Below are 142,255 nucleotides of genomic sequence, written 5' to 3' on the forward strand. Positions count from 1 at the left end.
AATTAGCAAACAAATACTTAGGGTTAAAAAAAAAAAAAACTCTGCCAAGCAGATATTTTGGACAAAGCTTCTGGTTGGCTCCGGGTGTGTGCAAAGTGGTTAAAGCCACCATCTGCGTTAGAGACGGCAACGGGATGCGACGGGAGCCCAGACACAACACGGCGGAGGCAGCTCGCCCTCGCCGTCGTCTTTCAGCCTCTGGGAGCTCTGCCTGCATCTGGCAGAAAAGTTGATCAACTTGGGGTAGCTAATCAGGCCGCTGCAATTTCCGGCCCTTTCTTTTCCCAGATTCCTCAGATCAAAGTTCAAGTCCCAGAATTATTATTCCCCCGAATGCTTAATGAGCTCCAACCGAGGGACACCAAAGGCAAAGCTAAAACATTGACCGTGCACTTCATTGAGTTTGGCCAATGTGGCTAAAAACAGGAGGGTGGGATCCATGGCACGCAAAACCACAATATACAGACTTGTATTTTAATCCAATTAAGATTCCTACGCGTGAGAAGGGATAGCAAAGTGCTTCAGTCACTTTGTAAAGAGACAGCTGCTTTCCTCGTTGCTCTCCCCATATTAAAATTTCGCAAAGGTAGAAGCGGCCTTGTCGTCAATCATTTCCGAAGAGCTCTCTTTGGGGAGAGCAGCAGAGCCCCACAAGCACAAAAGCTTCCTTGAAGACTAAAGTTCAGGATGTTGAAATGCAAAAGTCAGATTTTGCCAGGAGGCATGATTTCTGAAGCCAGATGATTCCACCTCAGATTAAGTTATTGAAGATCTTTGCATGCAGAAACATTTCTTTGTTCTGGCAAACACTCCTCGCGTTTTCTATTCACAAACGTGACCCCTAGGAAAGGCAGCCAAGATTCTTTTGCATTATCAGGTCAGAATGTTCGGGGCCCAATTATTTTAATAGTTATTAAAAAAACTGACAATGGTTCAGTACGCCAGCGAGAATAGTATTCAGGGACTTAACAAGTCACTCACTCTAACATCTGGCATGTTCTTTCGAGAAGACTAAACACATGGAGAGTCTTGCTGCAAAAGTCAATGGAAAGGAATGATAATTGCTCATTAGAATGCCTCCTCCACAGGTTATTTTTAACTTCCTCTACTCTTTCTAATCATGGTGCATGCATCAGATGATACTGAAAAGGGTCAGTGCCTAGGTTTTTCCTCTCCAAAAACACACTTACAACAAAGCCTCTTTATGAAGCTACAGATTCACAAGGCACACGGATGGCACCTGTTTTGTTTTTAAACTACAGGCAGGGGCCCAAAGCAAACACTCCCCAAGCCCCATGCCCCCCTCAGCCAGCACCAGATTGCAAAGGCAAAGACACCGACTATAAAAATCAAGAGCGTTCTTTTAATCTCTGATGAAGAAAATCCTTTTCCCTTTCCCTCGGCTTTAAGAACACCACGCATGGCAAGAATCTGAGATGCCCCCTGCACGCAAGACATAGGTCAGGGAGAACAAGGACAGAGCCCTAATATCAGGAGCCTGATGTCAACAGAGCAACAAAGCAGAAGCCACCAAGTGTCGAATGAAGCAGAACAGCTATTTATCCACTTCTGAAGGAAGAAAAATTCTGGCTGAATTTCCACAGCGTATTTCACCATGTTTTCAAGTCTGGGGGCCGTAGGGTTTTTGCAACCACAAAATCAGTGTCACCAGAGCGTAGCCACGAGCGTGCAGAGGAGAGACAGCAAACCGGTCGGGTCTGCATGCTGCTCTTGAAAGGACGGGCTGTGTTAGCCCAGCTTGGCAGGGATGCCTTTATATCCCTGACTGCGTCTCCTCTGCCTTTCAGGCGGTGCAATGCAAAGACATCCCAGCTCAGCCCCGTCTGAATGGGTTCAGGTCTTTTCGCTGAACCCATCACCGTAGCATCTGAGCCTTTGTAACTGACACAAAAACTATTTCCATGGGTCACCCCACTTCCTCCCAGCCCAGATACATTAAATTTCTTTTTTTTTTTTTTTTTTTTTCTAATGGGGGTTCAGCAGAGCATTAGGAAAAAGGGGCGATTCTTTGTGGTGCAACATCAAAGACTGCACACAAGGAATCTTGTTCTGAAGCCTCTCACCAGGAAAAGCCAAGCAAATGAAAAGCTCACATCAGACAGCTAGAAGACAGCAAAGGCAACGGACCTAGAGGCACAAGGAAAGCCTAAATCCAACGGTTTACAGCCAAGACTCAGGAGGCCGGGCCCTTACTTAAGGCTTTTTAAAACAGCATAAAGCCGTTTGAAGAGGAACTGAAGGACACGCTCCTAATGGGCTGCAATTCGTTTGTTTATCTGTCTGTTTTTAATGAAGGCACCACAGAGCCTACTGGAGAACATCCGAGTTTCACTTGGCGTTGTCCCGGCCGTCCCCTGGAAGTGCTGCCACCACATCAAACACAGTCACAGCTCCCCAGGAGCGAGCCTTGGAGCCCAGTGCAGGACCCGAGCCCCAGAGGAGGCAGTGGCCAAATGCTCCTGGAATCCAAATGCACCATCAGCAGCCAGACACAACCCCGATGGTAGCCGTGCAAGAGTCCTTCCCTCACATCTCCAGCACCGACCTGTCCCTGGAGCACCCCAGGAGGATGAAATGCAGGTGGAGGAGCCGGGCTGAGGCACCGATGCCCTTTGGGCTTGGTAGCTGGAGGCCACCCGCGCGTTGGGTGCCCTCTGCAAACCACCTCACCTCCACCTACCTGGGGCTGTGAGGGGATTTGGGGGCCAAATCAAGCCATGGGGTGGAGGGGACAGGCTGCAGATTGTTGGCAGATTCGGGCATGAGCCCCCCCAGCCTCCCCAAACTCAGCTCTTCTCCCACACTTGTTAAACACCCCTGCTCCTCTCCCAGGGCTGTATTCCTCATTAGCACCGGGTTTTGCTGCTCAGAGAATCAAGCCAGGGTGGCAAACGACGCCGAAAGGGCCCAAGCCGATTGAACCCTCCCTTCTGGGTCAAGTTTTCCTCCAAGGCCAGGCGGGCTCCCCATGCACAGTGCAACACTGACCTCGTGTGGCTGCTGCTCCCTCCTCAAGCTGCCAAGAGCAGCGAGCAGGGGCCTCTTCCCCCCTCCCCTTGCAGCCAGGTGACCATTGACATTATCTATTTGATAAATCCGAGCAAAGGGGCACGGCAAATCCCCCCTGTGCGCACCCCTCTGCTCCCTTTGTCCGCTGGGTGCCCGAGGGTGAAGGGGCGGCTTGGCCTTCACTCCACTCCTGGCATCAGTCCCAAGACAAAAGCTTCCTTCAGGAGATAAACCTGGTCCGTGCCTGGGTCAGAAGGGGTCCGACCAGGATGTACAATCATTCCCATAAAATGTACAGTCGTAATACAACCACCATACGATGTACAATCATTGCCACAGACACCACTCTCCTGCACAGCAGAGCGGGGAGGCAGCGTGTTCGGGCTCTTATCACAGCTCCCAGGTGTTGAGACAGCTTCCATCGTGTGTTTCCTTCCCACAGCCTTATGTTTTTACCCCAGGCAGTCTGAAAATCCCTTCTGGGAGACAAATGCTGACTGTCCACAAATGCTGACTGTCCTCATAGCTCCCAGAAGCGAGGAATCAAGCAGCAAATCCAAGTGCTTTTAAAAGGTCGCCATGGTAAAAGACTCCAAAAATCAAAGTCCCTCTCAAAAATGCCAGGCCTGCATTCATCTGCCTTAGTTTTGCAAGCAAGGTTGTTCCTGCAGAGCTCTGCTTCCAGCTGGCTCTGCCTTGGAGCACATCAGGAGTGGAAAGACCCCAGACTAATATAGGATGGTCCCAAGCCACAACTTTCCAAGAGCCCAAGAAGAAAAAGTGCTCTGTGATAACCTTGCAGGAGGAAGGAGACAGCAGATCCTCATTGGATTTCCCCCTTCAGGACTGGGGTAAGCCTATTTACACAGCTGAGCTGGGCAGAAGCAGCTGATGGCAGCCTCAGCCACCCCCTGGGTACCACCAGGGATGCTCAGAAGACCCTGCACCGCCTTGCTCCTGGGAGCCTCACACATTCCCAAGAACAGTTTGACTATCCAAAGAGCCTACTGCCTCCAGGTATCAGCAGAAACTTGTTGTTGTTCCTGGCTGGTTTCAAATATTTGAGGATCTTCCGTAAAAATTTTTTTAAAAAAATTAAAAAGCAGCCTGATGTTAGGAGCCTTTAATAGTGAACTCCAGCTGCATCCTGGATGACAATGAGAAATCAGCAGGGGCTCACAGAGCAAAGTTAAATCTGTCTGATAGATCTGGATGACCTCGAAACCTCCCAAAGCCTTGCAGGTCCACCTTGGAAGCTGTATGGATGTACAGTTGGCCGATAGCCATAACCTGCCATAGGGAAAGGCTTCTTCCTCTGCTGTGCCAGTGGGAGATTGGAGGAACCAAGAACTGCTGCCCATGCCAGAAGCTGTTAATCAGTTGGGGTTTTGGCCCTGTACAGAGCAGCGGTTCCTGCTGAGCTGAGAATTATAAACCTACATTTCCACTCCCTGCCTGCCCCTCATTTCAAACACTGGGTTTTAAATGATGCATAACCCTTCCGGGCCTTCTGCCTGGGCACAGAAACTTTCCCATACCAAGGGAATTAAAAACTAGGTTACACATACTTGTCACACCAGAAAGTTCCTTGAAGCAGCTGCAAAAAGACCTCATTTGGTCACCTCTCATCGGAGGTCTGCGACCAGCTTCCCTGCAGAGGCTGGAGGTGTTCGATCACAGCCTTTTGGTGGTCCAGCCAGCCCCATGTGCTTCACAGGCTCATTCCCCAACAGCTATCAGCCTTCCCAGAATTTCCCAGGGTGAAGCCATAAAAGTCTTGTAAGATATTAAACTGACAGTACACCTGAACGTATACATTCATTACTCCGAGCGCTGGATCCTGAACTGAGCACGTTGTAGCTCTGCCACCCCTGAAGGAAGCCGGATGGTAGCGGTGATGCTCGGATCTGGAGCATCCCAAAGTACAAAAGCTCAGGTTTCCACATGGGGCATCTCCTCTGCCAACTCCACATTATTTAAAGACAAGGTAGAAGCACTCCATTTCTTTTTTAAAGCCCTCTCCTCGACACATGGTATACATGTCATTGATACACAATTAACTGCATGTGTGCAATGACGGAGACATTGGCAGAAGAAATGTACGTCTAAAGGAGAAGAAAAGCAAAGAGACGTGCCGTGACATGTTATCATTAGGGAGTCATAATTTCCTTCCTGTAGTCATACAACAGCTGTCACTAACATCTTGAACACAGACCATGTATTAGAATACCATAGCAAATGCCTTTTCAGGCGAAAGAAAGAGAGGGCATGTTAACTGGGTGAATAGCAGGAAGAATATTTTGACAGCTTGAATGCATTAACCTCCCCGTCGAACGCCCACAACCTTTGCTAGAACTTTGCTTGGTAGACACCTTCTGTGTGTCAGGCGAGGAGATAGGGACTCGATACATCCATCGCGGGCACAGCCCGAGGCCTCGGCTGCCAGGGGCTGGTTTCTGTAGGCAGGGGATGTGCAGCATCCATAGGCACCTCTGGGGAGCATCTCTCCATCTCCACGCCCCCAGCTTTCAGTGGGGTTTTCAGGAGAATAAAGTGGATGTCGAACACAGCACGATGTCCTGTCTTGTGGATAGAGGGAATGGTACCGCAGGTTGACGTTACACGTGAGAATCTCTCCTCTAGCCTTGTCTTCAGGAGGAGGGAAGGCATTTTCTTCATCTGGCTAAGAACCTGGAAACCACCACAGAGGTCCCACCAGAGATGCTCCAGTTGGTGTTTCAAACAGAAGTTTTGAAACTTGGTGTTTCAACCTAAGCAACTACGTTCCTTGTAGTTTCTGCCTCAGTCTTGTACCTTCTCGGAAAGCCACACACCACCACCTTCAGCAGGAACCCATCTTCTCCTAGCAATAACGTCAGCCAACCCATTTTAAGAACAGGTTTTAACTCACATGAATAAGGACCTCAAAGGTTACCATGATAGGGACGTGTTCAAACACCTTGAATGTTTGCCATAAGTAGTTTATCCAAGGCAGGCTGATTATTAAAGCTTTCAGCACAGTTTATTCAGGAGTGCTAGTTCTCATTACAAGGCAGGCTGCAACAATTCATCAATCCTGGGCAAAAGATAATTAATCAGCACCCAGAGCCGTTTTTGCAAATACAAAGCCTGATTGAAACAAACCAAAATAAGAAAAAAAAATAAAAACCCATGACAGAGCTGTTGGCACTTGCCAACTCCTCTTGATTAAACTTATTTTCACCTCCAGGTGCATACACAGGATGAGTTTTGTTAATTAAACCTGCCAGTCAACTCATTATGCATTCAATTAAAAGAGCCTGATGCCTTGATTTTATGCAGCTGGCGGGCTGCATGGTGACAGACTCACAGGCCTGTGTTGTCAGAGTGCATGAGCTCGAATGGGGAAGGCAGAAGAGAAGCTCCAAAATATGGCTAAGTGCGATATTTGCTAATTGGACATCCTCTTGGTGTGTGTTTTATTATTTTTTTTTCCGAGGCTGTAACGGATGGGGCTGTTTAGCAGCCGTACAGCCTGGCTGCGTGTAAGGGGAACTCGCTGCAGAGAGGGAAATTTCGCATTTGTCTCCTTTGGAAAGCCGCATAGATGCTCAGAATATTCATGATAGACGCTGGCAAGGTTAAGAGACGAGGAGAGTGGCACCTAGATGCCATGGTGATGAATGCTGCGTGAATAGATTAGACAGAGGCCCTGAAGCTTCTATAAAATGGTGGGGGTTTCATTTAGATGAAAGATAGCCTTTATTCTTAAGGCATCACACTGAGAGACGGCAGATCTGGATGCCGGCCCTGGCTCTGCCTCAAACTCCTTCCATGACCTTGAATAAATCCCAGAGGTCTCTGCTGACGAGGTGTCTGCAGTTATATCTTTCAAGAGGCAACCCTTAGCCCCTCCGTGCTCCTCAGCTACCCACCGGTGACTGAAGGCTGCTGCCTCTGCAGTGCCTGCTGCTCCGAGCTATTTATATTCCGCTTCCTAGGAGCAGACAATGTCTCTTGTTATGTGCTGCAAGAAAGCCGGTTACAATGGATCTCCGAGCCCAGGCGCCAAACAGAAGGAAAGCCTGAAACGTCTGTGACAAAAGAATTTGGGGCTGCCTGCAACAGCTCCGCAGCTACCTCGCAGTGACATTTGTGAGCCTTCACGCTGCCCACAAACAGGAGAAGTGACCTACGACAGAGGTGACCCATCTGCTGGGCTCTGAGCAGAGAATTCATTTCCTTTCCACTCTTTCTGTTGTTTCCTTCAGGTTTGAAGGCTTTCGTATAGCTTCGAGGACAGACAAGAGGCACACCATGCCACGACGATGTTAATGACATCCTTCTGTTTGTGCTGTACGCACACTAAACGTGGGATATTTGGTTTGTGTTCCCAGCCAGAGGCCAGGAGATAATTTCTACTCATGTACACCATCTCATTTAGCTCCTGGGGGACAAGGGATCTCTGAAGCATTAGCATCTGAGGAGAGGTGAAGACAAGGTGCTGGCACTCTGTGCTATGCTCCTGAGGACACCCCGTTCTCAGAGGGATTCTCTGTGCAGCCCTGAACTGCTGGCCAGTTTCAGACCAAGGAAGAATTTTCTCCATGGCTCAAATTGTCAGGGACAGCTGGGTTTGCTGCTTCACCCTGTCTCAGACCATGCTCCAGTTCTTATTATTAACTGGGAATTTTATTTCATGCACATACCACCTAAGGTAAGGCTTTAGGACACCTGCAATGGCATTGATTTCCTCTGGCCTTTTTTTTTTTCCATAGTTCTTTCTGACCTTTATGGCTTTTCATGTCTTCACTGCAGCCCTTTAGTTTGTTACTGGATATTTTGCAACTGACAGGGAATGATCCAGATGTTTCGTGGAGCCCTCTGAGCTCCACCTCCATCCTAGAGCTGACTGGAAGTGTGAGGAACTGAACTTTGACCGAAGAGATCCCGTGAGTCTTGTATGTTTTTATCAGACCACGGAACTGAGAGGGTTTTGTTATTATTATTGTAAGCTGCTTTGCTATCTGGTTTCACGTCCCCTGCAACTGCTGGAAGCCATGGCTCAGGCTCACGGGATGCCTAAGTACACAGAGAAGCACCAAACACTTGGTAAATCCCAACAGCTATCTGTAGTGACCTAAACCCCAGTGTCCACCAACATGTGAGAACTGGTCCAAATCCAATATCACTCTTCCAGACCCCAGCTAGATGCAAATCAACCACAAGTCAAGCCTCTGCTCCCTTGCTGATTTTGCTGTTAGCAGCTGTGTCCCTAGCAAAACTAGCAAGGCAATTAGTGGTTGGCAGTAGCTCTTGCAGCTGGTCTGATTTTTTTATTTCAGCTTCCATTGAGATGCTCTAGTTTGTCAGAACAGAAAAAAAAAAGAAAGTGAAGGGTTTGGGGTCAGATGCTCTGTGCTGGGACCAAACCACAGCACAGACCATGGTCTCAGAGAGACTCCGTGCTCTAGCCAGCCAAATACCCTCATGACTTGAGTCTTACTTGGAAAAATGTCATGCTTGGGGTCAAATCTCTTCTGACTCAGACTTGGACTGGAACCTTCCACATGCCAGGTGTGAACCTGGCCCACTGGGCCAGCAGCTGCTCCATTTCCCTGTGAAAGCTTCCTAAAACTCATGGCTCAGCCTCACACCTGGATGGAAGAAAGTGACAGAACCTCAGGCTTTTTGAAGCAACCTGTCATTCTTGAAGTCCAGCCCAGCGTGGATGTTTATTACCTTTTCCAAAGGATGATGGTTTGCAATTCCACCCACCTGGTGGAATTGCAGTTTATAAACACATCCTAACCCAGAGCCCAGCAGCTGCTGCTGAGCAATCCTAAGACAGGACAACACTTTCTGCCTCAAAACTTCCAGCACAGGAAAGCAGCGAGGTTTGCACGGAAGATATCTGGAGTTTCTTAGCAAGGACTTCCAGCTGGTTGAGCTGAAGGCAGCTCTGAACAGATGCTGCATCTGGCTCCCCCAGTGCAGGCAGGCACATTGCTGTGTGTACAATCAATAGCTGGTCTCATCCAGTAACCTGTCTGGCCACGGTGCTGAGGGAAGAATATGGGACCAGGATCTGCACCAAGAGATCCTTCTCCACTCTCTTTCCAGCCACTGATGGGATTTTCTCAGTTGGAGGTTGCCCCAGCTTAAAACTAAAACAGAACAGGGCAGCTCTTGCATGGCTACATACTTAGTACCAGGAAACAAAACCCCATGATCATGCTTTCTCCCAGCCACCAGCACCCCTGCACACATCAGTCCTACAGAGCCCCTCCTGGGACACCTCTCCCTGCCCCAGATGAGCCTGCAAAGTTTCCATGTGTCACCTTTTGCAGCTACTGGAAATCTTCCTGAGAGCTGAAGCCCTGCCACAAACACATTCCACAGAAACTCCCTATCAAAGCCTACGTGTGCCCTCCTGGGGAAAATAATAAAAATAAAAAAATAGGAGTCTTGTGCTTTGGCCATGCTCCGAGGCACCCCCAAAGAGAAGGGCTCCTGCCTTCACCAAAGCCAGGCTGCTGGAAGCTGTGAGGTCGTCTGCTCTGAAAGTCTGCCCTTTGACTGGACTCCTGGTACTGCCAGAATGATTTGCTTGGTCCCTCCCCAGGATCTAAAGACTAAATGCTCCTGCCACCTCAAAGAAAATTCAAAGTGAATATAAAAAGTGCTATAAAAATAACAAATAGTCCAGGAGAAGTTGGAAGGCCTTTTTCCATCCCATCAATGTAATTGCTGCTGTCCTCTATTCACAATCATTTGCAGAGATAAAATAGAAAAAGAAAATTACCAGCCTACAACTAATTGCTTTCTTCCCCTGACCTAGAAAATAATAATAGTTTGCATTTCTATAGCTCCTTTTATCCAGAGATCTCAAAGCACTCCGCAATCACTTATTAATCATTGCTCTCAGACCCCTGCAAGTTGGGGAACCGCCGTGCGGTTCCTTTGTACATGCCTGGAGATGCACAAAAACCCCATGGCACAGCCACACGTGGGTATGTGTGAACCTGGCCGAGCCCCTCTGCCCAAGCAGGGAGCTGTGCCCACAGATGGGCTCAGCTCCCCTCCCCTTTATCCCCCTGCTGCCCACAGCAGCACAAAGAGGGGGTCCCCTCTCCAGGCTGGGGGGGTCACAGCGCTCCATCCTGGCTCAGCATCCATGAAACAGTTTTGCAAGGATCCTTATAGGGCTTTCTGTGCTGCTCCTCTCTCCCCATCCCCATCTTGCTCTCTCTTCTGGACTAGAGGATGCTGTGCAGGTTTTATGGCACTTTTGCCAGGACCAGGCTGCGCTCTGGCTGTAGGGTCAGCACGCCCTCCCCATAACACAGCCTTTGGGCAGCTGCAAAGCAAGCACAGGAACAGAGAAAGGAAAGGCAGAACGCATCCAGGGCCTACCTATAAATTCTTCTCATCCTCTAGAGACTTAACATTGTTATTTCAGTTCCTTATTCCTGTAGGCAATGATTGAAGACGCCATCCTTCGCACAGGTCATTGTCAGCAAATTACCGCTATCTAAAGACGAGGAGGCAACGACTTAAGTAGCAAGGCAAGATTAACATAACCAGAACAAATTCAGAGTTACTGCACTTTATAGTGCCAAGTCCTCGTTCCTCCAGCTCTTCCCTTCCTGAAACACTTTTTATTACCCTCATGGCGTATTGTGTCCAATGCTTAACCAGATTAAAAGCACGCCTGGAAGAAGACCATCCGTTTTAGCATATTAGAGTAAATGAAATAATAATTGCTCCCTAACCACTCAGACTTTTTATCCAAGAACTGTAATAATGTTTTACAGGTGTTAAATTAAGACGCAGTTGCTGTAAGGTAGGAAATTTCACCCCTTGGTGGAATCAAGAGACAAAGAGTCGGCCACGGTACATAACAATAAAGGCGCTGCATGCTCTGCTGGGTGGAAAATACACTGGGTTTGCAAGTGTTACTGAGCCAGCAGCAGAGCAGCTTTGGAAAGCACCCAGCTGAACCAGGAGCTTCAGTTCTGGTTTCAGAGTGTCTCGAGACCTTGCAGTTCCCATTATTTTCCAGCAGCAGTGGGGTCCTCAACACCCTCCTGGAAGTTCGGTCGGACCCCAGCCCCTCTCAGCCACCCGCAGCTCCTGCACCCCACTGCTGGTGTAGGCTCTGCCATCCCAAATCCCCTGCTCGTCCTCTTGTCAGATGGCTGCCTAGCACAAACCCAGCTCTTTGCAAGAAATGCCCTCCTCTGCAGAGGTCCGAGCATGATTTCTCCCTGCTGGCAGACAGCAGAGCTGCCCTACAATTCACACCCTGGCACGGCCACAGGATGGCTCTGCCAGAGGATTTCTGGAGCACTGCGAGCCTCAGTCTGGAGGCACTCAGTGACACACAGGAAAATGGGAAGGAGCCTTCAGGTCTTGGATGTCAGCTCTGTAATGGCGTTGTAAAAAAAATCAAATTGATTGAGATCAGCCAGGGTATCAGACATGAAGCTCATCAGCATCGCTAAGAAAGTGAGGTTAATTTTGTGCCAGCATTTTAATGCTTTACCCTGGGCCAAGTGAACTTGCTTAACAATAAAAAGTTCTTATTCTTACTTATTCTCATAAATGCCTAAAATATCCTCACCGCACTCTGAGGAGTTCCCTTGCACCATTTAAAGCTGCAACAGGAGCAAACCTGTTAGCACTGGGTTTTAAAGGAGGAACCTCCTCCACGTGGAGGGTGAGGAGAAGGGCAGAGACCTCCCCAGCCCATCACACGAGGGCAAACAACGTGCAGCATCAATTCAAGAGCCAGGCAACAACACCAGCAGGCACCAAAGAAGTGTTGCTCCATCCGAGGTGACCGATTTGTCCTCTCTCTCTCCCTTTCCATCCCACACCAGGCTCCCCAGGCACCTGCACGCTCCTCCTCGCAGGGCCACGTGCTGTCAGTCGGGGAACAGGACGGTCACCTCCTGCAGGTCCTCTGCCAAGGCAGCCCCTGAGCCAAGAAGCTGGGATCTCCGTGCTTAACGCATGCAAGCACTGCTCAGAAACAGCCAAAAAGCAAAACTCAACTCAGGGACTGGGAACTGCATCAGGAGGGATGGATGCTGGAATTATAAAGTGTTTGCATGCAGGCTCAATGCGTGGTGTACCCACTAGATGGGGCAAAAAGCTGCATTCTGGTTTAAAAAGGTCTCCAGGCCTTCCTTTCACTGCTGTGCTCTTTGAGCAGGGAGGCCAGCCAGAAGGTGTCTGGATACTGAGCTGCTTTTGTCACCTCCAGGTCCAGGAGCCCAGGATCCATTAATCCATTAAAAATGGGTAAGAATGATGGGAAAGCTGCTACTGAGCTCCAATAGGGCATCCAGAAAAAAAAAAACTCAAGGTTCCATGCACGCTGGGAGGGTCATTTCCAAAAGCTTTCCTGAAGAATACCCAGGGGATGAAGCTCAGGTATAAGGCAGGTACCAGTTTTACCAGCTGAAATCCCAGTTACAATCACACTGTAATTCCAAGCCATCCAGTTCAGACCAGCAACCAGAAACCCAAACTTTACAGGCACGCTCATCCCAAATCTCTCTTCCTAGCAATTCCTGCAACAAACAGAGGGGACGTTGGACCCCAGTCTGTATATACCAAAATAACACTGCTATTTGCTGTAACCACACACCACAAAGGAACTTGCTGATCACCAAGTCTCCTCACCAACAGAAATCATCACCCCACACCCAGAATTGCCAGCTGATTAATGAAATTCCCCCCCACACACACACCTTGGAAAGCTTCTGTTCTTCTTTGCACTTTAATACGACCAGTTTACAAGAAATTAAACTTGACAAAGCTCTAAGGAGGGGGGATGAGAACAAAGCAAAGGCAAACAAACCTCTCTTCAAGTTACTGTGTTCTTCCACCCCACAGCCAGGAAGATCTGATTCACCAAAACAGTTGCTGTGTCCCCATAGCTGCTTTTATAGGGTAGCCAGGTGTCTGTTGGGAGCCTGATGGCTCATTGCTTGTTAACAGCAAACATTTGTGCAGAGCCTGGCACAGAAGTTAACTTTTGGCTTCCCCTGGCCTGCAGGGACTCAGGACTTCCAAGAGATTTCTTGAAAATGACCTCCTTGCATGGAAAAGTCTGATTCAGCCCCAAAATGGAAAGAGGTGGCTTGCTGTAATCCTGTAATTGCTGGTGAAATGCAGCTGCCCCTGGTCAGAAGTGTGCTAACCTTCTTGTGGGGATAAGTTCGAGGCAGAAAATAAGACGTCTTCAGCCCAGACTCAATGGGACAGCAACCAGGCTGAAAGCTAACTCCTAAACTGAATCCGAGCACGTAGGAATGAATGAAGCCGGTTCATTTAGTTTGTCTTGCCGTGGATCAGACTAGCTCGGCTTTATTATTTCTGTGCTGAAAGCTCTCGTGTACCTCTGAGGATGGCCATCCATCACCAGCCAGCCCCAATCCTGTCTCCACCACCACTGCCAAAGCCCCACAAGGCGCTCCGAGAGGCAGCGTTTGGCTCAGGATCCCGTTCCAGCTAAGGACACTACTGCAGCCCTTTTAAAGGTCCCACGTCATGTCTGAAAACCTCATCTTCCATCACACGCTTGGCCTGCCGATACTGCACCTTGATTCATTTCTTCCCCTCCTTGTTTTGTAATACATAATTGCCAAGTTTTCAAGGAGAGGGATAAATGGAAACAAGGCATTTGAGGTCTGCATTAAAACCAAGTGCTCTCATCTCTCTTTACCTGACCTGCTGCAAACTTCCTCGGCTCTGCACCAAATCAATAGCACAGTGCACAGCAAATAGCATCAAGCAACCCTACTTGGTATGGAAAAAACAGAAAGAAAGTCCATACTCACATGCCCGAGGGGACCTTTTGCTAAACAGGTAGAGGCATCTCACCATGGAGACGTACGTTTCAGCAGAGCGGCTCTCAGCCTCCCGAAGACATGACTGGAAAACATTTCCCTGCGATATTCAGCGGTAGAAGTCCCTTTCAGCACAGCTAAGTCAGGGGAAGCTGATCAGAAGTCATACGTCTGCCTTCCTTATGGTGTCAAACGCAGAGCTGAGGGAGGAAGACGGGCATCTGCCTGTATACGCTATGAGGATGCCTCATCTTGTGCCCCATCTGCTGCACCACGATGTGTTTCGGTTTGTTGGGTTTCTCTGCTTTGTCAAAAAAAAAAAGCACTCAAATATTGTGCAGAGCGCAGTGAAATCATTCAGCAATAAAGGAGAATTTCCATACGTGCCATAGCAGCTCCCCTTTTTGAAATATCTCTGTGGGTATATTGGTGGGTCAGAGACTTTAACCTCTAGCAAAGAGCTTAGGAACAGCTAGACCAGGAGAAAAGAGGGTTAGTCCCACTGTAACTGAGCAGCTCTGACCTTCTTATTCACCCCAGTGAGAAATAGTTTGCAGGACTGGCTGTAATTTTGGGGCTTTCACTACTACATGATTTTTCTTTAAAGCAAAAACGAGAAGAATGTGCTGGGATGCAGCTGCAGACAGAAAACCTCATCACTTCCATCTCCTGCCTGGAAAATATTGAGGTGTGCGATCACACTTCAGACCTAATAGTTCTGGAAGCAGACCCTGATTTGCCCAATATTGTTTGCAGGCTGGTTTAAACGCCATGGAGCGTGAAAGGACAGGCGGGACCTTGCCCTCCTGGGAGGAATCTGTCCTTACGTGGAGCTCTCTTTCATAAGAAAGACCAAATGTCACTGTCTCAGGGCATCTCCTCTTCTTGGGGCCTCAGCCATATGGTCTGCAGGCTGGCCAGAATCATATTTGCTATATTTGGTGTATGAAAATAGGGCTCCTGCCTCAAGAAAATAAAACAATCAAAAATTGAATGGGGAATTGTTCAAGTATTCCGGCAACTCTGGGGAAGAAAAAAATCAAGGAAAGGCAAACACGAGCTGTACACCGTTCCTAAAGCTCAGCAGACTGGGATTTGGGGGGATAGTCTGGAGGGATGTGAGGCTCTCCCCAAGCCTTTTGAGCACGCAGCAGAGAGGAAATACAGTATTAGCAGCTAACACAAGAGGGAAGTGCAGCACCAAAATCCAGCCCATCGCAGGGAAAGAGCACCAGTCTTGCTTCAGCCTTGGCTTGGAGGTCTGTGATCACACCCTGGTGGAAAAGAGATGGGTCCTTGCATGGTAGCGCCTTTTCCTCCCTCCCCTTGCAAGGATGCATGGACCCAGGAAAAATCTCCCTCGGCCACAACCCAAAGGGGCCATTGCTCCTGAGTTTGCTGGGGCTGAAAGCTCCTGCGCAGCTGCATCAATGGCTCTCACACACAATATTCACCAGCCTCTGAGCTCCCTCCTGCCCTGGGCTCCTGTCCTGGCCACCGAGCCCTACAGCAATCACACCTCCAGCTTCTCCTCTTTCTGATTTCTGAGCCAGCCAACGCTTCCCTGCAGCTCTGCTATTAGGCAGCTGCTTGGAGCTCGCTTGGGATTACTCCGGGGTCGCTCTCAGCCCAGCCTAACAGCCAGGATCCCTGCAGGGCCGGGGGCCGTTTACACACACCGAGTGGAAGAGGGATGCAGCTCAGGAGTAGGAAGCTCAAAGCATTCATCTCGACTTCGTGTTCTTTAAAATGAGATGTATACAGTGTGGAAATGTTCCCCGGAGTCAAACAGAATGAGAAACAGATGGGAAATTATTTGCAAACAGGAACTCTTTTCTTTCCTCGTTGGCCTGCTTTGTTTTGTTTACCCCTCAAAATCCTAACCAGAAACACCAGGAGGATGATACGGCTGCAAGCTACTTCTACTAGCAGGGCTGGGTAAACAAAACTACAAAGCACTGACAAAGCAACGCACTGATTTTTACGTGATGCTTTGAGCACAGCATCGAGTCTTACCTCGGGCCCCCGTCCAGCAGAGGCTGATGCACGGGCTTGATTTCACTGCTGGGAGTGCAGAGAGGCTACAATGAGCAGGAAAGACAAAAAAAAAAAAAAGAAAAAAAATTAAACGTGTGCACTCCCAGAACTGTGACCTTAACTCGTAAATCTTAATTGCTCTTCTTGCAGATGACACGAGCAAGGTTTATGCTAAGTGTCATTAACAGATATGAGAGTTTGGACCGAAAGGACGGAGCGTGTTTAATTTGCTGCGTTGCTCAGCCAGATAAAGACAGTAGCAGCTGAAATCAAAGCATCATGTAAATTTATGCTCTAAGTAGGAATGCAACGTTTTAGTAAGTGATTGCAAGGAGCTACACATGGAGCCGCACACGGTGGAATTTAATTTGCAGAGAACAGCCTCTATCTTTTAGCCATTCGCATAATGAAGATTTAAATATGAAGCAAATTGCAAACACTTGCAGCTGAAGCAGGAGGTTGGATTGTGTTCGCTCACATTGAAATTACATCTTGAAGGAGGATCACGCCACAGAAATACAGCTACAGTGGACGTACACATACACGTGAAATAAGCCTCTTCTGTAACACAAAGATGTGCATTATTAACGTGCTGTCTTCCAGATAAAATTGTTATCAAAAATATTAAAAAATAGCCTCTTATATTCCTAGGTAAGTTTGATGAGTACATTACTAGCATTTCTTCAATTTTTGCTTATGCCTACCTTTCCTGCTTTATTGCTCTTTTATTATTTCTGTTTCAATGAACCTCACAAAACCTGATTAACCGTTTTCACTTTTGCTGGTAAGCACTTTCCCTCTGTTCTCCACTGAAAGGCTGCTGCAGCGTCCGAAAAGATGAAAGCGAAGAACCACAAATAGCTGAAGAAAAATGAGAAAAGGAAGCAAAGCAATCCTTAGAATCACTCGGCTGCTTTTAGGTTGTTACTGTCTCTGCGACAAACCAAATCACCAAACTTTCTATCTCATCAAATAATTCCACAGAAGACTTAGGAAGATTTCAAATGATGATAAGCCCCCCCCCCTTCCTCTCCTTATCACTATTAAATCAAACAAATGTTTTTTCCTTGGAGTAATCTGACAAGAGCCCCTTTTTTAATGACATAGGAATGCAAATCACAACAAAACTGCTCCTTGTGACAGAAGGACGAGTCAAAAAGCAAGGCCCTTGCAGGAACACTGCAGATTTTGTGCAACCTCCAGCACATCAGCATATTTTACTGTGTGTGGGAGTTGGGGAAATCCCAGCAGCTTTCTATTGTGTCTCGTTATTTCTTGGCTTATACCCAAGCAAATAAATAATCATAGCAATAAACTAGATTCATACAAGTGTAGCAGGAACAGACACGAAATCCAACAGATAAGATAGCCAGGGCTCAAGATGTTTCTTGCACATGGGCCAGACGCTCAGAGCCCATTAATCTTTTGTTTGCTCAACTGTTCCCCACTACCAGCGAGCAGGATTATACAGCGCAGACCATGACGGGAACCAGCTAACCATGCTTCTCCAGCCCAGCCTCGGAGGATTTGGTAGCAGCATGCTGATTTCCTGGTGGCTTTAGTTCCCTTTGAAAATCCCACCTATGGCAGTGAAGAGCTTCTGCAAGCGGCCGCGCACAGCAGGCGGTTCAGCACTTCCCCAGCCAGTTGCACGGCTGCCACGAGCACGTCTGCAAGGAGAAATGAAAAGGAAGCTTTGCTGCTTGCATTTAGTTGCCATCCCTATGAAGAACCCGGTGCTGCAGAGGTTAGGGGAGGGCGAGCTCCATCCTTGCAAAGCCTCAGCCACTCCCTGCTCCTACATCAGTGTTGTTTTGTTCGGTTTTTAATGACCCACAGAAGCCCATTCTGCTCACACTGCCAGAGGAAGCTGATGTGATCCCTGCAGGCAAATTCTGCTGTCCTGTACTCAGCGTCCTCACTCCACGGGGCCACCAAAGCAAAAGAACGGGGCTCCAGAGGAGACAGCCTGGCACAATAAATCATTTCCTACGCACCTCCAGCGAGAAAGCCAGGGGTCGTCCTCACACAGAATCCCCCATTGCCTTCCAACCAGAAGTAGCTCAAAACATTTTCAAATACATGTGGTTTTGCCTGCCTTTTACACTGAGAACGGGGCTTGAGAGGAAGGCGGGCTGCACTAGGTGTCACCCCTGCCCTCTGCTCTCCGCGTGAAATATTGCACGGACACCTCGCCTCCTGGCTCGTGCCTCGCCATCCAGCCCGACTCCACAACTCCGTGCACAAACGAAAGGCTTATGGTGAAATCAAAGCGGGTTTTATTTGTAACGAGGAAAATACACTCCAGGCTGGAAGAAAATCCAAGCCAGAAAAGCAAATTCTCCAGTCCCTCCGGCCAGCTGGGGTCCCGCAGGGCCCAGCCCCAGCTGCTCCCTGCCGAAGCCAGCGGGGTTTGGAGCGAGGGGCTGCAGCCCCTGGGCCATACCCACGGGGTTTGGGTTCGGGGGGTGATCCCACAGCCCAAACCTCACGGCGGAGGGCTGAGGTTAGGTAGACGCGGTGAAGGGTGAGCGTTTGTCCTCCTGGACAAAACCCAGAATCCTGTTCTCCCCCAAGCCAGCTGCTCTTTCTGCTTTTTTAATACTCTGGAGGGACTCAGATGTTGCGGTGAGGAGAGGAGAGGAGGCTCACTAAGTACCTAGGCAGATGGATGCTGAGCGAAGGAAGGAAACCATCCCTGCGGGACAGAGCCACGGCTAAATGCTTATTCCAGCCCAATGACCGAAGCCTAACCAGGTAAAAGAGCTGGACAGGGGAGTTTTAGGCTTTAAGATTAAGCTGCTCTCAGGAATGCTGTTCTGCCACTTTCCTGATGCTCTCCAAACATGCCGGGATGGGTGCTGAGCACAAAGCCCGAGCGGTCACAGCGCTGCCAGGGAGCAATAAGGAACTGCAGAGGAGATGGGCCGAAGGTTGCTGAAGTCACCTTGGTCTTCGCTCTGTAAAAAAAACCAACTAACAATTCCAGCACAATTTTCATGCAGTTTCGAATCAAGTGTACAGCAGCTGTTCATTTTTTCTGCGATAAATCACCGTTTCTTGACGTTTGGAAACTCGGGAGGCCCAAAAAAAAAAAAAAAAAAAAAAAAAAGAGGGGAAAAAGTGCTTAGGGTAGACTCTTTTTATTTTTAATTATTTAACGCTTTCAGACGCTCGGCCCCAGAGGTGTGTCAACACCACAAATAGTACAAGGACCAAAGAGAGATCCTGGGGAGGCTGCCGGCTGTCGCCCTCCTCCCCCAGCTGCAGATGGGCCCAAAGCTGCCATGCGGGGGACCTGGGTATGTAAAATAACTTAGGCATGCAAATAATTGCAAGATCAGGCTCGAAGTCTAGGAAACGGCGATCTTGCAATTATCTGCAGCTCTCGCTCAGTGTTTGCCTTACTTCTTTGCTCTTTTTCTTCTCCGGGGCTGGGTAGGAGAAGGGGCAGGCTCGTCCCCGCTGCTTCTCCAGGGGTGCTGGCCCCAAAGGAGCCCCACATCCTGGCCCCGGGGCACCAGCACTATTCCACCCTTAAGAATCCGGACGCCCTTTCTTGAGCAAGGACTTTCTGAAAGCATCTGACCCCTTTTTTTTTTTTTTTTTTTTAAGGGAGGGAAGTTGTGAAGGAGGAAAGCAAAGCCTCGGCTCCTGTTTCCTGCTGTTGTGCTGTTTATTTCAGAGTATTTCCATTGTTGGAGAGCAAACCCTTCGCATGCCAATGCGAGGAGGTAGCATCAGGCTGGAAAGGCAGCTAAATTTGGCTCAAACTCCCTCGGAGCCTGACCTCTTCCCATTGAAGCGGACGGCACAGCTCCCGCTCGCTGTCCAGCGGGGCATTTTTTGCACCCTCTCCGATCACTTCTGCATTGCCTTTCTTCCACCCATGAAGGAAGCGATACAAAGAATGCCCTAAGAACGCTTTCTCCTGTGGGTAAAGGGCTAATATTTGTGTTTCACCGAGGAAATGAGTAAAAAAAGAGCAGAGAGAGCCCCCAGCAGCCTGTCGCCACAGGGACTGGCACACGCGCCCGGCTCGGGGCACCCGGAAGCTCTTGCCATGAAGTCGGGAAAATGATTAACAGCACCCAGTTAAGCACCCAGACTGATCGCTGGGTTCAGGCCAGCAGAGGGAAGGCCACATGAAAAAAAAAAAAAAAAAAAAGGTCTTGTGTAAAAACCTGACAGTATTTTAAAATAAACCACACATTGCAGTTTGCTTATATGCACAGCATTTTCACGCCTTGCCATTTTTTCACACAAAGTATCCTTCTTCTAGGTGACTGCAACTCAATTTTCCAGGTGTTTCTCTTTTTTTAATCTGCTTTCCACTTTTAAATTTCTTTCATTTTTTTTTTCTATTTCATCACTAAGACAGCTTTCATTTTCAGCTTTCAATCAAAAAAAAAAAGAAAAAAAGTGGGAGGCAGCATTATCTCACCGAACGCATTCTAATGCAGAAAAGCTCAGCCAGATCCAACGCAGAGGCACTCACTAAAGTCACAACGACCAGAGGTGGTTCTCAGCAGGCCCAAAAAAACATTTCCATCAGGTGTCATCATTTCCATCCAACTTTACCTGGTGGACTAACTATGGCGATGCACTCGGCTAGCCTAGGTGTGCAAACATCTTATTTCTTTTCCTTCTCGTGTCTTGTAGCATTGCTGATCCTTCCAGTGGGTTTTCCTGTGGCAATTCATCTTCAGGCCCAACCAACAGAATTTCAATACTTCAGCTTGTAGAAAGTGATTTTTTTTAATTGATCGTACGAATCTGTAGCAGCTAAAGGAAAGGGATTTGGATCTGGGCAAAGTCCTTGGAAGCTGCATGCTCCTTGCTTTCACCCACCGACTTTACAGCGGGGGCAAAGGAAAGAAGAAGTGTCTCAGCAACACCAGGGGAATTCACAGCGACCTCTGCCCTCCCTGCACCTCTGGGGAAGGCAGCAGAAAGAAGCGCTGGGCACGGATCTGCAGCAGCACAGGAGGGGAACGAGCCCGGAGCTGCGAGGGAACGTTCCTGCCTCCGACACAACAAAATGGGAGCGGGCTGTTTGTTTTCCCTGATGCTAATAATCGCGGTGCTAGGCTTGTCGTCGCCAGCATTGCTTCCTTCCCCAACGTAAACTACCGTGTTTTAAAGCCGGGCCTCTTGATTGTTTTTATTTATGTGCAGGGATGGGATTTCAAGCTGTTCTCTACAGCCCTGCGAGCTGGGCCTGCTCTGGGGAGATGAGGGGGAGATGTGCTTGTCTGTCCAAAGGAGGGATGGCAGGGGGCTGTGTGCTGCAGCAGAGGCAGGAGGGGATGGCAGGAGGCATACAAAGGAGAGGTGAGAGCAGGAGGATGTCTCTTGCCAGGAGAGCACACGTGTAAACCCCTGGGTTTGAACTCAACCACATCAACCCGTGATCTGAACCGAAATGCAACCAGGGAGGCAGCAGCAGCGTCAGTCCCACCCAGCCCGGAGGAACACGCAGCTTTTGTGTGGGAGGGCAGCGGGGAGAGGAGCAGAGCTGTGTCCCGGCGGGCTTTAACCGGGGCAGAGCAGTCCCTGCCCTGCAACTGGAGAGCTTTCAGGCCATATATTCCGCGTGGTGGCCTGGAGAGGGCCGAGGAGGATGCAGAAAGGCAGGATGGAGGTGGAAAATCTGGAGCGCGACTCTTTTGCCTCTAAATAGGTGTAGTTTAACCACCGGTGCTACCATTTCAAGCCGTGCCGAGCTGCACACTGAGCCCCTGCAGCCCCAGTGTTGTGCAGGGTGCCCGACCTCCCCTCCGTTAGGGCAATCCTGTGCCGAGCTTAAGAAAAAATAATAATAAAAAAATAAATAAATAAAACACCAAAACAAACAAAAATATGGGCTTGTGTGCGCGTCCTCCTTGCTTTTTTCAACACCAGCCTGCCCTTCCCCTCCCTGCTCCGGCAACGACCTCGCTGGCCGCGCACCCTGCCCCTCTCCCAGCGCATCCCCGGAGCGCCGAGGGGGAGCGGGGGCTGCGCTGCGCCCCCCTTAAAGCCCCCTTTTGGGGCTCTCCTCCAGCAGCCGGCTCCAGCCCGGTGCCGGGGCCGCGCCCGCCCGCCCCGGAGGCGGCTTTAAGAGCGGGGGCGGCGGCGGGGGGGGGTTCTCGGGGCCTCCTGCGGAGCCTCCGAGCGGCCGCGGGGGCTTGCGCGGCTTTTGCGCGGGGCGCGCACGGGCGGCGGAGGCGGCGGCGGGGCTCGGGGGGCGCGGAGAGGAGCGGAAAAGAGCGGAGGGGAAGGGAGAGGAGCGGAGGGGAAGGGAGAAAAGAGCGGAGGAGGGCTCAGCCCCTCGGCCCTGCCCCGGCCGCGGCCCCCGGCGGGGCGCTGCGGGTGTGCATGGCCCTGCGCGGGTGGCGATGGCTGCGTGATGGCCCAGCGCGGGCAGCCCGCCCCGCACGCCATGGCTGCCAAAGAGGAGCTGTACAGCAAAGTCATCCCCCGGCGGAACCGGCAGCACCGCGCGGGGACCATCAAACATGGCTCGTCGCTGGAGATCCTGCTCTCCATGGGCTTCCCCAAAGCCCGGGCGTAAGTGGCGGCTCGGTCTCTTTCTTATTCTGACCCCCCCCTGCCCTCCTCTCGTTTCGTTTTGGGGTGGTTAAGGGATGCGCGGCCGCGGAGGGGGATGCGCGGCTCCAAGGGGCCGGGGATGCGCTCCCGGAGCCGCCCCGGGGACACGGAACACGGGGAGGTTGCGGGGTCCCGGGGGCGGCAGGTGCCCCCCCGGCAAAGCCTGGGGTCGCCAAAAAGGCGATTTTCCGGGCACCCCCCCTTCCCCAAGCTGAAATCAAAGCCCGGCGTTCCTGCGCTCGGTGCTGTCGCCGGGGCGAAACTCGGTCACCCGGGAGATCCTCCTGAATCCACGCACGAGTTGATCTTTCCGAAAGAAAGGGGGACAGAAGGGAATTTCAGGAGTGCAGAGCATTAGGTTTGGTTTTGTCCAGCTGAGAAATGCCCCGGTGTAATCGCCCTGCGTGTGCTTATGCTGGAAATGAATTAAGCAGCAACCCACGGGTAACTTCCTAATGGTTCAGTTTGGAGCATGGTGACTCCTGAAGTGGGACCGTGGGCTTTAGGATGCAAACGCAGCCAGCCAGCATTTGGAGGTTTCCTGATCTAAGTTTCCCTTTTGTTGCTGATATCAGTCAGAACTCGGTGGCTTTTCAGCCTCGCTGCTGTGTTTTTCCATAAATACAGGGACACGCACATGCAGGTCTAGGGAGAGATGTCAGACTGCCACTGGCACATCCAGAAAATCCCCTGTGTGTTTCCCCTTGTCCTACTTACGCTCCTTAAGTCTGTCGGTGATCTGTAGTTACGTACAGACATTTAACTTTTATACATGATGCCTGCAAATGAAGATGGTAAGAGCCTGGTGGCTTCACGCTCTGCGCTTGTTTGGAGAGACAGATGGGCACCTTTCAGAGTAGCTAGAGGGAAAAAGCAGCCTGGTGCTATGAATGAAACTCGTCCTCACCTGTACAACAGTGCCATCGAGGCTGACTGTCAGCCCTGGGCTCGCCTCACCGTTCGCTGAGGAACAATGTCTGTGGTTCATATTCTAGCCTGAGAAAAGTAACGTGTGACAAGAAATGAAACCAAAGCCTCGGTGTGCAAGATAGGGAAGGTTAAAGGCAGAAAGTGAGACAGAGAGGGGCAAAATATCCTAAGTGCAGAGAATGCTTGTTGTAAATGTATCCCACCAGCTGGGTAAGGCTGTCTCAGTGCTGAGCTCAGGACGCTTTGACAAGTCCTCTGCTGGCCCGGCCTGAAGTAGCTCTCGGCGCCCTATTCCAGCCTGCTAGGAATCCTCCAAACAATTTATCATTAAAATTCAGATGAGCAGCAAACCAGCAAAAGCCCAGACAAGGATGTTCCACCTCGGGAACGCTGTGGAACAGCGTGCGGGCTCAGCAGCAGGAGCTTCGGGACCGCACGGCACTGGGATGCTCCCTGCCGGGATCATCTGCTCACTGAACTGCCAAGAAGGCAAAGCACCCCATCTCCCAAGACGTAAAGTGCAACGTAGCCTCAGCAGAAAGCCCCTTGGAGCCTTCACCCCAAGCTCTCCCAGCCCCGTTTGCTCCCCGCAGTGCCACGGGGAGGCCGGGAGCACAGATCTGCGCCTGGAGGTCCTGTGTATAAATAGAAGGCAGGCTGATGCCTCGAGTGGTGGCCATCTGTTGGGATGGCTTCTGCAAACAAAGCCCCGAGTTGTCAGACGAGTCTGTCAGGGATGTCACTAAATGCCATCGCTGCTCGGGGAGACACTATTGGGACAGCAGGGGGACACTCACGGGTATCCAGTTCTCCTAACTTCCAGCTTCTGATCCAGCTCAGGCAACTCCACTCCTAGCAGCAGACAGGTCAGCGTTTATTGCAGCAGAATAATTGGGATTAGATGATTCTTCTCCGGGATTTTGCCAGCAGTAAGAGCTCAGAAGGCCGGCCGGGCTCCGAGCTGGCGCTGCTGACGGGAGCTGAGGATTCCTGTGTTCATTTCATTTTCTCAGTTCTGGGTTTCTTCAGGCAAGTGACTTCTACCCTGCGCATGCTAAAATAATCAGAGGTGAAAGGCTCAATGTGATTTCCAAGTACTCCTGGCTGGTTAGTACAGAGTAGCTCTGTTAGGGGTGGAAAATGGTACGAGCCAGGCGGAAAGCAAGAGAGGATGTCGCGTATGTTTAGGCTTTGGGTGTCGGGTGCTAAACTGCCGTGGATCTCTTGCTGAAATGAGGATGTTATTAAATAAGCCTTTACTTGTCCACCCTGCAGAGTTCAGCCGGGCTGGGTGAGCTACCTGTGGATGCCTTTCTCTATGGATGGGAACTGCTCAAGCCACTGAGCTGTGTGTCGGTGTTTTGGACTGCAGAGAGCTATCTGTTGGGGCTCTGTGTCAGCACAGGCTCATTATTATTTTTTTTTTATTTTGTAATTAGCCCATTATATTACGTACTGTCTAGTCACAAAGGAGGAGACAGTCCCGATCCCGAATAGTTTCTGCTTTAAGCCAGGAAGGAAGGCAGAGGTGATGTTATGATTGCCGTTTTGCAATTCAGGCACTGAGACAAGCGTTTTACCAAGGTCGCACAAAAGTCTAACCAGATCCCCACTGTCTCGAGACCCTAAACACAACAACGATCTTCCTCTAGGAAAAGATTTCTCGCAGCTGGCATTTCCCAGTTGACCCCAAATGCTGTTCCCATCTTGCTATGGATTTACTGGCAGTTGTTGCACCCACAGATCTAGTCGGACTGCCAGCGTGTCTCATTTTTATGTGATAATCCTTTTATACGTGTTGCTAGCCTTACTGAGAGCAAGTGCAAGGGAAGCACGCTATGGTTTACAGCTCACTGAAACCACAGGGGAACACTTAAAACTATTATGCATGTACACGTACTTGTATATTATGCATAGATTTTTATTTTTTATCTCTGTATAATGCTGAGTATGGGAAAATGTAGTGGTGGACTGCCATTTTTTCGATGGAGGAAGGCCTTTGACCGAACTAACACTATTGGAAGTAAGAGAGGGGTAAGCAGCTGAAATCCTCTGGCTGCGTGGTGCAGAAGTCAGGGTGGCTCCAGGAGCTGGGAGTTGAGGGATGCACAAACTAAAAGTTTCATGTTGGAGCTGAAGCTTGTCCAAAACATCTTCAAAACCAGAAAGCTGCAAATTTAACACGAGTAGAAATCCCGCTTGCTGTCTTTTAATGCTGGGTGTGCGTATGTGCATGAATATATAAATAAACACAACTTAAAATGTTGCTCATGTTTCTGCATTCAACTCTGAATTGAAGCCACAGCCCCCGTGGTGATGTTTCAGCAGAGATCCAGCCCTAGAAATACGAAGATAAGTGTCTGGCTCATGATGTTACTCCAGATAGGTAAATCACCATCCCCGAGCAGAACACTTAAATTACAGGCATCGTGTTTTTGCTTGCCATGCTCTGCGTGATAAGCGTAAGAGATAAGCGCTGTTTGTGCCCCTTCGTGGCAAAGCTTTCCAAAACCGAACCACTTCTCCTTCCCGGCATCTCGGCCTGAAAAAATGGAGCCATCTTCTGCAGCCAGGCCCCTGATGCTGGCTCGGTGTGCGGTGCCTGCTCCTGGGGAGATCTGCTGGTGCTAGACGTAACTGCAAACACTGCTCCCCCCCTGGAGAAGGGACAGGCAGGAATATCGTGCAGTTAGCCATGAATCAGCTTCACTTCCCCTGGGCGGCACGTTTTTTTCTTCCTCCCTGCCACCAGAGATCACCTGGGTTTAACTCAGCACCATGGGCATGAAGAGGAGTCAGTGCACAAAGCTGGACTGCTTTTTTCCCTGGCCATGCACAGAGCCAAGCTGGTTTGATTTTGTTTCTCGGTAGCTACGAGAATTGAGGAGTGTGATAGTTCCATTAATTTCAAAGAAAAGAAGTTCAGATCCAGTTTACAAACAGAAAAATCTTCCCTTGTGTTTTGAAAACGTTTTCGAGGCTGCTAAAACATGTTTTGCCTAGTAACAGACTTAGCAACATAGCAGTATTTCAGCACGGAGAGGCTGTGAATCTCTCCTTCCTCTAGGGTTTGAGCTGTATTTGGGAAAACACTGCACACACAGAAAAAGTGCTGCAGATTATCTTTGGATTTTGAAGTGGTTTCTGTTCCTTCACGACCTTGCCTTCGGGGTATTAGCTTTCTGCACATACTCTTGGCTGAAATTCATCGTACTACAAAGGACCAGCCCAAAACGTAGGCATCACGTAAGTCCCACTTAAGCCCAAGCTTGAGAAGCATTTTCGTGATTCACTGTGACTTGTGCTGGCCTGGGGTATGGAGGGAAACTTCGTTTCCGTGTAAGAAGTTGATGGACACAAATGTTTCTAGGAGCGACTGCTCTGAAGGCTGTGCTGAATGTGTTTCCAAGTTTGTTATGGGCACTGGAGGAAATCTGCAGCTACTGAAACAACAGACCAACATGCATGTCTCAGCAGGAGCTTCATAGGAAGCACTTCTGTCCTTTTTCCACCCCATAGAGTGGAAGGGGAAGAGCAGGCACCCTTTGGCAGATGGCTGGGACGAGCTCTGCCTTCCCAGGCACTTGTTTGAGCTTCGCAGGATGCCGGGAGGCACCCGGCAGAGACTCTGCAGGGGGACTTGAGCAACACTTTGAGCAACGAGCTGCCCTCGGTCGCCTCTCGCAATTGCTGGGCTCAGCACTGAGGCCGCTCACCAATTCCCTACATCTGTGCTGGAGGGGGTCCAACAGGTCTGCACCGCGGGGCCGGGATGTGAATGGAGTTAGCAGCTGCCAGGAAGGTGCACTCGAGAAGCCATCCATTGGGGACCACATCCCACGGCTGCTCTGCACATGGATTTGTTTTCCTTTGGCTTTCTTGCAGGGCTCTGCTGCAGGCCAGAGCTCGTTACTGCAGCGCTCAGACGGTTTGGCCGTGGTGTTCAGCGGGGTGAGATCTCTATCAGGTTGTTCCTTTCTTTAAAGATCTGAAGTGATAAAGCAGAGAGGACTCCTCACTTCCACTGTTTGAATGGAGCTGAGGTGCACAGCAGCCAATATATATATATATATATATATATATATATATGTGCATATATATATATGCGAAACCTACACTTAGGCTGGCATTTGCCCCTCAGTCTGTCGAGGTTCGACGTTAGCTTAACCACAAGGCTTAGATATCTGGTCTAAGAATAACATTTATTTCCATTACATTGTGTAAAGCTTGCAAATGGAGAGAGCTCTTCCCTTACCAGGGGCTGAAGAAGTCATTTCTCCGATCAGATCATGGTCTAAAATTATACCGACGGCGGCAGCAGCATCCCAAACTGCCCCGGTGATCTGCAACTCGGTACACACCACTGCCGTTAATCGTGTCTGAGAGTGGAAAGTGGAACCGTTCAGGACTGATAGCAACACAGAAAATGTTTCTGCCACAAGCATCGAGGGGGCTGTGTGAGAGCAGAGCATCCCTTACTGCCCGCAGTGTCACTGCGATACTCGGAGCTAGTGCCCAGAAAGCAAGCTTGCACGTGTCCAGGAGAAAAACCAAGAACCTTCACCTACTGTGCTTCATGGGGATTTCATATTTAAATATCTAAGTAGCAGCATCAGTCCAACGAGTTCCTGGGTCAGTGGCAAGTCAGGCAGAGGACAGCCGTCCCCGTGGAGCTGTGTGTTTTGGGGCTATCCGGCTTCAGCTGCGAGGGTTGTTAGAAACTTTCCTGGTCCCAAAGTAGATGCTTCATTTGGGTACTAGAATGACATGGTGACAACAAAATGTTTGCATGTTCTTGTGGCCCTGTGATGATTTTTTTGTCTCGGAGCAAAGGGCCTGAGCTCGGTCCTCGGAGCAAGGAGGGCGGCTGCAGAAAGGGCAGCCCAGATCCCCCCATCACCGGCAGCTCGTTTAGTCACCTCCACTTCACAGAACCCAAACCCCATTGTGCTAACAACTCCAACCTTCATTTCCAATTCCCCTCCAAGCTACGACTTGGTTATCGAGCGATGCAGAAGTAGCAGGGTTACCTTTTCCTTTTCCATCCCTTTCCCCCTCACCCAGTGCTGCTGTCAGGAGGAGGTTCTCAGGACAAAGGCTCACCAGAGCAACTCACCAGCTCAGATACCCAGCACGGACTATTTGAACGGAGCCTTGTTTGCATAAAATACTGATTATTCACCCCCTTGGAGGCTTGGTGACAGTGGCAGCACGTTGGCCCGTTTCTGCAGTGCTTCCTTATAAAGCCATCTGGAAGTTTACCCTGGGATTACTTCTGCCACTTGGCTGGGTGAGAGCCCATGCTCAAAGGGTGCCGACAGCCCCTGGGACCTCCTGAAGAAACACATGGACAGAAGCCGGGGGGAATTCCATGTTTTGAAAGATCTTGAGCAGAAGTTTCAAAAAAATAAATAAAAAAAAATAAAAAAGGGTGCTTTTAAATGTCAAGCTGCTAACCCTGCTGGCTCCTGATGAGCCTCGGTTTTTCAAGTCACCTTTGAAAGTGAACCTTGGGCTCCCAACTCTTGCACACACTTGAAAATATTGCCCTAGGTTTTAAGCGGTGCTCGTAGAGGATGCAGAGCGTGCGCCGTGCAATTGCAAAAAGAATAGAGACATCCGTGTGTGTGTCTGTACTGCGCCCGTCTAATTATCCTCAACAAGCAGAGTCATCAAAAGAGCTGGAGCGGAGCAGCTGACAGCGTTTTGGATTCCATCACCGGGACTCACTGCAGGCTTTGTGCATTACAATGGGGTACACCAGGGCGCTTGTGTCTCACTCACCCGCTGGATAAACAGACCCGAAAGAAGAGGCCCTGGCTCTGCTGTGCATTACCCTGTCCCCACCGTCTCCTATTCTGCTCGGGCGTGCACAAAAGCTGGAGCCATGGCTCCTCTGCTCCCCGGGAAGCTCCAGCATTCCCCTTTTTCCAGCAATTCCCAAAAGAATGAGGATCAGGACGGACAGCAGAGCTGCATGTGTAGACGTGACAATATCTGGCAGGTGTCAGGACCCGAGCAGTTTCTGTCTCCCACCACGCAGCGGTGTAAAATTTGCACAGAAAGCAAGCAACAAGAAACTGGAAGCTGCCGTGAGTGGCAGGAGCCGTGCCTGAGGTGTTTGCTTTCCCCAGACACCAAATTCAAGTCCTCGGGACTGAAGTTTGCTGTCTGCCAGCACGAATACCTCACAGTCCCTGGCGATGGGAGATTAGCATGAAAACGCTCCAAAAGGTTGTGGGCTGAGCAAAGAGCAGCCCGGAGAAACGTTGGGATATCTGCCTTAGGTTTTAACTGTATTTGACTCACACCCATCGCCCCAGGGCGATTACCAAACGCGAGGTGAACGCCACTTTTTGCACTTTCGTGTACTGTCAGCCCGGTGCTGCGCCTCCTGATAGTGCCCAATTAATCATCCGCCGTCCGTGGCTGTGAAATAATTGCCGGTGTAGAGGTGGGTGTGTTTCAGAGAGATTTTTCATCTTGGGCTTGTAAAAATGACTATTTTCTTTTTCTTCTCCCAAACGGAACACAGTGAGCTCCTACAGCACTGAAACCTCATTAACGGCCCCATTCAGCAAAGCGCTCGAGCAGGGGCTTCTCCTGAACGGCTGACATCGGGGTGTGGGATTCTTTGCTCCTGAGTATGAAGGGGATGCATTAAATGGCACTGGCAGTACCAGGAATGTATAGCATGGTGTAGGTTTTTGTTTGTTTCTAAGCTGTTCCTCTTTTTATTGAGAGTGGCTGAATCAAAACCCAAATTTTAAACCCGTTTTTGTTGACCTGAAACCCCCGTATGGTTTTTTCCCTGTATGGCACCAGTGAATAGAAGCCTGACTTTTACGCACCACGATCCTAGCGAGCTTGGGGCCCTACACACAGAAAAGGAAAACATGAACCCTGCAACCTCACCAGCGGCAGTGAGCACAGGGAGAGGCCACGTGAGGAAGCAGACAGCATCGTCGCCGGGTCTCAGGCTCTGGTCTCAGCATCGCCTCCGAAATCTCTCACTGCCAAGTCGTTACCCAGAGGTTTGGTGAGCTAGATTGATGGGTGAAATTCGCAGCACTGCTACTCCGAAACCAGCATCCTCCCCATTTTACAGACAGCAAGAGGTAAAATGAGACAGCACATCAATCGCCTGATGCCGGGGAAGGCACCTTAATTAACATTTGCCATCTCCTCAAGACAAAGGGCGCTCCACAATCGCAGACTGTAAATGGTGTCGATGATGTCCTGCTCCCTTGTTCTGCTATTGCATTGAATTTATTCTTTGCAATCAATGTTTCTTTTGGAGAGCGGCTGCCAGCTCTTAGCAAGTGTCAAATCACAATATATTACCCCCGGATACGCTGCAGGCAGTTCTCCCAGGCGCAGTTCAAAGAAATCTCGAGCTAAACAAGGACTGGATCTGGTTCGTATTTACACAAGTCAACGGGCGACGGAAGCGAGCCTCGGAATAAATGTAAATTACAGCTGCACCTTACGAGACACGTTTATATTCTCCTCGCAGCCTCTTCACCCCCTCCCACAGAGTGGCTGGGTCATAAATGCACGCACGTCCTAAAGGGCAAAGCCTTCCGGTAGCGTAAAGCAGCCCAGCACCACCGGATTGCCAGAGCGATGCTAATACGCACCAGCTGAGGATCTCACCCAGAAACAACCCGGCTTTCATTTCTGCAAGAGCTTCCTTTAGAGAAATAGTTTCTTTACACCATTCAGATAACACAAAGAGGGTTTAAACTTTTTTTTTTTTTTTTTTTTTACATTTGCTGCTCACAGCACGTTTATTTGTTGGGGCTACGGAGGATGAGTCAGGATGGGTGGCAGAGCCGCGAGTCCCGCGTGCTGCCTGCGCAACTGGGACCTCGTACCCCAACCTGAGAGCAGCAGCAGGGGGACATTTAAGTCTCACTTTGATTTGATAATAATAGTGCAATTTTAGAAGAGAAAAATCACACACACACACACATTGCATCTGGTCTTCTCCCAAAAGTACAATGTTCTGCTTGCCCACGGGCAGGTCAGCGTTTGTAAGAATTCTCCGTTTCATCATCCAGCTTCCCAAACAGGTTCATCAGATGCCACCTCTGAGGGAGGAATTAACCTCCTAGGAAGCCCCTGGCTTTGGGGTCGCTGTGTCTTTCTGACTTCCACCTCTTCCTGTCCCAAAACTGCTGATGTTTGGATCAAAGTGGAAAGCGGTGTGTCAGAGGCGCGTGGCGTGAGTGGGTTTTTCTCTGATTCCCCCATCCGACAGCCGTCACTCAGGCAACTTTTAACCCCTCCGAAAGTGCATCACAAGGAGAGAAACTCCTGCCAGCACATCATCACCTCTGATTTTAGCCCAGGCTTTGTGTTAGTGACTCAAGCACCTGGGAACTGTGTCTCGGCAGGCTTCTGGTGTGAGTCAGCCGAACCGCGGGCACCGGGCAGCCTGCTGCGATCCTTTCATCTTCTCCTAGGAAACTCCTGCGACCAGCTGCTGATTTCCTCGCCTGTGCTTGGTGTTCAGATAGGCCCATCTGCTGCACGGTGAACTTGAAAAGGGCACAGCCAAGGCTGCCCAGCTAAAATGTGCAGAGGGACAGGAAAAAAAAAAAAAAAAAAGGAATTTTTTTTTTTAGGTTGGTCCATCCATTTCAGTCCGTCCTGAGTGGGGTTATGCAGGTATGGGCCATGCACCTAATGCCGTTTCTTACTTCTGTGGGTGTGGGGGGCAGTGCAGAGGATGTAGGCACCAAGATCTGTTCACCATCCTTCTTCTAAAGGTCAGAGAAAAACCTCATCAGGCCTCAGGAAGCAGAAGGCTGAGGAAAAACATCTGCCTCGGTTCCTTGCCCAGCTTCAGGGCAGGTGCCTTCGGGTGCCATTGCTGGAGGAGTATGGCAATTCCTGTTTGGGGGACAGGAACATAAAAGATCAGGAATATAAAGGTGAGAGCTGGACCAGTGATGGGGCACGGGGGTTGTGTATGGACCATACAAAGGGCGTGATTCCCCACGACTCGCCAAAACCCCAAAATAACCAAGGCCTTACTTAGCAGCACATGGGGGAAAGTTGTACGTAGCTCTCTAAACACCTTCCAGGGGTCCAAAATGGATTACCTGCAGTCAGCAGCCACATGGGAAAGCCTTGGCTAACTGATGCTCAGTGTCTCTGCAAATTAAACACCCCGACAGACATGAAAGCATTACCAGGTATTTGCCTGGGGACACAAAGGGAGTCGTTTGCGCTGCTGGGTTTAGATCTCGGTAATTTGGATTTGCCATCAGGACATAAATAACATCCAAATGTACTCTCATGTGGCAATTAGGTACTGTTCCAGGCATCCAGCTCAACTCTCCACCTGCAAAATACTATTTCCATTTTGCTGCAGCATATCCCCCAGTCCTCCAGGACCTTTGATGTGACTTTCATTTGAGTAATAGACGTGACATTTTGTGATTTCCTAGGTTGAGTGGAAGTAATGGTGAGGAAGGAATCCTTTTACCATGCCGCTTTATCTTTCTCTTACTTGTAACACATTAGACTGGAGTGTCAGGAACATGCAGTCGGTTTATTTGTGGAGTATCTTCCTAATCACAAAAGCATTTGAAGCAGTTGAACAATTTAGTTGACATTATGCAAATGGCATTGAATGTTGTGATTAGATAATTGTCCCCTTGCTTCAAGGTATGCGTCATAGCAGACACAAGTTTTCGCTTGGAACGAAGACTCCTGAAAACCACATCTTTCTCACTCATTTTTCATTGTTAGCAGTGGTCTGGGTGAAAATAATCAGCAAATCCCAGCAGCATCCCTTCAGCACCCCGCCAGGTCTGGGCAGATTTGTTTCCACGGCTGGAGGGGAGTTTAAGGTTTGCCTGGTGTACAAACACCCCTGAGCTCCTCAGAGTTCAAGCGGAGCTTTGCAGCAGCACACAGCAGAGGGAATTGCAGCCTTTGAAGGCGCACATTTCCACCGGCTCCCCCTCCGGGCCCCACGTTCAAGGAGCAAACTGGCACGAATTTAGGTGCCAAGCTGGCAGAGGATGTAAACGTGTTGCCTAAGATCAAACGCACAAATAATTCCGTTGGTTTGAATGGATCTCACTCAGGTGCCGAAATGCACGGCGGCTTTGGAACAATTTAGTTTTGTTTTTAAACACGGCGGCACAGGGTGGAGCTTTGCCGCTCATCCCTTGCTGCTGCTGTAGCCGTGAGCTCGCTGCCAGCCCACGTTAGCGTGGCTCCGTTTGGCTATCTGTATCAATGTCTCTCTAATTTCATTTCCTTGTTGTTTTTAGATCAAGGAGGTTTCTTCTCTTCTGTCTGTGCGTGCATCCTGTTTGTTCTGAAATGCGCAATTCCAGTAGCTGGCTCTAATTATTGCCATGCCCCCTTTCCATGCCACTGCTCATGTCCCTAATCCAGCACTTGGAAGGGAAGAGGGTCTCAAGTAACCCACAGGATGCCATCATTTTGCTTTCTTCTCTTCCTAGGGAATGGGTTTATGTTTTAGCTGGCTCTGGAGGTCCGTGAGTGTGCCCTGGAAGCAGTTTTGGGGCATGAGCACAGCGAAAAGGAAAGGTGCCGCTGGCACTTAGTGGCTTGAAGCCAATGAGAGGTGGGCAGATCTGAAACCCTACAAGGTGGGTCCAGGCTTATAAAAGCTCAGCTTCAGCTCTTTTTTAATCCAGAAGGACGTTATGTCCACGTGCAGTTGGCCGTACTGCCGCGCTGGGTAGGAGTGGGGGGCACAGCTCCAAGTCCCCGTTACGCTTGAAAAATAAAGCCACCATCTGCACCCTGGCTGAGCAGCCTGTCCGACCACAGCCCTGGTATTCAGAGCTAGGTCAAAAATAGCTTGGAGTCAGGTCCTGAGCACAATCCTGCCCCAGTCCTCACCTGAAAGCTGGGACCAACCCAGGATGGGCTCAGCCTTCATTTCCCGTTCATCCTCAGCAATTCTCTCGGCACCATCTCAGCACCTGCCGTGTGCTGCCCTGCATCTGCCCGCCAGCCTCTGCTCTACGGCTGAAATTGCTCTGCTCGTACCTGCGGTGTCCCACGGTATTCATGTGGCACAGAAATAGGAAGAAAAAGAGCCCTCCTATTCTACCTTATTCAGGTTAACCTTCCTTTTTCAATACTGGTGCTTAAGATCTTCTAACCACACCGAGACAAGGGGATGTAACGTTTAAAAGAGGAGCTTCCTTTAAAGATGTAGATTGCATTGTAGGAAATGAGAGGCAATAATCAAAGGAAGTTCTTCGGTCTCATTATCAGCTCTCACCGTCTCCTCTCTCACAGTGGAGTACTTCTGTGTACCCAGCACAGCCCCTCTCCATTCAGTTCATTAGAGCGAAGCCTGCCTGCCTCTCATCATTGCAGCCCCTGCACGGCCACCATCACCTCTCCCAAGGCAGCGTGGATTTTGCCTTGACTTTTAAACGAGTCGTTTTGCAACCGAGCCAAAGCCACGGCTCCTGTCCCTCCGAAATCACTCGCTGTAAAAGCTTGCCTTTGTCCTGCCGCAGTCGGAGCGTACTGGTTGGAAGAGGAATCATTCCCATCAATTCAGGAGCCTTTGAATGGGATTGCAGACACTCATTTCCCTCCCTCACCTCTGTGCCGGTGATATCCAAGCCATCCATAAACCAGCTTCAGCCAGGCAATGTGCTCAGCCTGGCCAGCGAGACTGGCGTAGCCACGCCAGGTCAGGACACCAGGCTGAGATGAGAAGGTGTAAATGTTCACAATTAGTGATGGGAAATCTTTCATGCTAATGGCTGAACGGGCTCTGTTAGGACGTGGAGAAGGACACAGGTTCCCATTCAAGAAAACCCTAAGCAGGCGTTTACATCCCATTGCTCCCAGTGAATGGGGTGGACAGAGGTACAGAAACGTTTTGCTGTCTCTGTTGCTGTGCAGGCTGAGCACGGTGCCTGTCAGAGAAGTGTTTCCCCCACTTTGCATGTGTTCAAAATGGCTGCGTAAAGCAAATGAGAGTAGAAACACAACCCCCCAGGTTTCAGAAAGCAGCGTGCTGTACTGATTCTGGTTGAACTTTTCAGAAAGCACCGAAGGAACAAGCGGGTTGGACTGGGGGCAGCTCTCTGAGTCACTCTGCGCATCCACCTCTGGGCCATTTTCCCCCCCCGGGGCTTTCAGTGCCAGCTGACGTTTCTGCAGAAGTCAGTTTCTGCGAGCAGACGTGGGGAGAGCCGTGCCCATCCTGACCTCCTGCCCATCTGCAGCACGCACCCATCCTCCCTTCCCCGCTGCAAAGGTCGCTCAGCATTAGTGCAAGTGTAGCAAACCCTTCCTCCCCGGAGAGATAATGCTTTCCAGGCATGCTCCACCAGCAGCTTGTCCTGGGGCTGTTTGTGTGTGTGTTTTCCTTCTCAGCGTCTCCGTTTTGCAGAACCTCAGATTCTCATCACGTGTTAGCTCACCCCACAAAGCAGAATCCATCCTCCCTTGCGTCCCTTCCTGCTCCTAAAGCGTGTGGGACCAAGCACGGCACAGGGCAGAAATCTGGAGCTATAAATCTGCCACCAGCAGCCACCCCTGGCCTTAGCTTCACCTACAGACACAGGCTCTGGTGACAGGTGATTTCGCTGTACCACCTTAGGTGAAAGGAGATGTTGAAATATGGGATTTTTTGCGCCTTCCTCTCCTCTCCTATATGTGACGCATTCGAAGGTGAGAAAAAATAATTTCCCTCCCCCAAACCCTGCGAGTTTTAAAACTGCTATCACGTTTTCTAAGTCACAGAATTATAGGGTGGTTTGGGTTTCTCACCAAGGTCTAGGCAACCCCTCCTTTAGCCCCTGTTTCTGTAACCTTTACAAGCCAAACCAGCAGCACAGAGTATCTAGGAAATAACAGAGGCCCCGTCCTCCAGCCAAACACCGCTACTGGTGCTGCTCGGCCTCCCCTGCTGCCGTGGGGACTTTGTTCCCTGTGCCAGGGGTATTTCTGCAGCTGGGAAGAGAAGGAGAGGGCTTCTTCCATTCCTGCAACTATCTCATTCACGTGCAGTTAGTCTACGATGCTGAAGATGCTGCCAGGTGCGTATGACCAGGCACAGGCACACATTTATACGCACGTACACAAGCACGCACCCCTACAATATACACAATGAACCATACAGGATACATACAGTTGACATGAGGCAGCAATTTGTGGCCACTGTGTGGTTCTCTTTTTTTTTTTTTTTTTCTTTCTTTATAACACAAACCAAAGCATCAGAAGCAGCAGCAGAAGCCGGGAGAGCTCGCTGGTTCGGAAAAAAAAACAGGGCCTGGAAAACACCACTCAAATTGGGGTTAATCCCCATCCCAAGCAGGCAGCGAGCTCCTGCACAGCTCCTGTGGTGCCAAGAGGACACCCAGCAAAGCCCCACAGACCCCTGTGGAGATGAGCAGTGCTTTGGGGAAAGCGCTGCCTTTGCTTTGTCTTGCGAGGCCTGCCTCTGTGGTTTTGTCTACAAGATGCACCCCACTGCATGGCTGAACACACAGGATGTGAGCCACTGGGGTCAGGAAATGAATGGGCTCGGCGCTGCTCACTGTGCCGTGAGCAGTGCCCATCAGATGAAAGGTTCATCCAGCTGAATGTGCCTCTAAGGGGTTCTTTTCCTAGCCTATGCCCAGCAGTCACTTGGAGATGGAGGGAGCCAAACTTTGCATTCGGCCCCAGATAGCCTGAAGGCCACCGCTAAGGCAGTCCTCATTTAGTTTTCATTTTCTTAAAGCATTTATACTTCAGCCTCCACAACACGGAGTGATTTCCAGCACTAAGTAGTCCATTATCCTGAAAGTATTTGAGTTCCTTTGACTTTTTTTAAGCACAGAAGACCTTGACTCTCCTAAGCTCAGGTCTGGCTTCCCCAAATAACCACCTAAACCTATTCCAGAGGGTGCCCAAGGTTCCTAAGCTTCAGTTTTAGGCAGCTGAGTTCAGCATGCCTAGTTTTGCACATCTGCTCTCCCCAAAAGACGCCCAAGCCCTTCATTCATCACCCACTGGGGCTGGCAGAGTTGATAGATTGGGGAAAAAAGCATAGACAAGGCAAGCCCTTAGTTCTTTTAAATGTGTTTGGCAAGACGTTAGCTTTTAGTCTTAGTGTAGGGTTTGACAGCACAGAAGGACTGAGCATTGGGTCAGATACATTTTAATCCTGGCCTTCAGCGGGTGTTAACAATCCCACAGCTCTTGTGCTTGCTGTAGCTCCATCAAGGGCTGCACTAAGGCCACCGGCGTGTTATGGAGAGGTTTCAAAAAGAGCACTGCGAAGCCACGGTAAAATCAATGGGAGCACACTTACGGGCTGTAATCAAATCAGAGCCAATACAGCACAGACGAGTCCGATCCTATTGATTTTTGAAGGAAATGGAGAGAACCTGAGGATGTAAGTTCCTGCAAGAGTCCAGCCAAATAGAGGTTGGGGGCTGTTACTGAGCTGCATCCTCTGCATCCTCTCTAATTGGGAAGCCAAAAAGCATCCAGCAGAAGTGGGAAATCCCCCTTCTCCCTTCTAGATTAAAAAAAAAAAAAAAAAAAAAAAAAAAAAAGCTTAAAGTTTTGTGTTTTTTCTCTGAGCAGCTCTGGGATGAGCAGAATTATAAACCAGTTTACCAGATCATGTAAGAGTGTGAAACAAGCAAATCTTGGTGCCTAATTCCTTTGATTTATAGCTGAGCTTATTGCTTACGAGTTAATTGAACTTGGAGGGAAACCACAGAGGAATAGATGGAAGCAAAATCTGCCCCTTTTTCCTTTGTGCAGTTTCTCCAGCAGGAAGTACCCCCATGCGAGCTTACATGTGCACAACTGGAAGGCCTCAGAATTTGTCCTGCAGTCACCGTAACCTACGTTTTGAACAAGAGCCAGCTTGTGAAATCACTGGGATCGCTGCCATTCATTTCCTTAGACCTGAATGCAGAGGTCGCAGCCTCCACATTTTAAAAGTGACCAAGTCTAAGAACAGCTGGGCCATCTTTCGGTGGCAGAAGAAGGTGCCATTGTATCTGCTCCGTGGGTGGGAAAGCTCCTTGTTTTTGTTTGGTGGCTCTTTTCTCCATTCATTCGTCCCAGGTGCTTGCTGGCGAAGCTGTGGCTCGCCCCCGAGCAGCTGTGGACCCTCGGCCGGGTGCCCAGGTGAGCGTGGCCCTAAAATCACGCTGTGACCTCCGGTGCCTTCATGTTAGCTGCACTTTTCTTCAGAGTTAAAGCCCCCTATAACTGCCAGAGGGCTTTCCTTGGGTATTGTATGCAAGGAAAAACAGACCCCGGCCAAAAGGTTCAGGGACAGTCGCAGGGCTGCCGGGGTAAGGACTCTTCCCGGAGGAGTTTGGGCGGAAGCTCTTTGACCACGAAGACCAAAATCTGCGTGCACTGTATGAATGAACCTTTATTCTGCGATCAAATGGACACCAGATGCTGGGATTAAAACGGAAACTTTTCCCTACGGACCTGGGAAGGCAGAAGAAGATCTGAACATGGGCCACTTCCAAGCTCAGCAGTGTTTGAAAGCTTCGCTGCGATCTCTGGCAGTTCTCCTCCTCGCCGGTGCAGCGGTGGTAGGTGACAGGAGGTTCAGCTGCTGGTGGCATGGGGACAGCTTCACACAAACAGGTCACTTCTGAGTTCTGGAGCCAAGCCGAAAGTCACGTGAATGACCAAATATCAGAGAGTTTTATAACCTCCGCCTGCCGCAATCACACATCCTGCGCGCCTTGGATTTTTGTGCCGAGAGGGGACAAAGCTCTGTATGTGCCCTATATGCCTGACCCCAGGAGCTCCTCTTCAAGCTCTGCTTTCATTCCCTGCAGCCCTCAAGCCCTGACTGATTTTCCTTTCCTAGGGTTCGGCGTGCCCGAGGAGCCTGGCTGTGGAAGCTCTGGGGGATGGCACATTGGGTTCAGCTCTTGAACTAACAGTATATGAGAAGGGAAAATGTATAGTAAACAACCCTCTGCTGCTGCCGTTTATTCAACAGGGTTTTTGAGATGTAGGTGGTTTGATTTATTTTTTTTTTCCTACTCAAAGCCTAGTTTCTCGTCTTTGGGGTAGTGCCGTGTTATAGTGAGAACCGATGGTTTGTTCTCGTGGAAATAGATGGAGCATTCGAAGAAACAGCTCCCTACTAGCTCTGAGCAGATTTAACACCCCTGCAAAGCTACCATCTGCCACCAAGGAAAGGAAATTAAAGCAAGATGCCTGAGATTCAGACAGCTGCCAGGGCTTGACAACCTCTCCTTTGCTTTCTCTTTCCCACTGAACAGAGCTCTGTTCTAGGTAAGCGTCAGCAGAACAGAAAACCAAAAAGAAGTGTGGGTATCGCGCCGCTAAAAGAGCATTTCGACAACTTCTTGAACACGAGTAACTCAGGCTTGTTTGGGGTTTTGTGTTTACCATCGGTAATTGGCAGCCCGGGGGCTAAAAGTGGCGTTTCAGTACCATGGATTTAGACGGGGGAAAACCGTGCTTTACAGATGAGGATTTTCCTTCTAACAAAAGCAGTGTTACACTAGGCAGGTGGATTCACTGCTGGCAGAAAGCAGAAGGGACACTTGGGTGTCTGTAACATCAGGAAAAGGGATCGGTGTGAGCAGGGACAGCATTTAGATAAAGAAGGAAGGAGTTTTATAGGACTTTAGGAGTTTTAGAGGAACCTCCCACGAATTTATAAACAGCTGCACATTTAGATTGTGATCCTTTCCTCTATTTCTCCAGAGGGTTGCCAGGTTCCAGCCATAGCTGGAGGTGGAAGGACACACACGTGGCACTGCACGGGGACGTCCCCTGGGCTGGGACAGCTCTGTGACAGCACCAGCCCTAAAATCTTCTCCCCCTTTCTGGAGGTGTGCTGCTCCCAGCAAGCCGGATGGACAGAAATGACCAGCCAAGCTTGTTGGTTTGGGGTATTTTGGGATCCTTTTCTCTAATCTAAAGCAGTCAAAAAGTTGCGGGGGAAAAAGCAAACGAGCCCGAACCTGGTTTCATCAGCTCAGCACAGTGAGAGGCCTTTGTAGGGTGAAAAAGACTGGGAACCCATAAAGGCATCCAGGATTATTCTCACCCTAATAAGAGAGGTGACTCCCCATAAGCATGCTGCTTTGCTAATATGCTTAACACGTGAAACCCAGAACTCCCTGGAAGGAGCTGGACCAAGGTGATGTTCGTTACGGAAAAGGATCGACAGTTCCAGAGACACGAACTATTTACCACTATTATTAAAATTCATAACATGACTCAGTCGGATGTTTTCATCCCTAATGAGCTTAGATAATGTTTTCATCTCTAATGAGCTCAGATAATTCCAACATGAAATGTTACTGCAGATGCTGCCTTTTTTTTTCCTTCCTTTATAAGTGATGTCCCGACCGTGCAACCGCTGACATTCCTGCTTAAATTTCTGCCCTCCAAGTCCCCGAACATAATTATTACCTACAAAAAGATGATTCTTGCATCAAAAAAATTTTGAAGACAAAATGTGGCAATTTCAGGCAACAATGGGAGCAGAAGCAAGATGAGAAAGATTTTTTTCTTCTAATGTTCAGTGAGCGGGACAGGAGAATTAGCTTGTTCCTTGTTCTTTCCCTGGATCTGTCTTGTTCTAAGTTTAGCTACTAAACCTGCTTGTGCCGTGGTTTTCTTTCTGTGAACAGTGACTGCCTGAGCTGATGCTGTTGAATTTTGTGGGCTGCAAGCTGTAAAGCACTCTGAAAGTCTCAGCGACTTCTTAGGGGTGCACAGGGTAATATTTACCTTTGAATTACGGAAAATTTTGCTATGTGCCTAAGCAAGCCCCTGTCTCTTTAAGTCATTAAATATGTAACTGGAATACAGACACAAATAAATTATTTAAAGTTATTTCTAGTTGTGTGTGGGAGGTGGGTGGGAGTTGAAGTTGCTACTTGGTGGTTAGAGCAGCCTTTAGCCTTTACATTTCTCCCCGCTTTTGCACAAGCATTATTTTTTTTTTTAACTCCCCTGGCTGATACAGACTAACGAGCTGGCTTGGAGCAAACTTTTGGGGGGGTTGTGAGATTTTTGCCTAATTTGAAAGTTTTCTCTGGCCCGTTGATGCACCTTGAAGCTGTCGGTTTGCAGCCACACACCTCATGCTTCACGTGGCTTTGCAGGCTCCCGGCTTCTGTTCTTTTTATTTAAGGGTTAAAATGCATCATTTCCATGGGGTCCTAATGGGACTGAGCGAATTTATAACAGCTTCTTGCATAAAACTTCATCTGCCCATAGCCAAAAACTCAAAAATAGCTCCTAACCCTGAATTACGACCCTGTAAATGTCCCTTAATGAACCCAAAACTCAACACCGATTTCCCTCCCCATCTATCACCCACCCAGACACAGCGGTACCCAGGTACCAAACCTTCCTGCTGCAGGAGGCAGGGCAAATTACCTACACCTTGATATCGAGTTTGCCCTTTTGACACTCTTCTCTACCTTGTATTTCCTCTGTTGGTTAGACAAAACTCTTAGCAAGGCAACTTTGCCATTTCAACACCAACAGAAAAAGTTTAGCCGCTGGATTTCGCATGAACAGGGTTTCAGTTCAGAGAGGCCCAAGCAAACAGCAGTGCTAGAAAATGAAAAGCAACGATTCCCTGAAAAAAAAAAAAAAAAAAAAAAAAAAAAAAAAAAAAAAAAAACTGATCAGAAAGGTTGATACAGGATCGAAAAATGCAGTTGCAGTCGGTGTAGATCTGCTTTGAGAAGAAACTACAGCCTCACACGCTGCGGCCAGTTACACACCCTGACATTTTGAGAGCTGAATATATCATTCCTGTAATCGCCTCTAAATGTGTGCTTGCTTCTGAGTTGCCTCCCTCAAGCTCAGTGCGAGCCCAGCATACATTTTCTGTCTCTCCCTGCAGGTATAATCTGTTAGGCCCCCATACAGCACGACCGCAGTCAGATTTTGGTGACTGGATGTAAAAAATGCTCGCCCATTTTAAAAACCATTTCTCAAGTCAATAGAGATCTACTGAAGTTTTCAAAATGCCAGTCCTTCTAAGGACATCCAGCTTACACTCAGCAGATTTAAATGAAGCTGCTTGATCAATCCTCAGAGACCTTTATACACCACTGAAAAAGGGAAGAAAATTCTGGTTCCTCTCAACTAGTTTTTACGATATTTGCATTAATAATGCATCTTCTGGTAGAACCCAAAAGCCCCTTTCTGCTACCGAGGTCACAAGTTAGGAAGCACTGCTCATAAATATATTGATGCCCCCACAAAAAGCTCCACCCGAGCACTGGAGAGGCAACGCCGTGTGAGTACGGAGAAAATGCAAGGAAAGATGGGGACTGTAGCACAGTGAGAAGTGCCCAGCTCAGCACCCCATACAGAGATGGGCTTTGCAAGGCAAATTGGAGCACAGGACCCCACCTCACCTACCCACAGAGCTTCCCAGGACAGGATTAGCCCTGGTAATGTGCCATATTTACTCTCACACATTGGGGTCCCTTTAAAATCCCATCCCAGGTGCTCCAGCATGCACAGGAAGATAAAGTCATGGAAGGCTTTGTTCTGCTGAAGGACGCAGAGCAGAGAGCGAGGAAATTCAGGCTGGATGAAAGGAAGGAATATAACCTGGGTTGGCTGAGTGGTGAATATGAATCTCATGCCCTTGCCAGAGCATCATGACTAGCAAAAGTGGCCGTATGTGGGCCTCCAGGAGCCCGGTGCTGTTACCTCCCTTGATGTGGCTGCCAAAGCTCCGTGCTCTGTCTCTGCGGACCCTGGCTTCCATCCCTGCCTCCATCCCTGCAAAAAGCAGCCAGAAGGGAATGCAATTAAGGTTGCCTTGTGCACTTCATAAAGGCTAATGCATGAAAATGAGCAGAGACAAATTACAGCAGAGTATTAGGAAGAACATTTCTAATTGGAAGGTCGGCTGGCCTCGTTCCTTCAGCCTTTGAGAACTGAGCTGAGGAAAGCAAAGGAGAGCGTGTTGCTGGGAACGGTGCTGTGCTGTCTGGGAGATGGGCAGGGTGAGTAATATGGAAACTCCTTTTCGACAAGATAATGCACTTCTTCAGTCTTTCTCAGGAAACCCAGGCACAGCTTCTGGCACTTTATTCAGGAACCTGTGTCCCTGAGAACTGAAAACCCTTTTTTTTTTTTTTTTTTTTGGTAGTTTTTGCAAAGCCATTTTCCCTCTCCTCACTGGCATGTCTCTGTGGCACAGTTTAGGATGCTAGCAGAGGCTTTATTGATTCAGGGGAAAGAAATATCTCCTGTCCTGAAACTCTCAGTCACTGCTGGAAGTGGGCTCCGATCCTTGCTAACGGATTTGGCTCTTCTTTTCGGTTTGTTTTCAGTTTGGCTGTGACTTCATCTTGAATTACAAAAATACCACATGCACACACTGAAAAAAAAAAAAAAAGAGAAAAAAAAAACCCACACCACTACTGTTCTCAGTGTTTCCTGCCGTGAAGAGCCAGATCCTCTGCCTGCTCTGGCCTTCTTTCCAACCAGACCCTGTGGGCTTGGGTAGTGCCTGTAGTTTAGCTCCATGAGGGAAGGTGGGAAGCCATCACCTTGAGGCTGCCCCCAGTCTTGGCACTGCTTAGGATCACCTTGACTTATTCGAGGGGGGTACAAGGTGGCTCTGATCTTGGGTAGGCCCCAGACAAGTTGCTTTTTCCCCCCCTGCCTGTTTTCCGCTCCATTAAACGGGAATATCCCATTGATAACCCTAAGAAAAACCAGCAGGCTTTTTCGTGCGAGCGTAGCTGGGAATTAACACATTTGGTGATTAAAACTGTTCCAAGGTTCATTCATTCCTAAACGGGGAATGTGAGGTGAACATGCATTTGCATGCACGTTTTTATTCTGTACCTCCTATCTGCCAAGGCAGCTGGGGGGGAGCAGGGGGCAGGAGGAGAAATAATAGTGTTATGCTGGAGTGTGAGTACCTCTCACACGCTCACGTACCGTACCGGGGGAAAAAAAATCATCAGCTGGTGGTTAAATAAGCCTTTGTGTAATTTTCATCTCTGATTTTCCACTCTGAGTCACCACGATTTACATGTTATCTAACAGGCAGAGCCCCGGGCTGATGTTCCTGTCCGTTCTGGGCAGTGCTGGGGGGCAGAGAGCAGCTCCTGGGGCTTCCAGAGGTGCTCCCATGCAGAAGGAGTTAATGGCAAGCCACAATAACTGTCACCAGACAATTGGGTTATAAAGAGCAGCAGTTACCAAAATACATTTTAGCCTGCAGCAGGCGGGAACAATGCAGCTATTGTATTGTGACCACAGAACTTGGCACATGATAAGCTTGAAAGGGAATCGTGTTTTGTTTATTAGGGAAGTGATGGAATCCATCGCAAGGTTATTGTTTGCCTCCTTTTGAAGCAAAGCCCATCCCCTTTGTGGAGGGTGTTTGCAATCCTGGGGGCAGAGGCTGAAGGGGATTTTCAGTGGTGTTACCTTTGCTCCACCAGAGATAGTCAGGAGGATCCCATAATTAACCTGCATTCCAGTGACCCTTCAGAAATGACCCCATAATTTTCACAAAGGCCATGAAAGAGCTGAAATCGTAAGGAAGTTCTGCAGAAGAGCAGCTCAGGATTTTCTATTTTCATCAGAAAACCCACTCCCTAAAAATAAATCCTGATGGGAAAGCAGGGTGTTTTCAGCAATTTTCAACGCCAGCATGTCTTGTTTGCAAACATGCAGTTCGCAGACCCAAAAAAAAAAAAAAAAAAAAAAAAAAAAGAGTTGATTTTCAGACTACATAAATGCTCAGTCCTCATGGAAATGGACAAGGTGTGGAGCTGTCACTGATTTGGCTTTTACCCAGGATTTTGTGTTCCGGTCTTAAACGTCACCCATCACTTCTCTGCAGCTCCCCATGCATTACACCATCGATCCCAGCTCGAATTTTGTACATCCCTTTGGCCACGAGCGATGTATGGGGCAGCCTGGCTCCTCTGCTGAAGGGCTGGGACAGGAGGCAGAAGGTTTCCAGCAATGAAGGGATGAGATTTTTGTGCACCAAGTAACTGAGGGGTGCCAGGGTGGTGTAAAGGGGACAAAGAAAAGTGTTTCGGTCACCTGGCAGAGGAATTCAGATGCACTTTTTGGCTCAAGAAAGGTGCAAGGTTATGGGCAGAGGAAGACAGCTGCTGTGTGCCTGCTTTTATACTGGTTTCAGGCACTCACTGCTCACCAGGGAATGGGAAAAATAATAGTCTGCATCGGCCTTTTATCTAATTTAACCATTCTCTAGTATCTCACAGATCAGGTGCCAAATTCATCAATAAAATAAAAAAATCTGCAGTGGATTAGAATGCTCACCGTGAAGGTTTTCCCAGCGAGTGCAGCCTTTCACCTTTTCTGTATGAATAATGTCTGAGTTCACTCAAGCCACCTTGGTTTGGGAGAAGAGGAACACGCTGGAGGTTTTAATACAGAGAGCAGATCTTCGGATGGTGGTGGGTTATCCAAAAATGCTTTTGCCAGGCTCCCTGTTAATGGATGTACAGGCTGGACGGCTACAGATAATTAGCCACATCCCCACCATAAATTACTATACATTTCTCGTTCCTGTGGGGAACAGCCACAGAGCTTGTGGGATGGAAGAATTGCAGTTTCTGACCCTTCTGGACTCCATCTCACAACTTCTCCAACAGAGCTCTGCAGAATTTAGGGCTCAAGACTAATGACAGAAGATCACAAGATTGGCTTAAAGGCAGTCGGATTTAAAAAACATAACATTAACTTGAAAATAACTTTTTTCTCCGTGGTCTCTAAGGTTTTAGGATACACTTTGGTTGTTTTCTTCAGCTTTTCTCCCCAGCCGGGAAGCTGATTGACGCTGTTTATTCTAATGAAACTCATTGATTCTGAAATAATCACTTGATATTAGGAGCTGTGCCATTAAAAAAAAAAAAAAAAAAAAAAAAAAAGAAAGAAAGAAAATTACAGGAGTGAGGAACTCCAGTATTAGGAATACGAAAGGGCTTTTAAATTTTTTCAAAGGTTATTATGCCCTCGACACTTTGCTGATTTTTTAAAGTGCATAATTTCATTTGAGTCACTTCCCCTATAAATTACATGCTTAAAAACCTGCTGATGTTGCCTCCAATATCAAGAAAAACATCTCACTTTAGACTTTTTTTTTTTCCACCCCCCACAGTATCTCTATTTTACCTCAGTTGATAATTTCAGGCAAAGAGGTTTTTTTTTATTTTCTTTCCCTTAGGAGCAGCAGAGATGAACTCAGTTACAATTAGGTACCACGTACAACGCAGAACTGTCTTAAATCTTTGGTCCTTCTGGTTGTTTTTCAACATAGACCTTATTTTTCTGTGTTTGTAATTAACTTTGGAACTGGAATTACTCACGTTAAGCCAGGTTTAGCAGGGAGCAGTGCCCTCTCATCCTGTAAGGGTCAGACCAATTGGTGCAGAGGTCCCAAAGGCATTGGGAAGCCTCTGGGATTTTCTTCTGTGGGCCTCAGTGGGTTTGGGAAGAAATCTGTGGGACCCTAAAGAATAGCAGAGGCAGCTGGAGACCTGGCTACCTCCAAATTTTGCCTGGCATTCCTCCTCTGCAATGCAAAGCTTCTCCTTTAGAGAACAAGCCACTTCTACCTCCTCCCTACCCAGCATCTGTCAGGGTACCCCAAAGTGCTCTGATTTCGGGACGTGGATGATGTGCAGCGGGAATCCATGAGATCTCACCCACATTGCTCAATTACCAAATAACAGAGGCTCTGTACTCCTGCAAACACCCCCCAGACAAAAATAGGGAAAACTCAAAGAGAAGTTGAAATGTGTTTATAGCCAGAATAGTCTCCACAAAGAACACTTTGCACAGTTTTACTATTGTTGTGTTGTGTTTTTTTTTCCCCAGAAGCATCAGCAGTTCCTTAGGCGTATGATTTATAAGAGGCTAAAATCTAAATTATGCATCAAAAAAAAAAAGGGAGAGATGCAACTGGAGGGTAATAACGCGTTTCAAAAATAACTTCGGATGCGTCGTTCAGAGCAGCAGCCTATAGCCAGGAGTGCCCAGTCAGCAAAGGCAGCAGAGGATTAAAAACTGCTCTTCCCTACGTAAAATAACTGGTAGAGATTTGGGGTTTTAAATTCGGCAGCAGCCGGCCTATATCCTGGAATCCTGGATCTATTTGGAGGACTTATCTGGGCCTGGTGATCCAGAAATACCCTAAACAAAACAGAAAACTGAGCCTTGCTCTCGGGGCAGCTGCCTTGGCAGTGCTGACTCCCATCGCACCCGCCTGGAGGTGGGGAGGACACTGCAGATCTGAGCCGTCTGAAATTATTTTTCAGACTGAAAAGAAAGAAACCTGGTGCAGACACGCTGCTACAATACAGCCTAGGGCAGACGTTTGTGGATATAAAAATCATGAAGCCATTGCTTTGAATTCTCCAGGCACCAGGCCTCTCTGTCCCCCTTAAGCTGTTCTGCACGCGTTAGGGCAGGTTTCTGTCTTCCTGCTTACCTTCACTGAAATGCAGGGAGGGGTGATTTACTAATAATTTCTATCAGGCTGCTTAGAAGGGGATTTAGGTGAGGATAAAGAAACTGTGAGTCACACGTAAAAGACGCTTCCACGGTTTAACTTAGAAGAACTTCCCCCTCGGCTCTTCTGCTCGCGTAGGTACCATACTATGACTAGTTCGTCTCTCACAGCTGATTTTTTTTCCTTCTCTGCGTACTAGCTGGAAAGTGTTGTACTGTTATTTTTGTGACGGTGCTGTCGAAAGGTCCCCAGATACCATCACACCGACAGCACGCCGCCCAGGGGCTTGTAGGGCCGTGGGGAGCCTACACCAGAAAGGACAGAGCTCTCCGACCATAGGCACAGGAAAACAGATGAGAGGAGCACTTTCATCTAACCTCTGATGTCAGGAGGTGATGCTCACATCTGGACCAGCAGTCTCAATTTATTTTTTTTTCCAGTTAATGGGGAGAAACTGGTACTTGTAGAGCATTGCTCATCTGACCTATTGGAAACGCAGGTTCCTACACTAGACGCAGGTGCCTACGCCGTGAATTGCGACGTGTAAGAGGAAGGGTGCCACCTTACAAGATTCATGCCCTTCACTGAAACCACCCACAGAGTGAGCAATTGGTGCCACAGCTCTGGAGCAAAGCCCCTCAGACTTTACTTGAAGCTAAAGCTCATTCTCGTGCATCTATCTCATGAGCCTTTTAACCGTCCACATTTCCTGCCACTAGAAAACAGATCCAAGTGGAAAACCAAAGGAAAGATGGAGAAATCTAGGCAAAAAAAACACCCAGAAATGCATGATACACATTCTCCTTCCGTGCCGTTTCCCAGTTCCCCACCAGCTGCCAGCACTCGAAACCCAAGGCAGGTCCTGCTCCCGCTCCAGCCCAGCTCCTGGGGCTGCTGCCAGGGGAACAGAGGAGCAATTCCTGCCCAGCTCCCTTCTCACTGCACTGGAAGAGTGTGAGACACCCATCTGGGAAGTGACAAAGCCACCTTCACAGACAGACTGCACAAAAATATTCTTTGGAAGTGTTAAAGCCAGAACAATAGCAGTAGGGAAGGCAATAGGTCTGAGCTCGTGCACCACCCCTTATTCCTTTCCCCACAGAGCTGCAGGGCAGATGGCTCTGGGCATGCAGTTCCTTGCCCCGTGGGCTTTAGTTTTATGTGAGGGCTGTGTTGTGAATGCAGGCCCTGGCTTGCTCACAAACATTTATCTCTGCTGATATCAGAGCTCCAGCTGGGTGTCAGGGTCAGCCGGTAACAGGTTTTCCCCTTTCCTTTTTTCAGGGAGTTTATGGTTCTCCTGGGACGAAGTTTACTGCTCCCGGGGAAGGCAGTTACGTTGCAATACTCCTAGAGTAGGGGAGGGTAAAAGGGAAGTGATATGACAATAATCACTGATTAAAAAGGAAGAAGGAAAAGAATAAGAGCTAGTGGCAGGACTGCTAAATGCTGATCAATGCTTTAAGACAGCCTTTGATTTTTTTTTAATTAATTATACATTCCCTCATACTTTGTACTGCTGTTGATTTAATTGGACTCCTTATTTTTAGACAGCTAGAGCGAGCAGAAGATAGGGTACAGCTTTCAGAAGCTCAGCTCCAGCCTAATTCAGCCTCATTCAATTCCACTGGGAGCAAAATCAGGCTACTGCTGAGCTCTTCTGAAAGCCTGGTGCTCTTGCTGCAGTTGAGCACACCGAAGGTTTATCTGCCTTACAGGATGGAATAATTTCCATGCACAGGAATCCAAGCAGAACCAGGCTCAGCGCCCCCAGATATCCCAAAACCTTAACGTAGGGAACAATAAGTGCTGAGCAGCAGCAAAAGGTACCGAGGGCTGTGTCCTTCTAGCAGAATTTGCCCTGATACTCACTTCAGCCTCACTGCTTGCAGTTTATTTGCATGCCGACGTGCTTTGCAGAGATAAAGCATCAAGAGTTAACCTACAGAAGAGGCCAAGAGGGGGGCACTGAGAAACGTCTGTTTTCAGCACGAAATCATGCATTGCTGCAGGTGAAAGGGATGCAGGGGGCTGGAGACCGCTCCTGCAAGCACACAATAATTCAGGTTTCATCAAGCCTCCTTATCTGTGCTTCCCCAGGGGCTCTGTGACATTGCGGAGAGAGGCAGAGGTTAGCAGGAGCAGGCCTATTTGGAAAATGGGGAAAGACTGAGGCCAGGGGCTTGTTACCTCCTGTGCCTGTACGCACACGAACCAGCAGCTGCCAGCACTGGGAGCACAGGATCCTGCAGACCTGAGGCTGGGAGGCCATCGCCCTGAAATATTTGGGGATTTCCTCTCGCCATGGGATCCCCCAGACACATACGTCTCGTCAAAATGCACATTCTGCTCTCTCAGCTTCCCCGGGATAATCATTTCCACAAAGCTTTCCCAGTCTATCTGCAATTGCAGCCATATAAAAGTGCTTATGTTGGTACAGTTTATCCCCTTTCAGCTCTGAACTCGGGTACAGGGCTTGGGTTCTGCCTACCCGCATGAATCTCCGGCAGAAAGACATGCAGAGCGTGCCTTAGCTGCTTTGAACCTGCTCTGTCTGTGAAGGACCAGCTCCAGCAATGCCCAAACTCACAGAGCTGCGTTTTGTGCACCTCTGTCTGATGGCTGATGCTTTTCTTAGGACCGCAGCATTTCTTAGGGCTTGCTTCTGTAAGGATCCTCTGATGTCTAGTAGCAAGTAAGCTCACCTTAGTCTCATCCAGCTGGGCAATTCCTGAGGTTTCTTATGGCTGTCTGTTCTGTATCTATTCTGTATTTTCTCTTTTTGCCTTAACCTCAGGCTCTCCAGGCCTGGTTCCTGGCTGGGGATGGCAAGGCTGTGGCTGGCTCAGGCTGCACACGTTAGGGCAGCGGCTCCGTGGCTGGGTCTGCTTTCAGAAGGCAACGCTGGGCTGCGGGTTTCTGCTCTGTGACATGCACTGGGGTGAGTTTGCCTCTAGGAAGAATGGGATTCTGGACTCCAGAAGGGCTCTCCCACCTCTTACGGCACACTTACACACACCATTTACCATCCACGGCTGGGTATCAGCCTCTGAAATTTACAGCAAATCATTATTCTTAGCTAGTATCTACTATTCTCCTTTCCTGCCTACTTTTTACACAGCAGCTCTTCAATATTTATCAAGAAGGAAGCTTCCGTACTCACAGCAGCCTGCATAGCAAAGTAGTCTTTAAAACCAAGGGGACTTCACAACCAGTCCTTTTCCACCCTTAGCACCTGCCACTCATTTAATTTATAGCTCTTCTTCCTTCCATTCCCCAAGAGCCCACTCTGAGAGGGTGGAGAGAGGGGGGCTTGCAAGCAAGGCTGGCGTTTTGCAGTGCCAGCACTGCAGGATGCTCCTCCCAGGCACTGCCTGTGATGCAGCACATTTGGTAGAGCTGCTGTTAGGGACAGCTGCTGGATAGCAGGAGCAGAAGCGGAGCGGTGCCGTGCAGCACGGCACAGATTTCTATCAGCCTGATGGAAAGAAAGACCGAAATCCTATTGCCATTCCTGCTGCATTTACAAAAAAATAAAATAAAAAATGCACTTCTGAGTATGCTTTCAAGATAGCAGACACGCATGCAAACTAGAGAAGTTGGGGATCAGTTGTAGACAATTTGCATCGTGAATAATTTTAGAAATACACCCCCACATCAGTTCGTGTACTCCAGTGCGGGGGAGAGCTCCGCTATGGAAATGAGATGATGCCAGGGGGGGTGTGTGTGTGTCTGCCTGTTTTACAATACCTGCCTGAAAAGATCAATCTGGATAACAAGGTCTGCAAGGCAAGCATCCAAGACTTGGCCTCCTACACAGCCCTGGCACTCGGATGAGGTGTGCCTCCACTTGGGAGATGCTTCTGGTAAAGTGCTAAGGCGAGGTGCGAGCCGTCCTTGGTGACTGGCAAAGGAAAACCGACGAGAAAAAACACTTGGTTCTCAGACAACACGTGCACAGGTACACAGCACAGGCTTTGCTCAGAAACAGGAGTGAGGATTTGGCCTTCTTTTTTTCCCAGTCCACTGCTCCCAGTACCGGAGGTGTCAGAATTAAAATGATGGTGGAATTGAAATGATCACGGTGGGACTCACTTGGCCGTGATTCTCGGTGTGCACCTGCAGGAGCTCAGCACCCTCAAGGTCAGCACGGCGAGGCTGGCGGGTATCCAGCAGTGCACGATAGCTGCTGGATTTGGGAGCCCTTCGTTGAAGGCTATGAACTGGGTCAAGGAGAGCCCCACGGGGCGAGGATGGAGCAGGGCTGCAGCAGATCTTTGGTCAGGTCTGGTTTCGTGCTTTTTTTGGGGTGGTGGTGGTGGTTTTCAGTACAGCACCGCTCCAGCGAATACACAACCAGTTGTTACCTGCTAGCATCAAATCCCCAGGGCTTCAGAGAACCGAAAAAAGTTATTTTTATCTTGGCAAACGCTAAAATCCTTAGAAATCCTGCCTGAAGAAAGAACGGACCCGGAGCCTTGATTTGCAATGACCTTCCAGCACGTGCTTTGCAGGAGAGCAGCTGCCGTATGCTCGTACCTCCCTGAAGTGTCTCAGTCCATGCTTGAAGTTAAACATATGCATAATCACTCTTCGGTGGAGGGATGATCACTAAATGCAGGTACCGAGGTCTTCCTATTTTCCTCCTGCAATTTGCTTATTCTGCGAGAATATGATCAGGTACAGGAATAAAGACTACAGGGGGGACCGACAGGCTGTATAAAATCAGAAAAGTATGTGGGGAAGTATTCGGAGTGTGTGATAAAGTTTTTTCATTATGTTCTCAGCTCCTCCTTTATCTCAGTGTTTCTCAGTTTATCACAATTCTCCGTTTCCTGTTCCCTTTTAGACATCAAACCTAGATACTTCATGTGGCTTTTTTTTTTTTTACCCTTCCATAGCTAATGGTTAAACCTTTCAGATACTCTTCTGTACAAATTCCAGATCATTTATCTGGACACGACAGGGACATTTTTAATACATAATCTGGTATAATAGTCCTGCCGGGACTTTATAACTTCTCATTGTAACTGATTTTGTAACAGCAAAATAATTACACTGGTCATTTTTATAGCTTCTGACACCTGAAGTTGGTAAAGTGAGATAAGACAGAGGTTAACACAGCGATACCTCATTCTGATTCAGGTATCCCACCTTACTTTGGTGTGCAGGACTCTCAAAAGCATCCACATTTGCCTAAATTTGCTCCTCTGACAACAAGAAGTTGAACAGGCAAACCAAAACCTCCATCACAGCGCTAGGTACAGCTTCACTTGAAATCCAGCAGAGACTCACTCTAGTTGGGGACTACATGTTTTGAGGACTACGTGTTTTGAGGACTACATGTTTTGAGACCCACTACAGTTACCCACATTGAAATTCAGACCAGATCTTGCTATTTATTTTTTTTTTCTAATGGAAACTTTGACATTAGCCTCAGTCACTGCTTTAACTGCACACTTCAAACTCTCCGAGGCCAAAAACTGAGACCTCTGCGTGATGTCTCACCCAAGGATGGAGCCTCAAGCACCATGGTGCTCCCAGCCCCACCTGGGGGCTGTTTCAGCCCTGAGTCAGTGGCAAGTGTGCCTCACTCTCTGCTCCATCACCCCTCCTTTCCCCCACGTCCTACAGCACCTCAGGCTTCTCACCCGGGTTTCCACCCCAATAGTGGCCTGACTTGGACCTACCTTGGTGGCAAGAAACAGCAGGCAAGGAAAACTTGCTTGAAACGTTGTGAAATAGTTGTGCTATTGAAAACAACCGAGCTTTAAAAAATTCCTGAACAGAGCTGTCTAGAGCAGGAGGCTATTTTGAGCGTCTCTTTTTGCCTTTAACCCAACTATCTCAGCACCCCACCCTTCTTCCTTCCACCTTCCTTAATTTCTTAGACTTCCTTCTTGTTGCTTTGCGTGAGGCTATTTTAGGTGTGGGATTCTGGTTAGCTTCTCGCTGGGCATCTACTTCTCATTTTCTGTCCCTGGGCTTTGCCTTCTCAGCAAAGCTGTGGGTCCAGTGGTGCACACAACAGGTAGGATCCCCCCATCAGACAGAGCTCACGAAAAAAAAGAAAACCAGCTGCCTTTCCTTTTAGTAGAAAATTAGCCCATCTCACACAGTGATCATCATTATGGGTTTATTACACATAGTCCCATGAAGCCTTACCGTGGAGCCCCCAGAGGGGTTTAATTGTGGTGTATTTTCCTCTGTCTACCAAGATGGAAAGGGACTGAAAGAGTGAATTTGGCTCTGCAGGCCCCAAGCTGATGCTCCACTGCCTTTGAACAAAAATCGGGGTGCTTGTTGCTTGCACACAGGTGGCTGGTACGCTACCAACCTCTGTTTTGTCAAGTCAGCACGTTCAGAAGGGCCTTCAGACTCCCCCTTTGAGGATGTGCACGACACACAGACCTGGACTCCGGTCTAGCAAGAAGTTTGCATCTCAAGCTTCATCCCAAGACCCAAACCGAGTAGCTCAAAGCTTGGTTTTCAGTCTTTAGCTGTACCATGCTGGCATTGGCCTGTGTTATCCCCACCCATCTGCTCTCTGTTGGGCTGGGAAAACTTCCCCTTGTCTCTGTTCCCTTTGCTCTGGCTCTGCAGAGGATGTGTCAGCTCTCCACTGGCTGACACCACGAGGCTCCCACCTACTCCTGGGAGCAGCACATCCAAACCTCCTCGCATCGTACTGAGTGGTAGTCCCAGAAAGTGAAGGCTCGGTGGCTGCAGGGCTGGAGTTCCTGGTACAGCCCAGTGTCACCGACTTCACAGAACAGCAGCTTGCTGGCAAATTGTGCAACTGCACCGCCCCCAAACTTCCTGTTTTGAAACCCCAAGAAGCTGGAAAATGTTAACACCGGCACTTTAAAGTGCTAGTTGTGGCATTTTTTTTTTTCTTCTTCCTAAAGATCGACATGATACTAAAAAAAAATTACGTACAGAGGAGTCGAGCGGGGCTGCATGAAGGAACTGGGGGCAGAAAAGCAAGCACGTCTCTGCAGGGAGCCCTGGGCAGAGCAGAGCATCCCAACAAAACCATGCCCTCTTTCCACGACTTGCTGTGTGATATTCGGCAGCTCATTCCCTTTCTACATCCCACCTCCATGCATTAGGGTGTACGGGGTGCTCTCCATCACCGTGCCAAGCTTTTTGGCAGCAGGTCCCGGTGCTTCCAGCTGAAGGCAAGCTGTGCTGCTCCGGAGCAGGAGGCGAGGTGACAGATGGAGAGGCAGGTGCTCGCGAAGCAGCATCACCATGTGCCATCTCCAGCCACCTGGCCCGTCCTCCCCTCCTGCAGATCCACGCTCTGCCCCAAAACCCAGCCGGGATGGGGAAAAGAGGCCCCAGCCACGGGAGGAGCGGGATGTAGAAAACAGCCCCTGCAAATCTCTGTTCCACTCCGGCTCGTTGCTGTTTAGGAAGAGCAGTTAGAAAGAAGAAAGCATCGTGTTTGTCTTGAACACCGCGAGGGAACTTATTTATTTCCAATCAGCATGACAACTGCTTCCTTTTCTGGCTATCACTGCAACTCCAGATGGTACATTTGAGCGTACTCAAACCTCTAACTTGGCTCCATACAAAGACGTCGTCTTCCTGGTTAGCTAAAAGTGTATTAATAGGATTGGGATAAAAGTTCCTGCTCCCCTGTGCTGCGCAGAGTGCTTGAATAATGACATTTTGCTCATTAGGCAGCATCCTGGCGAGGATTTAAGCGAGCTCTTTGAAGGGGACGAGCCTCTGCTGAATGTGACTCAGCTGTAAACACCTTCTATTTGAATTCAGATTAATTTAGATTTGAGTTTCATTTAGATTTTCATCTCCTTTAGATTTGAATTTAGATTCAAATAGAAATTCTCAAATGATTTTGAATTAGACTCGAAATATCTGATTATTTCTGATTCTGTATTTGATTATTTTGTTAAGCCTTGCAGTTCTGCAACCCTTTAAAAGCAGCAGTCGTTGCCTATCTTTACCACCCCTACACCCTTTTCCCAGTGCTTGCTCTGCACCAAAAAGCTGCGCCTTCCTCAATCTCCCAGCTGAGGTGGGAGAAAACTTAGGGCAACTTTTTGTACCTGGAGCTGCCCTAGGACTAGCAGGAGGTGACGGTGTGTGACCGATTCGAGCCAGCCCTGTCCCTCCGATGGGACCTGGTGGGGTGGCTGGCGACTGCACGGCCGAGCCTGTGCCTCACATAAAAGCTGTGCTGTTATTGTTTTAAAGAAAATAATATCCTGTTTCCTTTCTAAACTGTGTATCTCTTGAAAAATGTTAAATGGCTGCTACATTCCTGTCTTTATCCCGGACACTTTTTACGAGTCTGTACTTCCCTCTCCTTGTGCTTTAACAAGCTGCCTAAGCAGAGGATTAAGGGAATGACTTAGTGCACATGTGCTAAAAAATCCACCTTCAAAATCTTACACAGCTTAAAAAACCAAACAGCCACAGCCAGCCAGGCCCCCGCTCTCTGCACTTAAAAATAATTGTCATCGTCGTGTGGTCAGCCTGCAGCTTGCCAGCTGGCCTCTCCTCTGAAAGAAAGAACATTTTAAGTGATGGAAACTAGAAATACATAGCAGCGCTTTTCCCAAACTGATTTCTGGTGGGGTTTCCCATTTCTCTCTCTTTCCTATTACCAGAGCTCGGCACTCAGTGGCTGGGAGTAAGCAGGCACGGCTCAGGAAGGAGGAGGAAGGGAAGCACTGAGCCCTGTCATGCTGTCAGGCACCTTCTGTAAATATTTACGTGACCTACAGGATACAGCACAGTTTGAAATCTTGCAGTCCCCATAGCCACTGTGCAGTCGTGCGGGTCCCTGTGCTCCTCTTCCCGTATTTCAGACGAGACGGGGGGCTCCATGTAGCTGGGATTTGCTTGTAGTGTGCACTGACCTGAACTGGGGATGCTGCACCAAACCGCGGGTACCTCTGCGGATCCCAGCAAACAGCAAGGAGCTCACATCTTGTGGAGGACGTAGCTGTGATTGGAGTTACTCAGTTCAGCACGACGAGGACTTTATGTCCTCCATCACACGGGGAAAGCAGCAGAAGGATAAGCTAAGGTAGTGCTTGGAGGACTGAGCTAAAGCTCGCTGAAGGGAAGAAAAAATATTCCCCCTGCCACGCGCTGATGCTACACTGATTTCTTCCTTGCAAAAACTCCTGGGTGTTTTGTGTTTTTTTTTTTTTCCTTACAAAGTGTAGAAAAGGAACCTACCCGCCCCCCCCAGGAACTTGATCCCTAGTGATATCTTCCTGTCCTGACCCTATTTATAGAAGGAAGGTCACCCGAATGAGAACAGAAACGGTATCATATGATTTTTGGTGACCAACTGAGTTCTGAATATTGAGGATTCGGAGGAACACATTTGAATAGCCCACAACAAAAAGCATTTGAGCAGAACACCTCACCACAGCCGTTTGTGCTTGTGGGACAACAAAGCAGTGAGTTATGGGGAACGTGGGTATTCCTACACCAAATAATCAACTAATCCGATGGACAGAAGGTTTGCTAGCAAAATCGTTCTTCAATGGGCAGTTGTTCATTGAGAGCCCAAAACAGAGACATTTCCACTATTGTGCTGTGAGCAGGAGAAGCAATTGCTGAAAACTGCAAAAATGAAGGAACCTATAAATGTCGCTGCAGGGGCAATTTGGAAACGCAGACCAGAAAGCTGCAAATGTTACTGTGTGCAAAGTGTACACAGACTTAAAAAAAAAAAAAAAGTCAGGGTTGAAATAAATACGTATACCTATCTGCATACCGTTTGCATAACTGCATATTTTATGCACTCCCCCCCAAACGAGCCAAACTAAAACTGCTTATTTTATAATCCTAACAAAACCGCGCTGTGTGACAACGTTTCTCTATCAGACTCCTTTTGCATAAATTACGATCCGTAATTCCTCCCTTATCGTGTCAGGCAGCTTCAAACTGAACCTCCCGACGAGGAGAGCCAAGGTCTTCCATCACATTTAACGCAGCTTCCAACAAATCTTTCTTTACACGGCTAAATATTTTATGGGCCAAAGATTCGGGGCTACTTGAAATGATGAATTCATCCCTCCGAGGGGTTTCGTTGCGGGATGAGAAGTTTGTCTGGGCTCGAGGCACGCAATGAAAGGGAAGATTTAGTCATTCCCTTTCTTTTACAGGCTGCCTCCTTCCTTCCATTGCTCATTCACAAATCCCTGGTGCCTTCGTAGGCAGACAAGCCGTAGGTGGATCTGAGGTAGAGGCTGCTGCTGGCGTTTGCTGCTGCCTCCGTGGGCAGCGCCGTGCAGCAGAGCAAGCTCCTTACACACACCGGGGTCAGCGGTGCCCGCGGCGGGGTTTCCATCTCTGCTTATCGCAGCAAAAGGAGAGACAGCAGAAAGAGGGAAAATTCAGCCCCAAGCAGCAGCAGGCAGAAGGGCGACCCCTTTATGAATTAGGCATTGCTTCTGGAGAACATGCGAGCTCTCAGGACCCGAGGGTTCAAACCTGCTGCGTGACTCAGCCTGCGAGAGGAGGAGGAGAGGAGGCTGCCCGTGGTGGTGGCAGCAGCTCCGGGTGCCCCAGGGGCCACCTCCAAGGGCTGGAAGGGCTCAGCCCTGGCAGCACAGCCTGGCTGTGACGGAGCCTGGTGAAACGTGGGCACAGCCACACTCACAGCCCCAGCACATCAGCCGATCGCTGCCCTGGCATCGCCACCCTGAAGCCTGCACAGTTTTTTAGGGATAAAATATAACGTGGGTGCAGGTAGAGATGCATCAAACAGGTCGCTCCTGCCCCTTGCTCTGGAAGCAACGCTCACCTTCCTCTTTAAATTGGGCTGGAATAAGAAAGCTGAGTGATTACAGAGGCAGGATTTCTGCGTGGTGCTGCTGAGACTGAAGGCTCTATGGTTAATGCATCATTCCCCATTACAGCCATTTCCTCTGAAGTAAATGGGATCTTGCCATTATGCTTTATGTTTATTGATATGCATTTCCTAGCTGAATTGACGTTCCCCTGTTGCTTTTTTTTTTCTACCTTGAAATTGCAGGAAGCCAAAAATCCTTCAAGAGTACTGAGTTAAATTCTGGAGTATGCAGAGCTGTGTGCTCCTGCATTAAGTGGGCCGGGGTTAAAACGGGCACCAGTTACACATTAATGTGTGTGTTTCAGGGCAGCAACACCAGTCCTGCTATAAGGGGTCAAGTGTTTAGCGGGGACACATCCTAGCAATATTCAGCGCCGTGCAACCAGTGGTTCAGTGGAGGAAGATTTTCCTTGTGACTCCACTGAAGAGAGTCACAGGGAGGCTTTTGAGGTTGATCAAATCCAAAAACCCTTTGTGGTGGCTAAAATACCTGCGGTGCTTTTGGCAGGCATTGCTGTTGGGATCTTCTTTCTCCTTCTCCAAAGCCTCCGTGCGCCCACCTGCAGTCGGCCGTAGCCTCGCCCTCGCTTTCTGCTCCAAATTGCTCTCGCGTGCTGCTGGGCATCGTTAAAGGAGCGCCCTGTGCTTCATCTCGGAGGCAGCTGCAATTAAGAACGGGAGGAATCGGGAAGCTCAGGGGGCTCGTAACGCTGCACAAAGCCTTTCACCTCCGATCTGCATCCAGCTGCAACGTTTGCGTGAGCAGAAGTGGTTGCTGCACGGTGGCGGTTGGGTGGACTCTGAAAAATAAGTTGTTTGCTGCCTTTTGTCTTTTTCTGCTGCATCTGTGTCACCAAACCGCTTCTTTCCACTAGCTGCAGTGCTCCAGCCAACACTTGCTACCCAGCACGAGGAAATCTGAGCACCTAAAGCCGTAGCTCATCACCTCATTGAGTGACCTGGTTTCCTCCGGAGCTGAATTGTGGCTCCCCGCTCCCACTGCACTCAGCAGTCGTGAAAACCAGGCCACTTCTTGAAGTGACCAACGTAGCCGTGACCGGCCTCGAGTGCTCAGCTTTTTAAAAGTCGATTTTGACAGCGGGGCACCCAGAGGTGGCTCCTCTCCCAGCTCTGCCTGCGGAGATGGGTATTGGGGAGGGATTTGGGGCATGCCCTGTTCCGTGCCTAACCAGGAGCTATCAGCCATCAACGTCATTCCCGGTGTTAAATTAAAAAAGAAATAAAATTCTCTCCGTTTCAGGCCCCGTGATAAAAATATACCTCGCCCTTTGTTTGCTTGATGCAGCAGTTCCTCCTTGCACTGAAAATTAAATTGGGAAGGGAGTTTTATTGTCCCTGTGGAGGAGAGAGGCACCTATTGAAAGCGCTCATGAACAAAGCGTGGGGGGCCCAGCCCAATGTTTTCTGACGCCTTTTGGGGTCCTGCGAGTACAAAGGCAGCGGAGAAGGAGCAGGGAAATCCAGCAGAGCTCCATCGTCCCGCTAGGTTGTGCTTGACTCTTTCGTAGCTCTGCTCCGGGGTCTGGGGAGAGCAAAGGAGGAGGAGAGCCAGCTTGTCTGCCCTCACCTTACAGCTGGAGAAACTGCTCCTAGAGCTTCTCTGACAGAACAGAGCAGGCTGTGATGTTGACCGTGCACGATGCATCCCTCCAGAAGGCAGGTGCCTGGCCCAGCAGCCCGCTGAGCTCAGATGAATGCTGGCAGATAAGGGCAGAAAAGCACCTCAGGAGGAAGTATTTTCATAATCGCCCCTTTGCAACACAGCTCTTTTTTTTTTTTTTTTTTTTTTTTGCAGCATTATCTTTCTGCCTTCCTCTTGCTCTCCAAATGAACAGAAATATGTATATTCACGGGGTGGGGAAGCCAATGGCAGAGCCGAAACACAGCTGAGTCAACAACACGCGTCTCTGACCAAGCGGGCAACGTTTCGCCCTCCCGCCTGGTTATCAGAGGGCTTTCAAAAGTCAGCACCGCACACAGAAAGGGCAGCGGAAGCTCAGCACATGCCCTGCAGAAGCAAGAAGTGCCAGAGGGTCCCTACAGCCAAGGCCCTGGGACCCTGCAGTTGTGACCCTTTGTGACCTGAGCCTGATTTCTGCCTCAAGGACCTAAAATTTCTATCCTTTTCTGCCTCCTTCATTCATATTTTTTTGCTAAAGGTTTCTGCCTGCTGGATTCTGGGTGAATTCTTCGTTTTGGCAGTCTCTGGCGTCACAAAGCTGAGCTGATCCCCAGCTGCATTTCAGTGCTGATGCTGAACATTTTGGAAAACTCGACTGGGATAAAAAGGCAGCGTCGCACTGGGTTGTTCTGCACCTGAACAACTTGCTGAACAGAAGACTTTGGTGCTAAAAGCTGGGGGAAAAGGGATATTGAGGCATCCCGAAGGGGGAAAAAAAAAGCAAAAGAAGTGCACATTCATGCAATAAGGACTGAAGAGTGCTAGCAAATTTTGGCAGGTTACTCTAACCTGAAAAATCTCGGCTTTGTGCCCCCTGGTGGCAGCTGCATTTCTCTGGTCCTCGGTGCCACTGCAGTGCCTGCACCTCAGAGCCAACCCTTTTCGTTTCCCTGCTGAGCCAATGCCCAGCGCAGAGGCCATTAGATGCCATTAGCAAGAAGCCTGCTAGGAGGTTCTTCACTATCCAGAAAAGCACCAGGGAAAATCCAGAGGTTCAGATAAATCATAGCAGGCCTAGGCTGGCAACACACGGTGCGCTTGGTTTGGATGCTCGGTGTATGGCTGTAATTATTTTAATTATCCTAGGCTTCACCCCAAAACTTGACTCAGTTTTTCTGTGAGTATTCACAACATGTAACCCTGCATGGAGGGAGTTAAGGCAGAACTTAGCTCCTGCCTAATGTGAGATTAAAGATGTCTATCTTGCTCGGCTCAAACAATAGATGAGGCTATGTCCATACAATCCAGCTGAAATAGTCTTTTTTTTTTTCTGCTTTCTTTTCAGACAAAAAGCGCTGGCGTCAACAGGTGGAAGAAGCGTTCAAGCAGCATGCGACTGGTTGGTATGAAGTAATAAATGTTCAAAAGAGAAAAAGGAATCAGTGAATGGAAAGGCTACAGTTTTAGCCAGTAGGATGTAAAATGTTATGGCAGAAGTTTTCTTTTAACAAGGGCACTGCCTGGAAAGCAGTAGCAAAATTAGAGAGCTATTATTTAAGTGCTGCAAATAAGCAACCAAGAAGCAAGCCTTGGCTGAGGGAGGTTGTGATCACACGTAATAGCAACAGCAAGGTGAGAGGAGGAACTGCTGCTCTCCACCCTGGTGCCCAAACACCAACCCGAGAGCCACCTTCGCAAAGATGCTGAGCAATTTCCAGCGCTTTCCCTGCCGTGTTTTGTACCTCGAATGTCAGAGAGGCAGAAGCAGTGACGGAGGGTAGATCTTCAGAGCCTCGGTCTGAAACTACAAACCCATTTTGTGTGTTACTTAGGAGCGGTAATGGGCTGCAAGAGAGACAGCGCAGCTCTGTGCCTGACCCGTAAAAGCTGATTTTTTCCATAAAGGGAGAAGGAAAGGGAACGAGGACAGGTCAGGCTGATTCTGCTGGAAAAAATATAAAATAAACATGCCTTTGTATGTCAGTCTAACACTTCTTTCTCCCCCTCAGGCTGTTCTCCCATGTGGGTGACCCATTCCTCGATGACACCCTGCCCCGGGAGTACGTCCTTTACCTGCGCCCCACCGGCCCCCTGGCTCAGAAGCTCTCCGAGTTCTGGCAGCAGTCAAAGCAGATCTGTGGGAAGAACAAAGCTCACAACATTTTCCCACATATCACCCTCTGCCAGTTCTTTATGGTAAACCAGAGCTCCTCTTTTTGCTGCCTTCATGCACGCATTGATGAGTGGCCCTCGCCAGGCTCGGGCTGGAGGTGCTGCACACTTGGTTCAGTCGCTGCAGGCGGGTTTTTGTGCTCAGAGTTCAGGGGTGTTAGGACCAGAACTGTCTGATGGCTGGGCTTGTCAGGGAGGTAATTGTTTTTTTTAGCAAGGTGTTTTAAGAGAGGAGCAGCAGACCAAATTCTTGTAACCTCCAGTGACTGTTAACATGGGAATAGGCAGCACTGGGGTGAGGTTAGGAAGGTTGCTTTGGGGCAGCTGATCCTGCTTCAGGGGCAAGGGGGGGACAGATGATGCCTGACCCCTATTTCTGTGACCCGGGGCTTTTTCTACCCTTCCTGCTCACCCACCCAAGCCCTTCCTTTCTCTGAGTGCACTCCAGAGCTAAGCACAGGCATAATGCAATGCTTGTCCTCTTCCCTTCGGCAGTGCGAGGACAGCAAGGTCGACGCTCTCACTGAAGCTCTGCAGGCCACCGTGATGCGGTGGAAGTGCAAATTCCCTGCCCCTCTGCCTCTGGAGCTCTACACTTCCTCGAACTTCATCGGGCTTTTCGTCAAGGAAGAAAGTGCTGAGGTGCTCAAGAAGTTTGCTGCAGACTTCGCTGCAGAGGCAGCCTCCAAAGCAGGTGAGTGACTGCAGGCAGCCAGCGAGTGCTCGCAGCTTGGGCAGGGCCTGGGCTCGCTCTTGCAAACCCTTGCAAAGCTCCCTCCCCAAGAATTAACCCCAGCACGAGTGGCTCTCCTAACAGACTGCTCCTGAGGAAGAGGAGAGGAGAAGATGAATAATTTTTTTCCTAAAAGAGCTATTCCCAAGCCAGGCTGATGTACCAGCCCTGATACAGGGCTCCTTTTACTACAAAAAATTACATTTCTCTTTGCCACGTCAGAAAAATAATCCCAATCGGCTGCATTTTACTGCACTGAGGTATTTTGCTCATGCCAAGAACTACATTTATTATTACAAAAATATATATTAAGTGACCACTCACCCAGCACGTAGCCGTCTTTGTCCAGCTGTGTAATTTAATGTGAGATACCGAGGACTGTGATGCTGCGTGGCATGAAAGCCCACACTCCTCTCAGAGTGGCCATTTCAAAGGTCATCTTTCTCACTACCCTATCAGTGCTGTGATGCTTCGCAATGACTGGGCAAAGGGAGAACACCCAATTAATGCGATACACACTGGGAGCTAAATGTCAGGGCTGCCCACAGAAAGGCAGCAATACCTACAAGCTACAGAAAGGGTGGCCTGAGGGCAAAGAGCCTGAGAGGAGCACCCTGCTGGGCGCCTTGTTTGTCAGAGCTTTTTCAGTTTAAAGATCACCTCGCACTTAGTCTCAAGTGTTATCTCCTGAAGGGGAAGTTGACATTTGGCGGTTCCTTAACCTTTCAGCTAGACACAGCCCGCGAGGCTGAGCATTTCCTGCTCCTTTCGCTACCACGAGCCGCTGTCACAAAACTTTCCTCTGCCTTTGGGTCTTTGCTGTGTTTCTGAGACGCACACCCAGGGCGAGAAGACCCGAGGTGCCCTTTCCAAACCTCGTGGCCCAGCCACAACACCTGGTCCTTCCTTCTCACAGGATGATCCCGGAGCTTAAATGCATCAAGACACAGCCACGGCCGAGCCCCTGAGTGTCTCCACCTAGACAGGCAGCCTGTGACACCGTGCAGAGCAGCTCCAGGCAGCTGCCCTGGTTCAGAGGAAGAAGTACAGAGGTGCTGTAGGTTCATCCCACCTCTGAAATGCACTGCTTCTGCCTAATGGTGACCTAGAACTTCCCTTCCCTTTAGAAGAGGCAGGAAATAGTCGTTAGCATTACAAACGCACTCCGTACCCCAAAAATGCTGACCCAGAAGAGAAGGAGGCACCAACAGCTTCCAGCAGACTTCGAGCCCTGCAACAGCTCCAACTCGGACCCAACTGGTCACTTCTTCCTTAGGAGAAGCTCTTTGCTGCATTGCAGTCCACATTAAAGTCTCTGGGGCTTCTTCAGAGGTCCACAGCTTATTTTTTTTCATGCTGATCAAAAAAAGATGGATGAGCTCGCAAAGCTACCCCTGGCTGGCATTTGGAGCCAAGCCTCTGAATAGCTGCAATTCTGACTGAATAATCAGTCAAATTTAATTGCAATTTTTGGTTGAATAAGCAGGAGTAAATTACATGCAAACAATGTATCCTATGATTTGCACATCCACTGGGAGAGTCCCAATGTTTCACATATTTTCACCTTTCTGCTTCCTTGACTCTCTTCCTAATATAGGTTCGTTTGTCTACAGGATCATTTTGTAATCAGTCAGTAATTATCTTACCAACTTCTGCTCTCAGGATTTTGGAACACCTTACCCTCAGTGGGTGAACTGGTAACCCAGTTAATGTCCAGAAAAAAAAAAAAAGATTTAATCAACTTGCATGAATCTGTAAACTCCATGGACTTCTGATATATACGATAAGAGAGAGAACAGAGGAGGGACAGTAAAAATTACAAATGTACTTGCTTATTTTGGAGAAAGCCTCAGCTGCCAATGAAAGAAAAGCTACCCCTTACCTGGAAAAGTCTCTTTTTTCACAGAAGACCCAAAATTACAGTAATTGCTGTCACACCATCCAGAAACCCCTTTTTTTTTTTCCAGAATGCAGATGAGTTTTTAGCATGGATGCCTTTGTCTACCACCCGGGTGTGACTAAGGACTGAATCAGGCCACAAATCCAATCACTTGACCCCAAGGTACAACATATATAGGGCACCCATATCTGACTTCCCCAAAGCCTTTCCACAAACTGACCTACAATTTCTTCCACCTGAGCTACCTCGAGAAGCTCTGCTCCTGTTCAGAGGTGACAGACACCCTTACGCCTTAGAAAAGCTGCTAATCTTGGCAGTTCCCTTGTTGATAACCATCTTCTTGTTGCAGATGTTCACGTGGAGCCCCACAAGAAGCAGCTCCACGTGACGCTGGCCTACCACTTCCAAACCAGCCACCTGCCCACGCTGGAGAAGCTGGCCCAGAACATCGACGTCAAGCTGGGCTGCGACTGGGTCGCCGCGATTTTCTCCCGAGACATACGCTTTGTGAACCACGAGGTACACTTCCTAGAGTTTGTTGGGGTCCAAAAAGAAAAAAAGAAAGAGGGTCTAGCAGAACTGCAGGCTGTTCCAGCTGCATTTGTGGCTCAAATGCAGGTTGTGAGCTGGCTGAGCACAGATCAGCAGCAGACTACCCAGACATTAAAGAATTTCCATTAAGTCCACGAGAACACATCTCCCACATCCCACCAGTCAGATGGACCAAAACCATCTCGCCTGTTTTGCTTTTACTTGCTTTCCCCCTCCCATCTCATTTCTTGCTTCTTGCAGGAATGATTTCCTGCTGGATTAATTCCTTCTAACAATGACTCTCCTCTAAGCTCGCTGTAAATTGCCCTGGCCTCTCCAGAGCCAGGCCAGTGTATCTTAACCTGAACCCTAGCCATCAATCACAGCATTTGGTTTCATCATCCAAGAAACCTTTACCTTCCTGGCCTAAATACTTCAAGTACTCATGGATTCTACAGCTGCAGTGCTGAAGTCTCTTACCACAGTTTTCTCAATATTGTTTTCCAACACAATGTACAAAAAGAAGAAAAAAAAAAATAGATTTTGTAAAGTGGGACCTTGGGCACAGAGAAATTACATGTGAGACTTGTCCCACCTCCCTGTAAATACACCCAAGCCTGAGCCAGTCACCCGAGGCTCCCTTCGCAGTCAGTGCAGACAAACAGGCACCTCCACAAGAGCATCATCTGTCCCATCTGAGATGTCTATCTGGGGATGAGATGAATCAACTCCTGGAGGAGGGAACCTCCAGAAGCTGCCTGCTCAGGCTCTGGTGGCTACCTACACTCCTAAGGCTGGGGTGATTAATCCACCAACACGCACAGTCCAGAATTAGACAAAGAAAACCTGCAGCAAAGTGGGAAACGGTGATTTTAGCCCAGCACACAATACGTTGTAGAAGTTAGACTGGCCCAGGGACACATTTGTTCTCCTTTTAACTGAGAGCCTGCTGCAGCCACTGCCATTAATTTAATATTTAATACGTGGGGATTAAATTTAACATTTAATACATGTGGATTCCTCACGCCCTAGTGAGGAGAGGATTACAGAGTGACGTTCACTGAGCTTTGCCCCACTTTTTAACTTTCTCACGTTATGAAATACAAAGAAAAGCAGGCAGCCACAACTCGGTACTTCTCACACCTGCACACACAGCTCTGGAGCCTCGTGTCACACATTCAGAGCTGCTGTCCCCCTGACTGGCTCTGCCTCGATTTCAAAAGCAGCAGCAATGAGAGCTGCTCTTTTAGCACAAGCAGGTACAGCGACAGTGGCCACTGACCACAAGAACCGTGTGAATTCCAGCTCACAGTGAGTTCAGTTGTTTTTAACAGACCACTTTAAGCACACGGTCATGTTTCTGCTCCCTCTAAAAAGCCATCCCCTCCTTTCCCTTCTGGTTATCAAAGACGTGGCTGGAATCAGAGGGAGGAAGGAGTCAATACCAAGAAAAGCTTTCCAACACCAAAGAGTGGGAAGTAGTAGAAATTTCCTCCAAGTGAAGCTTTCCTGGACAAAGCACAACGTGATGCATTTTAAGGAGAGCTGTTTACACCTTGGCCACTTTAAAGGTTTGGTACAGGAGCTCTCCTGCCCCACTCTGCTGAAGATTCCCTGCCATTAACAACCTTTCATTCATTTGTGCTTCTGTTTCTCCCCCAGACTCTGCAAGTGATCTATCCTTACACACCCCAGAACGATGATGAACTCGAGCTGGTCCCAGGGGACTTCATTTTCATGTCGCCAGTGGAACAAACCAGTACAAGTGAGGGCTGGATTTATGGCATTTCCCTTGCAACTGGCTGCTCTGGGCTGCTGCCTGAAAATTACATCACGAAGGCGGATGAATGTGGGACCTGGGTGTTTCATGGGTAGGTAAAGCCGCTCAGTTCACTTTCTGTCACTGTAAAAAGGGGGCTCAGCAGCCAGGATCTCACCTGGGCAAGTGAAAAGTCTCCCAGGGCTGCTGAGAAGGTCTCTTGGGGAAACACTGGGCACACAAAGCCCCATCTCATGAGCAAAGGGAGAGCAGATGCCAGCCCAGTGCATGGGACTGGAGGGTGATGTGGTTTATTTAGCTAAGACATTGCAGCAACTCTTACTCACAGGATCGCTGCAGAGCTGGAGCAGATGGGCACTGCAGAGCCACCGCTGTGTGGGCACCTTGGTGGTGGCAGCAGGATCAGGAAGGTTTATATCCCAGCAGTAATTTGGGAGGCGAGGCATGTTGTGTATAATTCCAGGAGAAAAGGACTGGGGGTCAGCAAGGTTTCTTAAGATACTTAGCAAGGCTTCCAGAAGTGGTTAGTCACCTGCCTGACACTAGTTTCAGCGAGAAGCTCGTTCTGAACAAGGTTCTGCCTTGTTGCCTCTTGCTTTTGGTGGGAATTAGTCAAAGAGCAGTAAAAACCTAGTGCTTGAGCTGTGGTATGGGCACTCCTGCAAGCCCCACAGGGCTGTCTGCAGCCCAAAGCACCTAAAGCCATCTGGAGAACAGGGAGTAGTTTCTATGCAGGAGCACGAGGTGACAAGGGGAGCAGAGAGGCATGTTCCTGCCTGCTGGCCCCCTGGCAAACAGCGCACTGATCCAGCGCACTGATCCAGCAACTCTTCAAACCAAGCAAAATGCAGGAAACAAATGAGCAAAACTGACGTGCAGCCTTTGTCTGTGTCTCATCAGGCTTAACACGCGTCGTGGTGAAGGGCAGATGGCAAGCAGACACGGGGCAATTGCAGCTTGCAGGCTGGCCTCCAGATGTGGCTGCCACAACCACTGCCCTTCTACAAACCAGTCCTGCTTTAACCCCAAATCCTACCCAACCCAGAAAACTGCCAGGCAGGGACAAGCATAGCAAGAGGTCGCTCGTTTTCCCCTCTTGCCACAACCAGACAATCAGCAAGTTTGTTTGAAGGCAGGACTTAATCCAGACCCTCCCATCTGCAATCCAGCAAAATTGTCCTTTCTTCCCCTAAAGTTTGCCAGCCAGAATAGCCTCAGGTCCACAAATAGCGAGGCACCCTGCTCTTGTGGATTTTGCTTTTCTTCTAACAGTACCTGGAAGGGTTTTGAGGCCTAGAGACTTAGCATGGGAAAGAACTATTATTGCAGCAGCAACCAGAAGGAAAGCCAAACATTTTGTACCTCCAGGACCGCTTTGTCTCCAGGCAAGCAAAGAAAGGAAATGCCCCTTCCCTGATCACCACTAAGGACTATAAATCAGGAACAGGAGCATGCAATACGGCGCATTTATCAAAAACGTTATTACATACCCGGAAACAGCCTCGTTTTACACAACAGCTTCCCGCGGGGAATATTAGGTTACAGAATGTCATTTGGTCAAAACAATAGAGCGAGCCAAGGACAACCTAAGCCCCACTGACTCCCAGGCCAAGGCATTCACAGCAGGATCCTCTTGGTAGGAGAAGAATGGGGCACGGGCACCTTCATTTCATAGACATGAAAGAGAGCGTGGCAGTACTCACCGGGGCTGCAGGGGAGCTGCTGTGGTGGGGGAGATGGGATCCAGTTGGCACCGAGGATGCTGCGGCTGGTTTGTGCTGCTCCTGTGCACACAGCCACATCCAGCTTCATCCCTGCAGAGGGAGAAAGAAAGAAAGAAGAGCCATTGAGCTTTCCCTCCTAGGCACAAGAGACTGCATTCTTCAAGTGAAAATCACGCATTATTGAGCTCATCACAGAAACACAGCTCACTCCGGGCTGCAGCTTGTACCACGCAGGAGAAATGACAGGCAAAGTGCTATTCTGGGATGTTTGATCAAATCTTGCATACAGCAAAGTAAGGTTGCCAGCACCTGACTGGCTTTTGATCATTTCTCCTGAGAAAGGTTTCCCTGTTTCACTACTCAAGGGATGCAGAAGCTGAATCCTGGCCTCTGCAGGACGTGGTTTTATGGCTGATGTCCAAGTGGTGCCTCAGGAGCTCTGCCCAGCACAGACCTTGCACCTCACAGAACAAAACGCCATCCCTGCCCTGCAGTAAGGGCTGGACCTCGGCTGCAGACCAACAGGCTGCCATCACCAGGAGACAAGCCTGGCGAGCCTTTTAATAGGGCAGAAAGGGCTCTGCTCATGAAACCAGGTTGTGTCTTGAGAGACTCCAGGGCTGAATTTTTTCCCTGGTTTCTAAAATCGGAGTAGAATCACTTCTGTTCTGCAGACCCCAAGGGTTTTCCACACACCTAAAGTGCACTTCTCTGCTGGCTGTGGCACTTCCTGGTGTGCTTTCTGCTCGTGCCAGAGATTGGAGCTGCTAGGGACAATGAGGGGAAACATTTGGTCTCTGATCAGTGCTATTGCTTGGAAAAGAATGGAAGACAAATTGCTTTAGTGTCCCACACAATGCAACCCAGATCCTAAGTCCGGGTAACCCCTGCAGGAAGGGCGACGTTAAGGCACCGAGCAGTGCTTTCAGGTCCAGCTTTAGCTATGAGGTTATGCAAAAAGAACAGCTGATTTCCTGTTCCTTTCTTTTTTTCCATGATAAGACAGCTTCAGAAAGCAAAAAGCATGAACTGAAGGTGCTCATTTGGAAAGCTGAACTGGTTTGCTCTAAATCTTAGGACCTGAGAGTCTGTGACACTTGGTGGCTGCTCTGCTGCTAGTTCGGAGTCCTGCAAGTGAAAAATAGCCTTCTGAAGCCAGCACTAGACTCTCCTTTGGGGTGAAGCTGGCTAAATTTGTACCAATGACACTAGATCTGTTCCGACTGAGCCTAGGAGGGGACCTGGCCATAGGTGTGTTAGAAACAAAATGCTTTTTCCCTTGTATGATATCAAGCTGGAAAAATTCTCCTGGTAGCAGCTGAAGCTACTGGTGGGTTGAAGCAACTGGGGATGAATCTGAACTACGGATCCAGTCTGTATAGTATATTTATATATATATATTTATAAATCAAACCTCCCCAGCAAACCGTTGAATATTTTCTAAGCTGCTTTCCATGCCCGTGAATTAGTGGGCTACCAAGTCAAAAGCAGAAATTCTCCACCCTCGGCACACGGAGCCCAGAGGAAGTGGGAAGCCCAGCGAAGGCACACACATCGACCGGCCCCACAGAAGCCACGAAAACCAAGCACACAACACCACGGGTCTCTTGCACATTTAAAGGCATGTGGCTGAAGGAACCCTGCTATCTTTGTATCTGCGGACCCAACGCTACCCAAAAGCTAAAACTTGCCACGATTCCCTGCGCTGTTTTTCCATTACCAGCAAAGCCAGAAATAGTCACCTCCTCCACCCCCAAATGGCTAGAAGCACTACAGATATTACACAGCAGGCTATTTCAGCTCCCCGAGAGAGGCCAGAGCTATTCCTTGCCCCTTTAATAAGCCTGAGAAATCAGGCTTGGTGCAAGGAACAGGGGGGAGGAAAAAAAGCCCGAATTTTTCAAGCTCTATTTGTGCCTCGGGAGGTTTTTTCCCACTCCGTCTCCTTCCCGTTCGCTTTCCCTGGGGACCCCTCTCCCCCAGGCAGCACCGAGTGGCAAGGCAGAGGGGTCTTTGCACAGCTGAGGGCTGGCAGTGTTGTGCCATGATACAGCCTCTCTCCATCCTCTGCTCCAGCACCTCCACTCTTCAAAGGGCCTTTTCTCCAGGACACAGCGTGTTGCTGAGAGCCGGGAAGATGCCAGGTGCCTCCCTTGCCTCATGCAGAAGACAGAAGATGTTGTTGTCTGTTTGCCAAGCGGAGGAACCACGAGCCTTTGGGAAAAGCTCCCGAGCAATGACCTAGCCTGAGAAGATGACTAAGCTGAAACAGCTTCAGTGGTTCCTCTTCTCCAGCAGCATCAAGGAGATACCACTGGAGTCAGGCTGGTGGCTCTCCTCCAGGCACAGCCTTTGCCTCATCACCATTTGCAGTGAATCCTAGCATCTATAAATAAATAGCACAGCATCCACGGCCTTTTGGTAAGGGCTTAGAGAGAAATTAAGCCTCAGAAATTGTGCAGCAGCTCCTCAGGGTAAAGGGAAGACAGGTAGCCAAACAGATCCTTCATAATCTCTCAGCCAGCGTCCTTGGAAGACCGTCACGTGGAGAAAGGAGAAAAGGGCTGAGACAGGAGGGGGCTGGAAGCAGCGATGCGGAAATGAAGACAAAGAGCTCAGGCTCAGGATCCACTTTGTGTAGTAACAACGTCGGGAAGAAACCCAGATCCTTCTCACGCAGAGATATTCGAGTGGCTGGGTCGGGGAGGATGCATCTCCGTGCAGCTGGTCGCACCCACGCCCCAGGCTGACCACTTCACATGGGGATAAAGGTCTGGTTGTGCTCCCCGCAATCTTTCAGATGGACAGGCTCCAAGGAGGAGGGTTAGACGGGATTTCTCACCCCAGCACCTGGTAGTATTTCCCTCAGCTTATCCACAAAGATCTCCTGCCTGTATTTAACTCCCCTTCAAGACCTACCACCCCCGTTACACCTCGGAGCTGCACCCTGCGTAACCCACAGGGGTTTGCTGCCCTGACCCCGTTGTTCTGCCTGCAGCTGGGCAGCGAGCTCCCAGAGAGGAACCCTTCCTTGCAGCAAGCTCAGCTCTTGCTGGGAACACTGTGAATATAAAACAACCACATTTATAAGAACCTCAGCCCTAGAGGATCGGGTCTGAAAGAGTACAGGGGGCTGCTCCTCGCTGTTGGATGGGGCTGGCACCCACCTCCTGCTCCCCCATGCAGCATCGCCACCCGACCGAACAGCCGGTACCTCAGTCTCATCCTTGCACTCAAATTCCACCAGAGAAGGGACCGACGAAAAAGCAGATGACCTATTTTTGTTCCTTTCAGTAGAGGCATGGGTGTTATTTTAACAGCTAGGAAAAACCCCTCGGAGATTTTATCCCAGCTAGGTGCTAGTCAGGAAGCAACTTCTGACATTTTTAAGGCACTGCAAAGTGCAAGCAAAGGCAACTATTTCTGTCAAAGCCAATGACCATATACATTAACTGACAAGGTTTTTTTTAATGACTAAGCAAATGTAGCCCATACGATGCATGCAAATCAGCAGAGGGTCACTGCAGCTTCTGTAATTGCCTGTCAGTTTACTCCCCAGGGTCTTGGGCAAAGTCCTTGAATGTCTGGGCATGAGAGCTTTGCTCAGAGAGCATCACTAGATAAGCATCTTGAAGGAGAATGGGATCTATTATCTCCCTCTGGCTGCATTTACCAGGAAGCACTGGGGAGAACAAATTCCCACTGTAGATGGGAAATGGAATAGACAGCACTGAAAAATGCAGAAACCACCACCCAGACTGAACGTGCCACATCCCTACAAGACAACCCAAGCTATTTTGTGTGCTGGAACCTTGAAAAGTGCCTAGCACGACAGGCAGGGCTGTGACAGTATCTCCTAGGCAGTGAAGCATGGGCATTTTCCTTCCTGCTCCCAGCCAAAACAAGAGGTGCCATTCAGCTGGTAGCCAGGGATTCTGCACACCCATTCTTTCCACCCCACAGCCCGTATCTTGTGAGTACCAAGAGGGATGTTCCAGTTTTATTAACCCTTGGAAATGGCTCCCAAAAAGCAATCTTGCTTGCAGACTACAGGAATGTCCTTGCTGCAGCCTGAGGGCATGATGCAGTCCCAATGCCAACATCTTTCTGCTTTTGGCAGGTCCTACTCGATTCTGAATACTACATCCTCCCCGTCCCTTCAAGCTTTCAGTGACGGAGCTCTGGAGAGAAGGCCACAGGAAGACCAAGGGCCTGGGGACACGGGGCCACTCACCATCATCTGCCAGAACGTGCAGGTAGGGACCCACACGCACACACAAATCACACAGGCTTTTCATGGCAAGCCTCCAGCAACCGTTTTTTTTTCCCAAAAAAACTTATCCTCTTGTCTCCTTTCGCTGCCTGCCTTGGAAGTTTCGGCTTACGGTTCTCTACGAGCTTTTGAATGGTGCAAAAAACCACGAGCACAGAAGACATCGCCGTCCCTAAACCTGCTCTTCACAGGGAGAGGCAGGGCCCCATCCTCTGCTTGTTTTAGCAGTTCTCTAACAGCCTAAATACCGACTTCAGAAGAGTTTCCTGTACCTGCATCTGCACTGGGCTTAGAGCAAGGGCTGTCTGGCCCTGAGCGCTGTTAGTGAACCAAACCTCAGAAAAATACTTGCACTTTTACGCAGGTCAAACATCCTGTCATTTCTCTTCCAGCCGCTGAGAATAAGCAGCCAGCCAGGGCCTCAGAAGCGCTGCCTTTTCGTCTGCAGACACGGGGAAAGAATGGATGTCGTTTTTGGGAAGTACTGGTTGTCACAGTGCTTTGATGCCAAAGGTGAGTCAGCTCCTGCAGGTCTCTCAGGCTGCAGGTTTAGGGAAAGGAAAGGGAACGGCAAGTGCCCAGGGCAAAGCCTGGATGGGAGCCGTGGTTTCCTGACCTCAGGTGGTGCTTCGAGTGTTAGAGCACCGGTAGGGCTGTGCCAAGAGCAGAAACAAAAGCCAGGGAGTACACACTGTGTTTGCTGATATTTAGGAAAGGGCTCAAAAAGCCTTTCAGGGCATAAGTTGGAGATTGCAAGCTGATAATAAGACTGCAAGCAAGTCCTGAAGGCTGAATCTGGCACAAGCCTCAACACGCATACACATGCTTGAATTCTGGACTACAACTACAGACCATAATTTCAGGCTCCATTGGTTTTAGATCTGACTGGAAATCTATCAACAAAGCCTTTTTCTAGTTGAGAAACACCAATTTCTTGTAGCCAACATTCTTGGAAAAAGGGATGATTTTACAACTGCCTTCTTTCCAAATTACATCTGAAGAGCTCTGATGTTTGTGCCTCCCGTAAGAGCATAAAATTAGGGGTTTCATTTGGTGTGGGATGGAAATTATTTTGCTTCTGGTGATTAAAGACCTGTCCTAAAGCTAACTTTAAAGGATAAGTAACATTCTCTGCTGATTTTAACCCGATACATCTGCTTAACTTAATTTTGCCAGCTTCTTGATAGCTCTGCATGGGAAAAAGTGCTCGACAGCCCGTGGCTGTAAATATGCAGATGTTGTGGTGGCAGAGGGTGGAAAGAGGCGTGATGCTCTCTGCCTCTCTTTTATCTAATAATTCCAGCAACTGCTTCTCACCTCTCCCTCGCAGGAAGGTACATGCGTAGTAACCTGAATATGCCTCACAGCTTACCTCAAAGAAGCGGCGGTTTCAGGGATTATGAAAAAGACGCGCCCATCACCGTGCTGGGCTGCATGCAGGCAAGGCTTGTTGGTAAGTTGTCCCCAGCCGACGGGAGTTTGCCCAGGAAGCTTTGCCCTCTTCCTCCCACACACCCCGCCGAAGAAAGAGAAAGTGCAAGGCGGAAAAAATGAATCAGGAGCCCCAAACTAACGGGATTGAGGTGTTTCAAGAACACCCGCAAAGTCCCTTCAACTCCCCTGGCAAGTCCCCTCTTTCAAAGAAAACCTTGTCTGATTCAGCTGCTGCAGCTGAAGAGAAGACAAAGCAGGAGATCTGGGCCATGCTATCAAATCACGGCCACGAGCAGTATGATCACGGTGTTTGTTACTGCCCTGTACACGGGCTGCACTGGAAATGCTGCTACTGCCGATGCCACTGTTAAAAGCAGCTCTGAACATGAGGGTCACCCCATGCAGAATATCTTTCCTTGATTATGACAATCTGAATTTTGATCTGTCGTTCGCTAAGCCAATATACTTTTAGCAGCCTCTGTGGCTTCAGGTAGATGTGGCAAAAACACAGTCCAAATTATTTCCTGTGTGTCCCCAATTCCCCATCCTTGTCCCCAGCTCCTGAGCCTGTTGGTTTGTGTATAGAGAGAAAATTATTCAGTAGTGAAGGAGCAGATATTGAGCACTGGGATTAAAGAAGCCCCTCAAAGGATGTGAGCTTCAGCGAGCAGCACTTAGCATCTTCCCAAATTCAAATCCTTCGCATTGGTCACACTCAAACTAGGGCAGCTAAAACTCCCCTTGCTCTTTAAACAAAAATAAATCACCGCACAGCGCTGCAGGACAATCGTTCCCGGGGCCGTGTGGCTTCAGGGCTGGCAGCGTGCACGGAACAGAAGGCGAATCTGGGAGCCATCACAGCACACGTTGCTGCTATCGTTACACGGGGCCGAGCACGCGGCCGCGTACGTGACCCAGGCGCCACCAGCCATCTGCAAGCACCCGCTGCCACTGCAGCACCGTGGACTTGACCTTGATGGCTGCTGGAAGCGTAATTCCTCCTCCGACCAAAGCAAATGAGCAGCATCCCCGTGCCAGGAGGCTGCTGCACGCGCCGCTCTTTCTAAATTGCCCCACTTCTTTCAAGAGATTTCGAGCTCCTTCTGACGTGGTTAGAGCCATCGTTAAACACGTGGAGTCGAGGTTAATAACCCCTTCTCGCTCCCACCTTTGTGCCCTGCCTCTTCAAACAGAACAAAAACATAACTCACTGCAAGTCCATGCAATGCTCAGCAGTCCCGTTCTCATTTGGCTCCCTTAGGCTTTGCAAGAATATTAATAACCCTACTAGTGGAGTTGATTCTTATCTCATTTGCAGTGATCTTCCACCTGTGTAATGAAACGGTAATTTATACCAGCAAAGAATCGAGCCAATTGAATTAAGTTGGGTCTGAATTAAGTCGAATCATTCTGATTTACGACTTAGAGATGAAACTAAATGAAATTCAAGCTCGCTACTATTTTTCTCAGCGCACTGTTTGCTTTTTGGCTAAATGTAAGGGGACAAACTGAGCAAAAGCTGCTGCGCTTTCTCTTTATACTGGTTAAGCAATAAAATACCATGGGTACACTCACTTCCTAAAACATGAGCAGTGCAGCTGGGAAGCTTCTTTAGCTCCTTGCAGGGTGGCAGAAACCTGCACCCTGCTGTTACGGTGCCATTTGTCTGTTTTTATTCATGGGTGTTAAAACTTGCTTGCAGGTGAAGCCTTGCTAGAAACTAATACCATTGTAGACTACATCTACAGCTCCCCGTCCCTCCGGTGTGTGCAGACAGCACACAACATCTTGAAAGGTAAGGACCCATCAAGCAGGAAAGGCTGCATTCTTCTCACTTTCTGGGAAAAGCCACTGCCAACCAGATAAAAGGCAACCTGGCACGGGGAACAGAGCAAATGGTAATTCGGGGGGAGGATTATTTCCATGGGAGTGTACTTCACCCGTCTGCAAGGAGCCCTTTTCTTGTTGCGTGGTGTGCCAGGCGTGTAGGGAAGTGCTGTGCTTGAAGTGGTTTGATGGCCCCATCGCCAGCTGTGGGTCCAGGTTGGGATTTGTGTCCCCTGCAGAAACCAGGGGTGTGCAGGGGCCACATCCAGCTCCGCGCTCCTGCAGCTGCTCGGTGCTGCGTGAGTAGGAGTATTGCACTGCACAAACTGGGAAGGGAAATGGTGGTGGGGCATCAGCTCTCCTGGCATTGAGGCAGTTGTAAAAAAAGGCTCCAAAACACAGTCACACCTAGGTTACTGCGTGGAATTTGCAGCCCAGAGGTTTACACGCCTTTGTGCATCGTATGCCAAGTGCATAGATCAACTGCTTCCTCTTTCCACAGCTACTGTAAACAAACTACTTCGCAAGAAAAGATAATTTATAACCAAACTTAAGTATTAAAGCTGCCAAGTCTCACTGCCTTCCTCCCCAGATGCTGTCACTGTCTCTTCTCTCCCTCCTCCAGGTATGCAACAAGAGAACAACCTGAAAATTCGAATAGAGCCGGGCTTGTTTGAATGGACCAAGTGGGTCTCTGGGAACACACTACCTGCTTGGATACCCCCTGTGGACTTAGCTGCAGCTACTCTAAGCGTTGATACAACCTACAGGTAGCAGAAAGGGGGGTGAGGGGGTGGTAGATTGCTTTGGGGATTTGTTTATCCCTTGTATCCACTGTGGATACATTTATCCATTGTGGGTCCATGGATATTTGGGATTTGGTTTTAAAGAGTAACATTCTGCTGAATTTGTAAATTTAAGCAGTGCCTGGAAGAGCTGCTGGAGCTCCCAGAATGAACTTAAAGCAGGCTGGAGGCTGCTGTGTTAAGCACAACCTGAGGATGCCTTATTATAAACCAAATTCCCCAGGGCACTGGCAAGGTGCAGCTTATTGCTGATGATGGGGGCTCTCGTTCCAGCCCTCCTTCCTTCCTGTGCACCTTTCGCATGCCCAGGAAATCCTCAAAGCTTGTTGGTTTGTTTTTTTTTTAGCCCTTTTCCTAACACTTAGGAGTTTGATGAACCCGGGTAAGGCTGTGCTGTCTTGATCTGGAGTCTGGAGGAAACAGCAGAACTAGTTTTGCTGACTCAGTTCACTGACCATCGTGTTTATGGGCTGAAATCACATCATGGGTTCCGTAACGCCTGCCCTGCCCTTCCCCAGGGGAAAAAGCTTGTCTGTTTGTCCGTCCTGATTAGCCTGGTGAGGGATCTTAGCTGGAAATTTTGCAACATCCTGGGGAGCATGTTGACATCTGCCGGGAATGCAGGGTCTCCTGAATCATCAGAATTCAGAGATTTGATATCAAGGAGGTAAACACAAAAGATTCATCACTCCTCAGCAATTATTTCTACTTTCTGGTTAAAAAACCATTTGAATGGTGAATGGGTAAAGACCACCGATCTCTCCTCGGGGAAATATATAGATTATTTGCTCAGCTCCAGCAGTGTGGAGGTGACCTGCCTGGTGCTCAGCAGCTCTGCTGCTCAGCCCTGTGGCTGCCGGATCAGTCCCGGTGCCTAGTGAGGTGCCACATCCCCAGCTCACTCTGCCATGCTGCCCTCAGCCCAGCACACACATTTTACATTTTTTACCGTAAACCGCACCGAAAAAGGCTAAATAAAACCCAGCAGAAATTGCCATGTGGTAAAGGACAGACAGGATGATCTATTCGGGCTTCCTACTCTCAAATTTATGATTCACTTATGCAAGCCAGGCTTGAAGAGCTCCCAAAAAAAAAAAGAAACTCCCCAAAGGTCGCACGCTTCAAGTCCTCCACCACCAAAATATCTGTGTCGCTACGACTTCTCGCAGACACCAGCCCTTTCTATTTTGGCACGAGTCTGATCACAGGCTGAGCAGTCTCGGGTGAAAACAAAACCTTTACAGCGCACACACACGGGACTTCCACCGAAATGGGCTTGGTGACAAACATTTTGTGTGTCAGCTTTTGTGGTTTGTGATATCACCAGAACCGCTGGTGTTTCCCGTAGTCCCAGCACACCCGGCTGTTTAAGAACATTCAAGTGAAGCAAGCAGCTGAAACGTTAAAAAAAAAAACTGATTTTTTTCATGCCTAATTATACCGTGAAGCCACTTGAGTTACATCCCTCTGGTCTGCAGCTGAAATTCCAGCACAAGGGTATCTCAGCAGAGGTCCTCGCGCTGTGTTTGGCCCTGAAAGGCTCTCACGTGGCTCAGGCTCAGCACAGCAGCTGGACCAGGAGCGTGGCTGCTCCACAAAGGAATATTCTCAGCATAAGGAAAGAGCCTGCTCGTGTGTGGTCAGCTGCTTAGCTGGGGGATTAGGAGACATCCTCCTGGTGCTCTCTCCTCCTGTCACACGGGTGATACCTGTGCACATCTCAGGTCACTGAACGGAGGGTAAAGATGCGTCTTTTCCCTGCGCCATGGCATGAAAATACAGCTTTCTGCTTCCTAACCTGCGCTGCTCTGCACACATCAACCTGCTTCAGCTGGAACAACTGGCTGGAGCCCCATCGGGCAATTCACTTAAACGCCCTGGCCCAGGAGGAGGTCGGCTAATTCCAGGCATTTCCCAGCAATGCAGCTTTTTACAGACAGCCAAAGCAGCAGCTTGCCCCTGCCCTTCAGCATCACAGCACACGAGTACCAAGGAGAGGCAGCATCTGCCTGCTCCAGGCACTGCAGTTCCCCTGAAGCAGCCACGGGTGTTGCTGCCCACCCTCCGACCAGGCTGCAAGCCCTGGCAGCACAACACATTTTGTTCTCCTGCCCTTCACTCCCTTTATTTGGGTGGATGAACCCTGAAATCTATTGATCTAGCGTGTAAATGCAAAGTGCTATTGCCATGGCTGCATGGCATTGCCAAAGTAACATGTTTGGAATCAGAACGTTACAGGCTGCCTCCTCTGACTTGTCCACAGGAGAGGAAGCATTTTCTTAATTTCCCCGCTAATCAAAAATATCTTACTGGAAAACAGGGAAACATCTCGGTCTGGAGGTTTAAAAAGCCTCATAGTGGTCCTGACACTGAGCTCTGGGGACCTGGGAAATTAGAAGAGTTAAATACAGACATACGCTCAGAGGAACCATCACTCGCACTTACAACTTTAGCTCTTCTCCTAATTTACCATTCTTGTTTTTCTGCTCGCAGACCTCATATTCCCGTCAGCAAGTTGGTGGTTTCTGAATCTTATGATACGTACATAAGTAGAAGCTACCAAGTAACAAAAGAAATCATCAGTGAATGTAAAGGCAAAGGTAAGTGCTCCAGAGGGGATGAGAACGAGACAGGCTCCCTGGGATGTGAACACTGATATTCCTCACCAGTCCTTCCCTCTTCAGGGAGGTGAAACCCCATAACCAAATCTCCCATCCCCTCTCCCAGAGGGGTTGGAAATGCCAGGTGAAACTGTGTGTGGCAGAGCTGAGTTTAGATAAGCTCAGCCTACAGGAAAGCTCCTTCAGCTTCAGTAGCAGAAGTATTTTACAGACACCAAGACAATGCAAACAGTCTTCTTCCAGGGAATAAATAAGCTATTGGCACCCTGCTGTCTGTTACCAGCATCAGATGGGGCATCTGCCACCCCCTATCTGTGCTATTCTTCTGTAATATATAACCCATGAAGACTGCAGAACGTTTCTCCAAATGCAACAGTGGAATAAAAAAATCTCTAGCTCCTATTTTGCATTCACAGCATGGGAACAGGATGTTCCAAAATTCTGGGGATCTCATTAATTTCATCTCGCTGATCCGTTTCCAAATTCTAAACCTTTCATTTTAATAGTTTGCACACAAGCCTTGATAGCACTCTGCAACATCGGGCGTAAAGGATCTTGGAAATGGAAATCTAAAGCAAATGGGGTGAAAAAGCAGCAACTGAGATTAAAGTGCTTGTCTTAATCAGAATTAATTTTTAAATAGAAGAAAAGTGTTTTTTGACAGGACAGGTGGAGTCTCACTGCAATTCCTGTTTTCCTCAGAAAGCCATTTTAAAAATAAGTAGCACAGAGCTTATCCTGAAAATTGAGAAATGCTCTAAACAAGTCATTAAACCATGCCTTTTCCCACATTCACATAATTTAATGAGCTTTTATATAACAAACTGAACCTGCTTGGAAATTTTTTAAATGGTCAGCTGCAGCTCGGGCACCCGTCCCTAAAGCTGGCTTCCTCTCCCACCTCAGCCTGCGTTTCTCGCTGTATTTCAGGGAATAACATCCTGATAGTGGCACACGCGTCCTCCCTGGAGGCCTGTACCTGCCAGCTCCAAGGGCTCTCGCCGCAGAACTCCAAGGACTTTGTACAGATGGTCCGAAAGGTAATTACCAGCGAGGGGTAAAGCTCACTGGCTTTAAAAAGAGAGAAAGCAGCCTGCAATCTGCTTAACCAGGCAGAGGACGCTTTGTTCCTCTCGGCTGATCGTTCAGCCTGTTACTGGGTTTCACTCACTTCAGAAGTCACGAGAGGAAAGCAGATCAGTTAAAGGGACTTAACTTGATGTGTCGCTTCTGTAACAGATAGCAGGGGATCCGATGCTCACCTACAGCTGGCACCCAGTGCCGCTGCTACAATCCCATAGGTACTGGGCTGTACAGAACACCCCAAGTGCCATCCAGTACTAAAACCACCCCAACCAGGGCACTTCTCCTTCCTACAACCCTTCCCTTTCTCGTTCCACTCCAAACAGCTGATAACAGGCAGGAAAAAAGCCTGAAAATGATAATGGGGTCTCCTGCCTTCATTCCTTTCCTCCAGCCCTGCAAAAGGAGATGGCTTTGGCACCTGCCAGCCTTGTGGACACTCTGGGATATTCACAGCTGATCTGAGCACCCCCAAAAACAATCTCATCCATATTTCCCCTTCATACCTGCACTGGCCTTTGGGGTTTGAGTCCACGCCAGCCAACATAACACCTTTGGGTTGAACTGAATGTGTTTAAGCTACCTTAGAAAACCATTACCCCTCTCCCCCAGTGTTTTACGTGTACAATGCTGCATGAAATCTGGCCGTCATGCCAGAATCCTACAGTCATCTCCTGCAAACGGGCTTTGGGGAGAGGGAGAGAGAGACAAGAGCCTCTCTTTAGGAGCACAAGAGCTCCATGTGCAGCTCAATCCCTACTTATTGCCTTTATTTCCTTCTCTCTCCGCACAGATTCCCTACTTGGGGTTTTGTTCATGCGAAGAACTAGGGGATACAGGTGTTTGGCAGCTTACAGACCCCCCCATCCTCCCTCTCACACATGGACCAACTGGAGGCTTTAACTGGAGAGAAACCTTACTACAGGAATAGGAAAACCCACGGCCTTTCTAAGCGTCTGAGAATGTCTCTTCGTTCTTGTGTTTATTGACGGTGGAGTAGTCCTACCATGTTACGTGGATCACACAAACAGCTCATCTAGCATATCTCTTACACGGCCAGAGTCACGCAAAAATGCTCATATACAACTAGGCAAATGCAAAAGGGACTGATTTGGAGGAAAAAATATTAAAATATAGATTGAACCTCTTGCACTGCAGGGAATCTCTGTTCAGTGAGTTGCTCGAGTAAGTTTTCCCACCTTGAATGGAGCTCTGTTAACACCAGTACCATGTACTGCCTTCTGCACCCTGCTAGTAACAACTAGCACCGTGTGAAAGGCGAGCATTCAGGATGTGTTTGGGTTTTTTTTCGTTGCTATTTTTTGCAAAGCATTAGCAGGCTTGCTCAGGACCACGTGTTGACACCCTCCTCGCTCACAACCCCCAAGTTCTCAGCACCGTTCACAAAGCCTACCACCACCAGCTGGAAATGAGAGGTCAGCGTTGCCTCTGCAGGCAGCATCAGATTGTTCCTCTCTTCTGTCTCGGCCCTGGGTTAGGCTCGTGCATACTGTGGATGCAAAGATTGACACTGATCTGCAGCAGAAGAAAGATCTGAATTTCACATCACTTACAGATGAAGCTTGCACATCAAAAGCCAGCACCGTTGTGAACAACGACTGGGAGCTGTTGCTCTTAAGCAGAGATGAAATAAGCCTGTTCCAATCAAACCTGGAGGATGTAGAAAGGCTGTTTTGTTTTTTATTCCCCTTTTTATTTAAATTATTGAAATCCACTCTTGTGCACAGAGCCAGCCTAAAGTGTCTGTGTCATTTATATCCCCTGAAAAGGGGCTTTGCCTTTTCTACCGGGTTCTTGTGCTGGTCATTTACACAGCGGTGGTTTTCTGCTCCTCCTGAGGTTTTCTGTCAGCCCTGATAAGGTTCTGCAGCAGGCAGCTTTCTTAAGTGGGTAATGCTAAAGTCAAAAAGGCGGCACTGAAATTTGGCCTTGACTGCAAGCTTGCCTTCCTTTCGTTAACTCCTAAGTGCCATCTGTCATAAAGACAAAGCAGAGCTGAAAAAACAGTACACTGAAATTTAGGAGCAGCATGCTTTGTCCTATTAAGATGCTATTTATCCAGTTTCTTTATCCAGGTTTCTTTTAGCCAATATTACCTTAAGTCTTCTGTCCTGAATCAAAAATTTCCTGCGGACGTTTGTATGGCTAACTTTGAGAAGGTACTCAAAATTGTGTGTAAATAGGGTAAAAAAGGATTTGGGCATACTCCTTTCTTGGTTTGGAGCATAATTTTCCAAATATTCCCAAAATAACATCAAAGGCAGTTCAGAAAAGATTCTGGCATCCTAGAGTTCCCCTCTTCTGTCCATGTTTCCTCCTGCAGCAAGCATTAGTATCCTTATTTAAAGTGTTTGTATGGCACAGGGGTTTATACCAGCCAGCTTTAGCAAAAGCATATTAGTCATAGACAGATCAAAGTTTGTTTTTGGGTGGCTTTAACAAGTCGATCTTGGGCTTGCCAGGGCAAGTATAGAAAACACTGTACAGATTTTGAGTCAGGAGAGAGCTCATCCTGTGCAATATGGTCACAATCCATGCCAGTAGTCCGTTATTTATACATTTATGACTATGTGATGCTCAGTAGGCCACTCATAAGTGCATTATGATTCCAGGGATGTATCCTAAAAAGTCAGGGAGATAACTTATGAGATGACAGAAGGAAACTGCTCCGGTGCAGTTACACTGCTGTCGCTTTAGTTCTTAAACTATAATTTAAACTATTCTTGGCTGTGTACAGGCATTGTGAAGAGCACTTCTGGCTTGTTTTCCTCCTTGCTTACTCACTGCACATTTGCAAAGAGTTTCTTTAAAACTAAATAGGTGACAATCACACAAAAACTGATTTGGTTACTGATACAGGTGTGATTCTCCAGGTGGTGCTTTGTTTCATGCTATGTGTCAGGAAGATGTGAGTAGGGATGCCAAATACCACCTATACAAAATAGCGGAGGCTACTTAGGTCCTATTGCAGATAAACCACATTACAAAGAACTTATTTTGACAAAAGCATGAAACAGAGAGGGAACAAAAGCTGAATGCACAATTTGAGTATTGTACTAGCTGATCTTTGCATATGAGTAATACAGAAAAAAAAGTACTCTGTTTTAGAAGGTAGAATGTGTTAAAATACTCTCTTCTTAAAAATATATATTTTTGGATGCTTGGGAAAGTATTTTGACAATTGTAGTCTTACCTGTCATTAGATTTTTCAGGTGTCAAAAGTCTCAGAAAGAAAATTTTATTTTCTTCCAGCATTTGGATTTCTCCTAGGTGTTTTGTGTTAAGTGTTCTCATGTTGCTAGGGCTTACTGGGGGGGGGAAAGTAAGAAATATGTTCCTTTTCAATTTTTAATTAAGATGTTAAGAATACAAAACAGTTGCTGCTTCACTTCCACTCCACTGCTGCTCATTAATGTATATTTAACATCGCTTCAGGGTTTTGTCCCAGAAAAATGTTAGGCTTGATCTGCCTGAAGTGGGTGCAAGTCTTCTTACCGTAACTGTGAGCTGCTTCGGATCCTAAGAGTTCAGCTAGGGCGTAGAAGGCAAACAGCAATTCCTAGATTTGTCCTCTTTTCCCAATTAAGGAATAAAGCTGAAAACCTGCCAAGAATAAACTGTTCTTCCAGTATTTCCATAAACTGTAACTTAAAAGGTTGGACTAGAAAAAGACGTGGATCAAACTCTAGCACAGGAATTGCTGATGGGATGGCACTCAGCAGCCAGAGGGGCAGAACTGGCACATTTTACCAAGCTCAGATTTGACCAAGTCTTTGCAAAGGGCCTGTACCCCTGGACTTGATATCTCCCTGTGCTGAAGTAGCTGGGGGGAGACCGCAGCTCGTCCCACCCCGTTGACTCAAGCTCTGCTGTGGATAACTTTCTAGCTTACTACAGATCCCAGGTCTAAAGTTTCATGAACTTACCTTACATTTTGTGCAGTGGTAGCTACAGCTAAATGCTTAAAATAGTCTAAGCACAGGGCCAGGTTCTCAGCAAGTGTAAATTGACCCTGTATACTCAAATCAGAGCTTTGCCTCTTTACATAAACTGAGGATGCAGGTCATAACTTCAGGGGGAAAAAAAAAAAAAAATATTTCCCTTTTCACTCAGTCTGAACAGTGTCAGAAAGAACAGGCAGCTGATGTTAAGAGCCTCCTTTCTTCCTGTTGTTAGCTTCTAGTATCAATGTTACTCTGAAAATGATGATTTACATCACCAGACAAGCGGTTGTTTAAATAATTCTGCAGGAATTGTTCTTCGTGAAGGCAATGAGAGGTAATTCTGCAAAACAAAGAGGCTACAAGAGATGCTAGAACGCTACTGCTCAGTGTAGTATTTTGTATCCACAGCCTTGAGTCCCTGGGGTAACAATATCTTAAGGACTTTGGCGTTGTAACCATTCCCTGTGTGCTCACCACAGCTCTTGGGTAGAAGAGGTCAGAGGATGGGGAAGGGGCTGCCTGGGACGCTGTGACACACTCAGCCTTCCCACTTAGCTGCTGAACTGGGAACAAGGGGTTGGAGACTTCTCCCTCTGGCTCCTCAAGAATACCTGACCCAGAGCCCAGGGACACAAACAGGAAGATTTCTCCTAATTTCCCCAGGCTTGGGATGAAGCCCCACAAAGCCTGGTCCTACCACAGGCTCCCACCCCTCACCTGCCTTTGGCTTCACAAGGAATACAGGGGAGTCCTACATCAATTTGGGGTTGAGCCCTCCCAGTCCTGATCTGAGCAATGCATAAGAGTGGGGTGAGAGTCTGATTATATTCATGCTCATTTTAAAAAGAGCAATGCTAAATAGCTGAGTTAGGCCATAATTAGAAAAATCTCCTTAAAACCCAGAGCTGGAAATTTGTTTGCAATGCTTCACAACTTAAAGTGCGTTGAAATTCCATAAGAAACCTACTGTTTAGAAAGGAAAGTTTAATAGTTAAACCACAGAAGTGCTTAAATATAGGGGAAATTATTTGAACTTCAAAAATAGACGTGCAGAGATGGTGGGAGCAAACATGCTTAAAACAGTGAATGGATTAAAAAAAATTAAGTGTGATTGGTTGCATCACTAAATTGTTATCTTGTTCTCACCACTTCCTCAAAAATTCATTCCTGGGGAATATCCAGGAACCATACACACATCACCACAAAATACACAGCCAGTTCCTTTCTATTTCTTCCTATTGAAATGTATTTTCTGAAGTTTCTCTCTGTGGACAGTTCTTAAAACTTGATGTTATCAGTGCATACTTTTTTTTTTTCCATTTTAAACCTATTGTATCATTCTGTTTATTATGTTTTTTAGTGTGAGCAGATTGTATTTATTTGAGAAAAATGTTTGCTGTTAAAAAAACAATAATTGTATTGCCAAAAATAGCTGTAATTACCTGTGACATCTGTATTTTTTTTTATTTTGAGGGGTTGGTTGTTTTTAATCTCACCTTCAAGTGCTAACAACTGTTAAAACAACCATTGCGTTTTAATTTGCTTATTACATTAAATGGATTTCTCTGAAGTCAGACAAAAATGCCTCATAGATGATTTAATAAAGATGTCATGCTCCCACGCCTGGCCCTTCCTATTTAAGTTTTCCTCTCTTGTGTTGGACTTTGCTGGGGTGAAGAATGAAGGAGAAGGGAACTCGAGTTATTTTCCTCCCTTCACTAAAGGTGAAGTTCATTGATTTGACAGCAGATGGCACAAAACCCCCTCAAGTCTCGGTTTCCTCCTGCAGCACAGGGACAGGGTTTTTCCTCTGGGTTGGAGGCAGACGGCTTCAGTGTCATCCCTCCTGCTTCATGGCTTTTCCCCAAAAGTTATTTCACTGTCAGGTACGTGGCACTGGGAGCACACCTTTTAAACAAAAGAATTATCTACCTTCATAATACACATCTTCTTCCTTGATTACTGGATTAAAAAAAATCCAGATTTTTTTAATCAACTACTGAGACTCTTTCCTTTCAAACCAGCTAATTACATTACATTTTATGGCCTACAGCTGTTTTCTGGTAAAACTGATTATATCATGATTAACATAAAAGCCATATATTTTATCAAGCATAGACTAATGGAGTGACACTTCCACGCACCTGAAAATTCAATGGAAATAGGTTCTAATGAATTAAAGATGGAAAGCAGAATGTGTTTATAATTAACCATTTTGTCCAGTTCACTCAAACTCATGTCCTGCAAATGCATACTGTTTTAAACCATATTTCCTATCTTATTAAAGATAGAGGGAATTAGTCTTTTGCACTCAACGTTGGGCAACTACAGAAACCTGCCAGAGGAAGATGTGCTGAGGCCGTTTTGGAAATCAGCACACAACTACAACGTGAAAAGAGGCTCTGCCAACAGAGTCTTGTGGTGATACTGGACATCGTACACCCAGGAAAGAGCTTGGCTATGCCCCAGGTTGCTTGAGAAGGAATCAGGCCAGTGCCACTGGTTCTCTAGGACCCCCTTGATGTAGCCAGCCCTTCCCCATGCTCAGCAATGAACCTGCAAGTCACCTCCAAAGGCTCTTCGCTCCCCAAAGAGCCACAAACTACACACAGCAAATCACCTTCCCCATCTTCCTCGTTCCCTGCAAGCAGAGCAATGCAAACATCCCGCGCACACAGCAGGAGAAGGTATGGAGTGACTCGAGACTGGTTTTCCAAGGATTAAATCTGCACTGCTGGGTTTTCAAGCAGCCTTGCAGTTCCTGCACTCCAGCAGCACCCAAAAATTCTCTGCGTTCCTGGGTGCCTCCCCATCGGCAGGAGTTAAATCCTGCATGGTGCCCCTGTGGGATCACCCCAGACATGTGTTTCTTTTAATCTTTACCTCTGTGTGTCTCTCTTCCCCTCTCCCCTGCACAAAAAAGGCTGAATGAGATGGAGGTGGAGGGGCACAAGGCGAAGTGCCCCCACTCCTGCCGCCCACTAGCTTCATTTCAGGGCCCCATGAGGTCAACGATTGCTCAGCTTTCACCGACACGTAGGAAACGTGTGAGAAGGGGGGGAAGAAGAGTGGAACAACAGAAAAAAAAAAAGCAAAGGAGGCAGAGACCCCGGCAGTGATGAAGTCATGGTTAATCTGTTCCCCCCGTGCTGAAAAGAGACCTGCTGCTCACCCCGACAGGGAGAGGAAGTCTGCGCAGGCAGCCTGCACTGCCACCACAACATGAATTTCACCACGGCGCTCCACATCGTGGCTCTGCTCCTGACACAAGGTAAGCAATCTGCTCTTTTTTACCTGCTCCTACCTTTACAGCACTCCAGCTTAGAGAATTCAGTTCCCAGAGCTGCAGCACACCACGCAAGGCAGCTCTGCTGTTGTTTTCTTACTGAGGATGTTGTGTTGTCACCCAGCTCCCAAAGCCAGCTGGTGCAGCAGACAGGGTGCTGAATTCCAGCTGAATCCTAAACCCTGTAGCAGTGAGACCAATTCGCCTACCAGCAGCTGGCAGCACACTGAGATGGCAAAGCCTTGAAAAATTGAGAGGCTCCCTTAAATATGTGCAGCTTACTTTCCATGGCTTGGATATCTGTATGTGCCCTTGTTCATGTATTTTTCTAAGAAGAGGCTAATCTAACAAGCCGGGTAATTTAAAAAGCACTCAAAGTACTCTGAAAATGAAAAGCACTTTAAATGCTCAGACTCCTCACTCCTGCTAGAGGATGCATCTTACACCTGCTTTGCTAATCTCCTCTTTCATACACTAGAGTGTGAGGTTCACATCTGACCATGTCAAATGTGGAAAGACTTAGGTGAGGAAAGAGACAAAACAGCTTTTGACAGCTCATGATCCTCAGAAGAGTCATTCCTGCCCTTTGCAGGAGGTACGCATCCTCGAGCCTGGTGCTGGCCAAAGTTAGTCTCTCTCCCTTCTTAAAAGGGAAAGCAGAAGCCAAAGCAGTGGCATTGTGGACACTTCAGTGTGATCTCACACACCGAGGTATCATTAACAGAGGCCGTATCGAATCTAAGAGTCCAGACAGCAACAATGCATTTTTTAACACAGTACGCTTAGGATATTTTCTGATCCCTGATGGTATTTAACAGAGCTCAGGCCTTAACTGGTTGTTAGTTATATCCTAGCTGAAACAGTGCTCACAGTGCCCTTTAAACCTGCTGCAAGGCAGCAGCTCCCACTCTTTCTGGGTGTCCAACCCCAATTCCCCACTATTATCAGACTGCTGCGCGATGACCACGCTAGGTGCTCTCAGCCATCATTCACAGGACCTCAAGAACCAACCCAGACTGCCACGTATCTGTGGCCACAGGTCAAAAATAACTGATTAAACAGGATGTCTCTGTAGACTCCAGTTTTAAAGACAATTGTGAAATGATTGAGTGAGCGCGCATCCTTGCAACAATTTCTGTGTGCATTTTCTGGTGGCTAACAGAGCAGCAGAGGCTTGCACCATTCTGCTCCGTTGTATCTTGCAATTTCCAGCAAGAAATTATTGGTCTGTCCTGCTAAGAAGGTGGACGTATCACTGTAGTTCATCACAGACCAGTTTTTCAAGGTACCCAGGGCACCTGGGATCCACACTGCCCCTTTGGAGCTGGCACCCCTCGTGCTTACACTGTGGTGGGTGCAGAGGCTCAAAGCCCACAGCCACGTCAAGCTGCCCCCCGTAAGGGAGAGAAATTTGTCCTGTGAGTCATGGTCTGCATGAAGCCGTGGTCTCACATGGAAATTACGTGTATGCTCCACTCTGGGGGCTGCTCTTTTCTGCTTTAAAAAAGCAAATAGCAAGCAACACCCCCCATCTTTTCGTTGCTCTGCCCTGCCTCTCTCACCTCAAAAGGTGCGACTTACAGACCCCACGCTGCTGCGAGCAGCAGGAAGCAGCCCCCACACAGCCACTGTGAAAAGCACTGTGAAAAACCACAGGCAAGGCCCCCTCTGCTGCTTTACCAGCATGCTCCTGTGACACAGGTCTTCACAAGTGGAACCTATGCGAGGAAATCTCCTTTTTGCTACCACTCCTCTGCAAGCTCCCTCAACTCACACGAACCCTGAGAAACCAGCAGAGAAGCAGAGGTAGAATAAAAAAAAAAAAAATACAAATCAGAGGCACTAGGGAGAAAGAGCCTTGAAAAGGAGAAATCTATTCCTAGGCCATAATTTTTCTGCCATTTTCAGTTTGATTTCCTTCCCCCCCCCAAATCTAAGTGCTCTGTGAAGGTGGCTACGTTGTCCCGTGTACTCAAGTCAAAGGTGAACAACAGCAATAGATACCCACAGGCAACCCCTTTCTTACAGAAAGACAAATCCTTCCTCTGATTTTAGAAGCAAAAACACCCCAAAATAGCTTCTTTTCTGTTATATTTTAAAATGTTTTTAAGAAAATGAAAAGCTTTCCTGAAGCCCAGGAAGATTCATTTCCCCAAACTGCAGCGCGCGTGTACGCAACGGGAACTTGCAGCAGGCAGCTACCTGAAAATAAAGTCAAAACACACAAAACAGGAATGAAAAATAAAACCCTCTTACTGCCTATTTACTTAACTCTGACCAGGGCACTGCTCTTAGTAATTTCTCCAGGGCATGCTTTTTCTGGAGAAGGCAATTCATTCCGGGCCATCAAATATTTTCGCAAAGTGTATTACATATCTCAGAATGTCTGGAGAGAAAAACGCACTTTACTGCCCGTCTGCAAAATCACCTGGGAGGAGTAAGTGAAATTTCATTTCAGTAACCTGTGCCAGGCCAGGTTTGTGTACCCTGCCTGCAAAAGAAGCTTCAAAGCAGCTGCAGCATTGCATTCGAATAAAAAAAGCCCCTTTTTCAGAGATACCAATCACTCACAGCTACCACTCCGTTGCACACCCTTACAAATCAGGTTCAACAGCTCCAGAAAGGAATGTGGAATAAAATTTAATTTTTACAGGGAGAACATGTGCATTAATTGGGTGTGCTATCAATTCTGCATTGATTCATGTGGATTAACATCGAATAACTGCACCTGGCTGCGCTGGTAGTAAAGGTCACAAGCCTTACCTAGTCATTAGGTAGGTCACCACAGTCACTGTGGTTTAATTAAATCAGTACAATTACACTGGCAATTTTCCCCATCTAGAAAAACCTTGAGAAAAGGAAAGTTGACACATTGCTCAGTGCAAAACATTGTCACTTCACTGTCGTGTTCTAATGGTTGTTTTTTTCCCCCCTCTCGTCTGGCAGGGGATTTCGCAGAAGCTGGCGGTGAAACCATAACTCTGCAGGAAGGAGAGGACCTAAATCTCAGCTGCACCCTCGGGGGTAGCAACAGCTCCATCAGGCAGTGGCTAAACCCTCGTGGGTTTACGATTTTTCTTGACACCAAGTGGGGTAAGTGTGAAAACCGAAGGCGGCACTTTCCGTGTGGAGCAGAGGGTCAGTTAGGGGTGGGCTTTCCAGCTCCCACCCAGGGCCAGTTTGACTCACCTGCTACCCAACCGCTTGAGATGGTTTTACGCTCAGCCCCTTTCTGGCAGGAAGTTCATGAAATGGAAACCCCCACAAGAGTGGTCTGGCACTACAGCTTTTAGCAAGGAGCTGTGTTTACCGCCAGCACAAAACCCACTCTGCTTTACAAGAGTGGCAGGGAGGGGTCCTGCCTGAGAGCTCTGGGTGCTCTTCCCCTCACCGGGGGCATTAGATGTAGCACATCAAGGGGAAACGTTTACAACAGAGCAGAAGTTTTTACTACGTGCTGACAGAGCCAGAATTACAGTCACTGTGTTCTCTTCCACTCGCTATGCCTTCTAAATCTTTCTCTTATCCGAACTTGACAGCTCTGCAAGATGAGGTCTGCCTTAGCCCTCCCCATTTTTACAGTACCTAGTCAGCATCCACGCTTTTTAAAGCCTTTGGGGATTTATCCAAATAACAGGAACCCAATTCCCACTGAAACAGTGCAGGAGCCAAGCGTCCTCTTTGGTTACTCTGGGAATCCCAGCTCCAGGGTCCTGTTATCTGCATCAAACCAGCCCCTGAGCATTTTCCACAAGTGTCGTGAACGTTTCTAAACAGAGAATACCACAAATAAGTATTGCTTGTTTATTATAACCTGCCTGGTGCGGATATCCAAGCTTCCAGGAATCACAGCAGGCTATGGCAGGGGTTCCTCACTCTTGTTGTGGTCCATTAGTCAGGTCTTGTACCCAAGAACCAAGACCAAGGATGAATTCCCCTCGCCACCAGTTATCTCCAATACCAGTTTTAAGCATCTCCATCCTTTAACAGACATAGCCCTTTTGATGCTTGAAGCTTTGCTGAGCTGACACAGCAATTTAGGACATATCCACTAGTATCTATAGTGCAGACTCTAAGCTGAGCAGACAAAACCAGCACCTGCCTTAAATTACCTGAGGATTCAGCCCACAGTGTCAGTATCCCACAATTATCTCTCAGCATGATGCATGATATAACAACCACAAGGATAAGAGTTTGCAAGCCATTTGGATACTTGACAAGTCAGTGCTTTCCTTTTACAAAGGCAAACTGTCCTCCTTTAGACAGGAACCAAGCTTCACGCTAGGTAGGGACATTTTCAGTTTTTATTTTGAATCGTCACTGTGATCCTTTGTCACATTGCTTCTCCAAAACCCACTTCACGAATCAGTTCCCTCCCCTCTCATTGTGTATATGTCTTACATCATGGTATTACCAAAATCCTTTAATATTTAATCATTACCATAAATTACAGCACTGCTATGATACTCTCCCAAATTATATTTTAAAAGAGCTCAGCTAAAAAATGAAGACACTTTTTGAGAGATTTCTCTCTAATGACTGATCCACATCCCCAGTTTCAGTTCAGTTCAGGAGGCAGAACATTACTTTCTGTGCTGTGATTGTGGGAAAAGTCCATGTGACTTGCTGGCTTGTCCCCAAGATTCGCCCAGGAGGAATGAAGCCAACACCAGAAAGTCAAGAGAAGGAGGACTGCACAGCAGAGCACAGTACATCTAGGTGACAGTCTCATTAAAATTAGCTAATTAGACAAGGATAGGAGAAAAGAAACAGCCAATTAATAAGCAGTAAATAAAGAGGTGTGGGCTGACCATAGCGTTCATTTATGCATCGTAATATGCACCCAAAGAGGGAAGGGATTTTTTCAAGGCCAAATTAAAGGTTGAGGAATGGAGAAGGGAAAGTGGTCACTGCTTCATGCGCCTTTGCTCTAGGTTCTGTATTCATGGGTCATGCTGGTGTTCTGACCACAGATCACATCCTTGAACCCCAATGTTTGCTTGTATTTACCTAAATATTTAAGGAACCCAAATTGCTGTAATACCTGGGAACGCAGGATGAAGACCCGCTTTTTTTTTGAAGGCTTGGAAGCAGCTCTAAACTGTTTCTTTTTCACTGATTCCTCTCCATCAAAAAAAAAAAAAGGAACAAAACAAGAGGGTTTGACCTTTCAGGTCTGTGACTTGAGGGAAATCACTTGCACCTCTGCATTACCCCCTCTTGAGCTACAAAAACCTCAGAAATTCTGTTTCTTACTATGGATATAGATCTAACCACTTCGTGTTGCTACCCAGACACCGAATAATGTGGTAACTCCTTTTGATGGAGGGGAAACTGAGGCAAATAGGGGACATTACCTGCATAAAATCAAAGAGAAGCAGAGGTCAAAGCCAAGGCCTGCACTCAACTTACACGCCAACTGGAAGGAGATTTTTCATTTGCCAAACTGAACTTCTTTACCGAGTTAAAAAGAAAAAAAAATAGTTTTCCCTGCTGGCAGCACACACCCCATTCATCAGTTTACTGCTGCCTCTGTGCCAGGGCAGCACCAGCTAGAAACACTTTTTGCTACAACTGCTCACTTATGTCAAGGTTGATGACTAAAAAGAGAACTGCAGTAAACAAAACTGATCTCGCTCACTACTGCTTTGATTATCTGTCTTCCTCTTATGTACCAACACGCATAGCATGCTGGGTTGTGTTTTCTTTACAGGTTTAAGAGATCAGAGGTACAAGCTTATCCATTATTCAAAGGATGAGTTATCCATCCGACTGTCTAATGTAACAGTGCACGACGAAGGCGTCTACAAATGCTTCTACTACGGCACCCCGTTCAAAGTCAAGACAACGACTGTTAAGGTGTTGGGTAAGTTCCCATCCTCGTTTTGTGCCGGAGGAGCAGAACAACAAAGCCAGCTCCCTAACTCCAGGGCTGCATTTTTGCATACAACTGTATGGTGTTTAGCACTGCGTAATCTCAGTGTTAGCTCAGCCCTACCCAACAACGCTACGTAGCGTTATTAGTGCACGCAGCCATTCATAAAACTGAGCAGAAAAAATTACTACAACTGATTGCAAACCTTCTTGCTGCAGCTGCTCCTTCTAAACCGGTACTGGAAGCATCCCAAGACACAGAAAGAGGCATTACGCTGTCCTGCTCTACACGAGGGAGTAAACCACGGCCCCAGATTACCTGGCTGTTGGATAACGGGATACAACTTCCAGGTAAGCGTTAAAAGAACGGAGACTGTTATAAACCAATTTCTTCTTATCAGCCTTGAGCACATCTAAAAATGGTACCCTGGTGGCACAGGTTTGGAGAAAAGCCAGCACTAAATGCTTGTGCAGGGGAGATCACAGGATGGCTCATCTCACCTGCTCACATTCGGTGCAAGAACAGCAGCACCTGGCACCGAAACCCTTTGAGAACCTGGAGTGAAATTCCACCAAAATAAAATGAAACCAAAACTCTGGAGGCACAATTTGCACGTCCACGTAGGCAGCCAGTTAACAAAGCCATGACACATCCCATTTTGTGTTTGGTACAGGTTTTCCTTAGCTCTGCTGAGCAGCTCACCTGCACACGTGCTGCCTTTCTCTCATTAAGCTGCTCAGAGCCAGGCAGTTCCCTAGCACACCACGAACAGCACTCAGGAAACACAGCCCACACAGCCCTGCAGCGATGACAGACCTGAGCACAGCTAGGTAGACACAGATGAGGGGGAACGGAGCCTCTAGGCAGCTCAATTTAACTTGTGTACCATATAAATAGCTGCTTCAAAGGCCACATTCTAATAATACCTGCCTTATTAGCTGCAACTGTAGCACACTGGAGAGGAAAGGTCCCTGTCAACGTGAGGAAAATACTCATAGATGCAGATGTATTTTCTTTTACATATTAACAAACTTATTTGTATTTTTTCCATCACCAAGCAACATGCTCAAAGCTTAGCCTGTAACATTTTTCCCCCAAGATGGCTTTTTTTTTTTTTTTTTTAAATTAAGAGCTCAAGAAAACAGCAGGAAAGCAGGTTGGCCTGAGTAAAGCTAAAAATCAAGACCAGAGGAAAAAAAAACAGGGGGGTGGGGGAGAATCCAAGCTGTCAGATATACAGGCATTAATGCAGCTGTATAACACCCCATGCTTAGAGGAATTGCACTCAGGAGAAGCAGCACGGCTGGTAAATGAGCCCCATGAAAGCCAGCACTATCTGCAGTTCCAGGGGGAAGGCTGTTCTGGAGCAGTGCATGGATTTTTAAAAAGCAGATTTTCCAAATCCACGTGTGTTCTGGGAAGGGCTGGGCTGTGTCTGACTGTAAGGGCTTAGGGGAACAGCCCCTCTGAAGATACACAGAGTTTAGGGAAGCAATGTGTCAGCTCTAAGCTTATATATATTCTCTTTCTGTTGTTCTAAAAGAGGGGTGTCCTTAAACTTGAAAGGATCTCACTTCTGGGCTGATGAGGTGCATTGTTTGAAGCAAATACAAAAAAAAAAAAAAAAAGCCAACCAAGCATTTTTCCAGCTAGTTCAATAAAAACCTACACTTACCTTTGTCTCCTCCTTGCACCTTCAGATCCATGGCACAACCACCTGCCAGGCATTAGAGCACATCATAGCAATGAGAGCTACCTGGCCCTCCACCTCCTGTCCCACAGCTACCTGGGAACTTAATTAAGCAACAAAGGGCCTGCGCTGGGTTTGCTTGATTGGTTTAATTTGTGGTTGGCTAAATGAAGGGATATTTGCATGAAGAGGTGCTGATTCACCACCCAGCCCGTTTGCAGCAGATGCAAATGATGTTTGAGAGGGAAAAAATAACTGTCCTAATTCAGCAACTCTCAAACTTTCTGCATGTGCCCTTCCTTTTTTGCAGGTGACTGCCTTTGACTAACACCTCTTTCTCCCCCCTTCCATTCTCAGCTTTAATCACTTCCTGCAAATATTTATACTAATCAGAAAATAGCTAATACATTTTAATTACTGGCAACACCTCAGTTCCACCAGGGCTCAGCAGGGGCAAACCAGCTGTAATTACTGAGCTGTTGCTGACAATTAAAGATTATTTCCTTTCTAGCAAAAACACTGTGAGATCCTTTTGAGTTCTCATGTGACCCCACTAGGGGTGGAAAAGAGTGCTAAGAAATACTGGTCTGTGATACAATAAATTATCTGTAAAGGCTAATTTGGAAACAAGGAATTTCTTTCAGTTAAGAAACAAGGATGTTACCAAGGGAACAGGTCAAGAGAAAGCATTAGTTTGTTTCCAGAGAACCTCTACAGTAGAAGCAGCCAGTTGAGATTATTGTGCCACTGTGGGCATTTAAGGTAAACATCTGAAAAAAAAACCTCCCTCTCCACCAGAGCTATTCAAACACGTCTCTCTGTGTCACATGAAATACATCTTCATCGTTCCATCCAATATTAGTGAGTGGAAGTCAGTGTTACCTAGAGGACTGGGGAGTGCAGCAGACATGTCACACGACTGCCTCTAATTCGTTATGGCCCAGCAATTAATCTTCATGTCCCCCAGCTGTAAAACGGGAAGTCAAAGCTGTACTGTGGGGATGATGGAGGACTCGTACAGGATTTAATGGAGTTGTATCAATGTTTATTGCAAACATAAATATTGCACATCAATAAAAATTCAACAACTTCGTATGCTTAGGGTAACAAATGTACAGCTATTGAGACACAAATTCAGCACCCTCAGATTATCACTAAGCAGAATCTGAACTTTTTTAGCCCTCGGTCGTGCTACAAACCTTGCCTCTGAGGGTTCTGGCCCCAGCTAAGCAATTTGTTCCATTCAGTAAGGACCAGAAGTGCTGGTGGGTGTCGGGACATCCCACTGCAGTCTTCCAGGGTGTGTGAGCACTGCTGCAGAGGAACTTCCCCCTGTGAGTCATGAAATGGAGCAGAGTGTTAGGGTTAAGCACAGGAGGTGCAGCGAGGGCTGCACTTAAACAGCCACCGAGGAAGAAAAGGTGACCTTGCTGTCTTTGGGCTCCCGTGTAAATCCATTTACACAATGAACCACTTGGGCCCAGCAATCGTGCGCTGCTGTAGCAGAGCAAAGTAATGCAGATTGTGCCTGGAAGGTTTTTCATTAAATTGCTCTTGACTAGAAAGCACTTAAATGTGTTCTTCCAACGGGCGTATAGGTGACACCATGCACAAGTTAGAAGCCAGTGGGGAGAAATGGACCACGACCAGCACGCTGACAGTCCTCGCCTACGGGCCCAATTCAACAGCCAGCTGCCTCGTTCACCACAAAGCATTAAAAGAAGAGAAGCTGGCTGTGCCTTTCCGCTTTGAGGACCTCCCTGGGACAGGTACTGCAGCGCTCTGAGCAGCAGCTATCTCATTTTAGCACGCAAGTGGTTATGCAGATACGCGTGCAAAGCTGAACGCTGTGCTCTACTGCCCCGTGTGTGAAATCTATTTTTACATGAGAGGGCTATCTGGGGCAAATGAGGAACTCCAAACTAAGGTTTTATGGTTTTCTTGTTGATGTTTGCTTTTTTTTTTTTTTTTTCTCTGCTTCCTAACTACCTTAAAAATCATTAAAATTAAACCATAGCAGCTCAGATGAGCAGCAGGGCTAAGTTCCCCAGTGTTGCTGCTAGAATTCTGGTAGTGTTTGCCCTAGAGCTTTAAAGGTAATGCAGAGTGTATGTTCTCAAAAAGCTCTGAGCTTCCCATGTCCTCTGTGTTTTAGATACATCCACATGGAAAGCTAGAAGGGTGTAAACACTGCAAATTAACACTGAATCTGCTTTTAATTCTCAGAGCAGTTTGCCTTCTGCCCATTTACTTGTCTTTAGGATGGGTCTAATTATTCTTACTTTGCTCCTCATTAGATTGCTTGATTCTACAAATGCTTACAAAGTGCTCTGAAAGTTGTACTGTTGTTTTTTTTTTCAGTGACAAACACATATCCTGCATCAACTGCACAAGAGGTGGTTACACAAGTCCCTGAGCATGAGCAGCCTACAGGTATTGTCTTCCTCTAATTAATATACAGGTCAGATAAGCACAGCATCCATCACAGAAAATGCTGTACAGTGTCTTTCCGTAGAGCTTGGGCTGCAAAAGAACAGCACTGAGGAAGATTTTGCTCAGCATTCAGACCTGCTCTGTTTTTTTTTCCCCCCAGCGACTGCAACAGAGTCAGATCTTGACGACAGTACAGACTTCTCCCCAAGCTACCCACAACATAATGGTATGAGTTTTACTTTCATTTTTTACTCATTTCACGGTGCTAAATATATTCAGACAGGGAAACTGAAGGTGGGAAGGGAGGACTGTAAATCTAACCACAGCTCAAGACAGGGGACCCAAACAGCCCAGGCACGAAGAACACCACAGCAGTTTTCATTTGGGATTGGGCTGAACAGCAATGTGTGACATGTGATGTTTATCTTGTGTTTGGGAATTTTCCTCTAGACTCCGATCAGCCAACCATCCCTTCTGCAGTACCAGAGAATCCAGCAGTTCTCAGCTCAGCATCAACTACAACCCAGCAAAACCTCCAGCCAGCTGTCACATCTACTTGTAAGTTTGGACTTAATCACATGAATTTATCAAACCAGGACAGAAATGCCACCAGGAATGTCATTATATTACCATCTTGCACACAACATAAAACAGCAGTTCCTGCCTGTGAGCAGAGCCTCTGTTTTACAGCCATAAAAGCAGACAAACTCTCTCGTTAGATGCAGAAGAATTACATCAGGGTTGGCAGCAGCCAGACTGGCCAAGCGTTCTCGTGATGTGTCAGAAAAGCAAGGCAGGAGCTGAAGCTGGGATTTCTCTGGGTGGCTGCACTAGGTGGCACTGTGCAACAAAGATTATCAGTGCATATAAATGGCTGCAAATTGAATTTATTGTACTGGAGAACTGTTTCCAACAGAAGAATAAGGAGCTCCACTGTGCAAACTGGTTGACCAAAACCCACCAAAGTGGGCACCTGCTTAGTGTTATAGGCCAAGCAGTGAAAAGTCAACAGACTGTTTTAGAAAGGCATGATCCCTTTGTTTATATTTGTTTAAAAGTGCTGTATCAGTGTCTGCAAACTTCACAGAATGGCTACATCCTGTTGATAATCAGCTCTATTAACATTGAGAGGGAGCATAAATCTTTCAGCACGATGTGCTTACGTAGCTGATAAGGAAGAAAATCTCTTATCAATGTAAAGTTTTGGCAAACACTGCGTGTCTTATCCTTTTGGTCTTACAAATCATAGTAAATTACACAAAGATATATTATATTATCCATGTGTGTAAGAAACTCAGAGCTCACCTCTCTGCTTCTGCAGGGCCCGAAGCAACATCAGCTGCAGCAGGAGAGGAAGAACTGTCTGGTGCCCCGAGTCACCATGTCCCAAACGGTACGTTACAGCATCAGATGTGGGGTGGTGAATCACAGGACAGTGATTCTCACACTGGGTGACTGCACCTCTGCGAGCTAGGACAGCAAAAGATAATCTGAGATGAATACAAGAAAAGAATCTGCTTTAAGAAAAAGGATAGCTGCATGTTCTTGTATTTCAAGTGAACTAAGGGGCAGGGAAAGCCTAAAAAAAATTACAAAAATTCAAAGCTCACGCGCCTGTGAGTCTGTAAAATTGGAAGTATTCGGTACAGTACTCCAAGGATTTTATGTTCATAAAGCTTAAGTGGTCTTTATCTTTTAAAGAAATGCAGTGTCAAGGAAGTGAGCATGGTGCTTTAAGTCAAGGGCTCCAGAAGCCTTTCTGCTGCATTACCAGGTGCCCTGCCCTTCAGAGCTGCTGGAAAAATAAAGATTTCTCAAGCATCCCTTTGCCCTTCAGAGAAACACTGTTCTTTTTCTTTCTCCAGGCACTGACACAGCATCCAATGGCACAGTCACAGAAGACGAACTTCCCAGGACAGAAGCCTCACCCCCAAGTGAAAACATAACTCAGATTTCCATCATCACCTTCGGTAAGCTCTCATAAATACTCTTCAGTGACAACTTCCAAACATGCCACAGGCTTTCTAACATCAAGCTGACTCTCTCTGACCAGGTATCCACCTCCAAACCTAGTGTCAGTACACCAGGGTAATGCTAACTTGCAATCTTGAGGAAAGACCACAGAAACACAACCATTTCTACCATCTAGAAAAAAAGCTACATTTTACCAAATTCTCTGAGTTCAAACAGTTTTGCTTGTTTATACACCAGGGAAAATATTAACCTCATATCTTAAAACTCAGGCCAGTAAGGTGAAATCTGCACTCCCCCCATGTTCACCTGGCCTTGTCCATGAGACATCATTCTTGCTTTAATCACCAGAAACTCCCAGAAAGCTCTTTAACAACACAAACATACATCTGCCTCTTTTCCAGAGCAAGATCTGCTATCCGAAGGCATCCAAAGGGAGAAGGATGTCCTGCTGCCAAGCTTGGTGGCTGTTCTGATTTTCGTGTTGCTCATCATTGTTGTGCTTTTTATGAGGAAGCTGAAAAAAGCTCATGGTGTGTGGAAGAGAGGTGAGTGATGGCACTGTCTGAGTTACTGATAACGCTGTTATTTTTTTTTTTATATTTTTTTTTTGAGGACACTGCTCCTCCAGCCCTCTGGTTAAACACCCTTCTAGAGACAGCGACTGTGGCTTGGTGCAAACAGCTGCTGAAGAGTCCCTGCAGCTGATGGCCTGGGGCCAAGCTTCAGCCGCCACAAGTTGTCACATAACTAAATTGTTTTCTTAAGCATCTCTTTTGTGAACGACCAGGATAATTGCACTCTTATTTTCTAACTTCTCTTTGAAAGACTAGGATTGTTATGCTCAAGGCAGAGAGTGAGGAAGAGTCATGGAAAAAGTCTCAGTGTTTAATTACATTTGTTTTCTGCACAGAAAATGATAATTCAGAGCAGACGCTGGAGAGTTATAAATCCAAATCTAACGAAGAAAGTCCAGGCCATGAGAAGAACGAACAAGGTAAAAAGTTTCAACCAATATAAATTAATTCCTGTCAGAGCATTGGTACCAACCACTGCAGAAGCAAATCACTGTCCACCTTTTTTTTGTACAGAGATATTTGCAAATTGGACATTCTAAACCTGAATATTGTAAAGCCAAGGCTTTCATCACCTGAAGTCTTCCACCTCATAGTTACCTCTATCATAGCTTCACCTTTGATACAGAACCGTAAAAAAATAAAATCATGGCTTTTCATTTGATAGTTCAGACTGGATAATCACAATGGTTTTATCTAGTTTCTAAATTCAATCTACTGAAATGCCATTAAAGATACTATGAGTGGTTTATACGGGGAATTCAACTATTGTTAAACAGTCCTGAATATGCTGGGTCGTTCATTGTTTTATAACACGATGAAATAGCACGTATTTCAGGCTGGTAAAATCAGTAATAAACGAGTAATAAATGTGTATTTATCTTTCAGTAATAAATGTGTGTTTATCTTCCAGCTGTCAATCAGAAGTCCAACGTGCAGTACGTAACAGAAGGATATGTGGAAAAACCACAGAAGAATCCAGGAGAGAAAAACATCACAATAGCTGAGAAACTCTTTACATGTGGAAGGGAAACAGATGTATAGCAACGTGGTCCTTCTGGCAAACACACAGAAACACCACTGTTTTTTAATATTTATCTTAGAGCATTCACAAATCAGTATGATGTCAGGGAGCAGGAGTACAAGCGACTATCCTCAATCCCAGAGCCAGTCTGGACTCTTTTCCTCTACACAGTAGGACTGGCACTCCTATCTACCTATGAGCAATGAACACTCTGATTTAGCTGTAGCTCTCAGAGGATTTAATTGACCACTGCCAGAATTATGGGTCATTAATCCACCCTAATTGCTATTAGGGTCCTTGCAAGGAAGTACACAGTTAGTCCTGGGGACCACAGGATATGGAGATATTCCTGCAACACTTCTGCCACTCTGCAAGCACAGGGCTGAAGAGGAAACCCTGGGAGATGCAAACCAACTGGGACTTCTATGAACTCATCCTGACAGCCAGATGTGGCCATCCAGTTCTAGCAAACCAAGCAGGAAAGCATCCTGATGTCTAAGGTATTAAGCTAAACAGTTGTCCCCCTTGGAAGTCTTCAAATGAGGGGTTGGCAAAGGTGAAGAGGAAGGACAGTGTTTCACCTGGGACACCCCAAATGCAACGAGGATGACACTTGCCTGTGAGGGAGCAAGCTGAGAGCATCGCCACGATGTTTCATCTGCAGAGAGCCCTGCGATGACAAGAAATCTTTTCTTTTGCAGGAGCCTCATACTGGGGTTCTGTACCGTAAGATCAACTTTCTGAAACAAAGGAAATTTGCATTCCTCTATAGCAGAAAGCTGTATTTATTTTTCTTGGAAAAGATGATTATTTCTTATCACAAGTGAGAAAAACGCTGAAAACTCTTTCTGAATACTGGATTAAATAAATGCTCTTGAAACGAATGCTGGAACTAATTTCATTTTTATGTGGAAAGTGTCCCCATTTTTGACATGGGTTTAACACAGCTATCACCACAACACTGCCAGTCCACGGCCTGTTGCAACAGTGGTTTAACCATCCCATTTGAATTCCTTTCCATTCAGCCAAGCCACAAGGAAATATAAAACACCCTAAGTGTTTGTAAACTCAGCTTGTAGGGTTTGTGTGGTGATGGCAGGTGTTCATGGACAAACAGACTCGGTAACCCCAAATGTTTCCTATAAAACCGAGGGCCCTGGCAGCTGCCCAGCCTCACGGCTCTCTCCAGCCCAGACCTGGCAGCCACCTGTGGACCCTGCAGGGGGTTAAGAAGCGGTTTTAAGTGTGCACAACCCCTTTAAATGTATTAAACGTGTGGAAAATTGTACCTAAAATCTATATAATCCATACATAGGGGCCCCTAAAAACATGTGTAACCTGTGTGTCATCTGGGGAGGCCTAAACCCACCTTCAGCTGCGTATTTGCTTCCACCTGCCCTCGCTGGGCACTGTACCAGCCCTCTAAGGCTTCCATGCCTGTCATCTGCCCTGAATTTGGGCTCAAACCCTGCCACTTTGGTGCTGTGCGGGTGTCGGGGAGGAGGGCCGAGCAGCACCGCCCGCCGCCCACGACGGCGTTTTGAACGCTCCCGCCTCCAAGAGCGGCTCGTGAAGCACCGGGAGAGCTCAAACCCTGTGACAACCACCCGGCCTGCAGCCTGCAGGGCCGCCAGGGACACCACGGCCGGGCTGGGGGAGCGGCGGCAGCCCCGGGGCTCTGCCCCGCTGCCGGTACCGGAGCCCCGCTAGCTGAGGGCCTCTCCCCTCACCTTACCGGTCCAGCGCGTCCCCCCCTCTCCGGCCTGACACTTGGTACGTGCGGCGCCGCGTCCCCCTGTGTAACCATGGCGACGGCGCGGCCCAACCCACTACGGCGGGGGGAGACCGGAGGGGTCCGTGGTGTCGGGCCCGGGGCCGGTGCGCCCAGGGGGCAGCCCGCAAGGCCTCGCCTCAGGCGGCGGCGGGGCCGCAGCCTGTTGCAGGCAAATTTCTCGCTCACCTGCGAGCTGTTCTGGGCTAAACGGTGGCTTTCCCCGTCACGGTGCCCTGTACGAATCCAGGGGTGCAAGGGACTTGTGAAAATGTAAAGGCAGCCAGGTGAAATCGTCTAATTCCGGACGGCTCGCTGGCTTTGCACCGCGTTCCCCGTCAGGCGCACGCTCCCTCCGGCAGCCTGCCCGGTGAGGTGAGGAGAAAGGGGGTAAATAAAATCTGAAGGTGACAAAGTTTCGTTGCCTTGCCTTAGGTTTGTTTTCCTTTTCATCAGCTGTTTCCTACGTGGTTAGCTCAGTTCCCAGTAATGCACCAGTTGAAGGCAAGTTGGTTTACTAAAACATTGATTTGCAGTGTAGGGACCTTGGTTCTAATTGCTTGAAGGCAAATCCATGGCACAGATATGAGTAAAGAATTGTCTTAGCTGTAGGAAATCAAGTTCTGAGCTTCAGCCAATGATATTACCCACAACACCACCTTTTAACAAATATAACCCTTATCATAGAGCAAACAACCTCTTTGAGCTTATTGTCGTGTTTTCCAAATACAGGGTCGGTGCATGCCATTAGTGGAAAGCACAGGATGAATTCTTCAGGTACGGAGTATATTTCAGTTTCTTCTCCAAGCACTTACGACATGAGTAAAAAACCTTCTCCTCAGAGAGTAATTACGCAACCACGTTTTCATCCTGCACGTTGGAAAAAGACATCCGTAAGCAAAGGGGGCTTTGTCCCTGACTCCCAAGAGTCCGATTCTGAAAGCCTTGTTCAAGAGAGGCAGTATCAGCTGGAACTCCAGCAGCGAATTCGTGAAAATGAAGAGCTGGTAGGACTGTATGCTGATGAGGTGGAGAGTGACAGCTTAGAAGAAGAAGATAGCTTGGAGGAGACGAGTTTAAGAGAACAAGGAGTTAGGTACGACACAAATCAATATACAAATGGAACACGAGAGAAAGAGAGTAATGGAAGGTAAGGCATAATCTTTTCATAGAAGAGTATAATAGTTCTAACACTTTAAAGCTTTACATCCCTCAGAATATATATTACATCTTCAAGACCAGCTTAGATTGCCAAAGTGATGTTAAGAACACCTAAGCACTGAGCTACATGCAAAACTACTGTTTCATCTTGCACTCATTCATAATTATTATACCCATTTTTCCAGCGTAGCCTCAACTGTTTATCATGTTGGCTAAAACACCAGTGCAGGAGGTTAAGATGGGACAGAAAGATCACTCACAGACCCTCCCCATATACTGGCTCTGGACACTGGACACTACGTACAGTTGCAAATGCTACACGCCTATTTATTTGCCTCTGTAACAGACAGGAAAGAAGATTTCTGTAGCTGGGATCAGGAAGACACCAAGGACAAGCACTGACCGTTTTCATTCCCTGCAAAAAGACCTGCACTGAGCAAACTAGGCCACTGCCTGTAAGGAAACCTACAGGCAAAAACTGATGGGTTAAAAAACCACAGTTTTGTCCTTAAAACTGCATAAATCTAAAATAAAAAATAAGCAGAGGTTACCATCGTCTTTAAACATTATTTAGAAAGCATTAACTTGGCACATAAATAAAATTTAATTTGCTGTCATATGCATAAAAGGTTTAACACGGCATAAATTGGGAATAATTCTCAAATTTAAAGGGATTAAATTAAACCTGAAGTAATAATAATGTGCAGTTTCAATTTAATTGTCTACTTAAAATAAAATGGCAAACAAATGAAGGCTAAATGATTAATAGCATGCTTTTATTCACCTCCTCAACAGGCAAAATGGCCAGTTATTGAACATTTTATTGTGAGTGCAAATGATGTTAATTGTACTAGAAACATGCTCTAATTTTTAGTAATTTTTTTGACTGAATACTATGCTGAATGCGAGGCTCTTCATTAAATGGAAATTTGATTTTATTTTGTTTGAACTTAGCCTAGTAAGTACTCAAACACAGTCCATTAACCGGAGCAAATATCACAGCATATGCATATGAAACCCCCTCTCTACATCCATTACTAACCTCGGAATTTGAAGAGGAAACGCTGCATCTGTTGTCTGCGTACAACACTTTTGTTGATGAGTACAGAGTCCATCTAACCTTTATATCAAGTTGGGGGGAGGAATAAAAGGTGCACTTTTTGTCTGCAGATGATTAGAGATGAAGGAGCTCTTCACACTCATTTTGTTCCCTCGCGGTGACCTGGCCTGCATAATACAATTGAGCTGCTGTGCACTTATTTCAGCACAATAGAACTCTCTAGCATTATACTCTGTTATTTGAATCATTACAATTATATCACATATTTCTGTACTCATTTCGAAATATGGTCACCTATTTCTGTTTACCTGCGGTGTATGACGACTACGAATAATAATGTTTTCACTGGTGTAAATCATCTAATCCCTAGTATTCAGGGTACCATGGCACTGATGCTGAACAGAAATGAAAAGCATTGTGAGAGAAACAGACTATTTTATGACTTAGGAGCCACTTGAAATACAGGCATATACTTAACTAGTTTAGAAAGGATAAATGATTTATGGAAACATTAATATGATTAACTATGCCACAGTTTAGAGAAATACAGCAAGATCAGTACATTTCTTTTGATTGGGGTTGCAGGGTCAGCTGTTTTCGGTACCTGTAAATGTCCCTTTTTAAAGGCTTGCTCTTTACCAGTGTCCAAGAAACCAGGACTATTCTGCAGGTCCAGTTAAGAAAAAACTGTTAAAAGCTTTTTTCCACACTCATATTCCTGCCACTGCCCACCCATCTCCCAGGAGCCAATTTGTGTGTATTTGGCTCAGGCAGTTGGTTTTCCTCCTGTTGGATCAGAATATAAATCGTAAACAGAATCAGTTGTGTCATTTGTAAGGCAGACCATCTTTGTTGGCATTGTGACAAATGTCTTCTAATACCTGAAAAATCTTTTAATTGGTGCTACTTGTACTTATTCTACCGTATTCCACTGTGATCTGAACATCAGGCCAATTTATCATTCACTGATAATAAAAATTAAAAATGAAAAGGAGGCCCTGCCTAAATTTTTTACTCAAACCATGTTTGATAAAACTGTTCTGCTCCTGATCCAACAAATGGTCGTAATGTATGCACTGAACTATTTCAATTGACCATGTTTGCAGAACATTTGTAGGCTCAAATTGCACACTGAAAAATGTAGGAGTTATAGTGTATACATAAATCATTCTATGTTTGTTTGTTTGTTTTTTAAATAGGGAACAGCAGCCTGTAGACAAATATTTCAACCTAAGGTATAATCCTAACTGGAAAAACACAAAAGAGGTGGCAGAATTTCCCGAGACAGCAAAACCACATCACGTTGCTGGAGGAGGCAGTGTGGACTTTTCACAGGATTCATTTTACCTCCATTCCAGTGGCTCCCCAGAAGAAAAGAATCAACTGGAGGCAAAGTTGCAGGATTCATTCTCTGAGTTTGGTACAGAATTACTCAGCTTTCATGAACCAGATGCCTTCACCAGCAGTGAGCCTTTTAGGTTACATACCAGAGGGAAGGAATCTGCAGATGGCTGTTATTTCAAACATAGTCCCAGTGCACACAGCAGTGCTTTTTCTCTTCACATTCAAGAAAATCAACCCCAAAGAGCAAAAAAAGACTTCGTGGAGAAAAATAAACGGACTTTGGGATTACGTACTGACAAGAAAAGTTCATATCTTCAGTTACACTGCAAAAAGCAAGGAGAAGTTCTTCAAGAGCAGGTGGGTGACTTCTACAAGTTTTCTAGTTGGTGTAGACCAAGGACTGAATAAACTGGGGTCTAATGTTAAAATAGAATAGCTGCATGATATTACAGGTTTGTGTGGGACCATCATGCACCCGATAACATAAGATTTCTGATGAGAATCTGGTTCACCTGTTTGTGCTCCGTATTATAATCACAATTACATATGTAACTGCAGTAGGAAACCTTGGTGTTTGGCTTAAAAAGTTACATCAGTGTTTTTCCACCCTCGCTGATCCTAACAAAACCATGTATGTGAAGTTGCATTTGAGCTTGAGAAATGCTGTGGTCACACTGCTTAATGCTGTCCTTTAGGGTCACACGTCTGGGAGTATCCAGGAAAGATGTGTTAAGTTTGGGTGGTCAGCCAGCCCTTTCCCCCTTCATGCTTTCGCAGCCAGACCAAACCTTGTATTTGAACTCAGCCAGCAAATGCTGGGAATGTGCAGCACAGGGATTTGGAGTGCCTGGCCCGATGATTGACTGTGAAATGTCAGACAACCTGCATTAAGGACTAAGTGGAAATGTAATGACAGCTCCTAATGAACATTATACAAGAGTTTGTTGCTTTTCCTTGCTGCACATTATGCATAACGGCGAGGTGGATGTCACTGAATCACTCCACAAGTTATAGCACAAATAATTCTTATCTTGCAAAACTACAGAGACTTTCTGTTTCGAGTGCCACATTCTCCAAGGCTAATGAACAGTTGACACAACACTAGAGGGCATCTGCTGACTACATTACAATGAGTGCAACGGTGGGCAAGCTCTTTTCTATCAGAGCTATTAAAAGCACTTGTTTTTTTCGGTTATAATTTAGTTGATGGTAAAAATAATTAGTGTAGATGGCTACTAATTAAAGCCGTGTTGATATGATTATGTTTACTCTTTGAGAATTCTCAAAGTGTTTCATATTTAAGTATCGGAGCCAGGGATCGGGAATTCATTGTGTAGACTGAAAGGTATTTGAAAGATTATTGAAAGATATGTAAAATAAACAAACAACAACAACAAAAGCACTGTTAAAATCAGGGCTATATTCTGAGATCACCTTGCTGAGGGAGCCTGGGGGATAGCAGAGCTGTACCACAGCAGGAGCCAGGCAGCACATGTGAAAAAGGTGTGCTTCTTTCCTCAACAAGTTGATGAAGCAGCAGCAGCATTTTTGGTCAGCTAGCTCTGGATTTGCCAGGAACAGACATAGAAAGAATTCCTTACCTCTCCTTGTCTTAATGAGGACATCCATCCCTCCACTTTTTGACCAAAACTGACCCTTGACCATGATCTTCCAAAAAGATGTAAGAGACACCACCATCAGCTTCACAGAAACCAAGCGTTTGAACATGCTCCAGGACTGAGAGCTAAACAACCACCCTGCAGCCCTAAAACCATCCGCTGCTGTTACCCCCTGGCACACTGAAGAATTCTTCCCATGGCTATACCCAAGTCTTCCTAAAATCCATTACTATGTTGTCCTCTGTTGAAAAGCTTTCAGAACATCACTCCTCTAAACCCAGCTTCCAGTCTAGATTCATTCAATTCTGGGTTGCTCTTCTATCAACATTGTCTCATGGCTTAAAATGTTTTTTCCCCTCTGGAAGTTTTTTCCTACTTTGCCAGGTATTTCCAGCCTGTGCTCATCCTTTATCTTGCTAGGCTTAACAAACCCCACTCCTGGAGCCATTAGGCTTAAGCTGCACTTTCCACCCACCTGCCTGGTTTAAGGAACTTCCATTTTTTGTTGAGTACAGGTGATAAAACAAACCCAGCACTGCCTGTGAAGCACCTTGAGTAACAGCATCAGTACTTCTGTCTTCTACTGCAAATACCTTGGCTGATGTGACGACAGAAGTATTGTTTTTAGCAGCACCCATAACCCTCATCCGTCTTGTGGCCATCCAGCACACCTCGGTTTGCTGGTGCTGGTGCAAAGGAGAGGAAGAGAGGAGAGGTTAAGGCTGGCACTGCCCCAAAACTGGTGCACGTGGAGTCAGTGCCAGGGTGACCGTCTGACAGCATCAGGGAGATTGAGAAGGGAAAACTGGAGAGAGATGAGGAAAAATACTATCTGTGCTGCGGGTGTGAATTAAGAGGGATTTTTATAAAGGGTAACATCACTCATACCTACTTTACAGCAGCAACGCCGCTGGGTTATTCTCCATTCCACTAGAAGTGGAGGAGAAGTGAGGCCCAAAGCCTTAGGATCCGACAGACGGTTTCACAGGGTAGAAAACAAACTGCCGAGGGTCTTACTCACAGTGCTCCAGTGAAACACAGGGATCCATCAGGGCTTCAGGGCAGGAAGCCCATTAAAAAAAAATTAAAAAATGTCTTCAGACAATTTGCAGTACAGAGAAGAAAATCCAAACATCTCAAGACTCAAGATGCTCAATTCAACAGTCAAGTCTCACTTAGGCCAGTCACCTCATGTGAAAAACAATCAAAAGTGCAAAGCCAGCAAGTATGCAGGGATGCAAACAAGCCACACATATTCTTCTGCAGCAATTAAACACGTTCTGAAACTGTTTGTTTTTGGTTTTTTTTTTCCTAAACTGGATTATTATGAGCTTTGCAGGTTGTTAAAGCTGTTTTTTATCAATTCAGTCACTGTTAGGTGTCAGGTACTGTCGTAATGAAATGGTTGTGGGCACTGAAATAAGTGCATTGCACACAAGTTTATTCAGCTGGCACAATATTAGGTAAAATATCTGCAGCCTCATCCTTGAAAGATTTACAGATGTTACCTCTGTGCATACAGACAGCAGCCTGCATGTACCAAAACATACCATAAATGCGTGTCGATCTGTATATTTACTAATTTATATAGCATTTTATAAAGCATCAAGTTCTTGGCAGTGTTGCCTGATTCTTTAAGAACCCGATGATGAGTTTCTTTGAGAGAGAGAGAGAGAGAGAAAGAGAGAGAAGTAGCAGCCAAATCTAGCTCAGCTGTACTCAATCTGAGTTGCTTTCCTACCTACAAGCCCCTTACTTCAAAGCAAGGAACATAATGTACAATTTTTTAATGGCTCTAGACCAAGGCACTCAGACTCTCTGTGCACTGCGCCTTACCTCAGTGTAAACACCTAATCAAGATTGCCTGCGCTTCAACAATAGCAGCCAAATGCAATTCGAGAACCACAAGCCTTTGAAGTCCTCACTGCAAAGGCCGGTTTTCTAGTCTGGGATAATGACATGCCATGATTGCTGTCTTTGTTGTATCTTTTCAGTAGAGAAGCAATTATGGGCCTCAATTTAACAGAATAGGCATTACACAGCTTATGATGCTCAAAATGCAATTTCATTTGATCATTTTCTCAATTTGATTGGTATTAATAGAATAGTTCACAAAAAATGCTGGCAGAGGTTGTGTCCTGTTCCTCTTTCAAAGAGATAATGTAGAAGTATGCTTTACCTGCCCAGTAAACTATCAGTGCAGTGAGTCAGTTGGTTCCACCAAAAACATCTTCCTGACTGCAGAGCTGCATCTATCCACATCAGGAAGCCTACGAGGAAACTTTGTCTGTTACCTTTTCTAGCAACAGCTACAGAATCTGCATGGTCATTTGGGGCAGCAAGGGCACCTGAAAACTCAGCAATGGACCCTACCTACCTTTATCTTCTTCTCCCAATCTCTTGCCCCCAAAAATGTGGGTCTCAGCTCCCCAAAAGGTTTTAACACTTCCTCCACGCTGATTTCACCATGATGGTTTTCCATTAGTACTACTGACCTTAGTCACAAACACCTTGCCAGTGCAACTTCTGCTTTAGCCAGCATCACTCTGCAGCCACTCCTACTACAAGCAAGCCCCTACAACTATAAAAGTTGTCTCTTTATTGTGGGACTGCACACTTCACAGAGATCACACCTCCTAGAGAACACAGCAGGATAATTTCAGACAGCACAAGTACAAATAAAAAGTAAGACAGCATTCTGTTTTGTGAAACTTTCCAGATTGAAAAAAAGTTTGATGCCTTCAATAAAATTTTTCATTATTACCATATCTATATGGGAATCTCTTGGCTTTGAAATCTGCAGAGCCAGCAGCCACCCTTGAGTAATTAATTGCTCAAATCCAGTTTCCAGACGTGGTGCTACTATGGCTGTGACCACACGAAGATACACTTCTTGTTTCTGGGCTTGCTCTTTTACAAAAGCAGTTTGATAGTGTTGCCCTTTTGGCTGTTCTTTGTTTCTGTAGCTACTCTTTGTGCTTTCCTACCAACACTGCTGTGTTTTGCCATCTTCTTCCACGTGACCGTGTTGTTGAAGACCTTGCTGCGGTATGTTTACCCACCAGTATCTTGGTGCACTGGCTGATTGCCTGGACAATGGCAATTGTCTGGCTGATCTTTTACTAGGTACATGCACTGACTTTCATATAAATTGAGGAGCCCAGGCATTTGAAAGTTACAAGTAGATTTCTGTGCCGCATGCTTCCTGCAATTTTCTTTTCCTCTCTTCTCCTTAAAAGTAGAAGGAATACTCCCTGCTACCACACCGCTATTGATGTTTTTTGCCTTCCTTTTCATTTGTTCTTTTGGCCATTAATTTTCTTGCCATCTATTACATAATGCCTAAATGGACCATTTGAGCTTTACTGGGAGTCAGATTATTTCTCATCCTTTCCCAGGACTTTTAAATCCTTGCTATGTCTGGGCTATCTTTAAGTGTGGCCATAAACATTCTGTTTTTTTTAGATTGCAGATACTAAAACTGCTGATGAGGAACCAGTTCAGAGTGTCCCACCATTCCAGAACGTGAAAATGGACCCTGAAGACAAGTGGTACCTGAAGTCACAGCAGCTCAAGGTTCCTTTCCAATAGAACATGATAATTGAATTATATAAGTAAAAGCATGCAAGTTTGAATATTTCAAGCTGATTATTTCTAGAGTGCCAATTACTGTCAATAAATCCTTACGTATAAAACTGCAGATAACCACAAAAAATTTAAGGCCTACGCTGGTTTCTATACTGAATGATTTTAAATCAAAAAGATCTCCAAATCCCAAGAAATTATGAGCTTAAAGAGTCACATCTGTTTAGGACATTATTTGTTTGATAATGTAAAAGAGCAAATTAGTATATTGTCATGTTTCCTCATTCATGAGGATTCTGAGATAGAATTTAACTGCTGTTGCATTACTTGTCCCCAAAAATCCCAGTGAACACTAAGGGGCTGCCATAAAACAGAAAATATTACAAGTAGAAAAAGTTGCAGTGACCTCCACTTGCACAGAAGATTTGTTTTATGCCGGCCTTTCAAACCATTGTAATGGAGTACTCCGGAACAATAAAAGAGACCTGTTTGTCATCACTGGTGAAAAAAAAAAACAAAAACAAAACACAAGAAGTTCAGAATGAGAACTTCAGGCTAACTGGAATTATTATTAGCAAACCTGGTTACTGACTTTGTATCGAATGTACTTGAAGTAATCCAAGCAGATGGTTTAAATTCATTTCAGAATAGAAGCTGCGCTTTTACAAACAAGATTTTATGCTGCTGTTCATTTTAAGAGATGGGCTCTAAATATGGAATTACAGAGCGAGAGAGGTATTTCACTGAGCTGCTCGTTCCATTTAAATGGGAAAACATTGGCCTAGAGTCAGTTTGGCAGCAGTGGATGCTTTCCACCGCTGGCACAGTATGCCAGAACACTAATCGCTACAGCAGAGGTCGAGCTAACAAATCATCATCTTGGCACCAGGAGTCAGGATTCCCCAGTGCTAAAGCTTTCGCCAAAACATGCTGCTCTATACGTGGATTTAATACCTACCATTAAGTAGTTATTCTGAGTGCATATGCTATGTAGTGGTTGCAAGTGTTGCTAACAAAAGAACCCTAGAGAGACAGGAGGATGAAATGGAGGATTTTAGTGCTGACAAAGATTAAATGGACTGAGAATGGATTTGTATATTACCTAGACGGAAAGCCATGCCTTTCCTCAAAATGGGCAATACCCGATGCTGTAATTGGAAAGCAGTGAATAAACTCCAGATTTGGAGTATGTCTGTTTAGCTGAACACAGTAGTCCTGGTGTGCTTAAATTTTTAAATTGTTTCTTTACTATTTGGATAATGTTTTTTCAGGACACAGGAGAAGGAGGAGTGCTTGGTTTAGAAGTGAAATCATTTAAATCATTGACATACGTTTTTTTTCCTGCTGTAGACCAGTCTAATAGTGTGCACATAGCTATCTCTTCATGAAATTTAGTACAATTTACCATACCTAGGTCTCTTTAAGGGCCCTTTCATCAGAAGATGTTTTGTTCAAAAATCCCATATCCCAAATCCAGAAACAAATGCCACAAAATAAGACTGTTGTCCATACCATAGTAGACTTCAGGAAACAGATGCTTTTCCTTTAACACTTCACTCTGTGAAGAGTTAACTTTTAAAATTAATTTCCATCCCAATACTCATTCAGACATAGAAAACATTGCTGTAATCCCTTTCAGGTGGGGCTGTGTGTTGTAACAGGCAAGCTTACCCATACGCTTGCATATTGTTGATCTTAATGAACATACAAAATAGCAACAACTGAAATTCACCCCGCTTTTGATAACTTGTTTTAGGATCACCAAAACAAGTGGTCCCAGAGAAAGAAAATAAAATCCAACCAGAGTCTCAAAGGGGGAGCTTTCTCAAGGAGTGATAACCAACAGCCAGCCGGAAGACTAGCAGAACCAAAGCCTTGGCATCGCCCGACATCAGAATTTCGGACAGCTCCCACACAGGCAGCAGAGCAAGACAACAGCAGTGCACCACAGAAATGGCTGTGCCCCAGTCTTTCTGTTGGACCTGACACTAATACAGCAGCAAATTCCAAAAATTGCTTAATCAATTTCCCAAATCAAAGACATTCTGTTAATCAGGATTTTACCACACCTACCTATCCTATTCATCCAACACCACATAAATTTAACCCAGCAAAGGTTATGTCACCGGCATGTACCAGCAAGGAGACCAAGAAATACCAGCATCAACCTCCAAATGGACTTCCACATGACCAGCAACATTTATACACGGATGATACTGCAAAGTTTTTTCCAAGAGATGGCAGTACCAATGGTCAAGCGTATCCAAATCAGAGGAATATTTCATCTACTTTTAATGCTAATTTTCAAGAACTGGTAAAAGACCATATATCACTTCAGGATTGCAAGAGGCACAATTATGCACAAAAAAGTTATCACAACTATGCTGTCAGTAGTTTAAGGTAAGGATATGTGTTGAAACAATATTATGGTAACACTATAATACCCAAATAAATTAGAGATGAACAAGAAAATGGTTTTTTTTAGTCCCAAAATCCAAAGGAAAAATTCTTCTGCTACAAGCCTACCACTATACATTACTACTAACTTAAAATTCATTCCAACTATTGATTTTTTATATATATCAATGGAAAAGGACCATTCTATACTCTATTCTCTCTTCTACAAAAAAGTTTTCTATGACTGAAAGTTTCCCTTAAAGACTAGAATTTTAAAAAAAAAAAAAAAAAAAAAAAAAAAAAAAGATAGCAAAGAGCATTGTGCCTAAACTATAACAGCATAGAATTATATCAAAATTTGCCTTACAGGGTGAATATCCAGAGTTACTCTAGTGCCAATTCTGGCTTACCACACAGCCTTTAAAAGTTGTCCACATTTACCATCATGGATTGCCACATGCACAATCAGTAAGATTCAATTGTTATTCTAGGTGTCCTGTGTTAGTGTAGGAGCTGAAAGTCTTTGTGCGCATGTGCTGGGAATAAAAGCTGGACACTGTTGGCATGTTGAGCATGAAAATCTAATACCAGCTTTGTAGAGATTCACCTGCCTTGATAAAAATGAAGGTTTTATTTCAAATAGACAAAGAATTATTTCACTACTTAGCAGGCCTGATCCAAAGCCCTTTAAAGGCAGTTTTCATTGATGTAAGCTAGCTTTGCATCAGGCTGAAAATATCCCCATCTGTGTTTTTTCCATTCATATTAAACGGTTTCTGTTCACTTGGGTGCAAACAGAGTCAGTCCCTGTGAAATGCCCATGTGTCCACCTTCATGTTCCCATTATATTCCATGAGCAGTGATTCTTTGTACAGACTACTAGGAGAGCTATCAGCTGTATACAAATAAATATAGATCTTCTTCCTCTTTCTTTTTTGAGGCCTTCGCAGTCACCAGCAGCCTGTTGTACAGCCTCCCAGCTTACGCAAACCACAGAGCAACATCACCAAGAAATGTCTCATCTGAAAGAAGCTCACTTAGCTGATGACAGGCACTTGTTCAGCCCACTTCCACCAGTAATTCCACAGCCCGAAAGTGATTCGGAGGTGGATCCAAAGAGAGGTGAAGGAAATCAAGCGAAAATAAACCGAAGCAACTCTGAAGGATATCTCATGCAAATGGAAAAGCAAAAACAGCCTAAAGTCTACAAGAAGGTAATCAAGTAGCCATAGATTGGGCAATTTTACCTTTTTACTTCCTCCTCTGGTTATTTTTTTCTTGATAAACCAAAGATCTTCACTCAAAAAAAAAAAAAAAAAGGAATGGGGATATATTGTTATTACAGAGAGCCCACACACAGATGCACAATGACTTACCCAGACCATTACATGTCACAAATGTGGAAACAGACACTGAAGATGAAGACATGTATTGGTAGTTTTGTCTGACCAAATTATTTGAATCTAGAGAGCAAGGCAATTCACTGCCACCTCTACGTCACTTTCATTCTTGATTAGCTCTAAGAACACACAGAGCAGTTTTTGTCCTTTAAGGTATCCAGTGATAAAATGATTTGGAATAAAGCTGTTTGTATAAAACAGCAGGTAGCCAGGCTTCAGATCTGAGCAAACCATTATCTTGGGTCATGCTCATTTGCTATCCAACTCAAATCTCTTGGTTTCCTAGGGAATCACACTGAACAAGACCAAACTTAGAGGATTTGTAAAGCTAACGGCATAAACATTATTACAGGTCTGCTGACAATCCCATTGTGGTCCTTGTTAAAACTTGGTGCTTTCTGTTTCTGATGTGTATCCAGATTTCATGCTGTAACCAGTTAACACAGATGCAGTGGAAGAGAATAGAGGTATCCCTGTGTGTCCATGACAAATTAAATGTTTACGAAGTTAGCTCCATGTCTCAGGACAGACAAGCTAATCTGGAGTAATTACTCATGTGCTTCATCTAGGAGGGCGTTTGTGTATTGCTGCCTGAATGCCCCTAAGAAGAATTAGCTGGATTATGATAGTAACTGAAGGGCAGATTTCCTTCCCTTTCTGTTTCCCTGAGTTCAAACCATTGTTTCTGTCCTGTATTTTCAGTAGCTTTCTCACACTTCACATGTGAGAAATGTCACAGAGAATAGGACTGTTTATATCCCACAGAGGGATCCAGCTTTTCCTAATAAACAAATACAGTCATACTCATCACAAGTTTTTAAAATTTAGTCATTTTTTTAAAATTAACCTAGTCTTCTTAACATTGTTTTAAAATTCTGGAAGTATTGAGGTTATTTGTTTTTTTGTAGTTGTTGTAAGGTCATAAAGGGTTCAAATGGTGTCATCCATCACTCATTTTCTGTCTTACCTATGCATTTGTAAGGCTGTAGCTGTGCTGCAAGGCATACATTTTGCATCTGTCTGTGTATAATTTTGCACTGCAGTTTTGAGAACAAAGAACTGTTACTATTACTAATAATATTTGCCTATTTTTTTGCCACTGTTGTGGTTTAACTCAACGGTCAGCTAAGCACCACACAGCCATTCGATCACCTCACACTCCTACCCCAGCTGAAACCAGGGCAGCTACCAAAATCATTTACTTTTATCTGTTTCTCTTATAATAGTTTCTTTGGAATTTCATTCTGATAACTGTCAATTGGGTCACTATAACCTGTTTAAAGCTCTCAAAAGATCATTTTTGACTGCGAAAGTATTGCTTTGTGATGTGGATGACTGGCAATTATCCATCTGGATTCAAAGGAAATACAGTGTAATTTGATTTCTGCAATTAACTCAATCTTTTTGGTCACTTACAATCTTTGAAATGAGACATGGCAGAGGTAGAACTGAGACTGTAAGTTGAATTGTGCTCTTATGTTTGTTGTCCACTACGAGACTGGGTTTAATTATGCTCTCCATGAAATGATATAAAGGGAAATCTGTCACTACATTGTGTTTTTCAGCCATATAGCTCAAAAAGCTACATGAATCTGGATGTGAAGCTTGGAGGCCTCGGACCTGACTATGAAGCCATCAAGGAAAAAGTAAGTGGTGCCCATCCTACAGTCTGCTTTTCAGTTGTGCAAACATGAGCTTAGGCAGGGGAGAATGGCGAAAAAATCCTCACTAAGAAGCAGCTCATGTTTGTCTGTACTCTGTCCTTGACTCTAGGTCTAGCTTGAGATCCTAAGGGGAGATTGAAATAGAAGGAAAGACAACCCTATTGTGGATAGTTTCAGCCCTCTGATTTTGAACTCCTAAAAATAGGCATTAGTTCAAAGAGTTCAACAGGGATAGCTGCACGTTATTAAATTATACATTCACATGAATATGTTGTATTGTCATTCCCCGTGTAGAAAGTAATACTGCCTACCCTTCAATGTGGAAGAAAAAGAAGATGTAAGTAGTGTAAACACAAAAAGAAAATAGCTGGGTAAACTTTACTGACTGTTAAGTAAATGCCAGGTATTACCTTGTTGAAATGGAAACAGATTGTTTGGAACAAGGACCTGAACAATTGGTATAATTTCACCTGTTCTCTGCTGGTAGCAGCTGTATATCTAAAGTGCTGTAGAATCTATCCTGCATGCTTTGAGACCCTGTTAATCTGCCAACAGTTGCTTTACATGGTATTCTTTAGAGAAAGATTGTAGGACAGCGGGAAGCACAAATGATGTTGAGAAGCTCCTGTGATTTCTTCAGCCTTCCCATAAATAAGATAGATCAGAGAACTCAAATTGAAACGGACAGCGGTGCATAGCCCAGAGCACTGTGTGTCTTTAGCAGCTCCACAACACTTGTGGAGCCTGGCATGCCAACGTGGTATTATTGCACTGAAAGGAAGTCACTGATATTAATAACTGAAGCAAGGTAAAGCATACTGCTGAATTAGAGCATCATGAATTGCTAGAAACATAGAGAGGCAGAATATCAGGTAAGCAAGTGAAGCATTGTCATTCAGGACCCTAAAAGTAAGCACAGAGATTTTAGAAGTCTCTCCAAAAGGCGACAAAAATTAGCACAGCCTTTTTAGAACAGAACTGACGCATTTCTGTTGAGCTCTATCCTTGATAGGTCCAAGAAAAAGTTCTTTAAAATGAAGAATGGCTTAAAAAACTGTGCCTTTCATCAGGGTTTCCCATTGTGTTCTGCTTAGGAATGACCAGTAGCGTAGCCAGCTTAAACAGCAACAGAGGTGTAAACGGAAGACTCCAGTGGAAAAAGTGTTTCATTGATGGATCACTGAGATGTGTAGTTAACCATACTCTTTTTTTCTTTTGTCAGAAAGAGAAGTTAAAGCAACAAAAGGAATATGCAAAGCAAATAAAGGAACACAACATGAAAAACATTGCTTTGGTTCAGAGGTTACCTACAAAACCCCAGGTCATATCTTTAGTGTCAAGACAGAAGGTAAGACTAGAGTTCGTGTCAAATGTATGCAAGGAGTGATTCTGGACTTTGCACAAAGAAAAAGAAAAGCAGGAAATTTAAGTCATAGTATGCTGAAATACATTATCTACATTGATTTTCCTTTAATTCTAAGGACTTCTACTCTAATGGGATCTCAGCAGGTACTCTGTGCATCTATTCCATTGCTGTAGATGTATGCCAAGAGCTGCTGATTTCTTTGCTAGTCTTCAATCCACGCATCCACCTTGGTCATCGTGAGAATGTACCAATTGGAAGTGGAGCAGTACTCCACCCAAGCTATGAGTACTCAGCCTGGCTTAACCAGCCAGTGATGTTTTCCTGGCGAAAGGGCAAGAATAAAGGAGAGCAGGACCCCTGCAGGAACACTCCCCAGTGCAGCACATTCTCTATTACATCGGTGTTAGAGTCCATGCCACTACACAGTGCACCCTTCCAATGGACCACAGATAACCTCTTATTAGTCTATTATCCACCTGCCTGCCAGTCTCAATCACAAACTCTTTTCACTTCAGTTGCATAGCTACCGTAATTGGCCTTATTTTCAAGCCCATATAACATTACTTTAGCCTTCACTGGCCTTCAAAAATAACCTAAATGAGCAACAGCTGACTACTTGACAATGGCATATATAAACAAACAAAGGGAGTGCCTTTTGCGTCTCGGAGGAAGTAATAAAGCTCTGAAAATACCACATATTCTGTCAGATCAGCTCTGCAGGAGCTCACCCTCCTGGTGCTGAAAGCACACTAGGTATTTCTCCAAGGTGACAAACGAGAACTGCGTGCCTCATAGAAAAAAGTTTTTGAGTTTACAATTAGTTGCATTCCTCAGTTACTTGCATTCATTTTCAAATTGCATATAAACCACAAAGAGATGAAACTGCATTCTTTAGATGTTAAAAGGGCTTTGGATTCCTTCAGAAGACTTCCTGGTCTGTCTCTTTCACCAACAACATGAGATAATGCAACTTCCACTTGAGACTTAACAGATGTCTCCAGGTACGTGGCTGAAACACAGATACCAAAAGACACCTCAGGTAAAAACAGGGTGTTCCTGATAAAGAAACAAAACCTTTCAATACATCAGTTCCTTAGATTTTGTCATCAAAATGCTCAGTTTCCATCTTTGTCTCATTAGTCTATGTAACACCTTGCAAGGTATGATTGGGAATAGGAGCTTAATGAGATTTTTTTTTTTAATGAAGTTTAGAGACTTAGTAGACAGTGTTGCTTTTTTGTTTTTAAGGAAAAAATGCTATGTTTCTGTATGGCAGGTGGCCTCCAGAGATAAGTGTCAGGAAGCAAATCTCCTTGAGGTGGGTTATTTTTCCCATTGGAGAGGTTTCTTGCTATTGCCACTGAGGCGTCTAATACTGAACACTGACAGAAACAAGATCAGGAATTAGAAGAACTACTGACTTGACTGAGCATAGAAACATCCAAATTTTCTTGAAGTGAAGGACAGGTTTCCTCTTAATCACGATTTCTGCAATCTTCATGTTTTTAGGCACTGGAATATGCTAAGAAGATTCCGAAACCAAAGACTTTCACAGCAAAACAATCAGATGAAGAGGTGAAAGAGGAAAGAGTTCTACCACCAACTTTAAAAGGAGACAGTTTTCCTCAAATTGCATCTTTGGAAACTTTACAAAGCAGACATGAGAAGGAGAAGCAAGTTGTAGCTGCTTTCAGAACCCTTCATATCTTATAAGTGGTTTGAAATGATTACGGATATCTTCAAAGCAAAAATATCGGAACTGTTTAATTATGAGCTATAACCATCACATATTGATTTACCATTCCATTCAAATATAAAGTGGCTTAAGTTTAATCAATTTTAGGATCAGTTCTACTGTATTTAATTTCTAAAAACATAAACACTTACATATGTAGCATTTTAAATGTACTCATCTCTTCTGGTTTTTGTTGCTGCTGTTTTTTTGTTTGTTTGTTTTGTTTTTTCCTTGAAATGAACTGTTGCAGTTGCATCCTTGAGACTAATCAGCTAGTGGCTTGTCAGAGCTGGGTCATTTTTAGACATGTCAAACATCCAAGCATATCGGTAAAACATTAAAAATAATCACCACTTTCATTTGATGATACCAGCAATGTTTCTCTTTTTTAAAGTGCAGAGGAGACTTCGGCAGATTATCCAGAAATAAAGTCAAATCCATTGCTGCTAAGAAAGGGAACAAAACTGTGCAAACACATCAGTTGGTAGTGATACAATTCTGATTATTCAGCTGTTACTCTGTTAGTGAATCATTGTCACAGCAACACCAAAATTTTGAAGCTTCATTTGGGACAGGAAAATATGAAGCTAGAACTGGCTGTTCATACAGACAATCTGTTATTAACCAGAAGCAGTTAGAAAATATATTGAGTAGCTAAGGATAATTGAGAGATACATGTTTGAGAGGAAACAGCTTTTAACAGATTAAATTATAAAAATAACAGCCAACAGATGGGTTTCTTAGGATGGTTCTGTTTCTTCAAGTTAGTAAATTATGAAATAAGTCAACATATGAAATGTGATTAGAAAACACAGCGAGGGAATTTTGAAGAAAACACTACAATCTCTTAGAAAATAGGTTAAAAAAACAAACAAACTTGTGATTATGTGTAATTGCTTTATCTGATTTATTAAGTCCTGTTTGTATGGGAGGAGAGAGAATTAGTTAAAGGCAAAGTGGGGAATAAAAGAATATCTCCAATATGGCTTTGTTTTTTTCTAGATGCACTGAGATCTTCTTTTCAAGGTAAAGATAGAAATGAGTAAGATTTAACAGATTTCTGGATTAACATTTCACCATATTACATCTCTCCATCACAGAAGAAGACACGTTCCTTTCTTTAAAACCCCCCCTGACCCACCTAAGAGATAGGAAGCTCTTCATGCTATGGTTGCTTCCCACCACACATGCTGAGGTGCTTTGCTGAATCAGACTTTGTGATGTATGTAATATTTGGGGGAAACATGGTAGAAGAATTGCCTTGGGTTGGGTTGCAAGGAAAATATTTTGGATTCCACAGTACAGCAGCAGACATCTGTTGTGCAACAGGACTGTCCTCTGGCTCAGCCTCCTTCCTCCTCCCCTTTGGGATCAGGACACGTCAGCATTTGGCCCCTTTCTGCAGGACGTGCATGCCTGCAGTATGCTCCAGCAAGCTAGACAGGGTAAATGTTTCCATGCCATGCCAGTTGCTGCTTTTCTGGATTTATTTTTAAACTAAATGGTAACACTTTGAAGCATTTCTGATTAGGGAACCTCAACTTGTTGTTTCTGCTTAAAAGTGATAATCCCCCCTTAATACAAACCTCAAGTACCTATTTTAATGAAACCTTCAGATGAATATCAAAGAGCTATTTACTCGTATCTAATATTTTAATTAGATTATATTCTCAATTTAACCCATTAAACCCCCTTTGATGATCTCCATGTTTAGTGTTTAGCCCCAGATGCTGGAGGTAATGAATATTGGACCTTTGATTTAATGAGAACTTCTGCCTTTCCAGCCTGACTCCCTTTGTATCCCCCTTTTTTATTTTCTGAGCTATAGAATTCAGTTAATTGAAGAAGTCTCTTACCACCACACATTAAGGAACCTAAATTAGCATCCCTTTTCTGATTAGAAAATGCAAGCAGACATTTTCTCTTTGATCTGAGGATTGAGTTGAAGTAGGCAACAGCCCCCTGAAAATGAGCTGATGGCCTTATTATTTGGCTGCCATGCAGATGCGTCCATGTGGTGCAAAATGCTTAATGTCTTAATTGATCACCTTCCTCCCTATCTGTCATCCTACTACCTTTTAGAGCTCCCGTAAATTAGGGTGATCTTTGTGGGTGGGTGGTATGGCTTTTGTTTTTTAAATAAAACAATGAACTCTTAGGAAACATTTAAATACTAAACCCATGCTAAACTGCAAGCCATGTATATTTATATGATGCTGTGTTGGGGGGGGGATTTTTTTTTTAAATCATCTCACAACCCATTTGGAAAGGACTGTATTTTTTCCCCCAGGAAAGGACATTATTTGCAGCATATGTGCAAAGAAAATCTTTTGATCTACCTCAATACTAATGCAAATTCTTCCTGCACCTAACAGATATGGTGGCACAAAAAGGGACCATACACGTAAATGATGAGCATCCATCTGCTTAAAAGCAAAGGCCAAAACTTAATGTCTTTCAAATTAGGAAGGCGAGGAATTTAAATAAGAAATGGGCCTTGAATTTTGCATTAAGTATTCAGGGAGAGATTTAGTTGGAGTAGAACCTGTCTGCTGTAGTCTCATGGCTGCAGCACAGCTATTCACAGAGCGCAGCGTTGCTCGCCGTGAGCACAGGCTGCCTGTACAGGGGCAGAAACGTGTTTGCATACATCATACAACAGAAATTCTCAGCATTTACTTGGCAGCCCCCTGCTACTTGCCACCATTCCTTAAAATTTTAGACTGGGGGAAGTGCAGAGGCAGAGGCAAATAATGTTTTCAAGGCAGGGAGGCATGCAGGTGTGGCTCGCCTTGTGCTGATAGGCAACAGCATTTGAAGCTTTCGTAACTCCTACACCAAATCAGAGGCACCTTGGTACCACCAAATTGCACATCACCAGTCACCCTGCTGAAAAAAAAAAAAAAAAGAAAAAAAAAAAAGAAAAAAAAAAAAAAAAAAAAGGTCTCTGATATGTGTTGGGTCTTTTCACTGGGGCACATCACTCCATGGTGGAGGTTACAATAAAAGGTGATTCCTAATTCCATCATTCCCCTCCCTGAATGCTCTGCCTGAGCACAAATCACTCCCTTCAAGGCCCAGTTCCCTCCGTGACCCCACCAGCAGCATTGCAGCAAAGGGGGAAAGAGAGGAGTGCAGCTCTTACAACTCCTGTTGTAACAGGAGCGTGGACAACATGGGGAGGGAAGGGGCAGAGGTTCAGGAGTTCCAGACATCAGGACGGGGATGCAAGACAAGTAGAAGTGATCCTCTGGTACCTTCAGCAGTCAAAAACCTGGGAATTTTTCTATTTAGGAGCAATAGCACCACAATAACACCACCACTGCATTTCTTAAAAAAAAAAAAAAAGGTTTTACCAATTTAAAGCATTAAATAAGCCATGTCCTGTCAATACAGCACTAAAGACAAACTGTTAAAGGTGAAGACTGTAAAACAAGAGCGTGTCCAGCCCTGCAGTCACTGAGTACATCAAACAGACATCAACAAGCTGTAATGATTGAACGGGGCACAACCCAATCATCTGATCGCTGATCACCTGCGTTTTGAGATCAATGCCGCAGTAAATTATAATAGCACAAAGAATGTGCCTTGTCTTCTTTTCCACGTGGTCCAAACCTGTGAGATCTCCTGCATGAGACAGAGCAGGCATGTGAAGGAAGGACTGATTCTGGCGGCTGTTTCCACAGCAAGAGAAATGACCCTGGATGCACAAAACCACGGTGACAGGTAAATGCAGTGAATCTCCGCCAGTGACAGCTGGTAAGGGTGAGTTAAAGCAGCCTGCCTTACACAACAGCCTGCTTCAAACAGAAGCGATGCTGAGCCAAAAACCTGGATAGAGCAGATGCTAAAGAAGCATCCAGCAGCTCAGCAAGAGCTTTGCATAATCGTGAGCGCAGAGCGGGCAGCTGCAGGTAATGTCACAGTGCTGGCTTTCTGTGTGTCACTAGGAGCACTTAAGGGTTTGTTCCAGCAGTCGCAGCAAAGCCAACACGATGCACAGCGGTGGAGAATATGGAGTCTTCAGGAAAGCAAGGTGAGTGGGCTCAGCAATAGCTGAACCAAGAGCAGCGCAGCGTTTGGGCAGCTTGCCTTTGCTCCTGGCATTTCTGAAACCTGTCACAGAGCGACCTCGTTACCATGAGTTAAAGCCAACTTCTTCCTTGAAAGACTGTGCACTGCCAGGTTGAAGAGGCACTGCAGTCCGCTGTGGGGTCACCCTTTCTTCTCCTAACCATACCCTCTGCATCCACCTGCCTTTATCACCAAGTGCACCCCATGGCACTGCTAGCAACTGAGCTGCAAGCGTTCCGTCTAAGCTTATTATGGTATAGAAACAAGATAAATCTAAGACAGAAATAAGCCACTTCTCAAGCTGAGCAAGACCATCCAAGTGGGAGTTTGCAGTTAATTAGGGTGAGGCTGTTTGTTACTGTGACTAGAGAGGAAGAACAAAGTCATCAGTTTGGGAGGCTGCAGCACTCACGTTCGCAGCCACCCCGTCCTCTGCTCCTCCTCGTGGCCCACCTGCAGAAACTTCACTCCTGCTAGCCGATGGAAAGAAATCACTGCATCCATTAGCCAGCAGAGAAGCAACGAGAGGAAGATGTAAAAAGAATTTTACACAGCTCACACAACGCCTGGATCACTTGCTAGGCATGGCCATGGGTTTTTTACACCCACACCAAGTGACAAGCAGCAGTACGTTCAGGGGTGATACCACACATTTGTTTCATAGCAAGACTTTGCAAATGATTTGCTATACAGTTGCCCCTACAGCTTACAAGGAAGGAAAAGAAAAAAATAACAGGATTGGAACAGCTTTCCAGTCCCCCCCAAAAAAAAAAGTTAAAACGTTAAGAACAACAGGGGGGAAAATGCTCAAAATAAAAACAGAAATCAAAAGTTCATGGGAAGATTTAATAGAGCAATCTACACTTTATTTAATGAAAACAGCCACAAACATTAACCACTTAAGTGTAAATTAAATTAACAGGAAACAATTTCATTTCAAAAAGCACACAGAAGAATCCTTAATCAAAATATCAAAATCAAGGCTTCGGTGGGTATCTTGAAAAATAGGAAATCCACCAAGATCATTTTTTTCCTGCAAGGCTTTTCCACACAGCAATTCCCGAGCAAAGATGTAATAGTTATAAAATAATAATAATAAATCCAGCTGCAAACAATCTCTCTCCCACTCTTCAAGCTTCTTGGGCAGAGCAGCAAAGGCAGAGCAGGAAAAAGTCAGCAGCTCTCACTGGATAAGGCAGGACCAGGGAACAAAAGCTCATTTCGTGTATTCCAAGAGAAAATCTCAGGAATAAACAAACAAAATACTTCCCCCTCCCTGCCTTTTTCCCAGGACCACCTCTACTCTCCGAACACACGATAACCTCTCCCCAAAAGCTTCACCAAACAGTCCAGAGGCTGCAGCCTCCTGTCGCAGGGGTTGCATCCCAGCCTGGAAGGAGCTGGCTCCTAAGGACGGGGCTGTTTGGGGTGGCGATGATTTCCTTCCTCTGCCTCAGCCCTGTTTAGCCCCTGTCTGCACCCAGATTTCTGGGCTGAGCAGCCTGCTCCCAAAACTTTCTCCCGTTATCCGCAAGGAGCTCATCACTGCAGCGCCCAGGCTGGGACAGGGGCTTCTCTGGGGTCGGGTTGTTGTGTGTGTATTTGTTACGAGCAGCTTTGGTTTTAAACACACTTGTTTTAAATGTTAGCCTAGGGTGGGGAAGACAGGGGGGCGTTTGGGGATTAATACATTGTCTTTTGATCAGCATCAACGCATCGGGAAGCGAGTTCCCGTCGCTGCAGGGCAGAGGCAGCAGAGACTGGAGCAGCGCCGGGGTCGTATCCTGACCCTTCCTCATACACCGGGCACAGCCCGAGGGGGGCACAGCCAGGGGACAGGGGCTGCCAGGCACCCGAGTGCCAGGAGGTTTTGTAAGGGTACAGCCCCCTGCGGGCAAAATCACCTTGGCTCTGCCACCGTGATGGCAGCAAGCTCTGGTTTTGGGGTTCAGCTCGGCGCAGTGGGGTCACCCTCGCTCACACAGAACCCTTTGTCCCCTCGGACCTGGCTGGGGGGACACAGCCCGGCAGCGCCCGGGGTGCCACCCAGCTCGCTCCACATCCCCCGGGTGCCTTGTAAAAGCGCGGTGTAAACGCACAAAGGATGAAGTCAGCGTTGCGTGTGCGTGCCCCGAAACTTCAGTCCCTGTGCTTAACCTCCTCCTGCCTTTTTTCTTTGTGTTCTTTCCCCATCAGAGGATTTTACATGTTCTTAATATGGTTATTAATGTCTTCATCAATAACAGAGTGAACATTTCACAGATAAAAGGAACTGCACACGTACAGAAGCAGGATTTGTAGGCTCCCTTTTCACTCAGGTGCAATTTTTTTTAATGATCCTGTACTCCACTCCTCCTAACATTCTTCCTCACTAACCTGAAGGAATTCCTCTTGTGTTTTTCCGAACACTTTGCTGTCCGACCCCGTAACCAGAGGCAAATCCACCCGAATAATGGATGCGAGCTGCAGGAAGGCCAGCACCGCACCGCGGCACCCAAAGGTGGCCAGGAGAGATCCGTCACGTAAATGTCACCGCAGGGCTCCTCTTTTAGCTCACTTCGAATAACTCCTAATTAAACACCCGCTCCAGGTGAGGTTGGCAACCAGCACAGAGCAAAAAGAACAAAACACCTGACATTTGGGGAGGTTTAGGGTTTTTTTTTTTTTTTTTAGCTCTGTGCCGGATGGCGAGGTTTCCCAGTCCTTCCCCATCACCTCCCTGCCTGCGGCCGGGGCAGGCGAGAGCCGAGATGCGGAGAGGTTTTTGTTTGTTTGTTTTTAAATGAAATTGTCTGTCCTGGAGGTACTTATAAATATAAATAAACGTAAAAGACAGCAAGCTATTTCCTGCATAGATGTTTGGGTGTTTTCCCCTCCCGCAACGTCTTATCTTTATTATTTTACATGTAAAAAGCATAAAGGGAAACCCGTGGAAAGGAAGGAAACATACACGTTTCAGTCGTCTGTATTTTATATATTAAACAGGGACGCATTTTCCCTCACAAAACCGCATGTCCCGTGATCCAAAATACCCTGAAAGGTGCTAGCGACACCGGCCAACCAAGTCTAATTCCCATTTAAAAAGAAAGAAAAAAAAATAAAAAATAAATAATTAAATTAAAAAAAAAAAAAAAAAAAAAAGGAAAGAAAGAAAGAAAGAAAAAGAGAGAAAAAAAATAAAAAGAAAAGAAAAAAAATAATAACTTAATGAGAGCCCGACGGAGCGCACCCGAGTTTGTGCCGAGGGAAGCCCCAGGAGGAGCGGGGCGCTTTCGCCGGCCGGCAGCTCACCCCAAGGGAGGAAAAAATTAAAAACTCCGTGAATTACCTGGAAATTAAAACCATTCCCCTGGCAGACAGGTAAAGGCAAAGCGAGCACGGGTGGTGACTGCAGTGCGGAGCCCGGGGAGGCGGTGGGGCAGGTGCAGGCGGGGAAAGGAGCAGAACCTAGAGCCAGGTCCGGGGCTCTTGGAGGGGAAAAAAAGATCCTGCAGGTGGTTCACACCTGGGAGCCATGAAGAAATCACTCTGCCGGTGCCTCTTCCGAGCTGCAGGATATTTCTTGCTAGCTGGGAGCAGCCCTGGTGGGTCTGAGCTATTCCTGCTGCTCCCCCTCTTCCCTTTTCCCGGCTCGGAAGGAAAGCGAGGGTAACTTTTGGCTTACCTGGATCCCGGCAGGGCGTTCCTACAATTCTTTTGGCCAGCAAAACGCCTTCTCTGGAAGCTCTGCCCGGACCCAAACCCGACCCACAGCGCTCCGGAGGGAGGCGGCGAGGTCCTATGGGGCCGGGGGCGGTACCCCCGGCCGCCGCTCCCGGTACCCTCGTTTTTTCCTTGGAAAACCGAGGAAAAGTCAGGGAACGGGGAAAAGTCCGATATTTCCAAGGGAAAGGAAAAATTAAATGGAAAGTTGCTTTTTAATTTTTTTTTCTCCCCGCCAGGCTGAGGTTTGGGGCGGCGCTGGGGGTAGGTGGAGGCTCCGCAGAGCCCCCCGCTGCCTTCACCCCTGCGGGCAGGGGTCGTGCTGTGTGTTCCCCCCTCCCCAAATCACCTCCTCCATCCAGGAACACCCTCCCTCCATCCCCCTGGGCTCCGGCACTACTGGAGGCTGAGGGGCGAGGGGCGATTTGTGGGGTCGGGGCTGGGCGAAGCCGGCCCTAGAGGCGGTGGGGGGCGGCCAGGAGGTCCCCCTCCTCCAGGATGTCCACCTCGTCCTCGGGGTCCTGCAGCAGGAAGGGGCCGGGGGGGCCCTTGCGGGGCTCGGCGCCGGCCCCCTCGGGCAGCTCGGGCTCGGGGGAGCTCTGCCCCCGGCTCTCCTCGCCCCCAGCCCCTTTGGGGTCGTCTTGGGTTTTCCGCAGCTGCTTTTTGTGCTTCATCCGCCGGTTCTGGAACCAGGTTTTCACCTGGGGGAGGAGAGCGCGAGGAGGATTTAAAAATAAAAATAAACAAAAATTCAAAATAAGCGTGGAAAAGAGAGAATAAAATAAAAAAACGAAACGGGGAGGCTGCAGGGGGGGAAGGGAGAGGTGCCAGCCTCGCCGGAGGCTGCTGCCTCCCCGTACCTGGGTCTCGGAGAGGCTGAGAGCCGTGGCCAGCTCCACCCGCTCGGGCGTGGAGAGGTAGCGCTGGATCTCGAAGCGCTTCTCCAGGCCGGAGAGCTGCGAGTCGGAGAAGACGGTGCGGGCTTTGCGGCGGCGGCAGTGCTTCCCGGGCAGCTCGGGGGCGGCGTGGGGCTGGAACAGGGCCGGCACCGGCACTCCTGGGGGGACACGCGGCGGACACCCGGGCTGCGGCCGGCCAGCCCGAGCCATCCCCGGAGGGCAGCGGAGGCTGGGGGGCGGCTTTCCCCGAGCCTCGTCCCCACCCGGCTATCGACATTTCGTTTTCTGGGGTCGTTTCACTGCTTTTTATTATTATTTTTTTTTAATTTTATTTTTGTTGTTATTGTTGTTTCTCTTTTTATTTTTGCTCTGCCTAGCCGAGCGCATCGCTCCTGCTCAGCCCGCAGCCTCTCCGGCGCAGAGAGCGGGGCAGGAGGACGGGAGCCCTCCGTGAGATTAAACCCAAACGAAAAGCACCCAGGGCAAGGAGGGGGAGCCCTGAAAAAGGCCGGGTTGGGGGCGGGCAGGGGCAGAGCGCTGCTCCGCGGCCACTCCGCTGCGCGACTCCGGCTGCCCGGCCAAAAAACTTCGCCGGGGTCTCTCCATCCCCAACGGGGAACCGGCTTCGGGAAGGGGCTGCCCCCAGTCTCTCCCAGCATATCCCAGTATATCCCAGCATCTCCCAGCCCCGGAACGGCCCCAGCGGTGCTGTCGGAGGTGGAAAAGCGAAGCCCGGTCTCCATCCGGAGTGGGCGATGCGAGGGGAAAAAAAATAAAATGTTATCTCTCAAAAACTAAAGAAATAATTGAAAAACTAAAAAACGAACAGGCAGGAGATCCTGGGGTCGCCGAGCTCCGGATCTCGGCTAACCGAGGGAACGAAAAGCGGCAGCGCCGGGGGCTCCTCTCCCCGCTAACGAAGCCCCGGGGCTCCCCGAAACCGTCGGGCAGCGGGATGGGGACGGATCCGGAGCCCTGTGCCTCTTGTCCCCGCTGCTCCCGGGGCCGGGAGCTCCGTTCCCACCCGACTCGACGGCAGAGCTCGGTGGGTGCCCCCTGCCCAGCGCCGCACTTACCCGAGGCGGTGAGGAAATAGGGGTGGTGGTGGTGATGCTCCGGCTTGTGCAGGGCAGGGTGCGGGTGAGGCGCCAGCAGGGTCGGGGTGGGCATCAGGGGGTACCCATAGTCCAAGAGGGGGACGCGGGAGGCCAAGGAGCCGGGGAAGTGCTCGGGGGGCACCTCCCGCAAGGGTTTGGGCTTGTGCAGCAGGATGTCCTCGATGAAGAAGGAGGTGGGCCGGGGCGCGGAGACGGGGTGCACGGGCGAGGTGAAGTTGAGGTTCATCGCCGCCGTCCCCTCGCTGGGCAGCGGGGAAGGGACGGAGCCGGGCTGCGCGCTGGTTGCCGCGGGGGAGAGGGCGGCCGGCTTGCGCGTCCCGGGACAAAGCAAAAGAAGCAAAACTAAGGGCGACGACAAACACACGAACAAACAAACAAATAATAATAATAAAAGACAAAAGACCAGAAAAGGCCAAAAAAAAAAAAAAAAAAAAAAAAAGATAAGAAATAATTCCCCCAGGCGGGAAGCGGCCGGGAAGCGCCGAGGGAGGCGAGGCGGCTGGCTTTGCGCTGCGCGGGGCGCTGCGCGCCTTTGAGGCGCAGGGCAGGGGCTCTCGGGCGGAGCAATGGTGGGAGGGGGCGGCCCCCCGGCCCCCCCCGGCCCTCCCCAGCCTCCGCGGAGGGGGCGCGGAACCACCGCGGGGCCGCGCATCCAGCCCCGTGCAGCGCGGCCGCCCCCAGCCCCTGCCCCAACGCCGGGCTTTGGGGAGTTTTCAGCCCCCGGGGGGCCTTTGGGGGTCGTTTCCCTTTACATTTTTTATTTCCATTTGTTATTTTTTTTTTAATGTAGAATATTTTGGGGGGTGTTGCGCTTTCCCGAGCTGTCCCACACTCCGCTCCTAACTTAGCCCCACGCACACACCTTGTGCCTTCCTGCCCGGGTTGTGTCCCAGCGGGTTTTGTTCCCATCCTTTCCCCATTCTGTGTTGTGCTAACACTTCTTTTCCTTTCTTTTTATTTTTTTTCTTTTTTTTTTTTTTTCGGTCTTTCCTCTGTTTGTCTTTTTTCCCCCCTAATCTGTAACATTCATTTCCCCGGAGTCAATTTGCTAAAATGAGGGTGATATACCACATCATAGCCGAGATAATTTCGCCTCGCATCTCAGAAAATTGCTCTAATTATTGATGTTAAACTCAGGGAAATTAAAAGAAGGCACTTCTCCTTCATCTCCTGATTTTAAGCTCTAATTTGTTGAAATCGAGTTGTCATCACAATTCCAATCACTACCGTTAATAGTAAAAGTGTTCTAATAGAGCCAGAATTCGCGCAACCCATGCTATTAGATAATTAAGAAAGATGTTAGAAAGGCAAGTGCTAATCCTTGGGCACACGGACAGCATTTCCATCTGATCCAGCAGGTAGAACAAATTAATTACCAGAATCAATTAGTCCTAAAAGTACAGTTCTCCAGGAAGTGTAAGCCGCGTCTTCCATATGGATGAGCTGGTAAATGGTAAATAGATGAGAGGAAAAAAAAAAAAAAAAAAAAAAAAAACTTTAAAATAATAGAAATGGCAATCGTCCTGTTTTAATGAAGCTGCAATTCGGAGCGCCCGACTTTTTCCGGCGGTGCCGGCTCCTCTCCGCGGCTGCCGGGCAGAACTGCGCGGTGCGCCGAGCGCCCGCCGGGCGCGGCCCCGATGCGCGCAGGATGCGCGCAAGGTGCGCGCAAGGGGGGGGCGGCAGCCCCCCGCTTCGGCAACCGGGGGAGCGGGGAAAAAGGATTTAGACTTCCTTCTATAAATGATGAAGGAATTATAATGCCGCGGTAGCTGTTAAAATACAGCTGCATCCACGTGTAGGTATAAATCTATCTGCATAAATATCTCTATAGATTTAGCTGTGCGACCGGGGGCATCTGTTGCACTTGGCCAAAACTCACAAGCAGGGGAACCAGAGAGCGTTCCCAGGTAAATCCACCGGCGGCTGTGCTGGGTTTTGGTTTTTGTTTTGTGTGTGTGTTTTTGTTTGTTTGGTTGGTTGTGGGTTTGTGGGGTTTTTTTGGTGCCTGCAGGCAACGCGTGTCACAGCCACGCACAGGCTCTGCTTTACACGTGTGTTGTTCCCATGCAGGAAGGCACTGGTGTGCTCCCCACACAACTTTATGTCATGAAGAGACAGACAGACCGACACACAAGGTAGACAGACGGCCAGGAAGGTGCTGAGCAGGTGGGAGCAGGGACAGGGACAGGGATGAGGACACGAACAGGGATGGGAATAGGGACAGGGACAGATCCCCATCCCCCACAGCAATGTGTCTTGCTGTGTCCCCTCCCCTTTTAATATCAGGCCAGGATTTGGGCCGGCAGATTTGCAAACACACTGAGCTGACAACTTTCTCTGAGGAGCAAATGAGTAAGAAAATGAATTAACAGGATGAAGCGGGGCCAGCGCCCAGGCTGTTAATGGAGGGAGCGCAGCCAGGGGCATGTAAGCCGCTTGACTGGCCATTTCATCAGCTGAGATTGCTTCTCCAGGAGGGCTGGGGCTTTACTCAACAGTTGTGTGTATAGAGAGATATATATTTTTTTTTTAAAGAAGGTTCAAAACATTAAAGATGTGATACTTCAGGCAGATCAGGTCACAGCTTTAGCCTCTCCCCAGGGTTTGGCCCCGGGGGGCCCAAAGCAGAGATGATAGCACTCTGCCTGCAGAGAAGTCCCCCTGAAGGAAGGTAACCCTAGGAAGGGAGAACCTCTGCACTGCAATCCCCACTACCAGTGATTTTCATGTAACTGCTTTATGGCTTTTTACACCAGGAACTGGGTGCTGGGCACCTCCAGGTGGTGGTGGCATGGCGGTCTCTTCATCCCACAAGTCTTTTACCTTTTTTTCTCCTTTTGGCCCATTTTTACAGGTCCCCATGGTGACAGGTGTCCAGCAGCAGGGCTGTCACCCCTGCACTCCCAAACCCTCCTGGCAGCACCCTTGCTCCCCAGGGAGTAACCCCAGGATCACAGATTCACCCTTTTTCTCTCCTTGCAGACATACACACACAGGCAGTTGTTCCTCTGGGCTTTCATACACACGCATGATCCCGTTCACTGCCAAATTCACAGGTGCATCAGGTCTCCAGAGAGACCCCTCAGGACATCTCTTAACCTGAGCAGGGTCCCCCTTTGAGGCAGAAACAGCCCCAAACCTGGAGAGAGAGCAAGGCTCAGCTCAACCCAGGGGCTTTGTGCAAGGCAGGGAGAAGCAGCAGGGCCGGCTGCTTTACTCACCATATGTTTTTCTTCCTGGTGGGGGGACAGAATTCCTTCTTGGCACTGTGTTCTCACATCCTTCTCCAGATACCCTATGCTGTGTGCAACATCTCAGCCCGCAGCCCCCAATGCTTCAGACCTCCTCCAGAGACACGAGTCTGTGCAACCAGGTAGCCACACTCCTGCAGAGCTCATTTGTTGTTTCTTCAATACAATAAAAGGATTTCTGCAGGCTTAAAGAGCTTTATAAACTTTGCTAGAAGTGATACACACCTATCCCCCCTATACATGTATACACACATGCACCTTTTATGATTTAGTAACATACGCAAGTGCTGCACTTACACAAATGCCCGTTGCCATTATTTGCACACTTAAGATCATTTGAAGATATTATGAGAAAATTCTCCAGAGGAAACAGAAATTTATTTGACTTAAGTCTTAGTGGGACATTTAAAAGGTTGGTGTAGCTGCACTGATGTTAGCTTTATTCCAGTGCCTTGCATTAGGGATAAATTTGGTGCGATTTAAAAATACATGCACTTACCTTCCTGTGGCTCTTGAAGAGGTAGGGTAGCTTGGAAGCCCAGCCTTTTCATGCCTTTCAAGACAAATCCACTCAAAAAGGAAGGGTTAAATTAAAAACAGACAGCCTCACTACGATCAAAATGGGAGTCTGGCTGCGGGAAAGAGGTCTGAAGAGCTCGGTTTGAGTAGCCACACACACAGCGTGGAGAGAGGGCCTTTGAACACGCCGCGTGGCTTAATGGAGAATGTTCCCTGTGTGATGCTTCAAGCAGGCATCCCACCCCGTGTCATGGGGTGCCTCTTCCTGGGGGCTCCCCGGGAGTGATGGTGTGGGGAAAAGCACTTTGGTGGCCCCCAGGAGCTTTCCCCATCCACACCCAACCCGCCTGTGTCCTGGCCTCGCCATCACTGCAGGCCTCCAACACCCTCCTGGTGTGGGCCCAGCCATGCCTCCTACGTGCTGACATCGAGTCCCTGAGGATTTTTAAAATCCAGGGGAAGAGATGTGGTGTGAGAGCGTAGTTATAGACCAGAGGCCTGCTCAGCACCCTGGTTCTAGTGTGTCAGCCCGGCCTGCGGCAGCATTTTGCTGCTGGTAGCCCCAAAATGTGCCCTGACAGGGCCTGGGTTGGAGGCGGGATGGGTGGATCAGCCTTGAGGTCAAAATGCTTCAAACAAGCAGGCTTCAGGACTGCAAACGAGTGATGGGGATGATGGAGAAGGGGGAAGGAAGCAGAGTTGATTTCAACCCCCCAGCACCAGGAGGGACCCAGACAGGTCTTCAAAAGCTCAGGAGCACTGCCACCCCAAAACACATCGTCCTGCAGCCTGGGGACAGGCACATTCTCTTATTTATAGCCTAGATGAAGAAAAGAAGACAGAATGGGAAATAGAGAAATAATCAGCCTTTTTTTTTTTTTTTTTTTTTCCCAAGATTTCCAATGCCACAATTAAAAAAAAAAATAAAAATAAAAGTGTCTTTATCATCCTAACAGAATCACTGAATTTACCCACAAACAACATCACGGTAATTTCAGGGCTACAGGTCTGGGTTAGAAGCACAGGGGAGGGTGGAAGTGCTGCATGGGATCAGGGATTTTGTTCCTAAACCCAGAATTTTGTCTATGTACTGAAAATCTGCCTCATTATCTGATAATCCCAAATATTTTCTGATGACAGAGTACCTACATAAAGAGAATGAAAACACTGTCGTCAACAGGTTAGGTCCCCCAGAGCAGTGACCCTTACTAGGAGCTAGAATCTGTTGAAACTGTTTAATTATCTGAAATCTGTATGCAACTTCATCAGCGTATTTGTACTACTCCAGAACACAGAAATTGGGAGGGAGATTTGGAAGTTTCCCAGGGACCTGTTTTCAATTAATCTTCTCTTCATTTGGTTTACATACCAATTCTTCCTCATCGTGTGTCCGACCCATGGGCATTGCTTACTCCCCTGAGGCGAAGGTGATTATTTCATCCACGACCATCTGTACTTTGGGATCTCCATTAATCCTTTGCTCTCAAAAAATCCATTCTCGATGCTGTTACCCCAGCTTTGCTGTTGCCTTTGGCACATTAATGCTCATTTATTTCCTTTCATTCAGGCTGTGTAACAATCATCTGCACAACTCAACGTTTTGATTCACCTTTTTGCACTAACGATTCAGAATCTCCCTTGTTTCCCTCGTCTCGTGGCATATGCACCTCGCACATCCTTGCTTTTAACCATCAGGGCAGGATAATCCTCCTTGTCCCTTTCTTATCCACTCAACCTTTATTTTACTCCCATTGTATTCCTACTGTTCTGTGTTTTTCCTCCGATTATTTGCCATACTCTTTCTGTAGCTCCAAATACCTCACAAAAACCTCGTATGCTTTTTCTACTTAAAGGAATACTTTGAATATATAATCCCAAGTCTGATCTCAGGCTGGCAAAAGTCAGGCATAACTTCTAAAAAATTTAATGGAGCACATAAATCTAAATGACGCAGGTGCTTTGATTTTTTTTTTTTTTCAATTCCATTCTTTAGTTTCCAACTTTAAAGTGTCTCATTCTGAAGTCTTAAAAAGCACACAAATGATGCACTTTGAGGTCAGAGAAAGCTATTATGGCCACCCAGCCTGACCTCCTGAATCACACAAGCCAGAGTTTCATCCTGTAACTCCCATATCAAACCATAAAAAATACCCGACCTAGGTAGCCAGTGGAATAAGAATACTGATTTTCTAACTCTTAAAGCTATGTTTGATCCATCTTGATGTATACACAGGAAATACTTGTATAAAAATAGAGTGAATGAGCAGCTTTCTCTCTTCTCTACATCTCCAGCAAGCATCTCCACTCTTCTGTATTTATATTTTGACTAGCTCCATTGAAAATCTGGGACTATTTACAAACTCAGCACTAAGCTTTTTCAAATATGATTCAGCCTTCCGTTAAAAGATCGATCTCTTCTACACAGTAGATTTTACACGTCACTTAGGTCAAGTCTCAACCTCCTGGCTTAGTTTTTCCTCCTGGTTTTGATGCACAAATTGTTAAATCATCTCATGATGAGACACAAGATGCACACAAATGCCATGCATTACATGCATTTTGTACACTATGTGTCACACACACAGCGACAGTCACAAACTGATGCTGCCTTAGCCGATCATTTTGCTAAAAGAAAAGAAATCAGGCTTTACTGAAAGATAATTAAACCTTTTTCTTTTATGTTTGCTCCAACCAGATTGCAAAACTAGTTGGACCTAGTTTACAAAAAAGATAACCTTTTTGATGATCAAAGGAAGAGATTGGTTCCATTACTTGCATTAGTCAGAGTTGTCTGTGCTGTGGCCTTCAGAATAAAGGGAGAAATGTACTTTAGAAAGATCTGAGTAACACACTTTACTCGAAACATTTTTGTATTATATTGCTTCTTGACTGTTTCAGCTTACTCTGTATCTGTGCACTTTATTTTAAGCACTCCAGAAGTGGATGACAGGTCTGGGGGAAAAAAAAAGATAGAATCTAGTCAGCGTCCAGCAAATGCATCTTCAAATAATGCTTTAAAACTGGAAATTACATTTTGAAATGGCATTTTGTACATTTCCAAGGATGAGGTATTCAAATGGCGATATGATGTAATATAATATTATCTAATGTTAAAAACTCTTTCTCACATTTGTCAATGTTATTTTAAATTGGAAATACTAAAATGCTCTAGGTCATGAAACATGAAATGATGTGGAAAGGTGCATCATAATAAATTACTGCAATAATTTTTGCATGATTTTTCCACACTTCAAAAATGCATTCAATTTATTTAGTTTATTGGATTCAGTCCAGCTCTTCCTTGTTCATTTTAGTATTTTATTTTAATATGATTTCCTGCTAAAAAGAAATAAAAATAAAAATAAAAAAAGCTTGTACATCCTTCTCTAACTCTTCTTTGTCTGCTTACCACAGCAAGGTTTTAACATATCAGCCAGTTCCAATGAAGTTAGTTGGACAATTAGCGGTCTCAAACATACACTTTTCCAAAATGTTTCATAAACAGGTGGCTGAATGGAGGAGAGTAACTTCGTTAGTGCAGTGTGAGCTTAATTTCTGAGGCCACAGCAGGCCACCAACCTCGCTCTGTCTGCCTCCTGGGGGTCTGTGGGCAGCAAAAGCAAACGCCCAAAATTTCATTCATCGGAGGCTACCACAAGGACAGCAGTAGGTGAGAGAAACCCACCTGGCTTAGAAGCTGGAAGTCGTTCTTAATGCTGAAAGAAATCAGGGATCACCCTCCAGTCATTTCCCCCTGCTCCCAAAGAAGCCGTGGGGTGGGCAAGGGCAGCGGGGATGCTTTTGGCAAGGCATCTGAGCAAGTGGACACAGAGACCTGTGTCTAGGGGACACAGAGAGCCTGGCCAGGGATAGCCAGCAACAGGACAGAGTTTTAGCATCATCTTCAATCCTTTCTTAGGGCTGATAAGGGCTTTTACAGGAGGAACAGTAACTTTCTGGGAAATTGAACCGGATTGCAGCACCACTGTTGCTTCTTCTATGCATGCTAAAGGATCCTGCAAGTGGGCTAAAATCATTCTTGATAGCAAAAAGACTTGGGTATTACACGCTTTTCAAGACTTCTCTATTTTGGAAAAAAAAAATAATTAGAGAGTTAAGCATTTTTTTTAGAACAGGAGAAATGTTATGAAAAAGTACAAAGACTTAGTAACATGCTATGGTTGCTTATATATGGAACCGGTGAATTTGTTTTTTTTTTCTGTTCTTGAATTAGCTTTCACTCGGCTAGCATTTTTAGTAATGAGCTATGGGGTTTCCTTTTCCATTAATATATTATCTGCTCTTCAAAGCTAACATTAGAAATTATCAGTATAATGTAATCACAAGATTCACCGATGCAAAGAAAGCATTAGTTTTCTGCCAAAAATCTGCTTTTGTTTTCTTTTGACTTCGGTGGGATCAAGACCTGGCATTCATCAGCCTACAGCCGTCTTCGCAAATTAGTTTGCCATTTGTTATTACACATGGAAAATTAAACCTAGAAGTCCAACAGGTCAAGAGCCATAAGCTTGAATGAAGGAAAACAGCAGCACAATTATGGGAAACAACATATCATACAAAATGTCCTCAAAGCTAAGGGGGGATTTTAGAATGTTATAAGCTCGAGCATCTTTCTGACGAGGTCCCAAATATGATAGGGGTGCAGGCACACGTTTGCGTGCTTGTCCGTGCATTTCTGTCCAACTGAGATCAGTACTTGAGTTTCAAAATAAGTGCAAAAAGGAGAATTTTCCAGTTTGTGTCCTCTGGCAAATGCAATTTCCCTCCCAACACACATTAAATTCATTTAGCCTAGTGCATTTTTAATAGACATTATTCATCTATTACCTTAATGAGCTTGTGGTGAAAGCATATTGCCTCCCAATTTTAACAAAAGCAGTCTAATATTGCTGCAGCTTTTTCCCCTTTTGCCTTCTAAGGCAGAAGCACGGAGGGGGGAAGAAAAAAAGCTATAGAGACAGATAAGGTTTTTATTCTGTGTCACAACACTACATTAAGAATAAAACCTTCCACTTAAACACTTAAATGAAAACATCAAGAAACTAATTTACCATTTGTAACCACATGATTTAAGTAGGAGCAGCTTTAATTTTCTTCCCATTTTCCTCATATTCAATGTGAGCCCACATTAGATTTCACTGGCTCAAATCACAACACTTAAAGCCACTTTCATTTTCTTTTTGATTAAATAATTGAAATTCCTGTCACTGCCTGCACTTTACTAGCACACAAATTTTATGTGTAAAGATAAATACTCTCTTTCTCCTTTCCCTGCCTGTGGGCTTTTTTTTTTTTTTTTTTTTTTTCAGTTTAATCTTAAAAGCAGGCAAGGTTTAGTTTATTGATGGTTCCATAAAATGGATCAGTACTCCATTCACCTATTTCGTGGAATTATACCGCTCCCATTAAGTGATTGTTTGGAGAAATTATGGAAAGCCATCTTCTCTAATTTAGCTGTCATCGTTGTTAGGTTATTGCTATCCAATCCTAAAAGGACAGGAAGCAGAGTTACTCGTGTGCTCTTCCCTCTCCCACATGCGCATCCATTAATGCCCGAAACCTTGATTTTTATTTAAGTATTTGTTTCAATTAGGGTAACAAGTTTTCTTAATGTTCCCTGATAAGTGACTCTGACAAAATCCTAGGCGCTGCCTTGCCACTCGGCTCGCTCACCCTGCAGCTCCCGCTGCCTGCGATCAGAGGGGTTTGAACGTGGTTTTGGCACGAGCTCAGGCACCTACTTCCTTTATCTAAATGTCAAAGGATTGTGCAAATCTCAACGTACCACCCCATAGCAGGTCTGGGGACGCAAAGAGGAGACAGAACCCGGCTGGGGCCACACCAGGACCTCGCAGTTTGAGCCTGTGGCCCTACAGCATCACTGTTGACTGAACAAGGGTTCAGGCATAAATCCATCTAGAACCAGCTCCCTGAAGAGACACACATGGTTATTTCCCAACAGGAAGCTTTGTGCTGTTGCACTGCTGTGAGATCTCCCCTAATCTGGCACTTTGGCTTGTCCTGGGCGATGCTCACAGAGCGCAGAGGCACTCGCAGCATCACACAGGAGAGGAGGCTACCAGGAGGGGTCAGGAGGAGAGGGAAGATTTCTTCCTTCCGCAGCAGCAAAAATAAGAAGGGCAACGTGTGTTGCCTCTAGAGTAAGCTTTTTACTGACAGAAAATAATAGAGAGCATGGGCAGACGTGGCCTGACATGGAAACAGGCTTTGGGGACGTGCCTGCTCTCAGCCAGCACAACTGGAGCTCCAGAGGCAGACACCGCCGAGCACAAGGGAGCCTTGCACACCAAGAGGGAGGTTTGGGCCTTGCTCTAAGTCAAGCCAGATTATAAAACTTTTAAATTTAGGGCAATAAAACCACTCAGATGCTAGTCCGGTCATACAAACAGCTAGGCCTTAAGACATGCCAGCAGCAACACACGCCTATTTTCTTAGAAGGAAAAGTCAGGATATTTTTTACAATTCCTATAGCAATATCTTATTTCTGACCTCAAACCCTGACCAAAGAACCAATGACTTCAAATTTTGGATGAAGACCTTTGAGAAAGACCTATGAGCTTCAAAGGGTGTGGGGGCTTCCTATCTGTATCTCCCAGCCTCACAAAAGATGCTGTCTGCCACTACCAACCCACCAAGCTTGCCTCATCAGGCAAAAAGAGGCAAATTTTATTTTCATGTAGCGTGTCAACCTCCTTCCAAACAATTTAGAAGCCTTCCTGGTATTCTTGAATATACATTTTCAAATAAATTATAAAGCAAAAAAAGAATTTCGGAAGAAAATTTGCCACCAGCACTTGCAAGTAAGTTAGGTCCAGGAGTTAGGGACCTTTCTGTGACGAAGGTCAGCCACAGCTTTTGATTCTGAAAGGAGAACCAAGAAACAGAAGAAAAACATCTTTGTTCCTGCCCCTGCGTTTCCTCTAACTATTCACCCTAGAGGACATTGTTACCATATAATAACTGGGCATGTCAGAACCAATTAGGCAACTAATAATAAAGCAGATGCTGCTATTGTGAAGACGATGCAGTGAAAGTATGGGTATAGGAAGGCCCTTGGTGCAGCCCGGGCTAAGCAGATATGATGCTAATTGAATTCTTGCTGGCAATTTTTCACCCCTAAATGAACAAGAAAGAGAGGAATCTTGGAGTCTCATCTGTTTAGCTTGTGAACAGGAAAATGTTTTCAAGCCCAGCAAATGAGCAACCTAATCCACAGGGATGCTAGCAGGAGGGGTTTCTTTAAAAACTGCAATGTCCCTAAATCCTGGAGTCTTGAATATGGATTGTGCCCTGCTCCCAAAGAGGAGCAGGAGCCAGGGACTTGGTTATTTTGCTTAAGGAAACTGAGCAGGACTCTACTTTTTCCTTGCTTAGAGACTGGAGATCCCACACGAGGGAGCGAGAG

At 46.8% G+C, this 142,255-nt stretch overlaps 4 protein-coding genes across 4 annotated transcripts; 3 read left to right on the top strand and 1 right to left on the bottom strand.

The window, feature by feature from the left end:
* The first annotated feature begins 22,172 nt into the window (after positions 1–22,172).
* UBASH3B (ubiquitin associated and SH3 domain containing B) lies at positions 22,173–85,521 on the top strand. Its single transcript, XM_032201748.1, has 14 exons — positions 22,173–22,460; positions 61,783–61,836; positions 62,447–62,633; positions 63,105–63,303; positions 65,592–65,761; positions 67,436–67,644; positions 73,398–73,533; positions 73,943–74,063; positions 74,881–75,003; positions 76,687–76,779; positions 77,437–77,581; positions 80,111–80,217; positions 81,169–81,278; positions 82,115–85,521. The coding sequence occupies exons 1-14, from the start codon at positions 22,300–22,302 to the stop codon at positions 82,250–82,252; spliced, it is 1,953 nt and encodes a 650-aa protein (XP_032057639.1). The 5' UTR covers positions 22,173–22,299; the 3' UTR covers positions 82,253–85,521.
* A 2,987-nt stretch (positions 85,522–88,508) lies between these two features.
* CRTAM (cytotoxic and regulatory T cell molecule) lies at positions 88,509–102,160 on the top strand. The gene is made up of 12 exons (XM_032202058.1): positions 88,509–88,557; positions 91,519–91,665; positions 94,286–94,438; positions 94,666–94,797; positions 97,736–97,906; positions 98,499–98,570; positions 98,731–98,796; positions 99,892–99,963; positions 100,436–100,540; positions 100,946–101,089; positions 101,455–101,538; positions 102,030–102,160. The coding sequence occupies exons 1-12, from the start codon at positions 88,509–88,511 to the stop codon at positions 102,158–102,160; spliced, it is 1,326 nt and encodes a 441-aa protein (XP_032057949.1).
* Positions 102,161–104,674: 2,514 nt separating this feature from the next.
* Positions 104,675–121,220, top strand: JHY (junctional cadherin complex regulator). The gene is made up of 9 exons (XM_032202001.1): positions 104,675–105,061; positions 107,332–107,833; positions 112,561–112,671; positions 114,437–114,727; positions 114,797–115,049; positions 115,993–116,291; positions 118,043–118,123; positions 119,364–119,489; positions 121,017–121,220. Exons 1-9 carry the CDS (start codon positions 104,676–104,678, stop codon positions 121,218–121,220), a joined length of 2,253 nt encoding a protein of 750 aa, XP_032057892.1. The 5' UTR covers position 104,675.
* An 8,253-nt stretch (positions 121,221–129,473) lies between these two features.
* Positions 129,474–131,261, bottom strand: BSX (brain specific homeobox). The gene is made up of 3 exons (XM_032201758.1): positions 130,994–131,261; positions 129,879–130,075; positions 129,474–129,719 (listed from the first exon to the last, which is right to left on the bottom strand). The coding sequence occupies exons 1-3, from the start codon at positions 131,259–131,261 to the stop codon at positions 129,474–129,476; spliced, it is 711 nt and encodes a 236-aa protein (XP_032057649.1).
* Positions 131,262–142,255: the final 10,994 nt, after the last annotated feature.

This window comes from Aythya fuligula, chromosome 22 (genome assembly GCF_009819795.1).
Source record: "Aythya fuligula isolate bAytFul2 chromosome 22, bAytFul2.pri, whole genome shotgun sequence".
Taxonomy (NCBI): domain Eukaryota; kingdom Metazoa; phylum Chordata; class Aves; order Anseriformes; family Anatidae; genus Aythya; species Aythya fuligula.

Coding starts and splice junctions, on each gene's coding strand:
- BSX (XM_032201758.1), bottom strand. CDS start 131,261: ATGAACCTCAACTTCACCTCGCCCGTGCACCCCGTCTCCGCGCCCCGG. Junction 130,076..130,993: donor CTATTTCCTCACCGCCTCGG/GTAAGTGCGGCG, acceptor GTGTCCCCCCAG/GAGTGCCGGTGCCGGCCCTG. Junction 129,720..129,878: donor TCAGCCTCTCCGAGACCCAG/GTACGGGGAGGC, acceptor CTCCTCCCCCAG/GTGAAAACCTGGTTCCAGAA.
- CRTAM (XM_032202058.1), top strand. CDS start 88,509: ATGAATTTCACCACGGCGCTCCACATCGTGGCTCTGCTCCTGACACAA. Junction 88,558..91,518: donor GGCTCTGCTCCTGACACAAG/GTAAGCAATCTG, acceptor CTCGTCTGGCAG/GGGATTTCGCAGAAGCTGGC. Junction 97,907..98,498: donor TGAGGACCTCCCTGGGACAG/GTACTGCAGCGC, acceptor TTTTTTTTTCAG/TGACAAACACATATCCTGCA.
- JHY (XM_032202001.1), top strand. CDS start 104,676: ATGAATTCTTCAGGTACGGAGTATATTTCAGTTTCTTCTCCAAGCACT. Junction 105,062..107,331: donor GAGAAAGAGAGTAATGGAAG/GTAAGGCATAAT, acceptor TTTTTTAAATAG/GGAACAGCAGCCTGTAGACA. Junction 107,834..112,560: donor GAGAAGTTCTTCAAGAGCAG/GTGGGTGACTTC, acceptor TGTTTTTTTTAG/ATTGCAGATACTAAAACTGC.
- UBASH3B (XM_032201748.1), top strand. CDS start 22,300: ATGGCCCAGCGCGGGCAGCCCGCCCCGCACGCCATGGCTGCCAAAGAG. Junction 61,837..62,446: donor GTTCAAGCAGCATGCGACTG/GTTGGTATGAAG, acceptor TCTCCCCCTCAG/GCTGTTCTCCCATGTGGGTG. Junction 74,064..74,880: donor ACAGTGCTTTGATGCCAAAG/GTGAGTCAGCTC, acceptor TCTCCCTCGCAG/GAAGGTACATGCGTAGTAAC.